This window comes from Serinus canaria, chromosome 2 (genome assembly GCF_022539315.1).
Source record: "Serinus canaria isolate serCan28SL12 chromosome 2, serCan2020, whole genome shotgun sequence".
Taxonomy (NCBI): Eukaryota; Metazoa; Chordata; class Aves; order Passeriformes; family Fringillidae; genus Serinus; species Serinus canaria.
The window spans coordinates 92,276,581-92,418,761 of NC_066315.1; the positions used below are offsets into that span (position 1 = coordinate 92,276,581).

Genomic DNA, 142,181 nt, shown 5'->3' on the forward strand with positions numbered 1-142,181 from the left:
TGCTAAAAGAAAAATTAGTTCCATCAACACATGACAGTGAGAGAGCCTGGGGGTTTCCTCCTGTCACACTGTCCCTGGGGTGAAAGGGAGGAGTTGCTCTGCAGTCCAAGCAGGGTGAGCTGTTCCCCAGCTCTACCTCTGCCACCAGAAAACATTCCCATTCATATGCAAACCTTTTAACACCCCGGGCTGCCAGGGCTGCCGCTGCTGTGCATTTATGGCACTCAGAAACAGGGCAGGGTGCATTTCAAGCCTGTCCTGCCTCCTCTGCTCTCAAAATCAACTTCTCTCTCAGCTGTAAGGACACCCCACCTCAAAGCTCATCTCAAAGGCTGACTGTAAAAACAGGAGGCGTCATTTCTATGAATGAGATTGTTTTCGTAAGTGCAGATGCGGAAGCTGTTACCACCAAAATATTTAGGAAACTGGTGAAAGGAAACAGTCGAGCTGTTGCACAGGAACAGGTTCAAGCACTCGGCTCTGGCTGCGCCCTGAGCTGCATCCTTGCCACGATGCAGCACTCCCAAGAAGATGTTACTGCACTTGGAGAAGAAGATGATTCCTTTGGGGAAGGTAAAGTTATCTTTTATTAAACTAATCCTACTCCTACTCAGACGAGAGACCGGTTACTAGCCTGGGTGGTATTTCTTGTGTAAATCTGAAGTTGTCTGTGGGCTTCAAGGTCACAGGGTGACCAGACTCTTTTTCTCCTTAGAGAATGGTGAACAAAGGGACCACAGATACAACAAAAATACTTTCACACTGGTCCAGCAGCTTCAAGGAAGTTACTGCAGAAGAAAGCTGGGGGTACGCCCAGTGTATTTTCTACAGTGGCTGCGCTGTGCAAAGTAGCACATTGGGCATTCGACAGCACAGGTGCAGCTGTCGTTAAAGTAGTAGGGGCTCTGTACAGGGGCTAAGGGTGACTTGCTCCTTAAATTATCTGAGCAGAATTAGCGTCCTCCTCTCCAACTGACACAACATGAGATACAAAGCGGGTGTCATAATTTCTTATCCCTAAAGCTGCTTCTGCTGGTGCTTGATTCCTTGTTGCTTGCATTCTGTACCATCATTTACATGTGTGCTGAGTGCTATCAAGTCAAAATAACAGAAACACAGATAAGAGGGCCCAGAGGAGGAGGAAGAATCTGGCCCATGGTGTTCAATTTCTGCTGCTGTTCTCTGCTCCCCTTTGCACTTGAGCTGGGGAGAGAACTTGCTCATGCAAATCTTCTCCCGGGCCCCAGCCCTCCACAGTTTCTAAGGGAGTTGAAGGCACAAAGAGCTGCCTGGATCCACTCCAAAGACTGTGAACCTTTAAACTCACTTTCAGCACAGCTTCAGCAAGCCTCATTTAAACAAAGCTCAGCTGCGGTTGGTATGGAAAACTTAGCAGTGAATAGTGCCAAATCAAGTTATCTGAGCCCCAGTGAAAGGCATCAGCTCAGAAAAGAAAGCAGTCTCAATGATGTTCTCTGGGTACTCAAATACATTTCTCACGTCTCTATGCCCCCACTTCTCACCCTGTATCCCAGTCTGGGCTCAGAAGGGCAATGAATTTGCTGACAGGAGAGGTCAGTGCATTTGCATTGTGGAAGAAATCCTCAGTCGTCCAGGAAACACCTCATGCCAGTGGGCAAATCAGCTGGCACCAAAGTACCTCATTGCATTTGCTGCATCCTGCATTCAGCACAAGTGGATGCTGCTTCCCAGGATAATCATTCACGTGCTCTGACTTGATATGGACATTTGCAATCGCTCTGAAGAGCCAGTGGGTTTTTAAGCTTATTTGCTGTTTTTGAACCCTTTAGCTCATGTTCTTAACCAGAACTGTGGAAGGAAAGGAGAGAAATATGGGTAGGTCGTTGACATATATATTGTGTTATCTGAAGGGAATGATACACCACTTCAAAAATCTGTTCCAGCCTCTCAGCTAAGTTGTTTCTGGCAGGGCTGATCCAGAAACAGCTAGAGGAGGCTCTGCTTTTTCAAAGGCAGGAACATTTTAAAAACCTCTCCATGACCCTTCTTGGAGCAGGAGGTTGGAATAGATGATCTTCTGAGGATCCACCCCACCTAAGGTATCCTACGAGTCTATGAATTGGTGACATCCTCTTCAACTCACCTACACATAACTGGGAACAGTTGTATCCCAGCTGCTCTCTCAGACACAGGGATTGTTGGCTCCAAAACCTGCCAGCTGGAGAGCCCAAAAAACACAGGCACAGTGCTAGACTTCCCCTTCAGTCCCCTCTCCTTTCTCTTGAACGGGTTAGCAAGGAAACATTAACTTTTTGGCTGCTATTTCTGGAGCGCTGTTGACCCTGGACAACCCAGTGCACTCCCTGGGGCTGGGTGGGATCCGGCGGGGAGGAGCAGGGCCCCTTTCGGTCACAGGGCAGCCCCCGCCCCATTCATGCTGCAGCCTCAGGCGCCAGCCAAAATTTAGTCACAGCCAAAACTTGGTCGCAGATTTTCAGGCCAGTTGGAGGCACTTGTCAGGCACTGAACTCCCAGCTCAGTGCAAACCTCAGCTCTTAGGGCATGACCTTTTTTTATTATTTTCCACATCCACCTTGATTTGGAAAGTGATGATGGCAAATCTATGTCCACCTTTTTAACTCATCCCAAGGCTTAGCTACCATCACAGTTAAAGTCAGATTTTATTTCTTCTAGCACTGATCTGTCTACTTTTTTGGAGTTAGTTTCCTTCCTGTCCAGGAGAGCTAAGATCTCACTATTACTTTTGCATATAAAAATCTCATAAAAATATCTACAGCCAATATTCAGACCACTCTCATCTTTTGCCAAGCAGACTGTTATCAATGACTGTTTCCTTATAAACTTTTAATCTGTTAAGCATTTTCATGGTTTTTGAGACCAGTCCCTCAGAGAGATGTGGACACCATCATGGAGCCCAGTGCTCCAAAACTGTCAGACCAGGACAAATCCAGAAGTTACATGATATGTTTACTCATACTTCTTAAGTCTATGTATAATATATCAGGATCAGTTCAAGGACCTGCTGAAGTTCTTTCAGGTTGCAGCATCACATGAGGGTCTGCTCTTCTCAGATTTTTCTCTTTAATCCTCAATTCTTTCAGAGTCAAATTTCTCAGGACAAAGTCAATGTTATCCTGTCAGGATGGCTTATCTCCCTTGCTCCCAGCTATGCCCATACTAAAACCAGATGAATCACCTCACTTCCTCAAGTAGCCTGTTTTCCACTTCTCCAGACATTGTGCCATCTGTGCCATACTCAGTCAATCACTGTTTAAAGTTCCCTTTCAGATCACTGACATAAAAATAGTTCAGTCCCATGGGAGAGAACCAATCTTTGTATGTCCTCTTTAGAAACTGGCATCTTTGATGATTTCTCAGCTGGGTTGTGTAAAGATTTCATGCAGTACGAAGTTCTATTTCTTCCTAAAGTCTGAGTACACTATCAATAAAATTATTTTCTCTAAAATCCTAATGATTGCCACTGATTGTACTCCATCTCCTTTGATTTTGCTTATATGACTTCAACATCAGGTATTCCTTGATGAGGCCAAGACCACTGCAGGGCTATCACATCATTAGTAACACAACATTATTTACAGCTCCCTGGAATTCCTCTGGTGTTTCAAGTTTTCTGAAACATTAACAAGAAGTTCCTAGGATAACTCTTCTAAAAATTACAGTTTTAAATTGTTTTCTGGGAAAGATCAAGAGGGAAATATTTTCCCATTGATATAAACTGTCAGATGGTATTTTCCCACATGCTAACCAAAAATTTGTTTAAAAATTCTGTGTTTTCTTCAGCATAATCCATAATTCCACAATTTTCATTTACTTGTGCTTCAATAGGCGTTGCTTTTCCTTATTATATCTTGAAATTGGAAGTCACCAAGCTGGATGTAACAAAATGGGGTAGAACTATCCTCACAAAAATGCAACAGCTATTCAAAGCTTCGAAATGTTCAACCTCAAAGAAACTTTAGTTAGTTAGTTCTTTCCTTTGTTTTGTAATAACAGTGCCTTGCACTGACATGGTGCTCTCCTTCAGAGGTTTTGCAGAGATTTTGCAAGTGAATGTGCTTACGTTCAGTGAAGAACTCCCTCTCCTCTGCAACACGGTCAGTGTTGAACAGGGCACAGCTGTAGTGTGGAAAAGTTTAAAAAATACATTCTTTTAGCCTTTTGAAAGCACAGGGAGTGATAGGTTTAATTTCTTTTAAGCCCTACTCACTATGTTAACTCAAAGCAAGTGTCTTCAGTTATTTTTACAATTTTGTTAGGTCAAATACCCACTTTGGGCAAAATGCTGTTTAATTTTTAGTGACTCTAAGTGCCTGGGAATCTGAAGTTATATTTCATTAAAAAGAAATCCCTTCCAATAGCACTAGCCTTTCCCTCATCACTGCAGCCTTTAGTGATGGTGTAGATTTTCCCTGACTGTCTAAGATGAGGAGCCAAGCCCAGAGAGTGAGGGGGATTTCAGCACAAGTCAGCTTTCTTGGCAGACCCTGGTTTCCCTGGGAGGGGAGCTGAGGGCTCACACAGAGGTGTGATGCCACTGCACCAGCACAGCCTCTGATGGGGACCAGAAGCTCGGCACAGCAGGTGCTCCTGGATCAAGCAGACATATCCATAAGCAGAATTTGCAAGCAGTCAGCAAACATGGCCAGAATCATAGGATATGCTGAGTTGGAAGGGATACATCAGGATCATTGAGTCCAGCTCCTGGGTCTGTACAGGATACCTCCAAGAGTCATACCTTGAATATGACTCAAGTGCCCAAGAGTATTGTTAAAATGCTTCTTGAACCCTGTCAGGCTGGTGCTGTGACCACTTCCCTGGGGAGCCTGTTCCAGTGCCCAACCACCCTCTGGGTGAAGAACCTTTTCTTGATATCCTGCCTAAACCTCTCCTGACTCAACTTCATGCAGTTTCCTTGGGTCCTGTCACTTGTCACCACAGAGAAGAGATCAGTGCCTGGCCCTCCTCTTCCCCTCACAAGGAAGTTCTAACTGCAATGAGGTCTCCCTTCAGCCTCCTTTTCTCCAGGCTGAACAGACCAAGTGACCTCAGCTGCTCCTCACATGGCTTCCTCTCAAGGCCCTTCACCATCTTCATAGTCCTCCTTTGGACACTCTCTAATAGTTTAATATTTTATATTGTGGCACCCAAAACTGCCCCCAGCACTCGAGGTGAGGCTGCCCCAGTGCAGAGCAGAGCAGGACAATCCCCTCCCTTGCCCGGCTGGCAATGCTGGGCCTGATGGCCCCAGGACACACCTGGCCCTCCTGGCTGCCAGGGCACTGCTCAGATTCAGCTTGCCATCAACCAGGTCCCTTTCCACAGTGCTTCTCTCCAGCCTCATTCTCTAGTCTATACACACAACCAGGGCTGCCCCATCCAAGGTCCAGAATCCAGCACTTGCCCTTGTTGAACTTCTTACAGTTGGTGATTGCCCAGTCCTCTAATTTGTCAAGGTCTCTTTGCAGGGTCTGTCTGCCTTTGAGGGAGTCAACAATTAATTGACTCCCTCCTTCTCTCAATTTAGTATTTAGTTGGTAAACTTGCTTGTTATTCCTTCAAGAATTAGATCCAAATATTTTGTTAGCACTGACCACCCTATCCAAGCTGAGAATACACAGGAAAAGTAGAAATTAAGCTGTGATTTATTGCAGATCTTTTCATGCAGCTGCTTTACACTGACCTCTCCTCACACCTCCACTTCCCACTTCCTGTACATGCCCTCTGGTTATACATGGGGTAACCATAACCTCCCTCTCAGGTCAAAGCCCACACAAAATCCCATCAGTGTTTCCAAATAATGGGGTAGGGGAAACCAACGCTGTCTTTTTCATTACATTCATTAAGGGTGTGCTCCAGTTCAGTAGACCAGAGCCCTATTTTAGATGGTGCACTGCACAGAGTCCCAGGGCCCTTTCCTTGCCCAGGACTGACATGCCTCTTTTGGCATACAGATACATTCCAGCACTGCTGCCCATCAAGGCTCCTGTGAGAACAGAACTGCATCAAATGTTTAAGGTGTGCTTCAAAAATGCACCAGATGCCTTTGCATCCTTGTAAAGCCTGCCTGTCTTTTATAAGAGAGAAAATAGCTTTAATTCTGGTGTTTGGGACCAGCTCTGAGTCTTAGCTGAAACGAAAAGTAGCTGCTGTACATGGTTATGTGCACTGCCTGCACATAGTGAGGTTAGAGATGTTAGAGAAAACTGAGGATAAAGCTTTGGATGTTAACTTATAATTGAGACTCTTTATTCAGCAACAATTCAGGTTAAGCAACTTTTCTCTTTCCCTGAAGCAATAATACACACTGTGCTTTTCTTGGACACAAAACTGCAGTGGCTTGTCAAATGTCACATGGGACCTTCCATGTCACAGCTTGTCTGTGTGACCCATGGGACCAGGTTTCTTTTCATGCTGTATCTAGCCCTGCTTTGGTGAGACCCCTCAGCTATGACCCCTCCCCGCAGAGTACATTGAAGTGGTAACTTTAGGAGAATTATGTTTTCTAATGATACTTGTGTGTTCATATCAGTATGGTAATCCAGCAGATGCCTGCCTCAGAGATATGCAGAGATACTTTTTTTTCCTAACTTTTCACCCCAAAGGGTTTAGCATGGCTACTTTTTATCCAACGTACCATTTCCCAATACTTCAGGAGGCTGTTGTAAGGATGAGTAGCCTTGCAATGTATCAGGTATAGGAGCTTCTCCTTCCTGACTGCTGGGAGACTGCAGATCAGTGTCCTGAAAACATTTACAGGTCCCACTAGCCTTACTTGTCCTTTTGACTTATCTCACATTCCTGGAGAAAGTGTGTGCTGTACTCCCTTCAGCCCAGAGGATGAGAAGTCCCATCACCAAGGCAACAGTGTCTGCTTCATCCAGATAGATGGATTGTAGTGAGATATTTGGCCTATAAACTCAGATTGAAGCACCTTTTTGCAAGAGGATGATCAGACCTATTTAACACACAGGACAGGGATGGCAAGGAAAAAAGGGTGCTGTCTTATGGAGCATTTTTGTTATTCCTGTTTACACTAAATGCTCCACTCACCTGCTTCTCGCAGCTGCTCCATTCTGGTTGTGGTCCATGGGTGGACTCGAAGTTATGCAGACAGGGGAGAGAGCTTTTTGTGGTCAGAGGAGTCAGTGTGAGACGCCCATCCCCACCCCAGGCGCCCCCACGCTGACCCACCCGCAGTGCTCTGGAACTTCCAGCTGTCATGGGCAGCTGGAGGATTATTTTTAACAGGGTATTGCACTCCATATATGAAGCAGAAAAGTTTGAGCAAATAAGGCCCAAATAAAAAAAAAAATTAGAAAAAAAAAAATTGAAATGAGAGACCCTTTCTCCTTTGTTCTCTCCCTATTTTTTTTTAATTAAAACCTTTGATCTTTTTGGTGCTTCCTTCTCCATTTCTGGAAGGCAGCTTTTTTGGTTCATATCTGTTGATGATATTTCTAGATCACTAATAATAACAATAGTGAGGGGAAAATCCAGGTCAAATAAACAAGTGGCATTTAACCAGCCCTCAGAGAAAAGAGGAAGGTATGTACAAGCCAGAGAGAAACCACTGATCAGGTGTGCTTGGGGCACCTTCTAAGCTTGCAAAACAAGTGTCACACCAAAGGCTTCAGCAAAGCTGCCTTTCTTTTCACACATTTTCCCCCCTCCTGGTTTTACATAGCATCTTTACAAAGTTCCAAGAAACACGAGCTTTTTGTCGCTCAGTCCCATCATTAAATTCACAAAATAAATGTGTCTTGGCCAACATGAGTGGGTGGCGTAAACAACTTCACCCCTTTAATAATTCGAGGCACAGCTCAGCCGCCTGTGAAATGAGCTTCCGCCTGCCTGGATGCTGAACCAAAGCCTTGTGGTTGGTGCACCATGGGTGTGACAGGCACAAAACAACCAGGTCAGGAAGTGCAGAGTTAAAAGGCAAGGAGTGAAAACAGTCTGTGTGTATGGATGGGGGGGAGAGAGGGAGAGAGTAGTCAAGCACTTGACAATGTCACAGAGGCCCTAAAAAGTTGATGGTGGGAAAATTTCCCAATAGTAGGATTTCTCTTATATCTCAGCATTGCTTGTGGGGGTGAGGGGTGTTGTCAGGTCACACAGAATTTTAAGCAGTGTGTTGTTGATCTGGCATCCAGGAGCAGGGAAATGGTCTGAAGCAGAGGTTTATGCTCTGAAAGAGTCCCTGATATTCCTGTGTCTTTGGCATCTGGTAAACAAGTGAAGCAAAACTACTACAGAAATACTGAGCATTAAGGCTTCAACCTGGATAACTTATGGGGCTCGCATTGGCTTGCTCTAGTTTAATTGCAGGTAGTCTGGGAGTTGGAAAGCTCAGAGATGCAGAGCTTGGAAATGATACCTTGAGTTCTAATAGTTGATAAAAAGCTTGAAAGACAAGAAGTAAAGTAGAAAGATATGAAGCCATGGAGAGCAAGAAAATAAACTGGTATTTTGGGGAAAAGCCCACTATGACCAGCCCTTGCCTGAACAGAAAAACACAGTGGATAAACACATCTGGCTGCACCCAAATTGGGGCAGTTTGAATGACCTCTATTCCAGCCTTCTCTGAGATTTAGTGTTCTAGCTCCTCAAACTGGTTACCTTATGTTCCTCTTAGTCAATAGTGGGTGTGTTCAAGAAGGAGGGAGGGCAAGGGTGGAAACAAGAAGCCCCTCCAGGTGCCAGCCCAGGGCACGGAAATAGGGATCCTTCACTGCTGGAAGACCTGGGCTCTTTTGCTGACCATGGCAGTCCCCTGGTGCTAGCCTGGCAGCAGTGGGCACAAGTGTGGCTGGTGCCTGTCGGGGTCCACAGCCCAGCATTCCCACCCACAGGGCAACAGGAGGCAGATCCACTGCAGCAGTGGGGTAGGCTCATCTTTGTGACAGCAGGTTCAACGAGGAAGCCCTGCAGCAGCTGCTTACCATTAAAGCTCAATATTTACTTGAGCTTTGCCTCTAACGAGGATCCAGTAGCTAAGGTAATGCCCACATGGGCCTGGGTTAGATTTCCCCAGTGCACAGTGATGCTTTTAGTTATGCCCCACTAGGAAAACTGCCTGCACTTGCTGGTGCTCTGTTGCACTGTGGTGGGGGAGCTCAGCATCCAGGTTGCTCCTGCAGCTTCACTAACTGGAATTACTGCCCTGGAATTACTGCCCATGTCATGGCATTGTTTGAGCCTGCCTACATTTAACCACAACCCATTCCACAGAAAATTAAGGACACTCAAAATAGTCCAGCAAAATAAATGTTCGAGCCCAAAATCCCAGGTGAAATGACCACCCTGGGAAGCAAATCCCAAAACTGCCCCAAAAACTTAGAGCTCTCTGAGGTGACTATAGCAGTGCACACAAGGGTTTGCAAAAGCTCCCCTTTCATCACACCAGGCTGTTCCCCAAGCCAGCCCTGCCTTCCTGCCCTCCCTGTGCCCAGCTCTAGGGGAAGTGACCTGCAATGATGAGCTTTTGTGCAACTGATCCTCTCTTCATGCAGAGTGAAAAGCCCCCAACCCTCCTCACTCCCTGAGGAGTGCACCTATGGTTCAGGTATGGCAGCAGCTGAGTGGTATCCAGGAGGTTCCCTGGAGGGGTGTCACAGTCACCTGTGGCAGAAGAGAGAGGGACAGCCTCTCTGAGGGGCTTGGCAGGATGGCTAAAAGCTCTGTGAATATATTCAATATATGTCATTAACATAGTCATTAAATTTTCAAGGACTCCTGCAGGACCTCAGGGAGATGAGCTTATAAAATCTCACACATGAGCCCCACGGCTTTCTCAAATTTGTGATTAAGATGCCAGTGGCTAACAAGGCTGGCCAGCATTCAGGCTCCATGGCATAACTGGAGCTTTGTTCACATCCTTCTCATTTCATGGTAGCTCAGAGCAGTGGAAGAGCTCTGTTGTGAATGTGGATATTGTCTATAAGGCACCATGCTCTTTGGTTGTGACTGTGTTGAAGTGCAGTTTTTGCCACCTGAGAGCTCCTGTAAGTTTTGGAGTCCTGCTCACTGCCTTCTCTCTGAAGTAACAGATTTCCTTTTCCTGAGGGTCTTGGAGAAGAGAGATACTTTATAGATGTAGATAGATTTGAAACCAGATATCATCTTTGAGATCCTCCCCCAAACACATGCTAAGAGTGCCACATATCAATCCCAGCGCACACTTAACAAGAGAGGCTCTTTTATTTTTTTTTTTTTTTTTAGTTGAGAGGGGTGGGAATGTTGAAAAGCATCCATACAAAATATTCTTAAAGAAAAAGAAAGCCACAGGAGGAGCAGAGCAGTCCAGCACTGCTGAGCTCAGCTGTGAAGTTGGATGTCAGTAGTTTTTTTTTCTAATTTCCCCACTGAAACGCAGGCAGCTCGGGAGGTCCTGATGTGCTCTGCCTTTTCTGTCACTCTGGGGAGCTTCCTGCCCACTCTATTCCTGATGCCTGTTGTGAGCCAAGGAAGAGTTAGCTTAATCAGCAACACCAGCCTCTGAGTAGTGCCAAGTTGTTGTCATTAATCACTTCAAAAATCACTGCACTGAAAATAGTACACAGGGTCAGATGTTCAAAAACTGGCATGGTTTCACTGGTGTCATTTAACCTCAGCCACAAAGCCAGAACACACCCCTAAAGAAACACTTTTTATTTGCTTTATGTATTATTTATGAATTTTAAATCCACTCACACAAAGCTGTTCTTCACCTTTCCTAGAGGAAATAACTGCTATGAATGGTCAATCACCTCCAGGTGAAGGCAGGCTGGACCAGCAAGGAACATGTATCCCCCCCAGGAGATGCCTGGAGGGACTGGTCTGAGGGTTTGGTCAGAGCTTCTCTGTGCTACAGACCACCCTCTCTCCCTTGGAATCTCAGTCCAAATATTTGGCAGATGCACTTGGGGCTCATTGCATTACAGAGGCAGCATGTTCACTGCGCTCCCCCGAATGGCATTTTGTGTGTGCTGCACTTGTTTTGTATTTGCTATATTTAAGCCACAGAAATATGCGCTGGGGAGGAAAAGAGGGAAGTGGTGGTATCTTGGAGGGAGGGAAGAAATGAAAACAATTTCTCAAAGCTGCAGTCCTTTGTGCAGAATTTTGGCTCACAAGAAGGAAGGAGGAGCACCACAGTCTCTGCACCAAGGACCTCGACAGGTCACCCATACTGCAGTTTATCTGGGAATGATTACAAGGCAGCTCTGGTGTTACACTAACGTAACTATGGATGGAAATTGCTTGGAGCCTTTGCACCTGAGGACTCCTTCTGGGTTTCTGTTATGAAACTGCTCTGTTAGGGACATGCAGGAAGACCAGTGTGGAGCACTGCAGAATTCATACATGGAACTAGATTTTTAAATGTCTGGCATTATTTGCTCCTTTGCTTCTTGCTTCCACCCCAGCCTTTGCAGCCTTCTTCTACCTGACCATCATTTTCCCTAGACCATGCTCATCATCTCTGCAGCTCCTCCCCTTCTTGCCTGTGGGGGCTCACAGAGCAGCAGGAAGGCAGGGGTTGTCTCTATGCTGCTGAGGGCCATAGCAAGGCAGGCCAAAGTCCTGTGTGCTCCTGACTTGCTCTTTCAATCATGGATTTAGGATACCTTTGATGTTTGTTAACATGTCCCATATAATACAATCTTTCATGATCCTTGGTCCTTCCAGGCCAGTTGTCTGCTTCATGTCATGAGGTGGAAGAGAACCAGAGTGTGCTTGTGCATGTATAAAGAAAGGTTTTCTCCTCCTCTGTGCTTTAGAGCTTGCCCAAAATTTGTTTCTCAAATGCAGGTGAGGGTGCAAGGGGAGTGTGGAGGTGAACATGGGCTGGGGCCACATTTTAACTGTAGTCCTGATGTCAACTTCAAATTTCAGCAGCAGGTATTACTGCTGGATAACATGAGAAGAGATGGGCACAGTCCCTAAGAGAACCCCAAAGAGATTCAGAATCTCAGCCTGCTGTTATGATGGACGGTGAAGGTTGTGGCAGGGAGACTGGTCTGGGCATTTGAGAGCCAAGAAACAAGTTAGAGGCAAGAGATTACCCAATGATTCAAGAGGATCCCAGCAAATAAGCTAGGAACATATTGACTTTCTGACTACAAAGCTGAAACTGCTCCTGGAAATGGTCTAACAGGGTCTTCTTGATTTTAAGCATGTTGGTTGTACTGAGACAGGTAGCCCTGAGCAGGAATCTCACATGCTGCAGACCCATGGAAAGCAATAGTGTTCCACTGCCTGCATTCCTCTGGGCACGTTAGTTTCATGGCTGTCCAGCAGCAGGACTTCAAGCCAGCCCATTACCAGCAGCATGGATGACACTGTCCTGTGGTCATGCTCCCAAAAACAGGCTGATAGTGTTATACTTGTCTCTCCAAGTGTCCAATCCCTCCTATAGTAGCTTAGATCATCTCATAGTGTAGCTGACTTCCAGCTGTCCAGAGAAGCAAAAATTAGTTTATGGCAGTTTTTCAAATGCTTTAACTAGAAAACAAGGAATGATTTTCAAAAACAAAAGACAGGGAAAAAATAAGGATAGAGCTGCAGTACTAGACACGCCATCCACACACTTGGTGTGCACGTAAGAGCAGCTCAGCCAGCCCTGGTTGCTAAGCAGTGTGAAAAACTGGAATGTGCTGCTCCCTCTAACCCTGCATGAACATTGCCACACAAAACCTGCCCAGAAGAGGCATCAGTGCTGATTTTGAAACAGGTTCTGGTAAAGAAAATATTCAGTTGGTGAATCCTTCGTGCTGCTCCCCCAAGTTATATATGTGAGGATAGGTAGGATGTGTGCTTGTGCATACACCTCCCAAACATCAAATGCTGCCGGAGGCACAGGCCATTGTGGGAAGTGTTCTTGATCTGAAGGCAGCTATCTCAGACCACCACAAATGCAGCCAGGTGGGACAAAGAACAGATAAAAGAAGGATTACCTAGGGAAAGTGTTGTCTCTGTGGTACATCAAAAGCTAAACGTGACTCCCCTTTCTGTCCCTGGCCTTCTCCTTCTGTATCCAAGTGTGTCCTGACCTCCATGCCACAGGACACAACCACTGCATTATGCTTTGGTCATTCCCAAAGATCCAGCTGTACTGAGCGTCTGGCCAGAAGTCCAGATGGAATTTGTTCCTGAATCACTGCAGAAGGTCAGCACTAGTAGGTTTTCCCCACAAAGTGCCCCAGAGCAGCAAGTGGAAAGACTTGCAAAAGCACCATCATGAGAAATGAGGAACTTGAGGGTGGAGCAGCAACATAGTGATGGGAAGTAAAGGGGGGAAATGATTGCACAGTGGTTAGAGAAGAGAAAAACAAGTGGGTATCAAACTCTTCTGGAAAGAGAGCAAGAAGTGTTACAGGATGACAATGAATGTGCAACAAACTGGGCAGAGAAGCTTTAAGTACAGGAATGGAGTCAGTCCAAAGAGCAGCATGGGCAGGGTGCAGTAAGAGAATTGTGGCTACACTTTAATATGCATAGTTGGAAAGAGTAATGGCAAACTTGCATACAGTCAGAATGTTAAAGCTCACATCTTGCCCAGATTGCTCATAGCAGGGGTCAGGGTCTTGTCTTTTACCTCTCCCCTAAAAGCTTTCCCAAGTGATGGTTCCAGCACCTGCCATGTTCCCCACTCTCAAATATGATAATTTACCTATATTTTTGGACCAAGATCCCCAGGTAAGAGCAGTCGGGTTTGCACCCTTTGTTCCCACAAAAGACTTTCCTGGGTGTGATACCTGCTGGAGATGTCCTGTGGGATGTCCATCAGCAATATGAAGATGCCTTGTGCATCCATTCTGAGCATGGGAGTTACACAGAAACACAGCAAATACAAGTTACATCAGGAAAAACCAGGTATAAATTGTCTTCCTTAAAGGCTAGGGCAGGCCTGATCTACCTCAGACATCCAGAGCTCAAAGCTGTGGTCTGCCCAACCATCCCCCCACATCCTTTGGCCCCTTGCTGCTCTGAACATGCTAACAAGAGGCCTCCATGCAAATTGCTGTCTGCATGGCCTGCCGAGCATTGGCACCCACCACCAATCTTTGCTTTCAGGTGAATGAAGTCACCCAGGCCTAAGTCTTTGTATCTGCATAACAGACATACATCCCCACAGCAAGCAGGGAAATTTCAACAATATCCCACTTTTTCGGGAGGGTCCACACAGAGCCCTCCCACACAGTGTCTTATGGGGAAAGAGAGTTTCCCCTGGACCTCTGTCCAGACTACTGGGTTGTGCTCCCCCTTTCTGGATTTGTCTATTCTGCAATGGACCTGAAAGCCTCTGGCTCTCTTGATTCATGGGATTCAGTAGGCTGGAGTCTGTGTGGCAATAGGAAAAGTGAAGTCCTTTTCAATATATCCACCCCCCCAGAGGGATGTGTAAATGATGCATATCAGCCAGAAAATCCTGCTCAGCCCTTTCAAGAAGCTTTCCGAGTGCCTGGGAGGAGCAGAGCATTTAGGTATTCTCAGACTATAATCTCTTTTCTGATAATCCTGATTTACTCTTTGGCCTGGAAGCAAAGGCTAATAGAAAGCAAAGTGCTTCAGCAAAGCTCAGCAGGTAACTTAGTAGCTCTGGTTTAGTTGTCTCAAGTGTAATGTGGGGTTACCAGTGCTGAGAATTAATGTTTGTGAGGGTGCACTGGAACTGTCTCAGAGACAGAAGTAGACCATAATTGTCAATTACTGCTTTGAAAAGGTCACTGTTTTCTGAAGACAAAGCTAAAATCAGCTGTTGTCACTTAGAATTTCACTGGGGACACTCATGATGACCTATTTTTAACATAACAGAAGATTACGCTGCAATACCGTGAATAATTTATAGGCATAGTAGCATGATCACAGCCACAATACAATGGCAACTTCAGTTCCTGCCAGATGATGGAGGGAGACAGAGCTCTCTGGCAATTTCCACTGAATTAGCAAAACAAGACACACGTGGAATGACTGTCCCAGCCTTTCAAAAGCATGTGTGTCAGGATGAATACACGTCCAGAAGGACTAAGTGGGGCAAAGATTTTATCTAGAGCATCCATCAACCTACTCAGTCTCCCAGCTGTTTCAACAAGCACTGGGGGCAGAGAAGTGGGAGTGTGTGTAGGGCTTGGTGTGATGGGGAGGAGGAGAGTAGCCTTCTGCATTTGCTATGCTAAACTATATTGAGAAACCAAGAGAAACAGCTTATACATCCCTATCACATGTATTTGCATAGGATAGAGGATATTTCCTTGAAAGAGGAGGCTGCAATATGAATGAGGTAATTTGCATCTGCAACCTTAAGTTCAAAAAATCTTCAGCAAGATAAGATCAAAAAGGCCAGAGGGAATTGGTAACAATTGACCAGAACTGTAGGAGGCTCCAGGTTGAAGTAGGATGTTGCAATTAGTCTATGGCACTGAAAACCTTTAACAGATAACCAGGCTTCCACAGTGGGAGCTGCCACCCCCTAAAAGGTTGAAATGGACTCAAACACATATTAAGTGTGCATGATGAGACATTTATAGCTTTCAGCGTTGCCACAAATATTTCCTCTCCTCTTTCCCTGGCATTCCATAGCCCAAAGTGCACAGCTGCTTTTTCCAGAAAGCGATTCCTCCGCCTTTGCCTCAGAGTTCACATCCTGTGTGACACACATGAAGTGGGGGAACAGTTGATTCAGTCAGAGATGTAGAAAGGTCACCCTTAAAATTTTGCCTTGGAGCTACAGCAGTGACACTGTGTTGGCAACAGCCCCTACATCTTTTCTAGTGGAGAAATGGGTGCCTCTGGAAATACTACAGCCGTGGTTGCTGTAGAGCCCATCTGAACTCAGAAGCCTTGGAAACGGCCTCTAGGCCCCAGAGGTCCACACACCAGTGTAAAGAGCATGCTTCTCTGCTTTTACTAAATCTGGAGTAATTTTGTCTCATTTCTACTTTCTAAGGCTACAGGGTTTATTTTCAGGATACAATAGAAATAACTCATATTCATTGTTCCTGCTGAAAATTACTTAAGATGATAGGTCATCTGGAATTGGCAGCTTGGATTTTTTATTCAGGATCAGTTTGGGGGATTGTTTTACATGCACAATTCTCCTCAAAACCTAGCTCTGTGTTCTTTGTCATTTGCTTAACTTCTTCATACAATATCACCCTCTGTGTGACAGGTCAGTATACTCAATGAAAACTAAGTGGTGAGTCTACCTATCCTGACCCAAATGGGGAAAGATACAGGGATATGGGGAGGGTATCAGCATTGACTTCTCAAGCCTCCTTCCAAATTGTGTCTATTTGCCAATCCCATAGATTTGCCAGGGATTCCCTCTGCCCCTTGCTCCCTCTCCCCCCTCTCCCCCAAAAAAGAACCACTTGCAGTTGTTTAGGAGGCACAAGGGAGAGCTTGTTTGAAGGACCCTACAACATCTTTAAATGCTGGCAGAGGAACAGCAAATCATATAGGAAATACAACGTGTGTTTGGTACTTCTGTTCACTCATGAAAAGTCCATTATTGGAAAAAGTCACAGACGAGAAATGAATAAGTCCTAAGGGTAGCAACTAATAGATGCAAAATCTGTATCTCTCTGGAGAGATATATTGATAGTAAATTGGACTATACATTTTGGAAGGAACACTAAATTTGAAGAAAATACCTCACAGTCTCTGGGAAAATACAGCCAATTTTTTCTTGAGGTAACAGAAAAGATGCTTAAAGGAAGAAACGCGAGGTCCATTCATTGCAATGTTCTTTCATTTATATTCGCCTTTAACTGCTGTCTTCAGCCCGCCCAACATCCAAATTTAGAGCTTTCATACACACTCCTGACGGCAACGGAGGCTGCAGCAAGTGCTCCACCGGCCGCGGGGAAGGCAGGCGGCGGCAGCCCGTTCCCTGCCCCATTCCAGGCGGGAAGGGTCAGAAGGATTTTACAGATGTTCCGCCTTTGGGACAAACGGCCTCAGGGGCCAGACGCATCGAGCGAAAAAAAGGAAGAGCCGCACGGCCGCGTCTCCCAAAAAGGTACGGGGGCACCGGCAGCGCCGGCTCCGCCGCATCCCGCGGGGCCGAGCCCGGGGGGCTCAGAACCCCCGCACTGCCCGCGGGCTGGGGGCGGGCGGCGGCCGCGCAGCAGCACCGCCTCCGCCGCCTCCTCCGCCCCCGCCTCCCGCCGCGGCTTCGCAAGGAAAAGCCGGCGGCGACTTCACTCGTTGCCAGAGCCGTGGTGTGCGGCGACGGGAGTCGAGTTGTTCTCCCGTCTCTTAATCTTTTTTTTTTTAATTTTCATTTTAAAGCTTTTATTTTATCTTTTTTGTTTTTAGCAATTATTATTCGCTGTTTATTAGTTTTCCAGCTGCGGGCGCTGCCGCCCGGGATGGGGCACCGCGGTGCCCGAGGAGCGCTGGGCGGCGGCGGGCGAGCGGCGTCCCGGAGCGGGCTGTGAGCCGCGGCAACACCGCCGGCAGCAACAGGTACCCGGCCGGGCTCCCGGAGGGGTGCGGGGCCCGAGCCCGCGGGGAAAGGAAGGAAGGAAAGGGGCGCTGCCGAGCAGGGACGTGGCCGAGCGCAGTTCCAGGGCTGCGGGGCTGGAGAGCCGCGCTCGCAGGAGCGGGTCCCGACTCCGCTCATCTGCCGGCGGCGGCAAGGTTGTGAGAAGGGTAGAGGTGCTCTTTTGGGGCGTCCCGGGCATGGTTTTAGGTTGTGATTATGAAGAAAATCTTGAATGTTGGTGTTCAGTGAGGAACACGAAACTGGCTTAATATTTTCTCACAGAGCGTGGAAATGCTTATCCCTGTTTCCATAAAAAAGACTCGGCGTTTCCTTAGGTCTTGTCTTTCTATTTCAAGAGGGCTTTTATGGTATTACTGGTTAGAGGAGAGCTTAGACCCTCTTAAGTTCCCTTTACGGTCCTTTGGCTCGTTCCCAAGGACTGATGCAAACCCACTACACACTGGCATTGCTCTTCAGTTTACCTTTGAATGCCCTGGTTACAAAAGGTCACCCTAATCCTGTGACTGGTCTTTCTATTGCTGTGTTAGCCGAGCATTTTGATGTCTCTCATTCAAAGTTTCAAAACGCTTTCTGGAAACTGTGTGCTTGTGGCCATGCTGCCTTTGCACCCTTTCATCCGTCTCTCTGGTAAGAGCTGAGTGTATTCCCAGTGTAATTTCAGCATTCATTAATCTGGCCATGCATTCAGCCACGCTCATTTTAATTACCGTGTTTGAGCTGCTGTCACACAGCTGGAGCCCGGGGCAGGGAACACGCTCCGAAACAGAAACATCATCTTCTCCAGTGGTTAATTAGGTTTCACAAGTATCCCTCTCCTGCATAAACAAAAGCAGGAGCATCCCCAAACAGAGAGCTTAAGGAAGGAGACGGGAGGAAGATATATTTCCTGGAACATTCCTGTGCTGGTTGCCCAGCTGTCTTGGAGATCTTCACACAGTGGGAAGAGACACAACGTGATGTGGTTTGTGTGGCCAGACTCAGAAAGGTATCCACTGGGATGGCTTCGGAGCCCTGCTTTATAACCATACTGGGCAAATGTGACAGATTGTTCCACGTTTAAATGAATGTGGGTGGGTATATATGTTGCACAGTGGGAGTCTAAAGGAAGCAAAGTTGCTTTTTTCCCCATAAATCCAGTGTTTTCTCAGCTAGTAATTGAAGATTAGGATAGTCACTTAAGATGGTGTCTGTGCTGCTTGCAAGTGCAGATAAGCACTTGTGCAAGGTGAACTTTGACAATCCCAGCATCCATAACCCGATGCTGGTTAAACTTTTGGCATCCAAGCAGCATTTCCTTGACAAAGTGTGGGCTTTGGGGGTTTTCTTTGTTTTGTTTTGTTTTTAAAAAGCAGCATGTTGAATTTCTTTCCAGGATCCTGCATAAGAAATGGAGCACTTAGCTTTGGCATGTTGCTCCTCCTCTCTAGAATGACGGTACAGTTTTACCTTAGAGGTTTTTCTGCTGCACAGTTAGAATTTCTTAAATGCTTGGGAATGTGTAAGTGGAAAAGTGTGGTGAAGGAGCATCTGTAAGTGAAAAAGGTGCTTTTCTTCCCTTGCGCTTTCAAGGCACATGACCATTTTATTCACCTGTATCACAGAACAAACACTTGGGCTAAGAGTGGTACAAAGCACGGCCTCAAAGCTCACAGTGGCATGCTTATGTGCCATGCAGGGTTACCTTTTGCTCTTTGATATTTTTAAACCCAAACAGACAGAAAGGTAACTTCCACACAAAGTGCACTGCTGGAAAAGGTCTGGGGAAGCCGCCTTGCTTTCCTGCTGGGGGAAGTGGGAGTGAGAGCTATAAGCAGCATTGGCTTTTTCCAAAAAAGGGATGGCTGGTTTGACACTTTTTTTTTCCTGATGCTATACATGTGGCAGTGACAAGCTGCTCCCAAACAACCCACTTAACTGGGGTAGTTTTCATCAGGCAAGCTAGGCTGGGAGCAGCTGGGCGATAGACAGCTTGTGTCTGTGGCCATTCAGCCTGCACAGAGCATCAGCTGAAAGCAGACTGGGAAGGAAGTGAGGGCAGCAATGCCTGAACACACGCTCCTGGCACGGGCTTGTTAGAGAGGACTGGGATGTGAATTAGTATCAGGGGCCTCTCACATCACTTTGAAGCTGTGTGGTTCCTGGATGACTCTATTAGCAAAATGGGAGGGGGGAAAAAGGTTATTTTCTCACTTAGTGGAGCTTGGAGATCATTGTTTTGTTCACTCCATTTACAGGGCCTGCTGATTTTCTGAAAGGGAGGTTGCTGTAGGAGTTTCTTACTAAGAGATTTTCAAAATTAATCAGGAAGAACACACACTGATTTTTTTCCTTCCACTAGTCTTGCAATGATTGTTGCATTGACTTCAAGATGTGCTTGCCCCTTTAGCAGGCAGAGAGAAAGAACTGGGCCCACTTGGAATTTGAAGTCAAATATGAAGTCTTTTCAGAGCAGAAGCAATTTTGCCCAGGGAGACTTTACAAACCATGGTGGCTGCATGTTAAACACATCACAGAGTCAATGAGAATTTAAGCTGCCAACATCTTTGTTTCCCATGCTGTCCTTCAGTTCAGTTACACCAGGGCAAAGGCAGAAGGGCAGTCTGTGAGCAGGGGAGCCAGGCGGCTGGATGAGGAATGGCAGGATGAGCTTTGCCAGCTCCCCATGAGAGAGCTGGAAGGAGGTCAGCAGCAAAAGCCAACCCTAGATGTAATAAACTGGCTCATATTATAGCTCTCTGCCTCATGTCAGGAATGGCTTAGCTAAGGCTGGGCAGTCAGCTCAGTTTGAGCTCCTTGACTGTCCTTCCCTACATGCCCCAAAACAAAGCAAAAACTGCATTTTCTTGTTCACAGCTCTTCTGCGGCTTTATTTCTTCTTCTCAGTGCAAATGCTGCTTGTGCCCTCACTTATCTGCACCCACGTAGGCTGTGTGGCTGGCCTGGGGCTGGTTTAATCCTGTCCAGTCCATTCCCATAAAGCTGGTGCTCTGGCACCTGAAATACCTCCAGGCAGGTATTTCAAGGGGAAAGGAAGCAGTGGGTACCAGGTAATCATCTCTGGGAGCTGTCATTATCCCCATCTGGCAGCCTAGGGACAGACAACCTTCAGCTCTAGTTTTACAGCAAGTGGGCACCAGTTTTATCTCAACCTTCATAGAATCACGGAATGGCTTAGGTTGGAAGGAACCTTCAAAGGCAATCTAGTCCAAGCTCCCTGCATTGAGCAGGGACATCTTCAACTAGATCAGATTCCTCAGAGACCTGTCCAACCTGACCTTAAATGTTTCCAGAGATGGGGCATTTACCACCTCTCTGGGCAATCTGTGCCACTGTTTCACCACCCTAATTGTAAAAACAAAAAATCTCATGTGCAGCTTAAATCTGCCCTCTTATAGTTTAAAACCATTACCCCTTCTCCTATCACTACAGGTCTGCATCCAGGGGATTTGAGCTTTGAAGTGTTTTTGCTGCTGGGTCTGGTGCTGTTTGGAATAAAGAAGATTCCACCTCCCCAGTCCCATCCAGGTTAATTAGGGAGCTGCAGCGAGGCTCCAGGAACCAATCCATGATCAAAAATGACAATCCCAGTACATGCCGTCCCACAGGATTTGGGAGGTGTGGAGAAGGGCAGGTTCGTGGTGTACTTGAATTGCTTTTTGGTAGCCACAAGTACAGACCTTGTCTAATTCTTTGCATACAGGCTCTGCACCCAGTAGCCTCCAGAAGTGAATCCTCTAAGCATGACACAAGAAGTAACTGTCCTTTTTTTCCTAAAGTTATCTTTTTCTTGTCTCTTTTTATGTTGCAAGGGTATCCTGTAATTTTTACTTCCTGACCAGCACAAAAGAAATGATGGATTAGCACAGAAGTATGCGAGCATCTTTCTTCTTTTCAATGGGAGGAACAAATTGAAGCTGACAGTTCCCTGGAACCAGTGCAGCACATGAAGTAGTCACAATAATACATTTTATCTTCCAGCTCTTTTAGAGCATCAGAAACTTTCTGGTCTCTGATGCCTCCAGTAAGCTGACCTTGGCTGGCAGAGCCAACCATCTCATTACTGCTGTCCCACTGCTCACAGCCTGCCCTCTGTCCTGGCCCTCAAACAGCCTGATTAGCTGCAGCAGCAGCTATTGCTTTCCAGGTTGTGCAGCCTGCTAGTAACCCTTCAGTAACACCAGAACTGTTTCAAATAATCCCTCTGTAATCAACCTTTTTTTTTTTTTTTTTTAAATCAAAAAACCTCATCTAGCTGCAATGCCCAGAGATTTGTTGTAGATGGCTTTGTCCTGAAAAGCCTTATCAACAGGAAAACTTCTAGTCATCCATTAACTCCAAAAAACAGTTGCAGCAGAGAAAATCTATCTAGTCATCACCAAGGTTCTGGTTTTAGCTTGTGCTTCTGCCTCTACAAAACACTAGTCTAGACCAACCTTATCTTTTACTATTTATACATTTGTAATTGAGCTGACCAAAAGAAGGAACTCCTTTTCAGTGAAATCTGTAGGAGACAGGCAAATAAGCATCTGTAAATAGTGGCAGGAGGTTCATATTTCAACAGACCATGCAAGGTTGAACACCAGAACTTCCCTTCCCTTTCCCCAAATTAACATCTTGCTGTCTGACCAGCCAAAACTGCTTGATTTGTGCCTCAGTGAGGTGTCATTCTTCATTGTCAGATTTGTCTTGCATCTGCTAGAAGTCTGAATCTTAGCAGAGGAATAAAATTTTTGCTTGTAGCAAATGCACCCCTTGAGGATGCCTTAGAAGCCTTGAGGATGAAGGTTTGTGCTTGGGTTGAGATGGTGACAGTGGTCTGTGATACTGCTGCAGGCAGGTAGGGCAGGCAGTGTCACTCTGTATTCAAAGTCTGATAGGCATTTTCTTGTTGTATAACATGAAGGAAAATGTTTTCTCCATAATTAAGCAGCTTAACATCCTCTGTTAGTATTTAATTTTAAAATGTTTGGGTTTAAAACTTTTTAACTGTGGTACAGAAGTAGTAATGTTACAGCTCTGTACCATAATATCCCTGGGAGTAGTCTTTAGCCAGTGACTCTCCTTGGGTATGGACACAGCTTTTTCTCTGGTCACCCCTGTAAGCATCGCTGGATCATGGCAGCAACCTGTGCACTTTCCCAACCACAGAGGCACGTCAGTGGGTGACAGTGCTGTTGCCAATGCTCAGTTAAGTGTGTAATGTGTTGCCCTGCATGACTGACTGCCCTTTCCTTGTCTCATTCAGTACATCCACTAAACAGTGTTCTGTTAGTTCAAAGAAGGACTTGGGTTTTCACAAAGAGATGCTGATGGCATGGGAAGAGTTGGCTGTGAGGTGCTCTTTGATTCACAAGGCTTTTTCTTGAATTCAGTGTGACCCTTGCAGGTCACATCTACTTAGATATACATAAAATCTTGTGTACAAGAAGAGACGTTTGCTAAAATAAACAGAATGTTTAGTTTATTGCATGTTCAGATTAATAAAGCCAGGAGCTGGAGTTGCTCACTGCAGTAAGTCATCTGCACTACACAAAGCCAAACCAAAGCTATAATAAAAATGCTAAGACTCAGCTGAGGCCAGAGAATGATCAGCTTAAAATTCTGCCTGCATAAACTAGGGTTTTGCTTTCTTTGAAATCAGAGGGAGATGTTGTCATCATCTCCCCAGATGACAGCTGGACCACAAAGACTTGTTCCATCATGCAGGTGCTGGACTGGAAGTGCTTTCAATACATTTGATTTCCATGCCCTACACTGAAAACAGAAGTTCTCTGAATGTTAGATGGCTTTTCATATGCAGTTAACCAGCAAAGGGTTGCTTTTTCCCCATTCTCGTCTCTCTCTACCCTTAAAAAGAAAACAATCTTCCTTTCTAGTAGAGAAAGTGGCAGCAGTGGATCCAGTGTAGCAACTCCTGTCTTAAACTGAACCCTGTACACAGGGTTCTTCCAGGCACTGTATTTCTTGTGGGCATGCCATGCTGCCACCAGCCGAGGAAGACGATTGCCTCCATTGGCAAAGGGGCAAAATAATTTTCCATCCTCATGAAAAGCCATGATATCCTCCTTTTTCCTATATCCTTAATCATGGTCTGTTAATATGAATAGGAAAATGCAGAAATCAACAGAGAAGGAAAGAAGAAAGGAAGGGCAGCAGAGGACAAGCTATGGGGTCATTCCTAAAAGCTTGTCATTAACCTGCAATGGCCCCAGTTGGTCTATCTTTTAAATGGCATACTGTGGAATAGCAGGGATGTGCCAAGATGCGCTGCCTTAATTTGTGTAATGAAAAGTTACACAAGATAATTACCTTGTAGTTCAGTGACAAAAGCCCTGTCAGATCTTTTTGGTTCAGGCTTGGTTTGTCTGTAATGTCTCTGTGTCTAGAAAACTCAAATGGTAACTAATCCTATAGCATAGCTGAAGGATATGGCATTTTAAACTCGGGATTTGGGTTTTTTTAATGTCCACTACAAATTAAATTTATCAATTAACCCTGACTAGATCTACTGCTGTAGATTTAAGGGTTTCATCAGGTTTGCATTGGCTTTGTCTGTGACAGCAAGCTCCAGGCTTTTGTGAATGTTTTTGGGCAGAAACAACAGCAGGCACAAACCAGCCTGTATCTATGGCATTAAGCTCCCCTGCCTTTCAAGGGAGGAAAGTACATCAGGACTGCTTTGGGAATGATCCTTGCTCCGTGCTTCCCAAAATATGCACAGTAGTTGTGTAAGAAAGCCCTATCTAGCCCAAACCAGAACTGTGCCAGTGACTGTTCAGTGTGACCTCCTTTGCCCTAAGGAGCAGAAAGCCATTGCAGAGTCAAGAGGGAACAGCTTTTCTGTGCTGAGAAACTCAGAGTTGTGGAATGGTTTGTGTTGGAAGGGACCTTTAAGGGCCATCCAATCCTGCCCGTATCATGAGCACCTTCCAGTAGACCAGGTTTGCTTAACGTAGAGTCCAAGTCAACCTCAAATGTTTCCAGGAATGAAGCATCTGCAGCTGCTCTGTTGTAGGTGTTCCAGTGTTTCAGCACCCTCATTGTAAATAATTTCTTCCTTGTATCTAGTCTAAACCTACCCTCTTTTAGTTACAAAATATTTCCCCTAGTCCTGTTACTGCAGGGCCTGCTGAGAAGTTTGACCCCATCTTTCTTATGAGCCCCCTTCAAGTACTGAAAGGCTACAATCCAGTCTCTCTGGAGCCTTCTTTGCCAGCTGAACAACCCCAACTCTCTCAGCCTGTCCTTTTAGGAGAGGTGCTCCATCCCTCTGATCATCTCTGTGGCCCTCCTCAGGACTCACTCCAGCGTGTCCATGTCTTTCCTGTGCTGAGGGCTCCAGACATGGATGCGATACTTGACATGGGGGACTCGCCAGAGCAGAGGGGCAGTGTTCCTCACCCTGCTGCCCACCTTGCTTTTGATGCAGCACAGAATATTGCTGGCTTTCTGGGCTCCAGTTGCACATTGTTGAGTCATCTTGATAAGTGTTGAAATGAAATGTGGTTTCAGAAAGTGGTGGCAAGGAGAGAAGGTCTGCCTAAAACTCTAGATGCTTTTTCAAGCGGTTCCTGTAAACACTTGTGTGTCTATAAAGCTGTTCTGCTCTTTTTGTGGATACCTGATATAACAGTGTGGGGCAGGGTTAGGATGACTGTGTCTTCTGGCAGTCTGCACATAGCAATCACCTTTTCTGTTTTGCTCAGCTGCCCTATCGCTCATCAGCCCTCTTTTTCCAGCACCATTGTCACAAACACAAGCTTTTCCCAAGAGGGACCCTAGCATAGACCCTTACCCATATATGCTCTTTCAAGTGATTCTTACAAATCCTTTAATGATCCTGACCAGAGAAAATGGCGGTGTTTTGGGAGAAGTTGAGGCTGTTTCATGGTATTAGATCCTGTGCCTTCAAGAGGTTTTTGAAGCTTAAAATACTGTAGCCAAGAGAATAATAAACTCTGCCACAACTTTAAATAAATTTCTTTAAGTCATGTATGTAAGAAGACTGAAGTTTTGAATTTGAAAATGAGCTGAAGCCAAGAGACAAGCGAGTCGCATCACAGCAGCCAGCCATTCTTGGTTGTGCATGCACAGTGTTCAGCTACTTGATGTACTGGAAGAGAGCTTCAGACAGATGCTACAGCCAAATGTAAATGAAGTAACACGGGACTTTTATGGCAATGCTCTTTAAGTGGCCACACTTGTAAGGTGTCAAAAAGATTAAATAAATCCGTTTCTGTGATGCTCATGTCTGGAGAAGAACATCCAACTTTAAAGATCTTCATCCTAGGACATGTAACAGTGTATCTTCAACAGTATTTTAGTGAGCAGTGTGCCATTACCACACTCCTGGAAATAGAATGATCATATAAACATCCACAGAGTTTTAAGTCACCCTAATCCCATGTATTTAAAGAGGAGCAGCAAAGCGTTTGTATCTCATTAGTGGCTGAAAGGATTTGACAACAATGAGGTTTTACTTTCCTTTCAGGGATGAAAATCCTGGCGTACTTGTTTAATTTAGCTCACTCATGCTTATATTAGAGCGTACCTGGAGTGGATACCAAGAACAGCCAGTTTGTCTGTCTTGGCTGAGGGAAAACAATCTCTAGAGCAGCCCACTGGTTACCCAAATCATCCTGCATGTGTTCACTTGATGCATTTACTTTCCTTCAGATGCTAAGAAATGGTATCCTCAGCTTGCTGTCCTTGCCTGTGCTGCTACCATCTGCATTAAATGAGGGTTGTAAAGCAGCAAAAATATTGGTACAAAGTAAATAAAGAAATCGGCATTCTCAAGGACAACTTTGCTAGCCATTGCTTTTTTTCTTCTGTCACAGAGAAGATTTTTTTATTCATTCCTTGCACAGTCTGAGAAAGTGAAGCCGCTCTGTGCTGCTTACACTTGACACGGAAATTTAGGTCACTGCTCAGATTCATCATGGATTTTGCCAAAGGACTCCCACTGGAGCTGCATCTATTGACATCAGGGCTGTCTTACTCCACTTGTGCTCCAATGTTACTCCTAGGCTTGTTACTCCAGATGTTCCTGTTAGTCGGTAAGGGTCAAGGGAGATCACCCGCAGCACTCACGGGTTCCTAGGCCTCCCCTAACACTAATGCTTGCCAGAATGGGCAATCAGTTGGTCACTTGTTGTGGTCTGAGCTAAGAAATTAAAATTCCACCCAACATCTGTGGTCAACCAGGCATATGCTAAAAGAGGTAAAGAGTAGCCAGGCTGCTGCTGGCTGGAGGAGTTCCCACAACCTGTTTTGCATCCTGCTAGTCTTACTACTGCTCACAAGATTGCTCCTCGTAGTTTATCTCCTGATGCAGGGATAGATAACAGAGCTGCCCAAAGTGCAGCTTTATGACTGTGCAGTGCTGCCAGAATAACAGTGTGGTTAATTGTGAGCTCAGGCCATTTGTCCTGAACTGCTTGTTAGGGGTTTTGTGCAAGGTGGATTTAAAGCATGAGAGGATTGTTCTCAGCTGGGTTTCAGAAGTGCTTTTTCTTAGATTATTTGCCAGTACTTGAATGGCAGTGGGACTTTGTTTTTAATTAAATCTTACATTGATATAAAGAATTATCAGTGATGAGTAGAATTGGAGCTGACTTCTAATCAAAGATAAGTCTGCATACTGGGGTGAGTGTGTGATAAATGAATGTCAAATGTAATTAGATGGTCAGATTTTGATCCCTCGGCCACACTCATAAGTACAAGACCAAATTTTGCTTATTTATGCTAATGCCAGCTGAATATGATTGTCCTATGTCTCTAATAAAGGGAGCAAGATTAGGGAGCGCTCTATGTGGGCTCCTGCGCATGCTCACCCCAGCCAACAGTGTGAAATAAATGTTGGAACAGAAAAAAAAAAAGGAGGTCAGCTGCCACGAACCCATCTGTTGTGTGCAGAGCCATTTAGGATCAAGTTTATTTTCCTTGGGTTTATTTACAGTGAAATAACTCATTTGCATTTCCCTCTCCTTGGGTTTTCAGCTATACCAAGGGGAAGGTGCAGTGTAGGTCTTTCTCTGAAGGGAGGTTAAGCAGAGGCTCCCTGGCAACAAAAACAGAGAAACGGGGGCATTGCACTGAGAGCTCTGGTGGAGTAGCTGCAAAAAGGGGAGGCAGAAGGCTAACTGTGATATGAGACAAAAAGTGCTGCTTTCACCTTAGCCACTGCCAATCCTTATTTCTGTTTTCTAGTGAGGTGATGAGAATTAGAGCCAAAGGCATGTTTTACAATAAAAATAAAATGAAATGCAAAGTTCTCCCATTTTCTTTGGTACCGAGACTGGTGTGAGAGATAACTTACTGAATATATGGAGCTATATTGCAGTGGGAGCATCAGCTATCAGGTTCTATGCACTTAACAGCTATGTCTACTTTACCATTTTGCTCTTGACCTGAACTGTTAGCTTTCTTCTTACTATTACTGTTGCTTTTTATGCAATAAAAAGGTTCATTTACGCCATTTAGTTTGGGTAGGAGGAGCAGAAGAACAACATGGGCTGTTCCAGATGGTAGACAATTTGTATTTCTGGTCAGGGTGTCTGGTGGTGAGCTAGCAAATACTGTAGCCTTTGACTTGAAAATGCCCTTACATGTAACATTTAAAATGTTCTTACAGAAATGAGACCGTAAAGTACAAGTCATGCTATTAATCTTTTTCCTAAGGCTTGATCCTCTTTCAAACAAAAGCTGAAATTTGGTATTGAAATACCGTATTTTCATTTCTTAAAAACGGGTAATGGCACCTTGTGCTCACTTGCGGGGATTTCTGCATGAAAAAGTAAAGATCCCAGCTGTGGGCTTGAGAGCTATAAAAGATGCATCAGTTGCATAAACATTTCTTTGTGCATTGTAAGAACAGAATCCACCTGAACTGAAGATACTGAAATGCAGCTAATAAAAGAATCATTGTGGGTGTCTCTGATGGACCTAAAGTCATCAGTGAGAAGTGTGCTCAAGCCTTCAGAGAGATCCTGCTGGATAGTCAGTGCTGAGGATGTCCATGGTGAGGGAAGAGACCACCTCAGGGAGAGCAGGATAAGCTGCAGTGGGCTCCGCTAAGATTCTTGTTGCTGCAAGAGGTGATGCAGAAGTTTCCCTTCCTGTGCTGTGTCTGCCAATGGCTTTGATGCCCACTCAAGCATGTCCCATGTGCTCCCACAAGTCTTGTTTGAAGGAGGGGGCTCCATCTCAGCTGCAGCTCCTTCTCTGTGCAGCACTGCTCTTCAGCTGTGTGGGGATGCCCACGTGGCTTGTTCTCTACACTAAAATTATCGTGTGGAGCTCACGGGTGTGCTGGCCTCTCACCGGCTGATGTAGGCTTGGGAAGTGTGCTTGTCGACGCAGCCATATGCTACTATTTAGGAATATCTCTAAGCCTTGGACTTGGGTGGAACAAATGCACATGATTTTGTTCTGGCAACCAAGAATAGTTCTTCAGACAGAGCTCACATATCTGTACAGTTTCAGCAAATGCTGCCCTGATAACTGGGAGCATAAAATGTGCCATGAAGATTGTAATTTGTGTCATCAAGTGACCAACAGAAGACACCTTTCTACAGGTGCTTCTAGGGGACCCCCACCCCACAGAAATCTTCTTGACACATACAGAAATTATGAACCTGCTCACTCATGCTTAAGAGTTTTTGCCCTGAAAGTGTAAAAACTTGTGCAAGAATTAAATTTCTTGTGAAAGTTTTTATCATGCTCCTGAGCACTCTTATCCACATAACACTGTCAAATTTTTATATTAAAAAACCCAAAAGGATGTGTACTTTTTCATCCAAGATGCATGCCTCTGTATCTTCTGGGAGCCTAGAGAGCATGGAAATAAAAAATTCCAGGTGGTTATTTGAGCAACTGTCCATGCCAGCCTTGTATTGCCAGAGTGATTCAGCTACATCAGAAGGAAGAAGTTGGAAAAGAAATATTAAAAATTACTAGAGTTAGGACACAAAAGCAAGCAGCATGAATTGAAGGTGCACTGAATGAGCTTGGCACTGAACTAAGTGTGTGTAAGTTTAGAATTTTATTTTGCTCTTTGGGTTTATGAGTGCAAAGCAGAAAGAACTGGCTGTTTTGGAGGACACCATGACTACTAGGGCATAACAGTTCCTTCCCTTATTGTGGTTGTCTTTTGGAGAGATGCATGGTCCTACATGTCATCTCATTGCATTTAAAAGTTTTTTTCCTTTGTAGGTCAGCCAGCCCAATAAGCAGAATATAGAGCTTGGCATAGATGAGAGAGGAAAATGTTCTTTTCTTTCATTAGTCACAGAGATATCGGCTCATTTGTCAGGCATACTCCAGGTTTGCAGGTAAGAAATGTTCCTAGCACACCAAACAGAATAGGTTGACTTTTGTAGCCATCCACTCACATCCCCCCAGCTCACCTTAACCTATCACTTGATTTTTTTAAAAAGCAGCCTGCAGACCATCATAGATCAACATATAAACCATCTCACTGCAGGGATTACCTCTCCTTTGATGCAGAACGGACCTTGAACCATGTGTCACACAAGCAAATAGTATGGGAAGAAAGGATGATCAAGGATACTTTCAGTCACTCAGTCCTATCCCACATTCCCATTTAATCAGCAATTATACATAATCCCAAAGTGTCCTTGAAGCTGTCCAGCTGCTGACAGCTCTCTTACACCTTACAGCAATTCTAGACCTGGAGCCATAACTGTAGCTGCTACACAAAGAGCAGGAGGAATCAAGGGCACCATCACTACTGTATTGCAGCTTTACATGGTTGTTAGCATATGTCTAGCAAAACCAACTTCCCCTTGTCATGTGGTGAGCAAAAAATACCATCTCCAAACTGGTCATGGAGAAGAAGCAAAGAAAAAAATGGCTGTGCAAAAGTTAGACTAGATTTAGCAAATATGGTTCAGCCTGAATTTCCTCTCTTAGCTTGAATCAAACACTGTTCATCAAATATTTTGGCACTGTGGGAGGTAGAGGTCTATGCTGAGGGTGATGAAGAGAGGGCAGCCCTGTAAAAGTGATTGTCTCTTCCCCACTCATTAGCTCAGGCTCAGCTGTTTCCCCATTTCCAGACTGAAAGAAGAGCTGAGAGAGGGGACTTTTATTTCCCTGGGGACAGAGACATCATCAATTATCTGCCATTCTGTGCTGCAAGCTGTCAGTGAATAGGGCAGAGGAGTACTGATAGGATTTCACCTTATCCCTTGACTCACTGATGGGCTCATCATTCAACTGCTGTGCACTTAGCATGGGCAGTACTAATTATATTAATTATACTTCTACACAGGGCATGCTTATATTAGCAGTAAGGAGACTGCTGTCTTTTTAAAATGAAACATCCCTGGTTCATTAACTATATAGATTTAAAAGTGTAAGTGTAGTCATTATATCTGCTGCTGAAATGGATCTCTCAAATCACAGAAGCATTTAATACCATTTTAGATGTGCAACTTGCATTATATTGAGAGCAATATTTATACTGCACATAGACTACAGTCACATTATATCACACAACTGCTAAATGTAGACTGAGAAAATTGATCACTCCCTTGGCATAGCACCAGAATGCCCTTAGCGGTGTTCAGCTGTGGGGATACCCGTCAGGTCAGTAAGAGATCTGGGTGAGTCCTCGTGAGTCCTTTCAGCCTTGCTGAAATTATACTAGCAACTGCACCCATGCACATTATCAGGATACAGCTGTATTATTTAATTCAGAGGTAGGTTTATGTAGTTGATAGCAGAGAGACCTGTGAATGGTTTAAGAGGCAGGAAAAGAAACGCCTCTCAGCAGAGGGTGTCACAACAACATGACAGATACTCATCACTCATAGTGTATTTGCAAGATGGGTATCATTAATAATCCATCAATGCAGTGTCCATATGCAGCCATTGTCTCTGTGAATCTGGGCCAAGGGGCTGATGCAGAGTCTGCAATTTTCTGGGGTTGGTTGGAAGTGTCTGAGATGTCATATTATGAATATTAGATTAAATCTTAAGAACAGATGGTGTTGGTACAATAGAGTCAGCCTTTAACCTGACCAATGGAAAATAACTGAAGAGAACTGGGAGATTTCACCGGTTCTTACTGCTACCTGCTTTTATCTCAGTTTTCTTCTGTACAGAAATTAAACATACATTATTCACCAAGATTATATATAATATATAGGGAGAGGCCACAAGCCTATCTGGGCTCTGAGTTCTGACCATTTATGCAAGAGCAGCTCCAGGCAGGTCTTCAATTTGCATTTCAATTGCACTTCTTGCACATTTTTTCTGGTATCTTGGGGAAAGTCTTAGCTACTAAAGCCTTTCAAAGTCATCTGAGTGCTTGAGCAAAATAAAGAAAATAAATAAGTACATTCCTTTTCCAAGATTATTTATTTTTTAAGTTTGCCCAAAGGAAAAGAAAATCAAAACAGTTCCAGTGTTTCTGCACAGATTTGGACACTAAGATTCTGTTCAGAATGCAAGCCATTAGTGTTCTGATCATATTAATAGAGAAGAGACATCATGCAGAAGATGCTAGCATTTTCACAACAATTTTGAATCTAAAGCCCTTTTCAAAGCCAGTGTGGTTGTGATTAGCACCCAACTTCAAGTTTTGTTTTCTCTCTCCTATCTTTTGAGGAATGGTTGTTGTTCATGCTGCTAAATCTCCTCTGTCAGTGTTGTTTAGCTCCTTCTAGGTCTCCAGATGTTGTCAGGGTGTGTGTGTTAATCATCCTGTCAAGCCGTGCAAGTACTGAACACTTGCAAGGGATTTTCTTTCTGCTCCTTGGCACTCTGGACCAGATTTTTAATGCAGATCCTTGCATGGGAGCATGCAGATTGCAGCCTAATTGTCTAAAGGTTATTTGCAAACCCAAAGGGAACTTGCTGTGCAGACCCCAGAGTACTGTGGTCGGGTGGTTTCCACTCTGTCTCGCAGGAGGTGGCTCTCTGGAGTTTGAACTGTTAGGCATAAGCTGGCACAGGGAAACTCTGTACCATCTATAGGGATGTGAGGTTTGACCCTGGAAGATGAAAAATGTCTTCTGGCAAGTGCTGTGCCAGGTATCAGCAAGCCTGAGCAAAGCTCAGCCCTGCAAAGGTGTACAGAGAGCCTTATGCATGTAGGGGTGAGTACAGAGCCAAATTTGGGCTCTCATTGACCAAAGACTCAAGTACCTCCAGCTGTGGCTGGAGCATGTTTATCCCTGTGTGAGTTAGCTAAAGTGCATCCTCACTGTGGTATCATCTGAGTTTGTGAGGAGCAGCAGCTCCAGAGCCTCTCTGCTCCTCCATGCTCTCCCCTTTCCATGGGTTTCTACCCAACACAGGTGCTCGTGGTCCTGGTCTGCCTGAAAGCAGTTTCTGTGTCCCAGGGGTTTATCCTTGCTGTGGTTGAACTCCTGAGCCCTGAGCTGAGTGGGCATCTGGGCTAGGCAGGGACATGAATGGTGAAGAAGCATTGCCTGCTGACCACAGGGGAGGAGAAAACCATCTTTGCACCCCATGTGGTATCTCTGAGGCTGTTCAGCCAGGGGGACAGCCCTCACTTCCAAAACAGGAAGATGTACTCTGGTTGGGTTGTGCAATAGAGAAAATGTCTCATTAGCACTAGTGCTAGCAATGCTGGGACTGGAAGAAGTGTTTCTGGCAGAGTTCTTACAGAAATATTCTTGACAAAGGTGCTCCTTGGGCAATACAGTCTCCTCCAAAGAGAAACAGTAGTTTGCCATGGCACCTACTGCCACCCCAAAGAGTATTTGCCCAGTTTAACACTCCAAATTAAATATAACTGAGCAGTGCACAATGTTTTCCCACGTATTTGCTGTCTGCAGTGAATGTTTGCCATGCAAGCACCACGTAGCTCTGGTGCTTATCATTAATAAATATGTTCAGTTGTGAAGTCTCACAGTGTAGATCTCTGGCTTTCACAAATGGCTGTTCTATTGGGCACTTGCAGTCATTCCTGACCTGTGGGGATGGGAAGGCAGTTTAGACTTGCTGATCACCCCCTCAGCCCTGTAGGTCAGAGTTTCACAGAACATCAGCTCCACTGCCTGCAGGCAGCTCCAGCCCCTTCCATACCACCCTGCTTCATTATCAAGCTCATCCCTAAGCCCAGCTACCGGAGTGAAATGAACTGGGGCCATGGGCTAGGCTGGATCCAGCTTTTAAAACAGCTGGAAAAGAACTGCTAAAATCCCTCTTTTTCATTTACTGTCAGGTTATTTTTAAGCTGGCCTAGTTTCTCAGTCTGTTTCACAGCACAGTGGTGTCATCAGCTGAACTGACATCCCGGGATGGATGGAGGCAGTGAGAGGATGGGTCCTGCAGGATGGGTGACCCGTGTCTCGCAGCACCCACTGACCAGGTCCCTCTTCTCCAGCATCCTCGTTTTCTTCCTGCTCTCTGCCCTGCTGCCTGGCCTGTTTTGGCCATGGTTCTCCTCACAGATTGGTGGGGCCACTCCTCTTGCTAGAGTAGAACAAAACCAAGCCAGCAGAAAAATCAATTTATTGTCTGCCGAGGGCAGAGACAAGAAAAACAGTGGATTAAGGAGAAAAGGAAGATAAAGGGGTCCCCCTTTTCCCTTGTGGCAGCAGATAGAGCTGCTGTGAACCATAGCACTTCTCTGCTATTTATTTGTGGATGGATTGAAATCATCCTGGTTTAGTGCAGATGCCAAGCTGGGCATTGGAAATGAGCACACAGAGGGCAAGGGCTTCCTCCCTGCTGAGCCCCCCCCAGACACATGAAATGCAGAGCATACAGTGCCTGGAGCTTGTTTACTCCTCTCTCTTCACAGTGGAGGGCATCCCTCTCATCACGGCATGTCATGGCTGCACACACATCCACCGTGTCTTCCTTCTCAGCAGCCCCTGGGCTGAGCAGCCATGGGAGCAAGGATCAAAGGGGAGCTGCAGGGCATTCATGATGTATCAATCCTTTTAAAAATTATTACTGTGTATAATGACACTTTGCAGTGACAGTGAGCGCCTCCTAAGAGCTCTGCACACTCCCATAATAATTCCCAGGACAGATAGGGATGCTGGCGCTGGGGGTGAAGCATGCCAGGCCTGGCAGAAATTGGGAATGGCATTGGGATTGTCACATTGAAATATCTGGTTTCTAGTCCCACGTTTGGACCCTCTTTGTGTCTCTGGTACATTTTCAGTAGACCCTGGGCTGGAAGTCAGAAGTTAAAATAGGATTCTTTTGGTCTTCAGTGGAGATGATTTGGAAATGCAAACAGATTTGTGCCCTGGCTTGCAGCCCTTTGTGGGGTTCAGGTACCCCTTAATGTCACGGATGGACACCAGGCTGTCTGGCCTCACTGCCTGCCGTTTACTGTAACTCCATCCTCACTGACATGCTTTCTGTTGTTTTTCAGGAATATCTCCAAGGCTCCCTGACATCATGTCAATAGGATCACATTCATTCTCCCCAGGAGGTCCTAATGGGATTATTAGAAGTCAGTCCTTTGCTGGCTTCAGTGGGCTCCAGGAAAGACGATCCAGGCAAGTGCCCTTGTTCTCTTAAGGGGAAATTCAAAATCAGGCTGTAAGGGAGTTCTGGGCTTTAGGGGATGAAGGGGGAAAGAAGGTGAGAGAGGACTTCTTTCTCTCTGACTCTCTGCCAAATAAAATGTCCTAGGCTAAAATGCCTCTATATATTTTTTGTACAACTAAGGTGTTACCCTCTGCCTCTTTGCCTCTTCCCCATTAATGCAGGGCTTCCTCACATGCCTCAGAGCTGTGAGAGAATTTCAGAGAACAGTTTTGAGCTTTTCAACATGTGAAATGTGCAGGAGCACTGCACATGATACACTTGCCATCACCTCCTGTTTAAGACCACTGCTGCCTAAAAGACAGTTTTTTCATTGCTGTGCCACTAGGAATCCAAAACAAAGCTGTTTCCCTGAGCTTGGCTGTGGAGCCTTTCCATGCACTGTCCCTTAGCTACACAGGACTTGGGGCTTTTAGTGAGGCATGCCCAAGCCATGCAGTTCTGGATGCTCCCAGAGGCTACTTTACAATTGATTTTAACTTGTGTAGTCTCCCCGTGCCAGACCGCCAGTTAGCAATTGAGGAGTAATAGCAGGCAAAGGGGCTCCCATGTCAGCCCAAGTCAATGATGGTTGTTAGATGCTGACCTACCCACCAGCATAGTCCCCAGAGAGACACCTGTATGCAGCACAACTTTGTCATACACTCCAGTATAAGACGAGTGGTGTGATGCTGTTCTCCAGAAACTCTCTTAATCAAATACCAATCTTCCTTAGGACCTGCAGGCCCTAAGGACACCTGAGATTATCTGGGCTCCCCTTTCTTTTGAGCACCTGGGTGTAGCTCAGCTCTCTCATGGACTCTAATGTGAGTTAGGACAGGCATAATGTAAGACAGAGAAATGTCTCATGAGCCTCAGACTCGGCCTTGTGTTTCCAGACAAGCACTTATGTCTTGGGAAGCACATATCCCAGGCTGCTCAGATTCTTAACCTGTAAAGAAATGCAGACCTTTAACTAGCAGGCACAGAAGCAGATTCATTTTTTGCTAGCAGAGATAATATCAGAAGATTTCTTCAATCTACACTCCTTTGAGATTTCTATGATTTATAGGGATTTCTTCTTCTTTGATGTTCATTTTGCAGGTGCAACTCCTTTATTGAAAATTCCTCAGCGCTCAAGAAGCCCCAAGCAAAGGTGAAGAAAATGCATAATTTGGGCCATAAGAACAGCACCACGCCCAAAGAACCCCAGCCTAAAAGGATGGAAGAGGTCTACCGAGCCCTGAAAAGTGGCCTGGAGTAAGAGTTTTTATCCTGCTTGTTGACTGAAGCTTTCTGTGACATTTTAGAGCCTAGAGAAACAAAAACAGGGATCCTTCCTCATAAGAGATGAACATACACCTCTTGAAGTCTGGATTGTGACATTTGGTATCTAAAATACTTGTATGGGAAACAGGAATACGTGAGGCAGAATGCCATTTCCATTCTCATTTTGAGAAAAGCTCCCAAAGTCTGGAATTTCAACACCAGATTTTTTTTCCCTCTGAGTTTCCTAGAGTCCTATCAAAGGCTTGTATTGCCTTTCAGATAACATCCCAGATGATAACAGGGCTTTAATCAGCCAGATAAAGGCATAGCGACTGGAAGGCACCAGCCCATAAACTAAGCAGCAGATTAGCTTACTTGAAACTGGTTGTTCCGTGTAAAGAGAACACCGAGCTCTTACACAGTTAAATAAGTGGGCTCCTACTTATTCCCAAAAAGGCAGCAGGGAGCTGCTTTTAGGACAGATCAACATAAATGAGTTTTTTGTCTGTAAACACATCCAGTGAGGAAAGCCATTTGCCAGGCAGATTTTCTTTTAGGATGGTCATCAGCCAGCTTGGTATGTGCTGCAGAGCTCATGCATCGTTCTCTGGTTTGTGTTTGCAGTGAGTATCTGGAAGTTCACCAGACAGAGCTGGATAAGCTGACTACTCAGTTAAAAGACATGAAAAGAAACTCACGCCTGGTACGTGCCATGCTTTTTCATCGTGTGGCCTTCATGAGCTGCTGGAGCAGCCAAGGGATGGGTGTGGGATACAGGGAATTTGCACTGATGCTCTTCTTCCCTTCTAGCCATTGTCTTGTTTGTGATTTCTGTTGAGTGTCAAACACTACTTTCTCATGGTGCTGTTGTGTTGCAAAATTAATCAGTTTTGTGTTCTCTGTTGCAGGGAGTCCTGTACGATTTAGATAAGGTATGCTACTCCCTTCAACACTCATTTTGCAAGGAAGCATTAATATCCATACAGTGTACATGGAAACCTTTCTTGGAGGGATCTGCTGGCCATGCCAACAATTGCATTTTCAAAGGAAGAAGTCCCACTCCCCTCCTCTTCCCAGGGGCTCTGGTATTGCCCACTAATGTAGCATCAAACACAGTGTGCTCACTGATCTGGTGTCAAACATACCCCACCAACTCTTTTTCTGAGGTCTGCCAGGTCAGACTGGCTCTGGGATGGGCACAGACAGAGAGACAGACCCCTGCCAGGCAAGGAAGAAAGGAAGCAGAGGAGGGACTTCCTTTTTGTGTCAGCTGACAGCCATTAAATGAATTCCCTTGTGCAAATTCTCTTAGCCAGCTCCAGTCAGATGGGGCTGATAGCAGTGCACCAGGGGGCTGGGGGGGATCCAGGTCAAGCCCCAGTTCATTCCTGCTCCTGCGAGTTCTGAAGAAAGAAAAATTGAAAATACATTTTCCCTGCAGGAAAATTTGGGTGAAAAAAGTCAGACTTTTTCAGTAAATGTTTTTGAAAGATTTCTTTCAGTCAAAATGCCAAGCTTGAGTTTATTCTCAAAACCAGCTTGCTAAGGAAGACAATGGATCTTGAAATGCAAAACCTGATCAATATTAAAATGAGATTTCAAAGTACTGAAAACATTATTTTTTAATCTAAAAAAACTCTGCTTTCTTTGGGTTTTTTTGTGGTTTTTTAATAATGAGGAAAAAACCTAGAGAAATCCCATCAAATAAAAACTCTTATTTAAAAATACACATTAGGTAAAGGAGTGAAGGAGCTCCATTGTCAGCAGCAGCTTAACAGTAATAGGGTGGGACAACTGATTCTGGATTCATGGTCATGGAAATCCTGTGTGTTTTAAGGAGGAGTATCTTGGATCCATGGGGACTAGCAAAGCCAGTATGGCAGTGGTTTACTGATTTATTTAAAGGTTCCTCACCTCTGCCTTTTCCTTTCTTTCAGCAAATCAAAGCAGTTGAGAGATACATGAGAAGGCTGGAGTTCCACATTAGCAAGGTAATGAGCTCTCTCCTATCATCTTTCTTCTGCATCTGTTCCTATATTATTGAGGAAACAAACCCTTGGCCTCCTGCTACCCCTTTGTTCTGGGGAGGCCGCTCCCAGATTGGCTGTTTTTTCCATGATAGGCTGGTGGTCAGAGCCAAAGAAAGAGTTTCCACATCGACCCCAAGGTTCAGCCATGCCCCAAGACACTCCCACATACTTTTAGGTACAGAGAGAACATTGGGTTGGAGACCTGCTGGGGGAAATCTATCTCACAGCATGCTTATTGTCAGACTTTAGGTAGAAGGAGGGTTGCATCTGAAAGCAACTTAATTCAGCAGTTATCTCTAGCACACACAGGAGCTAATTTGAATTTATTCCTGGATTTTACTGCTAATACTTTTGCTGCGTGCTTTGGGGCTCACATCCACTTGAATGCATCGGTGAGAATATCAGTGGAGCTCCTTGTGATTTGCACTATACGTTTTAGAGCTGAATGGAATCCATGGCGTGCATTCTCTTACTTATAAACATATCTTCTAGTGATTAGTTGCTTTTTTGAGTCTGACAAAGGAAGGAATTATTTTTGACAGATGAAATGTCTTTTGAGAGTCATTTAAAAAGCGTTGGTGCAGCTTCCAGTCCTCTAATTATGACAACCTATCCAAACCTTTTAATTTCAGTCCTCTCTTACTCTTGGAGCTGAAAATAAAAATATAAATCATGAGGCGATAGACTGAGATTTTGTTCCCCAAGCCACCTACTCCCTTGCTGGCAACATGAATGGCAAAAATTAGTACTTGAAGAACATTTCCATTCAAATCCTTCCTACTTCAGCCTGCTCAGAGCTAATGGTTTCTGGGTTTATAATAAGAGTGAAAAGAACCAAACGCGAGAGGTAACGCTGGTCAGTGTTACTCAGGCTTGCCAGCTACATGAGTTCACTCTCTGTAACCCATGGCAACAGAGACAAAAGGAACAAAGTGTGTGGCATTAAAGCCCACAGGCTTGGGCAGGTGGAGAAACATCTTTGTTTCTAATGACAGAAAAGGTTTTTTCAACAGTATTTAATCAGAGATACAGAGATGTCCTCTGTCTTTTACCTGCCACTGCTCTGTAAGGGAGGCAAAGCAAGGAAAATGGGGTGCACCACAGCAGATCCCACATACTTGGGGAGCAGATGAGCATGTCCTAGCCACTCTCACATGGGCAGGAGCAGGATATCAATCCCAGACCAAGGCTCCACTCCAATGTGAGAAGTAAATACCAAGTGACAACTATTTATAGTAGCTGTCTTTAGCTTGCTGTCTTGCAAGAGAAACAGGAGTGAGTATGAGTGCAAAAAGCTTTCTTTGTAACTTCAAAATGGTAGCATGCTACCTGTGTCTTCATTAACTTATGCTGAACTCTTTCACTTTGCAAAGCATTCCCTGTTTTTGGTAGGGTGCCCTCAGGTCACAGGCTTCAGCCGCTGGTTATCCAAGGTAGCCTTGTAAAAATTGACCCGAGGCTTTGAAGCCATCAGGAAGACAAGTCCCATTCCAAACAAATTAGCAACACCACTTTTTGTTAGAGGTTAAGCAGGCTTGGAAAATGGGATTTGAAACATGCCTGGATTGTCACATCAGGCTCATCTCTGATGCAGCACAGGCAGTCACAGAATGATTAAGCCAAGGTGTTGGATGCTTTCATAGAGAGAAATTACGCCATGAAAATCCATTGCTGAGCAGGAGCACTGTGGGACACAGTAACCTCTTGATTTCACAGACAACAGTTGAAAGGATTATTTTAGTAAAACCCAAATATCATCCTGTTTTAATAGGGATGTTAGAAACAGAAAGAAGAGACAGCTTCTTCCATTCCTGTTCTTCTCCTCACCCTGATAGTCAGGTTAAAAAACCCAGATCTTCTGTATCTGGCAGATTTAGTTGATAAAAATATAAACCACTATATATAGCTGGTGTATATATGTACATATATTACTCAGTTGGAGTAAATGTTTGTGTTTAGTACAGGGATTAGAGTGAAAAGGGAAACCAAAGCACGAGGTGTGTAAATCCATTGCTCCTCTGAAGCTAGATCCAGGTGAGACTTCAAGTTGTGTGTGACTATGCTTTGCAAATCTTCAGAGCACTTATAATATGTTGAGTCCCTAAGTTATGTCAAAGGAGCATAAGAAAATGACTAGATGTAAGTGTATGGGGGCAGGTTGAAGTTCAAAATACTTTTTAAATTTGACATCAGCTGTTTGCAAGCCCTTTACTTGTGCTGATTCCTAGTATGACTCCCAGTTTCTGGCGGATGGATGGCAAGAGTTCAAAATATCACTCCCAGCTTCCAATATTAGTCAAATATTCCAACAGACTTGATCCATGGCTAATATTAGGGAACCAAAGCCACTGCTGACCCTGCTAAATGTGCCATTTACCACTTCCAGTTGCATTTGGCAGTGTGGGCATTGCAGTTGCCTTTTAAAGAGCTTGTCCACGGCGAGATGTTTGAGAAGCTGGCTGCATTCCTGCCTCACTGGTAGGATGGGAAGAACACAAGTAACAATGCTTAGAGGCATGCAGGGCAAGCAGGTGAATTGCTGGCATCTACTGTTGCTCTATTGAGATCTTTACAGTAGAAGTTACTTTCATCTTGTGTTTCTTTTCCACAGACTGTAACACCATCACAGCTTCATTTCCTCAGCCCCTCCATTGGATATAATGGTCTGGCAGAGTTTTCTTATAATGCAAATTACTTCCTTGCATTGGCTTTATTTTGCTGGGGTTTCTGGGGCTTTTTCAGTACACTCTTCTTGTTCCCACTAGGTGGATGAGCTTTATGAAGCCTATTGCATCCAAAGACGTCTCTGTGATGGTGCCAGCAAAATGAAGCAAGCTTTTGCAATGTCTCCTGCCAGCAAAGCAGCTCGAGAGAGTTTGACTGAAATCAACAGGAGCTACAAGGAGTACACAGAGGTACATCCTCATCAGTTCATTGTTTTCACTCTCACACTGTTTGAAAGCCATGGGGACTTTGCCATTAATTTCAAGGAGAGTTTCATCCAGATAGAAGAAATAAAAGAAAACTCAGCAAAGAAGAAATAGCATTTGGTTTTATTCAGGTGAATACCTGATGACTGACATAGACAGGTTACATGGGCCCAAAGAGTTCCTTGAAATAACAATATAGACTCTATGAGAACAGGGTTATACCTTGGAACTGTAGCACAAAAGCAAAGGCATAAATATGCCCCAAACCTACTTAAACTCCAACTACCTCCTACTCATCTGGAGATGTAGGGATGGCAGCTTGACTGGAAATGATGTGCCTACAGACATATGCTGCAGCCTGTGTGTTGTACTTGCTGTGATCAGAATCTATTTTATTAATCAGACAGGAGATGATGAACAAGTCTAATAGTGTTGCAGACTTCCCAGCACATAAGCTGTGACAACCTTCCAAAACCTGAAGGAAGAACTGGAGAGGGTCTAATATCCAGTCTTTCACAGCCTTCTTTCTTAATGTAGTCCATGTTCCTTGAGAGATTGAAACATGCTGGGAGCCACTTTGACATAGAGCTGCTGCTGTTGGCACGAGGCCTGGCTGGAGAGGACCAGAACAGTGAACAGGTTATGCTCCAAAGGCCAAAGCTTCACTTTTGCCATCATGAGGATTAGCATGCAGCAGCAGAGAAGCACAGGGCTGAAGTGTCAAAAAAAGCAGGCATAGCTGCCATTTTTTTAGGGCTACCCCTAGGTAAACAAGAAGGATGGCTCTGAGATTGATTTTATTACAAAATATCTTGAATCTATCCTTGTAAACAGACCTTAAAAAAAATCCCAAAGAAGTTTTTTCTGCCCTCACTGTTCTCTTTTCCAACACAGAACATGTGTACCATAGAAGCAGAGCTGGAAAACCTATTGGGGGAGTTTTGCATCAAGATGAAAGGTAAGTGCCTTTTCACCTTTCCCTTCTTTCTCAGAAACAGTAGCAGTTGCTGCATACATTGGTGAGGGAATTTAGATGTGTTGTGTGACATGCATTTATGACAGGTGGGGTTTCTCACCCATTGCTGAGCCTTCAAACCCCCTATTCACACCCCTGCCCACTGGAAAGGATTACAGAAACAGGAACACCAATGCTTACAGACTTTCTGAGGTTCTGCTTTTTGTTTTCTAGACTAATTACCTCCCACAAAGACTCCTCCCAAAAGCCAAAGCAATTCAGTTTCTAAGATTGCTGTCAGTTTTGCCTCTATTTTCAGTAACTCTTTGAGAAGGTGACTGGGAAATTATCTGAATTTCCATGAAGCTGAACTTGAAATTTAAAATATCTTCTTAATTTGACGTCAACTATTTCTAACTCCTTTACTTTTGCTAATTTTGACCAATACGATATTTGACCGAATATAAAAAAAGCAAAAAGCTGGGGATAGTTTTCCTAGATAACTTTCACCTTTCCATTTTATTCCTTGTCTTTATGACAGGGGAGTTTATGGGCTTGAATACAATAGAATCAGTTTTACTTGAAGCTTCAATGGATCATCAGGTCTTGCTAATGCTGTTATCCCTTTAAGACTGAATGTCTTAAAGAAGAGATTGGGAGGGGATATCTTTTTTGGATCTTCAGTCACTGCCATGAGAATAGTTCTATAAACCAAAGTCAGCATCTAAATATTCATGAATTCTTAATTCTTCACTTGATATCTTACCATTTAAAACATCCACTGAATTGCTGGTGGAGTTTTGAGAGCTCACAAATCTCAGACAAGGTTTTGATTCTGCCTGCCCTGTCAATGTTGTTTCCTATTATTGCATTGCATAAGATTAAGATTAATCTTAGATTCAATTAAAATAGCTACTCTGCTCTCATTATAGAAAACAATTGCAGCAGATGTTGGAGTTCTCCTAGCTCCATCCCTCAGGTTTTAGATGAACACACAGAGACAGATATTTCTCTACAAGAACCCACAGCAGAACCACAGCATGGACGCATTGAATGAAGCAATGTCACAGAGTGTATAAAGGGATTTTCCAGCTCCCTTGGAGCATTTCTTTACTTGCTGTAAATGCAGTGCACAGTTCCTGGCAGTGGAACATGTTGCAGAAGGTGTCACAGTGTCACAAATGTCTTGTCTGAAGAGGTCTGGCCCCTTTTCTTTTGGATGCCAAATCCTCTGGCAAAATTCAAGGGCTCTGGAGAAGGCAGGTACTGCACTCATGTGCAGGAGCAGAGCACAGAGCACAAGCAGCAGCTGCTTCTGAACAGAGTTTGCATCACGTAAAGAAGCCCAAATTAGAAAACAGCAAAGAGAAATGCCATACTAAGTATTCTCTAATTAGGGCATCTGAGATTTCTATCTAGATCGTTTTCCCTAGGAATAAGAATCCTATAGGACAGTATAGCCATCGCTATTGCTAAGGCTTGCAGCAGCTCTGGCAAAAAAGCCTGCAGATCACACAGCAAGTTTTCCCCTTAAGTTATACTGCAGCATATCCAGCTAACTTTAGGATCTAATTTAAAATCAAAGCATTCCTATCCCCAAAGCTTATCTGTTCCTAGCCATTCCAGTGAAAGTTATTTTTATTTTGTGCCCTCTGTCACTTACACTGAAAGCAAGCCAACCTACACAATGCTGTCAGGAAGCAGAGGAGCTGCAGAGAGCTTTTATGACTGATATTTATAGAAAAATAAAAGCCTAATCATTTTTCAGAATCAAGATAATAAATGTGCCAGCAGGCTTAGCTAACTGGTCAGGATTAATCAGTTGTTGAAATTTACCAGGGAAACCCAGTGTGAAAATTCCTGTGTGGAATCTGCGTGTCCTGTTGTGAGTTACAGGAAAGTGCCCTTATAGCTGTTTGAAGAGCCAGGACAGCAGGAGGTAATGTTTCACTCAAGGGAGAACAATTTGCTGGCCTGACACACCGGTGGCTCTGCGACATGGAGCCCATCACCAGCAGCCAGGAGTCCAGGAGTCCAGCATCCTGTACATCAGCAGAGCTACACATGCTTCATTAGCTCCAGGTGGCCCTGCCTCCTTACCACAGCCCCGTGATGATCCTGTCCCCTGTTATTTCCTATGAAAGTACTTATTACCTATTGTCAAGCGAGCATTTAGCCTCCTCTTCATCATGCTGAAAAGACTTCACCAGCCTGGTTGGGCCAGGCACAGCTCACAGACTTCAACATCCATGTGGAGTTTTAAGCTAGAGTTCCCTCACTCACTCTCCCCATACACTGGGCAAAAAAAAAGACCTTATATTTTCCTCATATACTTTTGGTGATGTGTCCCAGGAGAGATCAAATTCACTTATAAAAGCATGCCTGGGGAGACAGAAGCAGTGGTAGAGTGCTAGTAATCTTAAATTATTTATTAACAGTAAATAAATTAGAAAGGAATTGGTAATATGAGCTCTGTGCAAGAGCCTCTCTGTCCTGCTGAACACTAGGATGAGCAAAGAAAATTATTTTCTGGTCAAAGAAATGGAAGAGGCAGATAAGCAGATCAGGGAGACAGCCCATGACTGCATGCAGGGATTGAGTTTCTCCTACAGTACAGCTAGCAGTACTAATTCATCCCTGCAAATACAGCCAGCACTACTAGGGCTCTTCATACTTGCCTTGATTTTAACACACCCCAGTGTGTTCTGTTGGGGCATCCCTTTCTCTGCCATGGGCTTTGCATGTGGCTTCAAGACAGCTTCTTTGGGCACTGCAACACTAGAGGCTTGGATTTAGGCTCACACAGGCAAAGCTGGGTAAGTTTTTATTCCAAAACAAGTGCAATGGCTACATACTGAGAGGAATCTGTGAGAAAGGAGAAGCTCCCTCTGTGGGAAAAACAACCAGTTGAATCCTGTGGAAAAGCAGGTCAGCAGGCCAGGAGAGGGGTGGTAATTCTCCTTGGATTTCTGTGTAGAGCCTCAGGAAACTTTCATTTCATATGCACTGTGCTGATATAAAAATAGCATTGTTATGTCCTACCTTAAAAAACCCCAAAACCAAACATAGATCGCAAGTGCTTTGCTGTGCTACTTCTCCCACTCTGGGGAAAAATGGGATTAATCTGGTATTACAGATGTCAGTCATATTTTGTGATGCACTTACTATTGAACAACACTCAACTATTATGGGAATGATAATGTTATGGAAGCACCAAGCAGAAGGAGCCCCTGTTGCTTGCTGTGTCTCTCTGAAGATGTGCTAAAAAGGGATCTGTGTTGAAGTGTGGAGCTTGGTAAGACAGCTTTGAGCAGCACTACAGGGGGATCAGCAGCTCGCCTACACCTCGCCGTGGGAAGGGCTCTCAGCTGAGGATCTGAAGCCAGGTGATGTCAGGAAGGTGTTTCTCCTTTTTCTATAGTTACTGTAGAAAAGGAAACTTTAGGCTCTAATAGGGAAAAAAGCTGGAAGGTATAAATCTTTCCTGTGCAAGAAACCACAGCCCAATGAATTTTACACAAAGAAGAAAATAGAATATTAGGACGGTGGGTTGTCTTGGTTCAATGGGTGCACAGGCAGCAGTAAGCGGGGGGGATATAAACAGCAGCTGGGGGAGTTGCAAGAGAGTGCTGGTGTCTTCTGTCCAAGTGTGGCTCTGGGCACCCCACTGCACCCCACTTCTGGGCTCAGCCATGCTTGGCAGCCCAGGCCCTCCCACAGCCCCTCTGTGTCTTTCCTTCTCAGGTCTGGCTGGCTTCGCTCGGCTCTGCCCAGGAGATCAATACGAGGTATGTCTGTATCAGTTTGTTTATTAAATAGCAGAAGAATCAAAAGGAAAGGCATACCTCTGCTGCTTTTCACATCATGATGAATAAAACCTTTTCAAAACTAATAGCACCTCAATGAACAGCTATTAGTTTTCCCATATATGCTCTGAAAAACCTTGTGTTCTCTGTATGTCTGCTTTTGTCAGGGCATCTGTCAGAAGACCTGGATTTTACATTCAGAGAACTGGGTGATAGCTGTTAGAAGAACTTTGAACTATTTTTTTCCCCACTTTTAAAAATCTTTTTTTTTTTGACAAAAGTTTCTAATTCCCCTGGAAAAAAGCATATGTCCCATCCCATGCATGTAGGGCAAATGGAACTCATCCTTACAAGCATCCTTTACTGAATGCATAGGCTCTACTTCATCATAGAACTAAGTGGCAGAAAGACACCGAACAACCATTTCTCAAGACCCCGATGTTGCCTGCTGTGAGGCTGCATCAGGATCTCTGGTCATTGCAGTGTTTCAGTAGAGATCATCAGGAGTGTGTTAATTAGAGATGGATTAAAATAAAAGCCTCCAGCTCTACCAGAACAGAACTAACCTTGCAAGAAATTTGCAGTGGATTGATAGTGGATCCCTCCAACCAGTACTTCCTAGCTGCCTTGATCATAGGTTTGTTTGTTCCACTCTCATTCCCTGTGACAAATGACTCCTGCTTCCTCTGTGGGGTCAGTTAGTTGGTGCAGGTGTCTCCCAGCTGGCCCAAAGTGGTCTTCCTGCTCTTGATGATTCAAATTGGGTTACTGCACTATGGATGTCATTCATTTCCGTCATCAGACAGCCAAAACCTCACAGCTGGCGAGGTCTCTGATAGGGAATGGCCAAAAGTTCACCTGCCTGGAAAGGCAGACAATCCAACAAATTGTAGATGTTAGGATAGACCACTGGTGCTTTCATCCTGCCTTCTTAAATCTCCTTTGCCCTGCCACTTTCCCTGTAAATGGAATTTAATGCCTTGCAGCATTTGTTATGAATCATCAAGTTACAGGAAGTTAAAAACTTGGGTGAGGGGTCCAAAAGGAGCAATTAGGAGAGCTGAGAGATCCTCCAGTAGATTTTTCCTTCTGACTCGATGGGAAGTGAAAGGGCAGCACCTATGCCACCTAACTCTTCCAGCCTTTCTCAGACTCTTTCCCCAGTTCTGTTTCTGATATTTGTGCATCATGAGAACAGATTTCTCAAGAAAATGAGAGGATTTTTCTTTTTCAGATTTTCATGCGTTATGGTCGCCAGCGCTGGAAACTGAAAGGCAAGATAGAAGTGAATGGCAAGCAAAGCTGGGATGGAGAAGAGATGGTTTTCCTCCCTCTCATTGTTGGACTGATCTCCATTAAGGTATGCATGCTGATCCCTTTGCCTGCAAGCAAGGCAGGAGTCAAGAACCTGCCTTTTCATGCACCATCAGCAAAAAACACAGAAGCAGATCATTAAACTCTGTAGAAACGAGCCATAGTATTAGTATTAGTATTAGTATTAGTATTAGTATTTGTATTTCTGACACGCCTACTAAAGTGCTGTAGTATTGTCCAGTTTAGATACTACAAGACTAATCCATTTGTGAGAGCAGTGGGAGAGATTTTTTTTCCCAAACTGGAGTCTTTCCATCACTGTTCCATATCTTCATTGCCATCAGTGTCCCAACACAGTTTTCTCCAGGCTGGAAGTCAGTATGCTTTCTTTTCCATAAGCTTCCAACCTAGAGATACCCATTCTCTCACCCTGTCTAGAAATTGATGTCCCTGGTTAGGAAGCTTAAGCAGAAGAATGTCTTGAAAGTTTTAGGGGAAATGGCCCTCTTAGACACTGCAAAGAGTTTATGAAAAAAAAATGCAGGTGATTACAAAACCCACAACCAAAATAATCCCAGATGCGTGAGACAGTAGGTTTTCAATGAAAGGCAAGTTGTGACACATGGTGAGTCACTCTCCTCAATCTAACACACAGGTTTAAGGTGGAAAGTTAGGAGAGAACCCCTTTTTATAGTACACAAGAATCCCAGTATTATTAAGGTTAATGTTTATATTCTCTTCCCTTTTTGGACTCTGTCCAAACACTTTCATATAAAAGGCTCAAGAACTGACTTTCAAGCAAACAGCCAAGGGCTGGTTTGTGTAGGAGCTGCATATAGAACTGTCACTTTGAATTCCCATGCAAATATATCTCTAAATATGAATAGTGCTCTACTCCTACTGTAACAACATACACAGAGGTGGTTCCTCAACAGTAGATCTGTAGAAGTCCTCACCAAAAGCCATCCTTGGTGGAAACAATTACATGGCTTCAGAGTTACAAGAGAGAGATACCTGGAAGAGAGCTCCCTTGGGAATTACTAATTAGACAAGTTACATCAGGAGATTCCCAGTCAGGAATTTGTCAGCTGCTGAGACACGCTATGGCCTCCCTGTTCTCACTCTTCCCTTGGGCTCTGGTTATCATTAGTGCAAAAGATCAAATACCAGACTAGACAGCCCCTTGGTCTGAGCCAGTATGGTTGTCCTATTCTGATTCCTATAAAAAACATTAAGGAAACATGGAATTGTGATCATATGCAACTATGCATTTCCTGAAAAAAAAAAACAAAACCACCACCAAACCCAGATTTTTTCTTTAAGTAATGCAACAGACAATCATATTTTAGAAGCTTTTTGGCAAGGGGGCTAGGCCAGACAATCAAAACTATTATCTTGGGATTAAGGATTGCAGTGCCCTTTGTGGTCCTAAATATCCTGTTCTCTCGTCTCTTACAGGTCACAGAAGTTAAAGGGCTTGCTACTCATATCCTTGTGGGAAGTGTAACCTGTGAGACAAAAGACCTGTTTGCAGCTCGGCCTCAGGTGGTTGCAGTAGACATTAATGACCTTGGCACAGTAAAGCTGAACCTTGAGATCACCTGGTAGTAAGTAGAACTTGTTGGTCAGTTGGTCAGTCAATCAATCAATCAATCAATCAATCAATCAGCCGTAAAACTTCAACCAAAGAAAAATGGTTCATCCATGCGGATTGTTCTGTCCATATTTCTCCCTGCCAAAGAAGATTGTGAAGGAACTGTGGCCCAAGTTTGGTATATGAAAAATAGTTCATGGTCAGCCACAGTTTGCCTGCTTTTCCTGTGGTAAAGAGGGTTGTGCCTAGTTTCAGCTGTTAAATTAGGTTTGGTAAGAACTGACATTACAAGGTATGGGAACTGCTTAGTGATGATAGATCTCAGAATTACCTAAAGCTTACTTCAAAGCTTAAAAATGGGATATAACTGAGTGCTCATATATATATATATTATATATATATATATATATATATATTTATATTTATATATATATATATTTAGTATTTTTTAAAAATCATTTTACAGAGTTACATTAGCATAGCAAAGTTCAGGAGCTGGCCCATCTTGAAAAGCTGGCTTTTAAGGGCTTCATACACTACAAGAGTGATGGGAAATCTCTTGGTGTTTTCTGTTTTCTGACATTGGTCAGCATAGGTGAGCTGGTAGCCTTAGGATACAAACGCAATTCTCAGTGCATTTTGATGAAACAAGTAAATGTCATTTCTGAAGAAGCATTGATGCATTTAACTTTTTACAATCATGTGTTCTATTTCTTGTAATGCAATAAACATGAAGGCAGTAATAACAGCTCCTGGTTTCCTTTACAATGCAACAGCTCTATTAATAGTTGAACACCTTTCTCATTAGTATGTGTGACACTTGGCAACTCAAATGCAAGAATACTTTTCATGTGAGAAGAATAACATCAGACTACACTGCATAAATGATTCTGAGGGAGCACTTTTATCAGAACCGAAAACCACACTTCTGAGACTGCTGTCTAATTAACAACATTTTCTTTAAACACTTCAGTTTAAAAACTTGCTACCTCTGGGTTTTGATGTGCTAATAAACCACCCTTTCAAAAATGCTTTCTATGGACCTGAAAGTCCCTCTTGCTCAGCGTAACAACCTTTTATTTTCTCCCCTCTTACTTGTGTATCTGTAGCCCCTTTGATGTTGAAGACTTGACCCCATCCACAGGAAATGTGAGTAAGGCATCTGCTCTCCAGAGGAGAATGTCCATGTACAGCCAAGGCACTCCTGAAACACCAACCTTCAAGGACCACTCATTCTTTGTAAGCTCTGTTTGGCTTCGTGTTTATGTAATGAGAAACCTTTGAGCAGTTCAAGCACTGCAAACATTTCACTGCTTTACATGTCTAAGCTTTTTTTGCCCTGGTTCCAGCAGGTTACCCTTACAAATACTTATAAAGCAAGTGCATTCCTAGCTGCTAATCCTAAAAGAAGGTGACTAGGATCCTGGCATCTTTGAAACTATGTGGCCAATTAATGCATACCTATCCTTCCTGCCTGACTGCTGTGATGCTTGAATAATCTTTAAAAAATGTTTTTTCATTTTGCAGCAGTAGTTAAGCAACTATTATAGCACAAGTATTTTTAAGTATCCTGTGATAAAATTTGCCCCTGTACTGAAGATATTCACAGGGTGTTCCTACATTTTGCATGAATCGAATTCTGAATGCTTAATCAGGCCATCTGTACAGAGATTAACTTTGCAAGTGCTGCATCCCATGCCTGTAATTTAGTACACTGCTGCAAAGCATTCATTTAACGTGCCCTTCCTCACACCCTCTTTGCTTTAACTGTTGAAGAAATGGCTGCATCCCCTGCACGACAGGCCAAAGTTGACAATCTTAGATGCTCTTCAAGACACTTTCTTTGACAAGCTTCGTCGCAGTCGCTCTTTTAGTGACCTGCCATCGCTCAGGCTAAGCCCAAAAGCAGGGCTAGAGCTATATGTGAGTCCTGGTTTTTGTTTGGTGAAGGATTTTTTCAGTTCCTGTGTGGCATTTCCATTCCCACGCATGCTTCATGTGTCGCTCTCTGTTGCAACTCGCTCATTTTGCTGACTGATTGGAGGGCAGGACATAACTGTGAGCCCACGCGGCTTGTATTAAATCAAAATTCCTCTTGGTTTCCACAGGGATAATGATCAGAAGTCAACTATCTGTGGGCAGAGAGCAGGGCAGGAGTACAAGCCAACACTGTTCTTAAAAATCACCTGCTACACTGATTGACACTCTACATTTGCTTTGGCTATGATTATGTTTAGGGAAAAAAAGCTGCTAATAATACTAGAAAAAAAATTCAAGTTTTGGACGCTTAAACCTTAAGCTTAACAACATGTGGATGCCTACAGTTCTTTCCAGCAAATTGTCAGCAAAATAGTAGTTGCCTTCCATCTGTGCCATGCATTTCCATGAGCTGGCCAGATAACAAAGCAAGGTTTGTAGGTTAGATAGGCAGGTTGTGACTTCTATAGTGATTTTTCCCCTTATGTCAGTCAGAGATAAACATATATATATCTGCCCTGATAAGTCTGGAGTCTGCATAGGCTGGTTTTGCTTCTTTAATGATCAGTGTCCTGCTCAATACACCACCAATTTTGCTGACTCATTTCAGCAGAAACTCATGTTGGAGAGGACTCCTGTATGACTCTTGTTCAACAGTTGTTACAGACATCCATGCCACGTGCAGGACATTGGATAAAAAGAAATAGCACAGTACTGTCACCACTTAACCACCATGACGCTAGAGAAACTTCTGGAGCAAACTGTGTTACATTTTACTTTAGAAGTCAGAAAATAAGTAGAACAGAAATCTGTAATGAGTAGGAAAATGCAGACCAGGTGGCTTGTGTACAATCGCATTAAAAATGGTACAGGAACTAGAGCAGTGCACTGGAAATGCTGTTTGAGAGAATATAGTAGGGTGGGCAGAATTCATGACTCTCTGGAGATCATTTCCTAGAGCTCTGTATTTAGTAGAGGCATGGCTGAGCCCAGGTTTTCCAGAAGTTTTCATGCTGAAATTGAGGAGCTGTGCCAGATGAAAGTGGAAGTTTGATTTGAAATATTTTTTCCATCTCTCAAGTCTTGAATGCTTCTTTAATCTTTTTCCTTGCCTTTTTTTTTCCTGGGCACATTATTTTTTTCCTCTTTCCAATGCTGCATTGAAAAACACTTTCTCCCTGTTATCTTTGCAGTCGAATCTTCCCGATGATGTCTTTGAAAATGGGACAGCGGCCACTGAGAAGCGGCCTCTCTCCTTCACTTTTGGTGACCTGCCTTACGAAGATGCCGTGCCCCCTGCCAACTCAGCAGAGTCCTCATGTGCTCATGTCAGCTCCAGCCCTGACATCACTGCGACCCCCACCCAGCACCGAGCCCTGGAGTCCTCCCAGAGCTCAAGCCTAGACTGTAGCAGCAGCGACTCCCGCAGAGACTCTGTTGCTGAGCCAAAGGACCTGCTGTCCCACGGAGAGGGAGCGGTGGCTGAGAGCAAGAACGCCCCCAGGGCAGCTCCTGAAGTTTGCCAAAAGATCTCTGATGCTGGGAGCGATTGTGTCTTTGTAGAAACGAGTGTCCCAGTGTCTCTCCTGCAGGACACGGATGAAGGCTCAGAACTCAAGCCTGTGGAGCTGGATACCTATGAGGGCAACATCACGAAGCAGCTGGTCAAAAGGCTTACATCAGCAGAGACACCCCTGACCCCAGAGAGGCCACCTTGGGAGGGATCCATTAGTGGGGAATCAGAAGGATATAAGTCTTATCTCGATGGAAGCATTGAGGAAGCCTTGCAAGGGCTTCTCTTAGCTCTTGAGCCACATAAAGAGCAGTATAAAGAGTTTCAGGACCTGGATCAAGAAGTGATGCATCTAGATGACATCCTAAAAGTGAGTACATTTTCAGAAAATGCTACCCTAAAGAAAATCTGAGCAGGTGGAATGTCCTTGCCTGCCTCGCAAACATCAAAGTAGGCTTTCTGGAGAATAGTAGACTTCCCTGGTAGCAGTAGATTTGCTCCTGATTGGAGCATCCTTTCACAATATTGCATTTTTAAACTTTTGTCAGCAATGTGCTTATCATAGCCTTGTGTCCTCCAGCAACAGATCTTTTATCAAAACCTGGGGGAAAGAGAAAAAGGTGCTATGACAGAAGGGTAATTAAATTATACCCTTCTGAATGCTTTGTGAACCATTGTGAATCACCTCTTGTGAACCCATTGCTTGTGCCATACTGGGGATCAAATATAGCCAAACTTCTGCCTTTGAAATCTATGAGTCACATCCTCAGTGGGTGTACTTTAGCATACTGCCCCTGAAACTCCTTGGAGCTGTGCAAAACTACACCAGCTGAGGATCAGGCCTTGTAGCCATAGAAGCTGAATTTTCTAAATTGCCAAGGGGGATTTAGAAGCACAAGTGTCACTGAAGGTTGCTGTCCCCATGTCACCTAGGCATGGCCTTTTCCTTTTTCCCTCATCCATTTTCATAATGAAAGACGTCCTGTCATCACATCAAGATGCAGAGAATAATGTTAAAAATCAGAATAAAAGGGGTTTGCATGTGTGTTGTTAATACGTTTACTGAGGGTTACTGTTACTCATATCTCCTCCAGAAATAACAACTCATGACAAGTTACTCTGCAAACGGTATTGTATGGGAAATAATCATTTCAAATGCTTCATATTCATATGCAAGTTGGTCTGCTAGTCATTTAAGCCTCATCATTCAAAAACATGGCTGAGATGGAAGCAGGGAATCATTTATTCTTCTGCATTATCTTTTTACAAAGAAACTTTGTTAACATCCTTATTTTCATTGCACGATACTTTCCCAAATTAAGCATTTTTTTGACAACCCGCAGCCCCCGTTCCTTGCATTATTTATTCCTAGAGAGGTTCGAGCAGGCAAAGGTAGCATTACTATTATTTTCTAACTTGGTACAAGAGGTCAACTATCCAAAGGGCAGAGAGACAATGGAGACTGTTTATTTAGGCTGCTTTTATCAGAAGTTACAAACAGACAGACATGGGATGGGGACAGAAAGCATGGATGTGTGCAGACAGGATTCCTGCACACTCGAGATGGACGCCTCTTCAGATCTGTTGAAGTCTGTGTGTCACCTATTCATCAGCTCACAGACTGGCACTCAGCATTACCAGCAGCCATGCAGAAAAGGGCTCCTCATGCAGAAGGGTTGAGCTGGAATCCAGCTGTGGCTGAAGAAACCTCTCCTGGCCATATTAGATGAGCAGAAAAATGGCCCACATGTAGCTGTTTCCGTTTGCTTGAAGAAGCTGCACTACCAAGCCCTGAAGGAAATGGAAGCTGAAACCATTGGTGCTGCACAAGAAGCAGGATACAGCTTGCGTTGGGAAGTGTGTTTGATCAGCTATTGACTGTACAGTCAGTTTAAGGACTGAAACATCCTAAGTGCAAATGTATGACCATTAGTATTGTGTGCAATTGAATTACAAATGGAACTCCAGCTCTCTTCACCTCTAGAGCAGCTGGTGCTGGATCTGAACTCCTCAGAGGCCAATGCATTTTTCTGTGAGCTGAGACAAAGTCATGGCTCTTGCCTGGGACTGGAGGATGTGGCCTGTGTAATGGCTCCAGTGGCTCATGACTGTTTCTGATCAAATAATCACATGGTGTGAAAGATGTTGAAGTCATTGCAGTGGAGGTGATCCCTCAAGTTACATCTGATTCTTCAAGATAACCCTGGAAGCAATTCTGTGGGCACATGTGGATGAATTGCCACATGGGACCAGGGTATTTCAGACTTCCTACAGCAACAGCAAGGTTCCTTTGCCTTTCTTCCCTGCAGTGAGGTGGGGATGGTTTCCCCCTCTCTCTAGCACTGTTAATTTCTGAGTTACAATACTGCCTTTCTCTGTCACCTAGGAATCTGATACCTTATTGGTTTTTCCTTGATAATCCATTTGGCTTCAAAGGCCACAAAACTCCTTTCATTCCATCAATAAATGTGCGGCTATGGGATGAAATTCATTCCTGGCTAAGGTCTGTTAGAGTTACGTCTGGAATAAATCAGGTAGTGCCATTGGATATGTATAAATTGGCTTCTGTAGCTAAAACAGCAATTAAGGAATGTGCCTTCCCCTTTCAACTTCCATTGCATTAATTCCCGTCATTCCTGTTGGAAAATGCCGAGAGCTGCAAAACTTGGATTCAAGAAGTACTTCTCATTTCTATAAAATGCATTGAATTTTGCCTTTGAGGGTTTTCCTTTAGGGAAGAGAGTGGGTAGCATGAGGAGGGGAGGAGGAATGAAAGGCTTTCTCCAGTTCTCAGGCTTTGATTGTATATGCTATGAATATGAAGGCTTGAAATGAAACACCCAATAAAATGAAGTTTTAAAAATAAAATGAAGAATTTGCAGTTTTAAACTTTATCTTTTTTTTTTTCTTATCTTTCTTGTAGTAGCTAATATCTGGGGTTTTCATTGGTTCGTTCTGCCTTTGCAGTGCAAGCCAGCAGTAAGCCGAAGCAGGTCCTCCAGTTTAAGTCTAACAGTTGAAAGTGCTTTAGAAAGCTTTGATTTCCTGAACACCTCTGACTTTGATGATGAGGATGGTGGTGGTGTGGAGGTTTGTAATGGTGGAGGAGGTGCAGACTCAGTATTTTCAGATACTGAGATTGAGAAGAATAGGTAAGTTTGTAGTACCTGCCAGCTGTGCTTACGCCACACTGACACCCTGGCTCTTTGTCACTAACAGGGGATCCTGGTGCACAATTTATTCAAGGAAGACTGACTAATCCTCGATGAATTTTAGGGTCAGAGCGCTCCCCATGGCTGCTGCATACAAAATCTTTAGTTTCCAGGACCATTTTTTTCCTCTGTTCAAATATATGCAATCTGTCCTCCAAAGGAGAAGGGTAATTTAAATTAGGCTGACATCAATACTGGCAGAGCCTCTTCCTTGACATAGGTTTGGACCTGGCTTTCCTTGGATGTAATTACTAATTCCTCTGTGGTTTTTCCCCCCTCCCTTTGTCTTTTCTCTCTAGCCGAATGAGTCTTTGCAGTGGATTAAGCTTGTCAGTAACAATAACACAGGGCCAGATTTAAGCAGCATGATGTAGGTTGCCTTTGGAATGGAAGAGTGATGACTGGTACTCTGTTCATGGCCCTGCGTGTTACCTGCCCTTCTTTCATCACTTTTGGTCTTTCTGAGAAAAAAAAAAAGCAAAAAAAAAGAGAAAACAAAAAAGCTGTGGTGTTGTGCCGTGGCCTGCCATTGTTGTGTGACTTTAAAATGCTGTGCTTCAGTCATTAGATCTCAAAAGCATGTTTGCCTCCTTTGAGCTGACACGATGCCCAGCAGGCACGTAAGCGGCACTAGAGCTGGAAAAAAAAGAAAGGAACACTGTTCCCTCCCTGCCTGTGCTCTCCAGCCAGGGAGCTATACTACTCACAGCTTGCTTAAAGCAATTTGAGTGCAATGAGCAACGACCGTGCACTTCCCATCATCTCATGTCCTCATTCCAGAATAAGACTTGGTGGGGAAAAAAATTGGGGAAATTGTGTTGCTTGCTAAACTGGCACTCTGACCTCAGTCCGGTCTGTGCTGATTTAGGGATCTAGCTTCAACCAGTTAAAATAGAAATTAAAAATTCTTTTTTTCCCCTCTGGCTCATCCCCAGACAGTGCAGATTCCCACTTCCATTTTTAGATGTGTAAGTGTGTGACTCAGTGTAAAGATTGCAAGTGTTGAAACTTCTGAACTTGCAGCCAAACACACTTGCCATCTGGGGACTGACCTCAGGCTTTGCATTTAAACACGGGGAGGATCATTTGTGCAGCAAGACAACATTGGAAATAATGATTTAAAACACAGTAAGATTAGCTCTACACTCTTGCAGAAACAATTGGCAAAGTAAGCTGTACACATTGTGTCTAAAACTGCATATGAAAACATCATGTCTTACTTCAGCAGTGGTTTTCCTTTCCTTCTGCAATGAACCTTAAATTTGACAGCAGGAGGACTCTGCAAGCACAGAGCTGTTCTTAGCATCTCAGTGCTTGGGAAGGTGCAAATTGTCATGGGTCATGGTTCTTGATCCAGAGTGGCTGGGCAGGTGATTCGTCTCAGATGGGAGAAAGCTGTCACCAACAAGGGATATTAACCACTACAAACCTTGCTGTTGAGAACATCACATCACTCAGGGCAAGCCAGTCAGGGGACAGGCCTGTCCCTTAGATGGGCATGTCCCTCCTGTACCCAGGCAGGACAGCCCTGCTCCTTTGTGATGTGATGTGCCCATCACCAGGTTTCTGTGCGCTTTCAGCTCTTCTGCCGTGCTCTTTGCTCATCACCTTGTGTGTGAGTGGGGTGTGGGTGTGGGTGTGGGTGTGTGTCTGCTGTGGCAGCTGCCAGCCCTGCACTGACCTCCTCCTCCCTGCCTCCTCCCCAGTTACAGGACAGAGCACCCGGAAGCCAGAGGCCACCTGAGCGAAGCTCTCACCGAGGACACGGGCGTGGGCACCAGCGTGGCTGGCAGCCCTCTGCCCCTGACCACAGGCAACGACAGCCTGGATATAACCATAGTTAAGCACTTGCAGTATTGCACCCAGCTCATTCAGGTACCAGCCCTGCCTCATTTGGGCATTTATTTTAAAATCATTCCTGCCTGCAGCATGGGTACAAGCAGGCTGGCAATGTCAGTGCTGCTCCTGGGAGGCAGTGGGAGCTCAGGACTGGGACAGACACCATGCTGGGGTAGGATGGTGACACCCTGACCCCAGCCAGAGGTGCCTCCATTGTTTCCATCCTGGCCCATTTCGGAGCAGACCTGACATGTGAGCTATATAGCTTGGCATGAGCTGCCCAGGAGGGCTGAGGGGCAGGGCAGTGGGGAACAGGGGCATCAAACTCCAGCTGGCTTTGCTGGCAGGTCCTCAGTGGAGTCGGTGCCCAGTTAAAGCAGCCTGTGTCTTCAGAGGTAAAACAGGAGCCCTGTCTCCACTGTTTAACTGAACCCCAGATGAGCCTGCAGCATTCAAGAGCAGAGATAAATTATTGCACGTGAGGCAGAGAGATTCTGTCTGCAACAGGCATGGAGAAGGCAGCATGAGACAGCCCCCTTGGGACATCAAAATTGTCAGTTCATACTCACAACTAGAGGGGTTTTTCTGTAGTTTTTTTTTTTTTTTTTCAGAGCCCATGCATGGCAAATGCAAATTTAAACATCCAGTAAGTGAGGTCATCAGGGTTTTCCTGACAAATCAAAACATGCTGCAACTTCCTCTTCACAATTATTTTACTCTTCCATCTTAGTTATAATTAGCTTTATTTGCCCATAGGCTCATTGAAGCAATAGAGCACGAGCCTGATTCCAGCACCCTGAGTGCTGTGCTGGAAACTCTGCTGACTCACACTATGAGAAAAAGAGAGGGTTTTTGGTTCCAATACAAAAGTATACAGTAAATAGGCAGCTGAGCAAGGTGAACTTGAACCACATCCACACACAAAGCAGATTTGATATGAACATTATTTACATAGACTGCTGAAGAGATGCAGATATCAGCAGCAGGGAGTATTAGCAAGGATTAATTAATTAATAGAATTAATAAAGGCACCTAAGTAATTGATCAAAACTGAAATGGAGTGGAGAAAGAGCAGCTTGTGGTCTTCCTCTGTGCAGGGTTGTCCTGAAAGTCTATGGCCCATGCTGTGTGAAAGTCAGACTAATATTCTTGCCTGGCTTAAAGTCTCGTGGTGATGGGTTTCTTTAGCTTTGGGGAGTGTGTAAATCAGAAATTACTTAGGCAAATGGCTACTTGGATATTCAGATGTTTGGATGTGGATGTAGATATTGAAGGTACAAGCAATGATGCATATCAACCAGGACCAAAAACTATCCCAACAACAAAATTTTTTTAAGTTAAGGAGATCCTGTGGTTTGAGGCAATGAATTTGTCTTTGCACTTCAGGTGTTGTGGAGGTTTTTTGTTTTTTCTGAAGCTGGGTTCCTTTTTGGTTCAATGACTCCTTTTTTTCTCTTCCTATTTCTCTTCACCAGCAAATTGTGTTCTCCAGTAAAACACCATTTGTGACAAGAGACCTCCTGGATAAGCTGTCCAGGCAGATCCTTGTGGTGGAGAATATTGCAGAGATCAGCACTGAGAACTTGGGAAACATCAGCTCTCTTACTGATGGTAAGAAATAACTTAAGGGCTTTCCTGCTGACAAGGATTTGCCTGGGCATGTGTGTCTGCTGAAATAATCACTGTGCAGAGCTCACCAGCAGTGCAGGAGAGGCCACTGTGGTAAGGGCTGGCTTGGGGTCACCAGCAGGCAAGGCAGGTGTCACCTGCATTTGTCCTCAGTGCTGAAATGTGCAAGTGAGAAGAGAAAGGACTTCTTATCCAGCCTGATGTGCAGAAGATGGTCAGGTGTCACTGGTGTTATGGAGTGAAGATACTTCCACCTCTGAAGATCCAAATTCTTCTTTCATCTTTCCTTCCAGAGGAAAGGCAAGATTTGCATTACAATATCAAAGGCATAATACAGCTTCTTGAACATTTTCATTTTTATTTGTCTCTATGGAGAACTTCTTAGTTACTTTTCTTTTTGCATCTATTTTAATACTTGGAAGAGTTTGACAAACTCATAGTTACCCTCATGTGCACTCTGGCAGGATAGGTAAATACTACAAGGTGTATTTACTATATCAGAAAATTGAGGCAAAAATTGAGTGACTTACTTGAAGCCATAGTGTAGTGCTTGGACAGGGACCAAACTTGTGCAGACCATTTGTGGTGTTCCCCATGTATTTTGTGCTAGTTAAGAGGAAGAGACATCAATGCTGAGAACTGGATCAGGAGCAAATTTTCTCACATTACCATGGGAAACAGAAAAAACATGTTACAAACCTGGGGTGAGCACATGGTCATGCTCTGTGAAGGTAATGATCAGGGAGACCCAGCAAACAGTAACTGTGTATCAGTGGGATTGGGTGAGATGTCCTCCATTCTTGCCTTCTTTTCTCAAAGCTGATGCTTCCAGCGTGGCTTTGTTTCATTATTCATTTTGTCTTCTCCAGCAATTCCAGAGTTCCACAAGAAGCTGTCGCTGCTGGCTTTCTGGATGAAGTGTACTGGCCCTGCAGGAGTGTATCACACCTCTGCAGACAAGATGATGAAGCAGTTGGATATTAATTTTGCCACCACTGTGAATGAGGAGTGTCCGGGACTTGCAGAAACAGGTACAAACTGCTGCAAAAAAATGTGTCAGCCATCAAAATGTACAATATACTGAGCTTTGTTTTCCAGCCCCTCAGAGATCTGTTTGGCCACAGTTCCAAGATCTCATTTGAAAACTAATGCTACAACTCTTGTAACAGTTTTGGCCCCAAATAATGAAACAAACAAACAAACAAACAAACAAACAAAAAAAGGTGAGGTTAACAGAAAAGAAAATACTGTTTTAAGATTTATGAGCTAACCAGAAACAAAATCTATTCCCAAATACAGATTTGTAAGTGATTCAGTGAATCAGGAATCCTTGCCCTCAATTTTGTGTACCTGTAGAATTCCTACACCCCATTACAGTGGACTAGGATGAAATTAATCCACATTCAAATGAGTTTGTCTGAGCACAGGTTCTTATCTTGTGGAGGATGTACCACACCTCAGACTCCAGTTATACTGACTGGCTCTCCCTTGGACAGAATGGGGTTGGAGGCTGATTTGCCCAGGTGTGGCCACCTGCACTGTGGATGCCTACATAGGGCAGTGTTCTCCTTCCTGCTCCATGCTACAGCTCTCACAGGCAGTGCCTCAGACAAGGTTTCTGCATGCCACACTAGTGCAGGAACATGAAAAACAGGAAAGCCAAGTCCTGCCTCAGTGGCTCTGTGGGGATGTAGCAGGCAGTGCATGTGGAGAGGGGTTTGCAATGCAGAATATTGTTCAGGTAGAAAGGATGCCCTGTCGATTGCACAGGAAGCTGCACTAGCCATCTGTAAACTGGCAGAGGTTCATCCTTACCAAGATATTCTCTGGCAATGAGACCCAGATAGGGAAAAGGCCTGTCCAGCTTCTAACCTAACCACCTGAGCTTAGAAACATTGGGAAGTATCTGGCCTTGCAGATGGGGTTATTTCTTTCCGGTTTTGAAGTGGACTGCATAGTTTTGCCAGCAGCTTTTGCTCTCCCTAACCTGTGCCTTTGTCCATGGCTGTCCATGGCAGTTTTCAGGATCCTGGTCTCTCAGATCCTGGACCGGACGGAGCCTGTCCTCTACTCCAGCATGTCCTCCGAGACCATTACCGTCTTTCAGTATTACAGCTACTTTGCCAGCCACAGTGTCAATGACCTTGGAAGCTATTTGCTGCAGCTTGCAAAAGAAGGTAGGGTACATAAATTCTGCTGGCTGGTTAGAGAGTACCTCCCTGTCCTTCTGAGCACAACGCAAGGGAGTCCAGCCCTGAGGCTGGCTTTACAAAAGGAGGAGAGAAAAGAGACAAAGAAGTGTCCTGCCTATTAAGTGAATGCACCTGAACTGTTGTGCATGTCAAGGGAAAGGAGCTGATGCAGATAGACTCTCAGTCATTCCTATTTCCATATTCAAATGGGGAAAAAACTGTTTTGAAAGCACTGTTTTTCAGGGAATGGCTGATGGTGGTGGGCTGAGCCCAAGGTCTGGGAAGTTTTCTGTGCCCACAGCTTGGATGATGTCTTGGTCTTTCACCACCTGTTATGGAGACACCTTCTGAAGTGCTGAGCAATTCTCAGGAACCAAGGGATCACAGCACCTCAGAGTTTTGCAGGCTCTGCCACCAAGAGCTAAAGAGAGAAGCAGATGCCACACTAAGTATGCTGAACTGCAGTCCCTGGCAAGCCAAGTTTTCTTCTCTATTTGAGAGGGAGTTTGAGGAACCTTGCCTAGTTTTCCTTTTTATTTGGGCATATGAAGGAGCTTTTGCTCAAAAGCCTGGAAGCAAAATGGCATTTCAACTCAACTCTGAAACATATTAGCCCTAGCTCTTGTTGGCAGACATCAGTCTATCCAGGAAAAGCTCTCACAGAGATGCTCTGAAAGTCAATACACTGGCAAGGATATTTGGTTTCAATTGTTAGAGCGAGAATTAACATCTTCCAGCAGAAAGCAAAGATTTGACAGCTCTGGGTAGGCCTAAGTGCTGCACTTGGGCCCATCTACTAATCTCCTCACTTGGAGAAGGTCTGAGAAACTGCCCCAGCTTAAATTCCCCATGCAGACACACTGCCATGCTGCAGTTGCTCAGATGGGAATATTTTTGTATCCTCAGTGTGTGTAGTATAAACCAAGGATTGCTAGTGAGAAAAGAATAAATCCAAAGTACTGAGAGGATGAAGTAACACAGACCTTTTTCTTGCACTTCTAGCGTCTGTGGTTCAGGTGCTACAGTCAGTGAAAGACGGAAAACTGCAGCACAACGTGTCCAAAATAAACTCCAATAACCTTCCACCACAGCAGGAAGTTTTAAGAGCTTTGGCTTTACTTCTCAATGAAAATAAAAATGAAGTCAGTGAGACTGTGGCATCACTTCTGACAGCAACTGCAGAAAACAGGCATTTCAGGGAGAAGGTAAGTGGCAGAAAATCACCTGTCACCTGAGATCCCTGTGTCATGACTTTTTCTACCTGTATGTCTCAAATATCTGTGCATATGAAATAACTGATCCAAGCTTGATTTAAAGGGATCCAGAGGGATATTCTGTCTGATTTTTCTGCACATGTGCAGGTCTGTTTCTGTTTTTATGCCAGTCTGCTTGTACCTGTCATTACGCTAAACAGGTACCAACCAAAACTGCAAATACTTACTGAGTGCTGTGCTCTCCAGCTGTCTTCCACACTTCAGCATTTCTGCTGCCCTGTCTCAGACTTGGCTTCAGTCCAAGGCTTCAAGCTAGCAGTCCCCAGCACCACCAACATGCAAAGATGTAGGTCTCAGATTTTTTTTTTCTTCCAAAGGAGTCTGCCATCTGTGGGACTTCCCAGCATTTCCAGAGGGGATGGACTGCCACCATGTCCAGAGGGGATGGGCAAACACAGCTCAGCTGTGAGAACTAAGATTTCAGTCTATCTCTGATACCAAATGCAACAAGCAGGGCCAGGTTAAACACAGAAATTAACTAGAGGGGAGAAGGAGGAGTAAGAAGAAAATGGGGACTGACTCCTACCCTTTCATGGCAGACCTTTCCCCGCTATCCATCTTGCTCTCTGAAAAGAGCAAAAGAAAAGGCAGCTGGAAGAGGAAGAGTGGCAGAAGGAAGGCAAAGGGAAGAGAAAAAGTCTTTGCTTCTCTTGTCTATCAATCCAGTCCCCTCTTTGCTTGCCCTCCCACTTCATCTTCCATTTTTGCAGCCTCTTGGTGTTTCATACCATCCTTATCCATCCCCAGCTTCCTGGAGGCAGCATCTCAGGGCAAATATAACCTTCTCCTGTAACAGGCATGTGTAGCTGATACCTGGTTCGCTGCCTGCAGGAAGGATTACAGAGGGTATTCTGTGAGGGTATTATGCAGCCTTATGCTGCAGATGAATTCCCTGTACAGCTGAGTGCTGCTGAGATTTGCTGCTCAGTAGTAGCTACTAATTCCTAGGGTCAAGCAGTAAACTGGTCTAATAATTATTTTAAGTCTCCCTAGGTACCAACTAGTTCATTATTATCCCTGCATTAAAGAAACCATCACAAGGGCCACCTCTTGAGATATTAGACTCCGAGGCCCATTCAAAGCTCTTTGGTGATGTGCCTTCAAAGGTGCCAAATTGTACATCTCACTTTAACATGAACTTCTCCTCACCAAAAGCTGCCCTGAGACTGCTGGTCTGTGACTGGTGGTCTGGCCTGGATCTGCTGTAGGGAATTATCCCACCTGTGCCATCCCACATCCTCATTGTCAGAGGCAGGCTGCAATTGCTGTCCCTTTAACAGTAGCAATACCTCCATGCTCCACCCTTCTCTATGGAGACACAGACAGGCATTTTCATTGCTATTCTTCTTAATCTCTTTTCAGGCCTTGATTTATTACTGTGAAGCACTAACCCAACCCAACCTCCAGCTGCAGAAAGCAGCTTGCTTGGCTCTAAGATACCTCAAGGTAAGAGACAAGGAATACACTGTGGTGCTTGGCTTTGCTTTTGAAAGGACATTTGATAGGTACAAACAACAAAACAGAAATTACAATAACAGCAGCAGTAGTGTTTTTGTTTTGTTGCTGTGCTCCATCCTTTTTCAGATAAAGGGAATGGTTTAGAACCTTCTAAACCACAAACACCTGGGTTCTGTGACCTTGGCAAAGTTTTATCTTTTGCATATCATCTTTTCTTCCCTCTCATATTGACTTCAGGAGACTCGGTTCCACATCACAGAGAAAAAAAAATGTTAATCCATAAATTACTGACTGAGAAGGATAAAAAAAATGCTTTCCCAGGATAAAATGAGCTCTAATGCATGTGGGCTGCAGTAGCAGAAAAGAAATATCACAGCTTGTTTTGTGACAAATAACTGGTCATAACATCTGGGCACTACAACTTCAGCTAGCATTTGCACTCCAGCCTATGACAGGATGGGAAAATGCACTTTTGTTTTGGTTGTATAGAGCCATGGGAGACAGCAGCCACCCAAGCCTGGCTGGTATGGGACACTGGGGCCAGATGTGTTCCATAAGACAGATGCACTTTGGACTGACTATTTCTCTCTCTAATCTGCCCCCTGGAAGGCAGCTCTAAACTGTAACTTCATCCCAGTCACAACTGATGCTATCCAGCACACAATCCAGTATTGTTTAAATATGATAAAACCTTTCCCTTAAATGAGAAGCTAGCAGGCATCCCTTAGAGGCAATGGTGAGGAACATTTCATCTCTGCTGCCTGGGGGTGCAGTGGGATTTTTGATTGCTCAGGAAAACTCAGACTAGGAACCAGTGGTGGGAACTGGAGCTAGGCAAGTTTAACTTGAGCAATGTGGCTTCAATGAGTCTTGAATAGTGAGAATGGCTGGAGAAAAAAGCTACTGAAGCAAAGTATCATCATTTGGACTCTTCAAAGAAAAAGCTGAAGCTGGAAGCTCTTATTTCAGAGATGGAAATGCTATGATGGATAGGTGGCTGTGGATGGGGTAACCCAGGGACAGTTTAATCCACAGTTGGTTGTAGATTAAACAAAGGGCCCACTGAAACTCTGAGGGGTTTTTCAGGTGGCAGCAAGCTCTCTGCCTGTGCCCCGTCACTCATTTGAGCATTTGAGCTGCAGTCACCAGTGCAGCTTTACCACAAATCACACATAAGTGGCCACACTGAAGGCAAGGTGGTGAGATGTAATGGCTGTGGCAGCAAAGCCCTCATTCAGAGCATGCAGACCAGACCTTGTGCCCCTTGGATTGACAGGGCTCATACAAATACTGACTCTGTGGCTCAGTGCCTCTCCAAGATGTCACACTGGGGCAGTACCTGCCCTTCCTTTCACTCATCTTGTAGTATTAAATAGCCAGGCAGAGACACTATGACAGCTGCTCTCCCCAAAGACCTGACATTTTTGTATCACAGAACAGGATTATTCCTTGCTTTCTTCCCAAAAATAGCAGAGGCAAGGCAGAAGTCTGCAAGTATTGGTGAGCACAGGCTTGACATGCTTTATAGGAAACCTATTTGCTAGTTCCCTCCTGTTCATTTCCCTGCTGTACCCTTACCTTGGCATTTTATGGCCTTGGTCCACAGCCCATCACCTATCCTACAGTCAGAAGTGGCAGACATAGCTGGTCTGTCAGATTTATGTATGTAGTGCATAGGGTAGGAAAATTTGGAAGGGTCCACACCAGCAGCAGAAAATACACCTCCTCCAAATGCTTCCCCTCAGGAAAGCCCCATTGCTCCCGTCTCCATCCAAAGACCTTTACCTTGAGTGGGAAGGGCAGTGCAGAGGATGGTTACTATTTACATACAAGGTTGTGGAAAAAAACCCAGATGTCCTGTGTGGTGCTAATGCAGTTCTCTTTGCACTTCCCAGGCTACTGAGAGCATTAAAATGCTGGTCACGCTCTGCCAGTCTGACAATGAAGAGATCAGAAAAGTGGCATCCGAAACCCTGCTCTCCCTCGGTGAGTTGCCTGGTTTAGAGCAGTATTTAATTTTATTTTTTAACAGAGCAGCATGTAAGACACCTGAGCTATGTAAATGTGACACTGTAAATTTTAAACAAAACTTTGCAGAGTGACTTAAACAAGTCAGAAAATACAGATTCTTAAAAATCATTCATTTTGAAAATGAGCTAAAAGAGACATTGAATTGTGTGAGTCTGGAGGGGGAAGTAGTAAAAGGAAGGATAGCAAAGGAGAAGCTGAGAAACACAAAGAGTTGATAATAATTCTGCACAGTTCCTGGGCACCAGTACTTCAGTGGCACAGAAAAATTGTGTTTTTCTGGCCTTTCAGCTAGGCATGAATTTCTACTCCATGGGGGAGGTGTCCTTGTGTTATTTGAATTATGCAAACCCTTCAAATATGCTCTCTTTCATTCACCACTTCAGCAGGAATTCAGTCTGCTTTTGGACATGTTATTGCTCAAATTATAAAACAACTAGCCCAGGGACACTTGAAAACTCTGATTGTTCTGCTATTCTTCTGGACAACACACAGAGACCATTTTTGGTTCCTAATTGCCAGCTCAACACATTAGGCTCAATGCTGGCTTAGTGGAAGTGCATATAGATGGCAGTAGCTAAGGAGAAAGGGGTTGAAAGACACAGTAATATTTAGCAAACATTTTGCTTCCTCATTTTCAGCAGTATAGAAGTAACATTGTGGATAGACTCACTTCTTCAAAGTGCCAGGAAGTGGGAGGTGGATAAACTTTATATTTTCCAAGGTTGACGTGGATAAACATTTACCTCAAGTACATCACAGCAGCAGCTGAGACCTTGACAAGCACAATAGGTCATTCAGTGTGACGAGTGTACAGATACTGTCACCTCATCATACAAGCCACATCTGCTTCTGTTTGGCTTTAGATAACCGAACAAGTTACATGGGAAATTAAAAAAAAAAAAAAATTGAACATTCAGAGCATGTTTAACTTTTCCAAATAACTTCTGAAATTGCTTCTAACAAGATAAAGTTTAAGAAGGGGTAGAAGTTTCTGGCCAATCAGTACCTTCTAACAGTAAATCCAGTATTTTAAATGTTCCAGGGCAATGACATAATGCATTATTATGCTTTATCATTTTGCATTCAGGTGAAGATGGGAGACTGGCATATGAACAGCTGGACAAATTTCCCCGGGAATTTGTTAAAGTAGGAAGCCGCCGTGGAACTGAAGCTGCCACAGCTTTTTAGATGGAAAAGAACCTGCCAATATTTAACAGGCATTTAAAGCAGGATGGAGCTGCACTTCAGTGTGAGAAACAAAAGGAAGACTTTAAAGAATTCTATGAGAATGTTCCAAAATGTAGCAATTTACAGACTTCTTCAAGAAAAGTAAAATCTAAAATCCAGCTTAAGGATTCCTGTTGGCTCCTCATTGCAGCTCATGATAGAACAGTTGGATGCTGAAGAACAATACTTTGACTGATTTTAAACAAATAATGTAATTCAGTTATTCAGCCTCAACAGACTTCTGTGAGGTTTTAGAATTTGGCATCTCCATATATTTTCCTATATTTACTTCCTTGAAGTTGTTGTGAAAGCTTGAGACATGTGATACCGTATCTATCAAGGACAATCAGGAGGCCACCTGAGCAGGCATGCAGTTTTCCCTTGAATCCCAAATGAAGTGTCTGCTGCCAAGCAGTGTCCCCAGCAACACTCCAGTGGCAGGAAACACTGCTCAGCTTTCTCAGTTGAGTCTTGGTAATGAAATACAAGGAAAGTTCTACAAGTTTTGCCTTGAGAAACAGCACGATGTAAACCCTGGGAGGTGTCACTTTGGTGACTCATTCTAAATGCCTCCACTGGTCTTTTATTCCCTTCTCTTACCCTCCAGCAGCAAACCATCATTAATCCAGCGATTTCTGAGGGGAGATCAAACAATCATGTAGGTTTCTGGAAACTAAATGAAAAGGTAAAGTGCATTTATTTATTCTGAGAAGAAGGCGTGAATAGCGCTAATTACACAAGTCCCCAAAACCATTTTGTCCTGCAAGTTGCAGGCTGGATTGGATTTCATATTCTAATTAGAGGAGCGTAGTTTCTATAGAGTGATTTCAATATAAAGAACAGAACAAACTCAAGTGGACCTCGGAGGCAGTAATAAACAGAGGGGGAAGTGAATGCACCTCCCCTCCCTGCACTGCAAGGTTGAAAGACAGCGAGTACTTCAAACTGTTGATTACAAGCCTTAAGTTAACAGAGGAGGTGAATAGAATTTAACAGAAGAGTGTTCCTGTACTGTGTTCATTATGCATGAAATGCTATTTAGATGTCAATTGAAGTATCCAAATTTGCATAGACGACATAGAAAATATTGCAAACAGTTCACATCAAGAGGAAACCTTGTGAGCCAAACACTTTGGCAGGCAGGGGTCATTTGTTTTGTTTTTTTTACTGTGAATGTTACAAGAATGTACATACCTGTATATTTATAAATATATATATTCTTCCTTTAATTAAAGAAGTACATTTTGTACAGTGCAAAATGCTTACTTGTTTACTGAGGGATATAAACTCTTTTTGCAGAAGGTGAAATAGCCATGTTATGGTTTTTATACTACACCTGCCCCATCAGTTGAATTCTTTCAAGGTGTCCTTTTGTATCTTCTACTTTTTTTTTTTAATTTTTTTCTTTTAGTTTTGTGGCATTTGTACTCACCATATTTCCTATCACATTTAAGTTATAATAAAGATTATTTTTAATTACCAAGCACATCAGTCCATATGTATAGTCACCCTTTCCATCAGCAGCCTCTTCACTATTAGGCTCATAGTTCGGAGCAAGCCAGTTTTGTGTATCATTCAAGATACTTACCAAGAAAGGCTCCACAGGGACTATCAGAAAATGTGCTGGAGAGGCTCTAGGATTGTTACCAAACTTGCACTGATTACTCCTCCCTCCTAGGAAGACAGACTCTTCTCAGACAGAAGACATTCCTTCCATGCATTTTCCCTTCTCAAACATTCAGGCTTACAGCACACACCTTGGGGAACATAGAACTGCCTATGGAGCAGGGAGCCAAAGCCACGGAGAACAGGGAGCAGCTCACATACAGAGGTACTGCTTCAAATGGAGGGTGTATCACATCTCATCTCATTGTAGTTTAAAGCCACCCTTGGAGAAGTTTATTAAGCCTAAAGCTGATCCGCTACACCATTACAACCAGGATTCATGACAGCTGTGACAAAGGGAACAGATCTTAAAGCTTCCAAAACCTGAAGGCGCAGAAAAAGGACCAAACCATTTATTTGTCTCCAAGCTTGTACACAGAGCTGACAACACTGCCTTTTCCTGGCACATTAACACACTCCTTGGTGGAGTAGGAAAAACCAGATGCACAGAGGTGAGCATCACAAGGCTTGTGCTTACCAATAGTAAAGAAGGAAGCAGCAGGCAGTAATTACAAGAGCTCTCAGGCTGCAGCAGGCTTACTTGGACAAATTCAAAGGTCGGGGCCACCCCAGGAAAATGTGTTAGGAAAAAGTTCCCATACCAAAGTAGCTCAGCAGCAGTGCAAGGTGCTGAGAGAAGGTGGAAGAGATGGGCAGCTCCCTAGAAATGCATTGGGAAAGGGGTTTATCTGGTGGTAAAGGTATCCTTACCTTAGGCTATGCTGGTTTTTACTATCCCTGCCATGCTGTCACTGTCTCAGCATGTGGCCCCATAAATAGAAACCTGTAGCACCCCTATACTACTGTAGCTACAGCAGCAGCATGTTAGGCTGCCCACTTTCACACTGCTACTGGCGAGGCTTTTGTAGCCATCAGATTTTCAAAAAGCTATGCTCTATAGCTTCACCCTGTCCTGCAGTCTGTGATATGTACTCTATACTTGATAAATAATGCTTTCATAAATGTGGACTTCAAAATTAGGAGTGAACAACCACCAGACACTGTATCTTAAGTATGGCTCCCTGCTTTGCAGAGAGATTGTCCTGAGGAGAGGATCCACAGCACCCAGCTTCAAATGGCAGCAGTGTTGCCGAGGGTAGGATAGATGTGTCCTCACAACTGGTCACATTTCATTACAGGCATCTGCCAGCCGTTCAACAAACAGCAGCAAATTACAGTTCCTCATAGCACCATTCTCAGTTGCTAAACTGTTTTGTGTTATTACAAGAATGGAAAGATAAATGAATAACACAAACATTTTCTGCTGAAAAAAAACACTGATGACAATGCAACTCAGTCTTAAAAACATAGGAGTGCTGGAAAATCACAGCCTTGGCAAAGTTTGCACACCTTATTAAATTCTTAAATCCAGTTCTGAAAACAACCTGAGATGGCCCTTGAGGGAAAGTAAATGAATATGCATCACATGTTCTTAACAAAAAATAACCTATGAGTAACTTCTCTACTTATGCAGAGGCCACACCATAAGCTACAGCACAGGACAATGCTGCCGGCCCTCACGTAAGCAATCCCATGCCAAAAACCAAGTGAGTTTCAGCTGCCCAAACTAATGGCTATTATGGTCTAATTAATTTCTCCACACACTGTCTTAAGTACAATGGGTGCTTAGCAAAAATAACAATTTTTAGTGTAAATCATTTATGAGTTCTTCCTCACACAAGGAGGAAGAACATGCCCCATTGTTTGCTTGTCCCTGCATAGCTGCTCATTCTTGAAAGATCTGACATCTGCAAATGACCCACCTCCCCACACTTTGCTCTTGCATAGCTGAAATTCAGCCCTGTTGAGACATACACATTTTAAAGGAGAAGTGCTAGGACACTGTAGATACATCCCACTTCCACACAGCCTGAGCCTGCCTCAGTGAAAGAAAAGACTGTGTCTGCACCCTCTGCAGTGAAAAGGAGTGTTGACTCCTTTTGCTGGTAGCACAAATGTATTTGACTTCTTGGAAAGAATCACATGCTGTCGGTTAGGTTCCAGAACTGACACTTTTATTGTACTGGACAGAATGTTCTCTCTAACTCAGCTGGATAGAAAGGCTGTCTTAGTGATGCTGATTTTCAGCTGCTACACAGCTGTGTTACAGTGATAAATGAGTTTCCCTATATACTTAAAATGTCAGATACTTTTAAGAGAACTAATCACAAACAAATCTCTGTACAATTTCTACACCTTTGACAAGCTGTGAGCACATAAATACCAAGTTCCCAGACTTAATATGTAGCACAGTGCTACTACATGCATGTTCAAAAAAAAAAAAGCACTCAAGAATTTTCAGAAGGACAAACTAAGTCAATCCTTTTAGAGTTCTTTAAACAGCAGTTTTTGCAGCATCCTAAAACTGCTGAGAACATTTCCATATATTAATGTCTGATACAATAGGTATAGTCAGTATTTGGTCAAGGTTCAATGCATCTGTGACAAAGCAGGTGTACATGTTATTACTGTGGCAGTTCAGCTCTCACACCTAACCTTCTCAGGCATCACAGGCTTTTTTCAGTTTATACAGCAAACTATCCACTCTGCTAATAAATTGCATTTAATATACCCATAGCAGTTTTGGTTGAAAACATCAGTATGTATTACTAAGTGGCACATGCCTTCTTGACATAAAAATTTACTCTATTACAGGTGGGCCAAATGCTGCAATACATCCATCAGCCTACTTGCAGAACTTCCATGATTTATTTGTACACAGTCTATTTCAACAGAAGGGTCCAGCATATCAACAGACTGTCATATCTTATTTAAAGAAAATCAATCCAGAAAAAGCATAAGATATAAGCCTAACATGCATTCTTCTTAATCAGCCTGAAGGTAAGAAACACAGATACTGCGAACAAATTCTGCATTTGTCTCTTTCTGACAGTTCTGTTCCAACAACAGCACCTGTACTACAGCAGCTCACGCAGCAGGAAGTGAAATAGTGAAAAAGTTGCACTTGCTGTCTCATTTTGGTCTGCTAGTCATGCCACAGTCCTTTCTTCCCTTCTACAGCCTCTGCAAATACAATATGCTTGATGTTTAAAAATAAAGTCACCGCTAAAAGAATAAGAGTTGACAATCACTTATAAATTGACCAACAAAAATCAATCATATCAAAATGAAAATGCTTCCTTATTTACTAATGATGAACTACATTGTTAAGAAAGTTGCTTAGAATGTGAGATAGGAGAGGTCTAAGTCACTTGACAAGCATTATCCACTTCAACAGAAAACCAAGGTTATGCTACAAAGCATTTGCCCAGCATCCAGTTTTGTTTCTTCAAGACAGCATCAGTGCATGATAAAGGACATACCTTTCTCACCTTTTCATCTTGTGATGGAAAGGAATACGTCTAAGCACCCCCTGAAGCATACACTGGAAGATATAATCTTGTGCTTACGAAGTTCACAAGAAATCGTGATGACTCCGTTCTCTAGTTAGCATGCTTGAGGTAAAATGGCAGCCAGGAGTATTACCTCCTACGGTGGTTTCTGACATTTCCTGGATGTCTCAACTGAAATCACTTGTAAAACATCTGTTAACTGATCAACAGCCACAGGAAGTAAAACAGAAGGAATATAAAGGCGCCAATCTGATAGCTCCACAGTCATTCACACATACCCTGAAGAAACCATCTTTGGCAAGGCCAGAGATCCAGAAACCAGGATGCTTCTATTCACTTCTGCCTCCTGAAAGACACTCAGCTCCTCCCAAGATATGGCAACAGCCCCCATTGTTAAAGCCTTGTTACAGAACAACTGCCCCGAGTTCACTCAGTACTAGAAAATCTGTATTCAACTTTCCTGCTCCATCGGAGCCCATGCAGATACCAGATAAGGTGCTCAAGGTTTTAAAGACCCTTTCTATTCCTGTAAACCTTTCAGAACCTGAAGTACCTTGGTAAAAGGGGGTCTCATCTCTTGGTAAATACCAGAGCAGTACCTTGAAAACACCGAGTTTCCTTTCAGAACAGCTCTCAAGTATAGGCCGCTTTGTCTCCACCTAGTTTTCAGCACAGCTGCTACTGGGACCAAGAAAACACCACCTTCTCTTCATAAGCCAATTAAAGTATTACTAAAATAAATGGTCTAATATTTCCTACTTAAGCTCTCATTACACAGATTGCAAAATGCTTCCTTAGAAGACAGAGGAAATGAATTTTAAAAACTCTGAAAATCATAACTGACCTTTAGATTTTGACTCTTATCCAATAAACCTTTCTGAAACCTCACCAACAACACACGAGTTCTTGCTTTTTCCCCTCCCTCTATCCACAAAAAAAAAGCAATTTTTAATCCAGAATTCCAAAAATATAAGAAGAACTAAAAATTGCCCAAGCATTCCCCCCAAAAACTTGAAAGCTTCCATCTACAGGAGTCATAATTGATTTAAACTAAGGATTAACTATTCCCCTGTCAATTAAGATGCTATTTTGGTAATCAAAGATTTATTTATCAATTCTCATGCATCATGTCAGACCAACTGATAAAGATATTTACACAACAGTTGAAATACACAGTATTTGCATTTCCTACAAGCAACTACATGCAGCCTGTAGTAAATTTTCCATGCAGTATTCAGATACTCCTCCCACTGCTACATAATTCCAGTTAAAAATACCAACATCTGTAATGTTCCCACAAGAGTTTCTGTACCAGAGGTTCAGTATATGCTTTCAAGAGGAAGCCTGCAATTAAAAGCCACATACATAAGCCTATTTAAAGGTTGTCATTCCAGTTGCAAATGGCTTGCTTCCTTTGAAGGAAGATCTGATCTATTCTCCCTTAAACCAGACAATACTTGTGATGGCTCTTCTTCAGAAGGACAGTCTGCCTCATCTCCACAGATGTGCTCTTCATTTTCCTGTCTGGATTCCTCTAGAGCCAGACTCTCCAGTGTCTCAAGATTGTCAGGTGCTTGCCCAGTCAGCCTCTACAAAGAAACAGAAGACAGCAAATTTAATATTTTTCTACTCTAATAACTATGAAATAATGAAAGAAGACTCTGCATATGGAATTAAGCAACCTAATTACCGTCATTTGGAGGTTGTTGATATAATCAAAACATTCCTCAGTTACAAAAACCTTGAGATACAAGTCCAACTCAAATTATTACCTCTTAACTTGAAAACCACATTTGCTTGTTCAGTTTTTCTTAGGTTCTTCAGTAGGGCAGGTTTTATCTCAGGCAACCTAAAACATGGGAAACTGGCTCCCAAATTAAGTATTTACTATAGTACCTTACCGTACAATTAATTTACTCCATTTTGAGTTAGATGAAGCTACATTAAGTCAAGATAAACTTTAAGACCCAGCAGTCTCTAGCACTTGATCAACCTAGAAGTTCCTCACCTAACCTGAGGTAAGGAAGATAAACAGGACTGTAAAGAGGCTGGTTTTGAAGCTTCTGGTTGTTTGATGGATCCCTTAAGGCTCATTTAAGGCTCATAAGGGAGCAGCTTACAACTAATAAGTGATCATAACTTTTGAGAAATTGAAGAGAAGTTTCCAACAACTAGTTCAAGTCCTCAAGTAATGCAATTTCTGCCAGTGGTTTTACCACTAACACCAAAAAAATTCAAGCATAACAAAACAGTCTTTCAAGGCTGATGTAAGTAACTGCACTAACTGAAAAGTAACTAACTTGATGAAATAAAATTATTGAATAAACAAGTTACTTGCAATCATATTGCATTTTGTTTCCACCTCTCAGTCTAGTCATCACAGACTCAAAGTATTTGCCAGGCACCCAGCTTCATATCCCAGCTTAATGAGAGCTTAATTCCTGCAAAAACAACCTGAAAGCCACAACATCAAGGTTCCACACCTATCTAAGTATTTATCACAGCTTCAGAGGCTCTTAGAAACAATCCTGTCCTGCTGAAGGAGCCATGGAATTAGTGACAACTACTCACCCCAAGGAACTCTCAGAGGGAGCTGTTAGGAAATTTGAGTTTATGAGCCCTAGAGACTGTGTACAGCCCTTTTTGGGCAGTGAAACTGGCACTGTGCCTTAACAAGAAAACCTTGACCTTAAAGAGAACGGTGCTCCCTCTCACTGCTCTACTTTGTGACTCTGTTTCAAGTTTAGTTTCTCAAAGGACACAGCCAGTACCAACCTATTAAGCACATGAATTTAAGTCATCCCAAAAAAGTGGAAAAATCAACTCTTCCTTCCCTTATCACAATCTCCAACATGCAAATCCTAATTCTGTTAAGAGAGTAGGTTGAATTCGTCCTTCTGAAAACATCCATCTTAGTACTCTCATTACTCCTATAGGTTCTAAGATGGGAAAAAGTCATCCCCCAGAAGGAGCTTTTTGACTCTACAATTAGAGCTATCCTGCCGGAATAGGTCAGAGAGCAATTTAAAATAAAGAGTCCTGTGAGCACATATAACAGAAGTCATGATTCATTATAAATACTTTGGCTGGTTTCTCACTGTTTTGTTCCACAACATTAAATGAAAGTTACTTTGAGTACCTCAATCACACTGGTCATATAATGCACATGCTCAGCAAGGGACATGAGCTCTTCATTTTCTTCTTTTAGGCGGGCAATTTCACCATCCTTCTGCTCGATTTCCTTGTGCAACTGAGTTCAAATAACAAAATGTTAGAAGAGGAAGACAATAGCCAGGTGACCTTAGCAGTTAGGCATCTTTCAGTAGCTACCTTTTCATTTTCTTGAAGCACTTCATACAGAGCCTTCCTCCTTTCTTCTGCCACTTCTTTCCAATACTGAGATGAAGGATCTCCTGAATTTAAGAGGCTACATTAAGTCTGTGGTAAGACTGACTTCTTAAAAGCACCTTAAGATTTCTAACTTGTATACAAGTATTCTTTGAGCTGTGATACTAAGAACTCACTCTGTAGAGTGTTTTCAAAGATTAGTTGTAGAACTACAACTAGTGACAAGCTTACAAGAAACATCCTACACTGCATTAATGGCAGTACAAGGCCTTCAGGAAGCTGCCTCAAGCATGGCAGAAGGCTCTGCAAGATGGCCACATTTGCAAATGCTGCTCTGAATGTACACTTTGTGGAGGACAGAAGTGTTACTTCCAAGTCACTGTCCACACTGGTCAAAATGGTACTGAGAAACTGCACAAACAACACACTGCGGCAAAACAGGCTTTCGTTTCAACTTAATTATTAGTCACTGGAAAACTTATAGCCCAGCCAAAATAACAAACTACTACTACTTAACACTGCTGCTCACAATGCTTCTCAGCTTCTGGTTATCACAAATTCCTTCTTAAATACTAGACATTTATACTTTATTTAATATAGAGGGTAAGTATCATTAACTACTGCTAGACATCACAAAAAACCCACAAAGCCGTTATCTAAATGACAAAGGAAACGTGTTTCAAGTAGCACTCCAACAGCAGCATAGCATTTGAAGTGCATGAAAACATTTCAGGAATTACCACATACCTTTCACCATGAGATCTTCAGCTTGAATGACATCATTCTCATTCTCCTGCTCCTTGTCCACAGACACCTCAGCTTTAGAAGCCTTTGAGGCAAATTTGTTATTCCAGAGCTTCCTTCTGACTGAAGATTTCTTCTGCATAAAACATGGGCAGGTTTAAGTTAAGAGAAACATCTCAGCCTACACAAAAATACAAACTTCTAAGCCTACACACTCATGCAAGTAAGTCTCTAAGTCCTGCTTTCTTCACATTATAGTTCTAGTTTAGAAATCTTCCTTAATACCCAAAAAGAAATTGCTAGGCTTTAATATTGTTTATTACTAGAACAATAGTAAGCTTGTGTCACTCATTAGCACATTGTATTTTTTTCAATTATATTAGTTTTCAGTTAGCAGCTCAAAAGCTTTTCACTATGACTAGAAATAATTCTATATTTACAAATTATCTTTTAGTTTATACCTCACTACGCCTGCCAACCAGGTTGCCGGCTGCTGAAGGCTGGATCATTTTAAGAGTTGGTCTTCGGGCAGCACTGCTTGTGCTATCTGTGAGGTACTTCTGAAAAGACAAAAATGGGTCAGACGGCAGCCACTCTTCTTCACATCAACTGAAAATTAGGAATCCATCATACTTCCAGTAAGGTAACACAATTCATCTTTTCAAGACAAAGAAATGACACTGTAGCCTATATTAAAGATTTGTAAGGAAGGAGATCTAATTATTTCTACCAGAGATAGATCTTAATCACGTGAAGCTATGATCAATCCCTGCCTCTTAGCAACATTTGCCTTTCATAAAAGAACTTCAGCAGAAATACTCTGATTAGATTTCAAGGCCAATGACTTTAGCTAGACCTCTCAAACTCGAGTTTTAGAGCAGCAGTCTCAGACCCTTGGGGACAGGGACAAAAATGATTGCAGTTGCAAGGTTAGGTGGCCAAGGCACATCGGGCAGTAGCTGTTTTCATAACCTGTGAACACAGCATCAAACAGTGCTCATTTAAATAGATGTGTTACTTTGATTATCCATTAAAATGGATCAAAAGTTTCCTTGCTTCGATCCAGAGAGGCTATTGTTTTGTCTAACCAGTATGTTTATCACCCTTGCTATCATGCATAAATGCTCTTTCCTGCATCAAAGCTTTCTGACTGGGTTGGTTACACTGCCACCATGGGATAGCAAACAATGGCAGACAACCAAGCAAGAACAGCCAGGATACAATGCCACACCAGCGTGAGAAAGTCACCGATTCACACCGTACTTCATAGGACAAGAGCTCACATTTCCCACGGTAGTTTCTGCCACCAATTATCCTACTGTTCCATTAAAGGACAAACATTAACTGGTGTGGGAACAAGAATCACACCGTGTGTCAGACACTGCTTGCTGTTACTTAGGATTAGAGTTAAGTATACTCTGCCAAGAGATTATTGGCCAAAACTCAAGTTAACCCACTGAAAGTGCAAAAAGCCATACCGAGCAATTCATACCCTACAGACACTTTGCGACAAGAGTGCCATAAATCAGACCTATCAATTAGCAATTTTCATTAAAACCTGAAGCTTCCATTCCAGTCACTATGCCTCATCATACAAGAGCCACTAGCCTCTATTTTATACACTTCTGTACCATTCTGATTAGGGCCTACATTAAAAGATTTACCAAGAAAAGTTACTAAGGTTTGCTCCTAATCACTTAGCTCTTAAAAACCTTCATTGTTTAAGCATTTCCACCAATTCCAAGGCAACTATTATTCACAAAGGTGACTTGGAAAGTGAACTGCCTGCTTGAATACTTCAGTTAAAACACATCCAACACAAGACAGACAGAACTCCTTCAGAAGTTCCCACCCATAAAGAACAGCCTACAAAACCTACCCTACACCCCCTAAGCATAAGCCAGACAGATTCAGTAAGCAAAGGCACATAGTCAGGACAAACAAACCAAACCAACCCTAAAAAATTAAACGAAGAGACAGTAAGCTCAGTGTCAAAGTAAAAAGGACTTGCTGAGCAATAGGAAAAAAAGCAGTCATAAGCACATAGACCCAAGCAGGACAGCATGTTCCCAAGCCACAATGCCTGCCAGGAGGTTACTCAAGCCAAATGGACATAAGCCAGGTGGAAGCACATTGCAACAGATCCCTTTATATTCCTTCAGTGGACAGAGAAGCTTGTGTCACACAGAGCGGTACTAGCTTCAAGGCTTTAAAGCCTATACCTGCAAAGATCCTGAGGACTTTTCTATGGTCAGTTTCTGTTTCATTTTGGAGTTCATGAGATCAACTGCAATAGAAAAACACTAAAATTAATACAGCATCCCTCTATTCCTGAAGTTCGGGAAACACTAGTTAGAGAACATTACCATTTCGGATTATCGGCCTTCATGGCTGCCTTAAGCAGTCAGCCACGCACGGCGTGGTCAGTGGGCCCCTCCAGAGCCCCTCCCGAGGTTGCACCCAAGACACGAGCGGCGGGAAGGTAGCGCCCCGCGCCACCACAGCGCGGAGCGGCCTTCCCGCAGGGCCGGCGGGGCTGTCCCAGGCGCACACCCGGAATGGCTGAGAGGAGAACGGGGCACTCACCCACAGCATCCCCGGCCCTGATCCCGCCAGGCGAGCCCGCAGGGCTGGCGGAAGGTGTCCCAGGTGCACACCCAGAATGGCTGTAAGGAACGGGGCACTCACCCACACCACCTCAGCGGCGCGGCCCGGCTCCCGCCAGGAACTAGCAGGGCCCCTCCCTCCCCGCGCGCCGCCGCGGCCAATGGGGAATAGAGACGCATGAGCCCGCCAACACCTAAACTCGGCCACGGAACATTGCGGCCCCAACCAGCCGCCAGTGGCGGCGGCTCAACCAAGACGGAGAGCAGCCCCCGTCTCGTCCTTCCCGCCCCTCTCCCGGGCCCAAGGCCCCGCTCACCGGCAGCCGCTCCCGCACAGACCCCAAAGCACGCGCCCGCACACCCAGCCACCTTCTCGCGCCCGACGCGCGGCTATAAGGAGCGCGCGGGTGGTCACGTGACGCGGGGGCCCTCTCCGAGCCAATCGCGGGCCGCGCTCCCCCCGCCCCGCGCGCCGAGGCCGGTGGTGAGGGGGCGCGCGCTGCTCCGCGCTGTCGTGCGGGCTTTGGTTGCCTCTGGATTTTGGTTTTTTTTGGTTTTATTTATAAAGGAGTTGTGCCAGAGCAGATTTAATTACGGCTCCGCTTATTCTCATCACTCCTGTCTAAACACGGTACAACATGCAAAACCGGGGAAGAAAATTAGCAGTGTTAAGCCGCAATAACTGCTACACAACGCTAATTTTGTGCATCATATAGACTACAGCTCTTATTAATTATGCCTCAAGCGTGCTGTTAAATTTGTTAGAAGCCACTTGACAATTATATTCTCGCAAATATTTGCACATTTATCTTTTATTTGTACTAATAGTATCTTCTGCTGATTTGTGAATAAACAGGTTGTCGAGTTAAGGACACATTCCTTACAATCAAGGTCTCACAGAACAGCTATCAACATTTTTCCCAGGCAATATGATGGAGCTATTAGAAATTAGGATAATTACAGAGAGAAGCATTTATTTAGCCTGCCATTCTGTCGGTCTCCTGTTTGGAAATAAATTCTATGGCACTTATGAGAATGTTGAGTAGAATGTCACAGTCTGATGAAAGCAAGAAAGGCAGAACATAAAAAAAAGATGCATTAGGAAATCTTTAAACAAGGATAAGGAAATAAAACTAATCTCTCTTGTTCAGTGTCTCATTGACCCATTTAAATTTTCATTGTCCACAATATCCTTTGGCAAGTACCTCTAGAGCTCAAATAATCTTTGGTCTGAAGAACACCTTTTTTTTTTTTTTTTTCTTTGAACCTGATTCCAATATTGTCGCTTGATGTCCCCAGTCCTTGTAAGAGACAACAAACAACCTGCCTGCCCTCATCTAGGCCACTGTTACACAGACTGCTCTCCAGTTCTCTCTCCCAGGCCTACTTAGCTGTCCCTGACATGAAAGCTGTTCCATCTTCCTGCTCTTCTGTGAACTGTATGGCATTTGATTTGCCACTGCTGAACACTGGACTGGCATTTCCGTGGAAAAATCTGCCATAACTCTGAGATCTTATTCTTGAGTGATAGTCAGTTCAAAGTTTGTCATTCACTGTGTGAAATTAAGATACATTTTCTTATGCATATTCTTTGATGTTTTATCTGCATTGAATTTCATAGCTGTATCTGCCCATCACTCAATTCCTTAATGTCCTTCTGTAGTTTTTCAGTCAGGTCCCTTCTTGTTATTTGAATAACACAGTATCATAAGCAAGTTGTCACCTCAGTAAACTTTATCTTCCATACAGCAAATCAAAAAGACACATGCAGAAATGTAATCTAAATTAATACTGTTCTGTTAGAGTACTAAAAAAAAAAGTTCATGCTCTTAGGTTAGTTTAATTCTTGTTGAATTTGAAATTTCCACGTTTCAAAACACCAGCAGGTATATGTAACTGGTTATATATGCACACCAGCACTGAATGTTCTTTCAGAAAAATCTCGACACAAGTAGTGCCTATATGAGCACAACATAAAACATTCCTATTTTTACATTTTATATTTTCTTATAAAAAATTTTAAAATCCAATAAAAACTACACTAAACATTTAAATTAGATGCATGCATCAATTTCTATCATAAATCATACTTAAGAGGCACTGTGTGCATTTTATGGCTGCAATATGTAAATTGTATGTCTTGTAAATACTATGTTTTCAAAGTAAACTTTCCCAGACGTTACCTTTTCAAATTTCAGGTTTAATTGATAAAAAAATTTCAGGTGGATTTACAGTTCAGAAGTGGAATAACTGCTTTTGGAGATGTTGGTAATTGGAAGGGTCCAAGGTAATGGGAGATGGTTCTGATGTGACAGTCTTGTTTGTTTTGCCTTTTAATTTGTTCCTTGCTGGAGGCATACAATCTGGAGGTTTATTACAAAGCTGCCACTCCTTCAATTTATCCAGCTGAAGAACGTGTCCTCTTACAAACCACCATGTCCCAGAGTTCAGTCACTTCAGTTCTAAAGGTTTGTAAAGAACCCCATCACCATCTCAGAAAGAACACTGAGAGTTTATTATTAGAAGCTTATTCATAGCCCTAATTGAGGGAAACCAGTATAATGATATAAAAACCTCACCGAAACAAACCTTAAAAAAAAAAATCCAGGTTATTTTACTGTAATAATTCCCCTTTTGTAGCCAAAGTTCCAAAGTTTTAATTTAAACAGGGATTAGGGCATTTCAGCTTGTTTGTTTCATACAAAATAAAACCCTTTGTCATGAATACTTATGACTATTTGCACTTCAAGTGAGCCTAAGCAAACACGCCGAGGTTTCCCATAGAACTCAGCCAATTTGTTAGATTATTCATGGCAGCAGAGAATGTGTACTTTTTAGAGCTTTTGTATTCAATTGCTGTTGATAAATGTTATCAGTTTTTACAGCAAATGACAACTTGGAGGACTTCATGTGCCTGAGAACGTGGGAATAGGTGGGTCTCCAGCAGCTTGGGAGTCCTGTATTGCTTACATGCCAGTGTGTGGAAACTTCCTGACCATTGCAGAGGGAGAGTCTGGACTTGGCTATCTGAATGAAGTGCTGGCAAGGATGAATTTGTACTGGACAGTCACACCGTGCCTTCTCTCAAGGCCCTTTCTGTACTCTGGAGATAATGACCCTGCTCTAGGGTGCTTAAGGACTCTTTATTTCTACCTGCCATATTAAGTACAGGCAAACCACACTGTGATTTTTAAAAATTTTGTGTACTGTGTTATTACACAAATATCATAAAAGATCTCCTGTTTGTTAGTGTTTACTGTAAGCACTGACTGTAAGTGTTTGGGATGCAGAGGAACACTCTGGGAGAGGGCCAGGAGAGTCCTGCAGTGCTGAGCCTCTGACCCACAGGAATGTCTCGCCGCAGCCCTGCAAAGGACCCTGGGAAGGAAGCCCCGAGGCCGCCTTTGGAATCCCTGACCCAGTTAAGACCTGTGGCTCTCAGGGTCCCTCGCTGATGTTCTCTTGGCCCTCCTGTCCAATGTTTATTTCTGGGATGAAAGAACTCCCCGCAGTCCGCCGGGTAACAGTAGGTGGCAGCGTGGCATCACGCTTCCCCTCCCTTTGCCTCTGGTTTTTCCGTCGTGCTTCGTGTGTTACCGACAAGAAATTCACGGTTTGTCTTCTTTTCCCTGGGTTAATCAGCATGGAAGGCTGTATGCTAATGAAACTCGCGGATTATGTAGACGGCACAATCCAGGTATAATTCATAAGGCCGACCGGGTTTCAGTGACGGCCACTGTTAATAATTAGATCTCTCCAGAGAGTACACAAATTTCATACACTAGAACAAAAGATTGTCCTGTGAACCGTGATCCTGTGCGCCTCAGAGGTGAAAAGTTGAAAGAAAAATCTGCATCTCACCTGGTTATTTTTTTCCCTAGTTGAGTACTGTGTGAGCCACTAAGACATCCTTTAAGACACTGTTAGGTCCTAACCCGCAGCTTCAAAAAAAAAAAAAAAAAAGTGTAAAAGTGCTTTAAGATTTAAAAATTGAACATCCTCTATAAAAGTTACAAATTAATAATATGCTAAAGCTGCTGTTGACTGCAAGTATTTAGAATATTATTTACAGACGGAACAAATAAAACATTTTTTTTTAATTTTACCCTTATTCTTGCAAGCATCTGCTGATTAAAGCACAAAACCTACATTATTTAAGACCAGTACCTCACATGCCCAAGAACTTATGTCCCATTTTATGACCACAGCCCCCTGAAACTAGAAGGGGGACATGAAGAAGTGCCAAATGAAGCTTAATATTGTAGCAACAGCTGTGCAGTGGTGTGCTGCTTTTGGCAGGGGTAGAGTTAATTTTCTTCTGTCCACTGCTGTCCATCACAAGAAGAAGGAGACAGTGATGGACAACCAAAGTCATTCTATGATTCTGTGATTCTGACTGGGTCCAGAACACAATATAAGGAATGTTGTACACTTTAAACAGTGACATTTCTTTGTCCAAGCATTCCTCTTATGCCTTAGAAACTGTTTTCTCTGAATGTAGAAATGAGTGAATCAGTATGTTCTGAAGTATATGAAATAGTTTTAATTACCACCTAATTTGTCTTGTTAAAATTTACAAAGAATACTAATTTATTTTTGTATTATGCATAAATATTTGGCACTGAATTAATCATAGTTCTGTTTTTGAAGCAAGTAGCTTCAGGGCTGATTCTTCTTCTAACATACAGTACAGTATGTGTGGAATGTACAAAAGAAAGATAACAGAATCCATCTAATCTCTTCCTAAATATGTCTATAACATACATAACAATTTTTGGCAATTTATTAAAAACTAATTATTAACATGAAATGATTAATTTTTAAGTAACTAATCATTAAGCTGGAAATCAAGAGCAGAGGCATTAGAGTACAATCTTGCTCACATGCTTATGAGTAAACATGTAATTTTGAAAACAGGAATTAGACTCTGAAATTACAGAAATTTTAGGAAAAAGAAACCTAAAACAACAAGGTGTATATATAAAGTTATCAATGTCTTTTAATTTACAGAAAAAGCACAAGTTATTATGCAAAGGAGTGCTTGGTTTCTCTGAAAATACTGAGGATATGATAACATGGTGACTAGAAAATACCAGGTTTTCAGAGAAGCATAGCCAGCAACTAGATATTTTAAACTTTCAAACTTTTCTCAACCAGATATTTTAAACTTTTGCTTCTCAAAATTCCATGACTCACTTTCTCTGCCAAGGAACATATTGTTGAGACAAGTAGAGTACATGAGTACCTTCACAGGGGCCATTTCCTATGCTGTCAGATTCTGTATTTCTGCAGGATGGCAGCCCTGATGCTGCAACCCCAGTCCTCAGAGGGGTCTGTGTGCACCTGACTCCTCCAAGGGTACAGGACTGCAGCTTTCTGGTGCTCTACACAGTCCTCCTCACTCTGGGAGAAAGCCTCAAGGACACCAGCTGATTTGTCTGTGTTGTGCTAACCAAGCAGAGGCTGACCCACTCTGCTGACTGTTTTACTCAGCCTGGATTTATTATGCACAAGAAACACTATTTTTGCTGTGTTAACGGGATATAAGCCTAAAAAAAGAGAACTTACTTACTGCATATAATGCCACAACCTACTTGTCAAGTTTGTTTGGTATAACATGCACTTTCCTTTCTTCTCGGTGATAAGCCTTACATTATTTTAAATTAGATTTGAAGAGAGGTAGTCTGTCATTGGATTGAGTGTTATAATTGCAAAATACACACCCAGCTTCCAGGGCCACAAGCTTCTTTTATAAATGATGCAACATTGCATAACCAGTATGAAGCATAACATTAATATGCAATTATGTAGTCAAGAGAATTATGGATCAATAGCATACAAGTCTTTATTTTGCTAAGTCTTAACTCTCCCTTCATTAAGAGATTTTATTTTTTGACATATGTTTTAACTAAGATGATGAGATTTTTCTACCCTATAAGCTTCTTCATGATGGAGAAACAGAAGAACAACTACATAAAAGTAGGACAAGACTGAACCAGCACTCATGAATTTAATAGTGCAAAATTTCTGCATGTAAATGTATAATAAACATACTTGGGCTGGTTAACTGACTCATTTGTGTAAATGTTGTCAGGGTACCTTTACTAGACAATGAGCAAAAGGGGAAAAAAATCTTCTCTGAGCTTGCTAAAGAAAGGAAGTCGTCTATATAAGGAGGAGCACCAGTCTTTACAGAAGGAACCTGGAGTGATTCCAGCTTCCCATCCCTTTCTGAAAGGATTTAAGCAGCCTGAGTTTGCAGAACACAGGTGGTGGCTGCTTATCACGTAATACTTTGTACTTGATCTCCCTTTTCCTTTACACATAGACACACACATCTATATACGTATATGTATATTTCATCTAAGTATACATATATTCCACTCCTTGTAGCTCTACTATAAAGTCCTCTAGAAGAAAAAGTGCTCTTACACCAGCACTACATTTGACAAATTTTTTGTGTGCATTCCTCAGCCTGGGGCTGGACAGCTGCCCGATCCCTTGTGACTGCATCCCTACACTCAGAAGGGCAGCTGGAGTCCCTGGGATGGAAGAAAACGCCTTCCTTTCCCCTCCGCAGGTGGGCAAGGCGCCAGTTCCCCCCGCGGGCCTTCTGTGCCGGGGCAATCCCCTCGTCAGGCGGTGCCGAGCTCTCGCTGTGCTGGCACAAAGAGGGTCACAGGCCAAGCGTGAGTCATGCCTTAAAATAGCAGCGGGCGCAAGGCTGCAGCACAAAATGTCGCACAGGGCAGCGTGGAAAACAAAACTGGACCAAACTGGCTGGAATAGCAGTTATCTAAACACAGCTCTCCTTAAGGACAGACTGATGTAGTTAAAAAAACTCTGTCAGTCTGAAATAGTGTGGAGCTAAGGTAATCCTCCTATTTATCTGCCTGGCTTTTTACCACCAAATAAAGGGTTATTTTCAATCGGCAATGCCCATTAGGACTGAACAGCAATCTCTAAGTAGGTAAAAATTATGTTTCTGCTCTGTTCTTGTTCAAACAACAGAGGAATGTTCTGGGCAATGCCGGTGTGAGGGAAGGCAAGAGGACTGTTGACATCGGAGGGTCCGGATAATACCCGGGGAAGATAACAAGGTCCAACAGCTCCTGCCTACAGACAGGCAGGAGAGACATGTCCGAGGGAAAGTATGTAGAGGAAAGGCATTCTAAAGGAAAATAACTAATTTGAGGGTCAGGAGAGAACAAGGGGGATCGGCAGGGACAAGTAAGAGACTGGGGAGCCAAACACTGAAATGTGGAATTACTGGAGAGTGCCATTGGCAGGCTTCATGGGCTTTGTAACACGATCAAGTGAGAAGAGACGGTGCCCGCACTTGTATTCTGCCTGTAATCTCTGTAATAACGCCGCTGTTCGTGGAGTCACGGGCGCCAGCTTCCAGGGAAAGGTGGGAGCGCGGCGTTCACGCAGCCCGGCAGCCCGGGCCCTGCTGTGGCACAAACCAGCCGCTCACCACCCCTCGGCTCCCTGCACGAACCCGCGCTGCCGGCGCCTCGGGAGCAGCCCCGGGCCGGGGCATGTCGGACAGCGGGGAGGTTCCCCTGGCACGCAGGGATGGGCCAGCAAACGACCGGGCCCGGTGCTGCGATAGCGATTCCTCCTACTCGCCCTGGGCCTTCCCACAGGGAGAAGGCTCCATAGCAGGCTGTCCTCGCGTCGTGTCCATTGCTTCCATGGCATTCCTCCTTCCTTCCAGAGAACGGGAAGGGAAGGAGGGCATTAGCCTGTCCTTGTAGAGCAGAAATAAAACCGCTTACTTCTCTCCAAGGATTAGGTTTGTGTCTCTGAACAGCAATTACTTACTTATCAAACTTAGCCAGCCTCCTCGGGAACTGTTGCGGCCGCCAGGAGGAACACGGACTGTCACTGGCTGCTGTGGCGAGATCAGCGCTGCAGACACACCCTTCGCCATGCCAGCTTTGAACACATGTTGGACTTTAACTGTTGTTTTATTTACAGTTTTACTTTGCATACGTGGGACAGGCTGAATACAAACGGCTACGGACCAAATTACACAAAATATGCCGCTACGAGACTTGTTTACCTATAACATCACCATGCTAAAGGCTGGAACAAGTTTAAGTATTCCTGCAAGGTGACGGAATTTGGGGATCAGGCGTTCGTCGGGTGGGATGGCGGGGAGCTGCCCCAGGGGGCTCCACCCCGGGCGGGCGGGGCATGGCTCTTCCCTCCCCTTTGCCTCACACCCTGCCCGTCGTCGTTCCCCCGCCCCCCCAAAGAACGGCGTTGAGCAGCCCCATCCGGGTCCCTGTCCCGCGGGCACCACGCGGGGCAAGCGGGCAGTTACACGAGGCGTGACCGCGGGGGGTAGAGGGGAAGAAAGTGTTGGGCAGTGAGCATTCCTGGCGCGGTTAGAGCTCGGAGACGCTCCAAGCCGCTGGTGTATTTTGCTTCCTGCCATTCCCGACAGGGCGTGTCGACGGTGGTTACCGAGGTTGAGCTCTACTGCCTCGATCACAACAGTGCCTCGCCCCCCCAGAGGCACGAGCGCTTGGTAGGCGCCGGCGGTGCGGTAGGGCGGTGCCTGTGTGACTCAGGCACTGCCATTTTGAGGGGCCTGTGGTGGCTGCGCAGCTGCACTTCGCGCTCGCTCCGTGCCGAGGCACAGGCACTCCCGCTCCCTCCTGCCCGCTCCTGCCGTCGCCCTCGAGGACGTTCTGGGACCGCCTGGGCGATAAGAGGCTCTCCTCAGTCTTTTCATCATTCTACCCGGCCGTCTCGGTCCTGTTCCGACGCCGCTCCGGGATCTCTCTATGCCCGCCGCTCTTCTCCGTAGGAGCCGCTAGCGCAGGGACAGCGTGCTCTTCCTCCTCCTCCTCCTTCCGCCGCCGTCGCCTCTTCCTTCTCCTTCTCTCTCCGCCACCATTTCCCCACTCCCCGGGCCCGGGGCGCTGAGCTAGACTATGGGGACCAGGTCGGGGCCGAGCAGCGGCAGAGCGGGCGGCCCGGTCACCGTGTCCCCTGCGGCAGGGATGGGGGGGCTCCGCGGCTTCGTGGCTTTATCTTGACATGGCTCCTCTCCGTGCTGCCAGCACCGCCGCCACCTCCTCCTCCACTGCTCCTCCTGCGCCCGCCGGCTGCGGGTAGCGAGCGGGCCACGGTCCCGGGCTCTCGTCGGAGCCTCTCAGTCTCTTGCTTAACTCGGGGGGAAGCTTTGGGAGGGGTTCCTTTTTTTTTTTGTTTTTGTTTTTCCTTTGGTTTTTTGTTCCTTTCTCTCCAGGGAGAGAAGGGGAGAAATACTTTTTTCCCCCCTCCTCTTCTTAACCTGGTCCGACGAATTTGTTTTAACCTAAAAACTTTTTAACCCCGACTGATCAAACCTGGGGAAGGGGAAAAATGTCTGGAGAGAGGAAGAAAATAACCTGATAACTGGGGATTTGTTTTTTTTTCGGGTGAGGGTGATTTAGAGGTTTAAAATTGCAACCTAGGTTGCAATTTGAAAAAAAAAAAAAGCAAACAAAAACCTCGCAAAGAAATCTGTCACCGAAAAGCAGGAGCGAAACGCACTCCATGTTTTCCGAGTCGTGGCCATGAAGTGAGAGGGGAGAGAGGCGGTGCTGCTGTGGGTGTCCCGCTGCCCCGGGCGCGGCCGCCCTGCGCGCAGAGGGAAGCCGAAGGGGAATCCAAGAGCGCCGGCCATGCACAGCCTCGGCTGACCGTGCTCGCAGCAGCAGAGAGAGAGGGAAGGATCCCCGGGGGATCAGCAGCCCAGGGAGTGTATGAGGTGTCGGGGGATGTAGGGCTCTCCCACTGGTAGGGAGCAAGCCCGGGTTTGGGGCACTGATTCAGCTTTAAGTCTCTCGGTGAGATAATACTGTCCTTTAGAATCCCTGCCCGCCCCTTGTCAATGGCCATCATGATCCCTCTCCTCTTCGGCAGCAGTAGCCTCAGGGTAGTGATGAGCAGGATGAAGTTAGAAATGACTCCGCTGTCTTTTCTCTTTGCTCCTCTGCAAACCAGCGCTGTGTTGTCTGTAGTTGATTTTGTTGTTGTTGGCGGCAGAGAAATGTCATACTTCCCGGGTTGTGCACTCCTTCTTTGCACCCTTTTCTCTGCTCTCCATCAAGTGTAATAATTCTAAAGAAAAAGACAGGCAACATAGCAATAGTGGAAGGCTGAGAATAATAATCAGTAGAGTCATGAATCTGGCTGGGGTAGAACGCAGTTTGTAATTTCAGCTTCGGGTTTTTTTTTTGTAAGCAGAGCAAAAGTACCCCCCCATGGATTGGGCTTGTGCCAGTTGCTTTTTATTGTACACATAAATTGTGATAAGATTTGTTTGGGGTTTGTTTTCTTTTTTTTTTCCCCTTCATTCTTTTCCACTTATTCCTGCAGTTAAACTGTTCAAATTTTTCTCTTCGAAATTCTTTGGGTTTTTTTCTTGATTTATTTTAAAACCTCTTATCCAGCCATGGCTGGACGATTACTTTCTTTGTTTCTTGACCCCTCCAATATGACATTCTCGTAAACTATTGCCTGAGGTGCGGTTCTGGGTTACATTAGCGTTTGATCTATTCAGTTGTATTAGCAGGAATCAAACGACTTGTTTCTGTTGTACTTAAGTCTTACGAAAAGGTGCCCATAGTTTAGCGACAGTTTCCAAAGGCTTTAGTACCACCTGTATTACAAAATGGGGGACCCAAACTCCCGGAAGAAACAAGCTCTGAACAGACTTCGTGCTCAGCTTAGAAAGAAAAAAGAATCTTTAGCTGACCAGTTTGACTTCAAGATGTACATTGCCTTTGTGTTCAAAGACAAGGTAACTTGGTTTTAAAGTGTGTCTGTGTGTTTGTTGCGTTTTAAGTGTTCTGTGCAAAGTCTTACTGCCTGATTGCCTCAAATGTTTTATCCTTAACAGAGTCCATTGAATTTTTTTTTTTTTTTACATTGCTAATTACTATGATACTTAGTTCACATTTGTCATTTTGGCTGTTTGTGTTTTGTAATTTTGTAAAGCAGAGGGTTCCAGTGCCTCTTTAAATGGCTACTTAGTAACTTCTGTATTGGTTAGATATTTTTCAAAGTTAACACTGTAAATCGTTGAGCCTAGTTGGGGTCTGTCCTGCCCACTTGCTGGCTGTGAGCAGTTGGGCTGTGAAGGCAGTCTGACTGGGGCGAATGCCGAGTGTGTTTATCTGGTGAAAGCAGAAGGGAACACCTGGCAGTTGAAGGGAGGAGTCGCAAGATGTGATGTGGAAATGGCCCAAGTGCGCAGGCACATGTGGAACTGCTGCTGTCATTTTGAAAGGGAGTGGGGAAGGCAAAGAGAAAATCTTCATTTGCTTGGCTGCCTCCTCTGCTACTGAATTCCACACATCTGGGTGGGGAGCTGGGTCTTTCTAAAGCCAGCTATAGACCCGCAATTGTGGAAGAGTTTTTATTCACAGAACGTTAAGCGAAGTAGGTACTTAGAGGAAGTGAATGTGCTGAACACATGATGAAGAAGTGAAGGTAGAAGCAAATGGCAGTAGAGTACATAATGCATGTAGATGAGCTCTGAAATTGTTTAATCTCCTCATATGTATAGATTTTGCATTTGATGTAATACTTAGGTGTTTTTAATGAAGACTTTTCCTTTAAAATTTCTAAGTTCAGTTTGCTCTTGTTTGTCAGTTCTAGTGCAAGCAAAGATGGATTTTATTGGGGTATAATTTCTGGGTGCTGTGTAATAGTAACATAAAAATGAATGTTTAAGCAATGGCAACAATTAGATTTTCTTAGATGACATGGCTGTAACTCTTTGAGTTGGACATTGGTACTTCTTTTTGGTTGCTTTGTAGAAGTTCATGGCGAATGCCTGTTTTAAATCCTGTTATATTTGCATACATGTCAGTGAACTGAAGATGTCCATCTCGTACCATTTTGCTTAAAGTAGGAGTTTAGCTCAAGTCAGCATGGTCAGGAAATAGTTGCCTGTTTCCTGCGTTCTGATGGGGGGAAGGGAAGTGGAGTATTATTTGGTGAGATACACTTTGTCTCTTAAGTAGGTCAAGACTTCTAGTGCACTGTTAGAAACAGACATAAACTTTAGTGATTTTACATTCTCAGAGTGTTTGGGCCTTGCTTGAGAGATGCTGAAATATTTGTAATGAGTATAAAAGTTATATAGCAAATGAAAATAGTTCTCCTTTGAGAAGATCATAGCTAACTTCAGATGGGATCTCAGTCACCTGCTGTCACCAAATGTGGCATTGAAAGATTTCACTTTTCATAAAAGACAAACTGTCAAAAATTGAAAAGGAGAAAAAAGGTGTTAACCTGATTTGCAGAGAGAAGCTTGCAGAAGTTCTTGGTCATCCCAGAGTTGTATACTCTACTTGAAGAAGGAGTAATTCTGTTAATTTTTATATAGAATCTTAGTGTTTTCAAGATTGATATGTAAATCTGCATTTTTGGAGACTACAAAAATCTGTGCAGCTTTTATAAAAGTTGTCAGTCTGATTCCGTTTAATTTATGAACTTTTTTGCATGTGAATTTTAGAGTGATTTGTGTCAAAGCCCTGGTCTGTGTGATGTGTACTTTATACAGAAAATCACAAATCCTGAAATAAGCTGTTACCTATAGTTTCCTAAAAAGGATTGTAATCTGTGCTTTTTTTAGAAGAAAAAGTCAGCGCTTTTTGAAGTGTCTGAAGTGATACCAGTCATGACCAATAACTATGAAGAAAATATCCTGAAAGGTGTGCGAGATTCCAGCTATTCTTTGGAAAGTTCCTTAGAGCTTCTGCAGAAGGATGTAGTACAGCTCCATGCACCCCGCTACCAGTCCATGCGCAGGGTAAGGCTCCTTTCTATGCTTGCCGAATTGTACTTTTCCAACACTTGTGCTTTTCCTTGTGAATCTTAAGGCTAATTCTGCCTTTTTGTTTTCTCATTTGCTGCATGAGGCCTCTGTGGGTCTGTGTTTGTTTATGTGGTCTAGTTTGAAGAGTAGCAATGGGGTAATAATAGTTCTGAAACTGTTTAAATACATAGTTCTTAAGTTTTACCTTTCATTTGTCTCATTCAGAGATGTGCCTTGGGAATTGTATCTTCTTGCCATCCTTGTCCTTTAGAAGGCATGTGTTAATAATTCTTGCAACAGCTCCTGCTGTACATCTAAATGATGTTGCTTTATGAATATTGGAAGACAGACAGTCTCTGCTAATGTTTTCTTAAAATTGTAGTTTATATTAAGTGGGTAATGCTACTAAAATTCAGTGGCTAGCAAGGAAGACTTCAGGTGTGGTAAAAATAATACAAATGGAAAATCAAACAAATGTTGTATAAGTATCACCTCTCAAGTATGTGCATGTATACATAAGTTGCTTATCTGTGTCTTTTGACCACTGGAGGGAATGTAAGTACAGAACTTTATTGCTCACAGGATGTGATCGGCTGTACCCAGGAGATGGACTTCATTCTATGGCCTCGTAATGATATTGAGAAGATAGTCTGTCTCCTGTTTTCTCGGTGGAAGGGATCTGATGAACCCTTTAGGCCTGTTCAGGTATTGGGTTTTGGGTTTTGACTTCAGTAACTAACGTGTTCCTGGAGAGAGTGTTCTCTTTAACCAATAAGTTGGTAAGGTATGCAGGTTCTGTGGATGTTAGAAAAATACACTGTCTGCTTTTCTTTATAAAGCAGTCAGTGTTCTGAATGCCAAATTCTGCCTCCTATCTTTATGCACTGTTGAATTAGCCCTTCCAAAGTTTCCAAAGGGCCTTTGCAAATGACACGTATGTATAAATGCATACAGTGTGTTTGTATTTGTGGGAGTGGATCAGATGTGCCTCTTAGTACAATTGAATCTTTGTCTAAATGTGATGGTATTGTTAAGGTTTTGTCAGTATTCCTAACTGCTGTATTTGATTAGATGGAACCTTTGCATTATAAACTGTTGCACAGGGATCTTCTGCCACAGGAAGATAAATTGGGTTTTTTATATGCTGCAGGTAGTGTTGTACCTTTGACTTGTTAATATGTCATTGCAATGGCTCAATCAGTGTTGGCAGAATGAAATTAGGGGATTCTCAAAATTGTGTCAAGACACTGCCATGGCCCTCAGTTTCTGCTTTTCAGAATAGATCAGAAAAGGAAAGAGCAAAAGTGGTTGTAAAGCCCCAGATTGAAGACAATAAATGGGTTACACGTGAGTTTTATCTTGAAAAATATTTTATTTCCCTCCCTCACACCATGTAGGCCAAGTTTGAATTTCATCATGGTGACTATGAAAAACAGTTTCTGCATGTTCTGAGCCGAAAGGACAAGACTGGAATTGTTGTCAACAACCCTAACCAGTCAGTGTTTCTCTTCATTGACAGACAGCACTTGCAGGTAAGCTTCTTTTGTCCTTGTTTTAACAGGTGTATTTTAATCGCAAAAAGCTTTTTCTTGTTGGAAACATCAGTGATTTTGCTGCAAGGTACTCAAGTAGAAAAACTAATCATGCAATCATGATTGCATTTTGGCAGTTTCAGGGGAAACTCGAGCTATAAATAGGACTCATGTGCAAAAACTAACTATAGGCCACATATGTGTTCACATAGAATTAATTTTCTTTTATTAAAAATTAAAGAAGTTCTGAAATAGGCCTTACAGTGTTTAAGAAAAAAATTAAAGCATTGGTTTGAGTGACAATACGGAAATAATTCAAGTGAAGAATGAACAAAATAGTGAAAACATTTTATGCATTAGAGATTGCAGACTAATTTTAAGCTCTGGCTGTTTATGTATATGAAATAGTGAACTTTAAATGTCTTTGGGAGCCTGCCTACTAGTCCTGAGTTAACTTCTAGGCTTAATACCTTTTCTTTGGGTTTTCTTTGCCTCTAGACTCCAAAAAACAAAGCTACAATCTTCAAGTTATGCAGCATCTGCCTGTACCTACCACAGGAGCAGCTCACTCACTGGACGGTTGGTACCATAGAGGATCACCTCCGTCCATACATGCCAGAGTAAGGTACTGGCCAGCAAAATGGGGAAGATCACAGAATGCAGCAGTGGATTTTCACTTTCCTCACCACTTCATTCTTTCAGAATTTAGAAGAAAATGGACTCATGTTCAGAACACTATACATTGTGAAACTTGATCATCCTGGATTTTTTTAATCATTTGTATCTCAGAACTTTGCAATTTTTTTTTTAGATGTTTTCTGCATGGACCTTGTGAAAGAGAGGATGCTCTGCACACTTTTGCACTGCATCAGCATCTTACTGAAATGTGAAATGAAGGGACTGTACATTGAAACAAATGTATCCGAAAGCACAAGGTGATCATTTGTGGTGGTGTTCCCATTTGTGCTGGTCATGCCCCCTAACATCTCTAATGTTAACCATCAGTATTTTGAGGGTGAGAAGTGAATGTAACGGGTATAAAAGCCTTATAGCTTTGCTGTTCATGATTGTATAGACGAGCACTATCATTCATTCTAATGAACGAAGAAGTGGCTATTACAATAGGAAGTAAGTGTGGGAAAGAAATCTTTCTTAAAAAAAAAAAAAGCATCTCATTTAATGTGTAGGCATTTTTTGCCTCTTTTATTTTGCTGGGCCATGTCTTAAGTTAATGGCACTTTTGTTTTGGATCTCTTTCCCCAAGTTGCTGTATAACTGTATGAAGGTATTCTTTTGAGTTGGATGCATTTATACAGATGAGGCAGACCTGGAGTCTGAAGTTGCTAAAGCAGCTCAAAAAAGATAAAATAATAGCTGCAGAAACAATGTTGGTAGAGGATTATTTTTTCTTGAGAGTTGAGACTTGTAATCTTGCAGGTGAACTGTGCAGGAAATACTGGTTTCTAAAACATTTCTTACAGAAAACCCATTGAGGTTGTTTTTTTTCTTTCTTTTGGAATAGACATTATAAACCAATGTAAAATAGTGTTTGGAGTGTCAAGAGTTGGTTCTGACAGAACATTTTAAGATTGTGCAATGATAAAAGAAAGACTACTGTATAGTTTTGATGACAAAGAAGGCTCTGCTTAAGGGTTGAGTACCTTACTGGAGTAAAACTACATAAGCCTACTCCCTTTGGATAAAACTAGTGCTTACCTGTTTAAAACTTGTATTTAGCTTTTGTTTGGAATTGGAAAAAATGGAAAATTAAATAAATTAGGTAAAAGATGGCTGGTTTTATTTATGGAAATCCTATTAATTGAGTCTTAGTAGCATCTTGCATCAGACTGTAAAATGTAAATGTACAGACTGTAAAATGTTAAGATTAGCAAAGATCAGTGGCAAAGGTGTTCTTGCAAATGTGGGCCATATATTTTGAAAAGTACTGGTCAGAAATAATGGCATTACAAGTATCCTAGTATACTGGTACATAAGTATTTTTACTTCCAAGTTTGTAAGTTCCTACAGGTTAATATGAAATACCCTACAAAAATGCCACCTAAAAGCTCCAACTTCACTTTCATAGTTGCCTTAAGTTACAAAGAAATACCTTGAAAGTGCTGCTCTTCAGAATGCTAAGGCTTTCTGAAATATTTAGTAACCACCATACCTGCTAATAATACTGAAAATTTCTCAGCTTTAAGTGTCTCCTCTTGAATGCTCTGTAAGACATAAAGCAGAATGTCCACATGAAGCTTGAGCTAAGTTTCATAGGGTCTGGAAGATTTAAGTTTCTGGATTTTAGAATTTGCTCAGTAAGTGCCATTCTTTGTTCTTAATTTGTCATTTTGGACATCATCTCACCACAGTGAGAATAGGGTCGTAGTTACCTTGGTTAGCAAACAAATGACAGTTCTTGCATTAGGTATTTTGGTTTTCTTCAGTCTGGTTTCTCTAAGAAAAAGCCTCAAGATGTTGGTCTGAGTGGCTGTGTACACTGCTTTCCAAGTGTCAGCAATCATATGGATTTTAACTTAAATTCTCTGTATTACAGAAAACAGCCGTTTCTGTTTAATTGTTTTTTTTGGTTCTGTACAGGGTGCATAAGACAGGCTGCTCATTTGTTCCTCATGACAAACCATACCATGGTTCCTTGGGAGAGCACAGGATTAGAGGAAACAAAAAATTGGAAAACTAATTTTGTCAAATGTGGTCTATACTACCCAGATAGCAAATCTTATGCTTTTGCTGTGCTATCAAAGTGAGTTGAGAACCATCTGCATTGTCTGAGTAGTGAGGAAAAAAGATAAGGGACCAACAGGTTTCAGAGCTGAGAATGTTGGGGGATATGTGAGTTTGTTCTTCTATCATTTGGCATCATTCAAGAGTTTCTCTCCACTTAAAGAGGACAGCTTTTGAGGGAAGAGATTCAACTATTGTTCTATTCTTTGTCAATGGAACTTGCAGTTCAATTTCAAAGTATTCTTCCATTAAGTTACTGTAGCAGAATGTCTTTCAGAAGTGAATGGAAATAGTTCATAACATCTAGCTTTTGGTTTCAGGCCCTCTTTATATAAGCTAAATGGCTTTTTTGGTAGTCTTTTTTCAAAAGGTAGGTTTTATCTCACAAAACTAATTTTCCAAAGCACTATTTGTGATGGTGTGCATCTCGTTTTTGGAGCTGTTTGTAAATACAAAAAGGCTCTCTTACAAGAATTTTAGTTCCTGCCTATTGTCAACTGCTTGTGTGGGTCCCTTGGACATACTAATACCAAGAATTGAAATACACTCAGTATTGCACCTCAGTATGGGAGTTTAACTGGGCTGTTGCTTAAGGATTTGTCACGAGACCCTGGTAAGTGCCAAGGGGGGAGGGATTAAATAAGTAGACAGAATGCCATTAAATGTTAAATGCATCTCAGTGAATTGTCTGGTGAAGGGAAGCTTGGCTCAGGTGCTTCCTGGGTGATGACAAGCTTCTTAAATGTTATAGTCTGTACATGACTATGAAGCTTCTTTTCACTTTCAAGCTTCTTCAGCTGTACAAGAATTACCAAAATACGGTAAAATGGAGAACCTGTACAGAACTGCTGTACAAGTACTGCCAAAATGCAACAGGCCTGTAGTTGGCAGCTGATGCCCTTTGTCATGTCTATCTCAAAATATAAATTGCCCCTAAAAAGCTAGATTATAGCTTTAGTGTTATTTTATAAACATGAAAAAATATGTTAGGTGTTCTATCAGTAGTAGAAACACTGGGGTTGGTTAGTGCTTCTCTTTAAAAAAGGTAAAAATTGTTTACTAATTTCTGAGCATTGAAAGTTTTAGATCAAAGGTACTGGTCTCTCATTGCAATTTCATTTTTTTCATTGCAAAATGTTAAGTCTGTTAGAAAAACAGCAGGTGGAGAGATGAAAATTGGAAATTGTCAATTTTTTAAAAGTCTAGGTCATTTTATTTTTCCAAAAGACCTATTTGACTGTACTTTTAAAATACAAACCTGAGGTTCAGCCTGCACTACAGTAAGTGGCTGTGACCTTGGGAATGACCACATCTTTTCCTTGACACATAAGGTGCAGTGGATTAGTTTTGAAATTACTTTAAAATATGACACAAATGCTATAAACGCTTGGTCCTTGCACATACTTGCAGCCTGTGAGCTCTGCAGGCATCCTTTCCTTCCCATCCCTGTTCCGCTGCCAGGAGAACCCTGCTTTTTCTTGCACTTGTGTGCTGAGTCATTTAGGTTATGTGCAGTTACTGAACACCAGCTTATGTTGAATCAGGATCTGGGGGGTTAAACAGTGAGAAGAATCACTGAAGGGTTTCATGCCTCTTAATAGTGAGATGGACTAATGGACTGTTGGAGGCTTCATTTCATATTGCATTAACGTTACTGCCACTGAGTGTGATAGTTGAAGTCAAGAATGAGTAGAGTGCATTTACGTTCACTAAGCAGATAGACATGCCATGTGAGTTTACCTAATTGCTATTTACTTTTATTAGCCTGGAAAATCATCTCAGATTTTTCATTTCGCATTTATTGCGGCAGTAAATTCTCAAGCTGTGTAAGCCTGCAGATTCTGGAACAGCTTTCTGGAGTGAAGCAATGAGACAAAACATTATTAAAACCCTTCAGGTCTGCAGCAGTAGGTGCTGCTTTCTGCTTTGTGCACCGCAGCTGGGAGGGAGCTCATGAGGCTCACTGGGTAGCGCAGATGCTGTAGAGGGAGGGTTGTGTCAGCTCTACAGGTTAACTGAAGCTAAGTGTAATTTTTCTTCTGCTTGGATGACTGAAATGCTTTTTAGGGCTGAAGATATCCATGGCCTACTTCTGCTTGGAAAGGATTTACATATGAAAAGGTCCCTTAATTTAAGCACAATTACTGTATGCTAGAGCACCCACTAAAAAATTGCTGTTCTGGACTCCGGAAATCTATGCAAGCAGCTACTGCTTTTAAGTAAAAGAAATCAAAGATGCAGAATTTTACTAGCGTTACAAGCCCCAGCTACTGTCTTAGTAAACAAAAATAGAGGTGGTTTTTTTTGGTTTTTTTTTTGGTTTTTTTTTCTGCTTAGTTCATTTATTTTTGGTGGTTTTCCTGAAGGATAGCAAATGTGTCTTGTTTGATGAAAGGTGGCAGGTAATTTATTCTCTTTTAAGTGAGAACTGTATAATTGTATATGCTGCTGTGTCCCACAACCATGGCAGCTTGGGATCCTGGGCTGGTGGTAGCAGTGGTTCAATGAATGCATTGCAGAATCATGAAGGTGGTAACTGTCATCATGTTGGCCCTGAACTCAAGTAGCACAATAGGCATATATTAAGTGGGGTTTTCTTCATTCCCGGGGACAGTGAGGTAAGGAGAGGTTTGGGGGGGTTCTGCCTAAATGTTTTTTTTTTGCAGATGGAAATTTTAAAATTGTGAATGATATAATGCAGTGGGAAATTCTTCCATATGCCCTGGTAGTGGCTCAGAGCCAGTCAATGAAGCTGAAGAGATTTGAACTGCTGTTCAGAACAGTTACTTAACAGACTAATTCACCTGACATCCCTGCCTTCCCTGCTTCATCTCTATTAGGTGGTCGTTTGTGAATTTGAGAATTGTAAGCCAGCAGCTCAGCCATGAGAATCCTGTGATGGGTAGCTTGACCTAAAAGGCCTAGAAGGAATTCTCATAGTTCAGCACTTGTTTCAGCAGTGACACCCTTCCTTATCTTCTCCCTAGTTTATCACTGACATCTTCTCAAGAGCTGGAATGCTTGATGACTAAACCCATTCTCACTGCATCTTAATCTGTGATTTGTATCTGCCCTGATCAGCATCTGGACCCGGGGTTTCAAATGCCAGTGGGAACAAGTCTGTCTGATTCCTTGTTTTCTCAAGGCATCTGTAAAGCACAGCTGTATATGGTGCAAGCCCGTGGGTGTCAGTCTGAATGCATTTGTGCAATAGCAGGGATGTGAAACCCGCATGAAACACTTGGCTGGACAGGGTACTGCATGAAGTGGGAAGCTGAAGTTTCTTTCACTGAGAGAGACAACTGTTCTTCAACATTTCATACCACTGAAATGTGGTATGAAATGGCCATTTACGTGGCCTCTGTAAGAACAGACATCTAGACATAAGTATAATTTGGGTCGTTTGGTATATTTAAAAGAAAAATCCAAAATACAACAAACTGCAATATGGGAGGGCTGGTCTCATTTTTAGCTGTTAAGAAGGAACTTGCAGTTGTCTGTCAGTTACTGGATATGAAATGTGGTATACTACTAAGACTCCCAAGATGAACTCATGAAATCATTATTTGCTTGCTTGTAAGGGAATTATGCCTAAATCTGCAGTGATGGAACCAGGTCAACTCCACAGGAGGTCTGTTAGTTCTAATGCCAGGTGGAGCCATGTACCACTTGTCCTTATTATGGTAATTTGTTTCCATTACTTTGAGATTCAGCTAAGGTAAGATACAGATTTTTCCACATGTAGGTTAGAGTGAAATCAGTAAAGAACACTTCCAAGTATTAAGTCTGATGCTTGACAGTTTACTCTCAAAGCTAGGCAAGCTCAATGGTGTCAATTCCTTCTAAGATAATCTCTGCGCCTGAGTTCAGTTGTGAAATAAATTATGACGTCAACATACTGCTGCTGGTGAGGGATACAAGGTTGTCTTTAAATAATCCATTTAATTAACTGCTTCTGAAATAACTGGCCTGCATATTAACGATGTCCCTTTTACTAATTAGGCAGTACTAAAATACTGTGTTGAATAGTCTATTGTAAAGGAGAAGAGAATTAACTTGTTATTTCAGGAAGGTTTATTTCTGTTTCCCTCTCAGCCTGAAACAGTCCTTGCCAGGCTTGAATGGGAACAGGAGGATACTGCTGTTTCCGTGTTGAGGTTTGCCACTCTCAATTGGCCTGGACGCTTTTCAGCTGTAATTACGGAGATGTGATGAATGCTAAGTGATAGAATGGGACCACTTAACTCTGATAGGTTCCTGAGGCAGCCAGTACTGATTGAGGAAGTCGTGTTAAATTGCAGTGGGACAGTTACACAAGGACAGTGGCCCCAGCACAAACAGCTGAGAGTGTTCTCAATATTTTGGCACATATTGAATTTGGCACCTCCTTCATTCTCACCCTCTGCCTTTTGTTTCAGGTAATAGTCAAAACCACTCTTGTGTTCCAGTAAGGGAATGGGTTTATAACAATTGGAGGGGAGTGGTTTTAACTATCTTCTTGGACTCTACTACATGAGTAACCCACATAAGAAACCTTTTTTCTCATTCTTAAGTTTACCAGTTATCTGGAGATACCAGAACGTGTTAATACGAAGAAACCAGACCAGCAATTGCCAAAGTCAGTAAGTACATCCAGTTGCTTTGATGGATCCTCTCTGCTCATCCAAGTAATTGCAGAGGAACTGGAAATGCTTAAGACTCCTAACAGTGCTCCAGGCTGAGGGAGCTGTGATGTGAGAACGTAGTACAGTGCAGCATCTAGCTCTGATGAGCAAAGATTTAAAACAAAGAAAGTTCCTGCTGTAGTAATCACCTCTGCAGAACTGTTTCAGCAAAGCATTGTGTTCCTTTAAATGGGATTCAGAGATCATTTCTGAGTATGAGTGAGTGCAAGTCCTGTGAGAAAATCAGTCATGAACATACTGCTAAAGAGAGGAAGCTACAATTAAAAGTTCAACTAGCCACAGGCATGTAAGCCCTGTAGCAACTGAGGCAGCCCCAGAGAAAAAGCTTTTCTGAAAGTGTATATAACATGAAAAACTGTTCTAACTTGCAGCTAAAATACATGCTGGTAGCTTGAGCCCACTGTAGATATTTTTTTAGAGAACATCCACTGAAGGGTTAGTCATCTGCTCATATTAGTTGTTTAGAAGTCTTTTGGAAAGATTAATGACATTAGTAAACTTGTACAAGTTTGTATTGAAAATCAGTCAGCATGAACAGGTCACCTAACTCATTGAAAATTACTTCTTTAGGTTTAGGAGTGCACAGAAGAAAACCCTAACTGCTCATCACAAAAATCAAATGACTGAAGACAATGACTCAACTTCCACAACAAAAAGGACTCACACATGCCCTTTACTAGCATAGATCAGCTTCTATCTAGAGGAGAAAAACATGCATATGTAGCATCGCTGTTCTTATTACAGCTTGATAATCTGGCCATGGATCATTTGTCAAGTTTGAAGAAAGCAGTTAAACCTGTCCACAGCACTGCAAGAGGAGACCAGGCTTCAGCTGTTGACCAGCACTTAACTCTACCACATTTAATCCAGGTCAGGTAATCTATAGCCTTAGCCTGAATGAAAGCTCACCAAAATTACTTTTTTACATCTGTAACATGCAGCTGATGGATTTTAAACAAATATAACCACAGCCTCGGCTGGGGAGAGCTGAAAAGCCTACATGATACAACTATTTTCATGTTCCAGGATAAGAGGGAGATGATGACATCTTGGATGAATTTGTGTACAAGGGTTCCACCACACCCTTTCTCAACTACTCCATGCTAATAAGCTTTTACTTAGTGCAAAGAGGCTACAAAACTATGAAACAATTGTTAAAAAGGTAGTTTCAGAAAGCTTTATTGAATACTTCTTAATTTATTACAGCATCAGTAAATTACATTGCATTAGCCTGCTTTACACTTTCAAACCAGTTCTGGATGATGTTACAGGAACTCTGTACTACCATCTCAGGGAAGAAGTAGAATTTGGAAGCACTTCTAGTGGTGTTTGAGTGTGACAGTGACAGGCCTGAAGACAGGGTTGCTTTGGCCACAGGTAGAGAAAGCAGATCTCTTAAAGTGCTGTCATGCTGGTTAACCATAAGGCTGGTCCAAAGGCTATCTTCTGCTATCTTGACCAAAAAAAAGCCAGATGCCTCCCTGTGCTGTCACACTCTGTTGTGCATCCCAAACCCAGGCTTGTAGCAATACTGGTGGTAATTAAGAAATCTGTTCGCTTATTATAGAAGTGAGACAAATTCACTTGATAGAGACTATCACAACTTTGTGCAGATGATATTGCATAAGTGAGAAAATAATTCTAAATGGGATTCTGAAGTTCAACATTCTTATTTAGAATACCTTTTCATATTAATTTCCTATGAACTTTGTATGTCTACCTTGTGCAATTAACTTTCCTGTAGCCTTATTTGTTAAATCCACAGTGGCAAATGCAAGAGTTTTTCCTTGCTTCAAAATCTGAGCTGTAATCAGTATCTCTTCTCCAATCTTAGCAGCAGATGTGTATCTTCAAGGAAGAAAAAAAGGAACAGGTAAGCAATTGTATAGAGGATAAATCCAAGAATATTCCTGCATTTATATTATCATGAAGGAATTAGTACAAGCAGGTAATAAAGCAACATCTCTGTCTGCCTGCCTACTTGCAAACCCCCACTTTATGGATTTGAGCTCCTCTAACTACTGGCAGTGGTGAGTGTAAGAGTTCTCTGAGAAAATGGAGGTAAGAAAAAGCCCCATTGGCTTGGTTCTGAGGAAAAGTCTGTTTTGGAACAGAAACAATGAGGTATCCAAGACTTCAGTTAAAAGTTCAGTTCCAAATCCTATTCCAACCACTGCTGGCTTCCTACAGCTTTTCTAAACTAGTCTGGCTGCTTCAGCTGCAAAATGTCAATGTCACAAAGGCTCCAGAAGGTCATTTCTGTATGGAACTGTAAGCATAGGTTAACTGTTCCCATACACTGGTTAGAGAAAAGTCATGGAAATCTGGGCACCCTCAAATGTTGTTTCTATTCATTAGAAAACTCTTTGTTTTAATTACATGAGCAGGAGGGTGTGCTTTTAAAACACACTCTTCAGGGAATAGGAAGAAATTTCTGCACAAAGAATTCCCCTGGAACAAATTAGGAGGAACATGATCCAACCACGATCTGAGGTAAGGGAACAATATTCAAATGTTAGAGCTGCAGAGGAAAATGAAGACTTGCTGGATGTTAATCTTGTTGAGATAAATTTCATCGAGTCCATTTTTATACACGACGCCATGTCACAAGAATGTCAGCCACGCCTAACGCTGATGTAGCACCAGCTCCATTGCTTGACAAGGGCAGCATTTCAGCCTTGTCTCATTTCCAGAAGCTACTGCTGATCCTCTTGTGGTTACCAAAAAAAATTTCCTCTGCTTCTCTCTGTTCTTTCCATTACTGAAATAGCTTCCTCATGACAACTTTTTAAAAAGCTCCTTCCCAAAAAGGAAAAAAGTTCTTGTAACAATATTTGATATCCAATCTCACTTTTTCAATGAATGCAGTAGCCCAAGTTAAAAAAGAAAGATATTAATATTGCTTCATGTAATATTGCCTAAAGGTAATTTTGTACCACCTCCAGACACAGCACTTTCTTCAGATTTCAGCCCTTATGTAATTGGGTGAATATAAGTGATGGTGTCAGTAATTCAGATGTTGGTCTCTTGTTATACTACTGCAGGAAAAAGCCCATAATGACAGGAGAATTTTAGGTTTTAATTTCCAGTAAGATCCTAGTCATTATAGTGGTAGCATGAAGCCTAAATCGATGCTTAGTCCCCCACTGGCCTAGTGGAGGTGCTGGGATAGAAAAGAGGGAACCTGGTAAAGATAGAGATCACTCCCCACACATTTTTAAAGCTTTTTTTTTTTTTTTTTTTTTTAAGGCAGTTTTGATGAGGGGTTACTTTTCTAACATTTTTAATGCTCTGTGTTAGTTATTCCAAGTAGGATTACTTTAGTTCCAATTAGTCATAATGTCTTCATTAAGAGTAATGAAGCAAAGCTCACAAGCTACAATAGCATGATCAAAGAAAGTTTCAGAACAATTGTTTTAAGACACCGTGCTTTGAATTTTCATTACAGGAAGAACAATTCTCAGTATAAAACTACCTTAAAATAACCTAGAGCCAAAGGATTCTTCTTCCACTGAGAAATTCTGATTCAATCTGTAATTCATCCTCTACACACACCTGAGGTCAACTCTTTCCTGCTTTAACATTTTTCTCTGGTTTATGGAATAATACTAAAAAAAGAGTTTATAGAAAGCTGCTTACCCTAGAGCCTGGGTTTTTAGGAGACATTAACATACCTGCACAAGCAAAAACTGAAACCAAACCAGTATCTTAGGAGTAAAATTAACCACATATCAACATCCCTTTACATTCTGTGAAGGAATGGGCACTGTCTCATAAATACATGTAACAAGTAAAAGCTTAAGAAGGTCCAACTCAAAATTTGAAACCAAACAGCAGTCTCTAAAAACACACACGCAACCCCCTTAATTCATCAAAACAGGACTTCTGCAACCAAAGAAAACACCCATTTTTAGTGAGTGCCACAGCACAGAAAAGATGTACAATGGAGTCAAGAGGGGAAGAAAAGTATGTTTTGGTACAACAGTGGATGATACCTACGTGATGTTCATGTCCACACTGACCCCAGGCGCTGCTCTTTCTGTGTACAGCAATGCTGCTGTTGACACCACATCCACAAGGGTGGCTGTCAAACCTCCGTGTAATGTGCCACCTCTGTTTGTATGCTCCTCCTCTACTTTCATTTCACAAACAACTTTTCCAGGAGTTGCAGATTGAAGTTTCACCTGTATAACCAAAAAAGGAATAAAAAGCTTTGTGACAGTAGTACCAACACCTAATATTGCCCTCAATCAAATTGAAAGTAAATTTTTTCTGACTCTGGACTCATGAGACAAATTAAAGTATGGAAAATAGAGTAATTCAACTGTCCCATTAGATATTTCCATAGATTTTGAGCAGAAGACTGGTGCCTTAGAAAAATCTATACTTCTAATGCAGACAAATATTTAAACTGACAGCTTAACAGAACTTCAATAGGTGCTACGCTGTCAGGAATTCCTTAGGAGGAAACTGTCTCCAGTTTTCCTTTTGCTTTAAGCCGTGAGTGAAAGACCAGATTAGAGGGAACACAATAAGTATCTGTGAAGTTGTGAAGGCATTTTTTAGCCCACAATATGGTAATGAGATCACCAATTCATTAATCATTATATAAGAGCAGCCTCAATAAAAATCAGTATTTTGAAAGGAGTGTTGGAAATACTAATCAGATTGGCCTCTCTGATTGGAAATTCATATTCATGAGTAGAAGTATCCAACACTGTATCCCAGTGTTACAGCATCATCATTTGTATATACAGTTTTATTCCAGACCACAGGTGGTAAATCCAGAATTACAGCTCACCTATAGTACCATGCTTCCCCCTATAACCAACAAAAGAACCTGGAATTTTTACACCAAGAAGTTACTGCAACTCAGTATTTGAAAATCTCTATTTAAATTTCTTCAGTCAGTAGCACTATATTCAAAATCTGAAAGCAGATGCAAAACTGGGGTAAGTTCCACATATATTTACATGCACAACTAAGTCTTTGAAGTATCTTTAGATTATCAAAAGTGAAAGGTGGACATAGTTATTGTATTTCTTCTTACTAATTTTCAGGGTTTTTACAAGGGCTTTTTTAAACTTGAATGTTTCCATTCTGTTACCAGCTTAAATATATAATTTATTTATAATTTATATACATAATACCAGTTTAAATATTTTTTGATCTTAAACGGTATTAAGGTTGAAATGTTTCCAGTTTCATTGTTCTTTATTTATAATGCATTGTAGGAGCTGAGTTTCACCCTTTCTGATAAACCACAGTTTATCCAAATTTTGCAGACAAATGACACTAACATCAATGATGATGTAGTACAGTCTTCTAATGGAAAAAACTGGTATTAAACAGGGAGGAAATTACTGAGGCAACGTCCTAATACAGAAATAGCACTGGTATCAATGAAAAGCCCAAGTGCTAAATCAGGCATGCTGCACTGCACTGGAGGCCTGAGCTTCTGACAGAATTTCTAAGGAGGACTTTACTGATGCTCAACACTGGGAGCAGATGGCTTCCACTCCCATCAGGGACTGGTGCTCCACCCCACCAGTGAGGTGAGGAATGCATCTGGTCCCATTTGTCATTGCTCTGATCTGGCACTACATGCCTGCTCTCCTTGACAAAAATAGTTCAGTACTTGAACGCTTCCAGGACCTACTCAGTTAGAGCTGCTGGTCTGTGCTTCTCCCAGCCCTGCTGTGCTTGTCCTCCCACGCATCTGCCTCGGAGAACAGCACACTGCTTCAGCTTCCAGGCTTTAAACACACAGTCATTAAAGCCTGGGTAGATACCACATTGGAGTCACACCAGAAACTGAGGCTTGAGGTGAAAGGTTGCAGACTAAAATGTGTCTTCTCCAGACTAAGAAAAACCTTGAGTCATTTACTTATGGTAAGAGACATTTAAGGTATCTCCCAGAAAAGCAGCAGTTACTTTTAATTCAAACTGTACTTTTATTGTTATTATCATCAGATTCTTAGCATACTAATTCTAGAAGGTTGCAGGAAAATTCTGAAAGTATTCCTCAGGAAGACTGGAAACCTGTCTCCCAAGGCTCACTTCCAGGCAGTTACCTTTACAAGCTGAAATGCTAATATTTGCTCACCACTTACCAGGATTTAAAAGGAGCGTAAAGTTATCACAATGAAGGGGTGACTAAGAACTAAATGGACTCTATAAATATATAAACTATCTTCTTAAAGCTTTATACATTTTTTAAAAACTTTATACTCACCAACGTCTTGGAAAAACACGACTGAAGAATTTCTGAACAGTTGATTTCTATTAAGTGTATCAGATCATGGAGCTGTCAACAAAAGCACTGCTTCCATTATAACATTTGCTCCTCTATAATGCAAAGCCATTTTTACATGGCTGATTTTCTTAACTATATTTACTCCATCACTCCATGTCACAGTTACACAACCAAATAAAAATTAGAGTGAAAATTTAATGAGAACACTGAAACTGCTTCTAGAACAAGAACTTTCCTACACAGCAGCTATGCTACTGCATACTACACAAGTTGCAGTGTAAATTAACAATAACTTCAACTTTTTTTTTAGCATAATGTAGTATGACACTGCAGGAATACCAGTCAATTACATTTCCTTGCACCAGAATGGGCAGTGAAGGTGTAGTGTAAGGCCTTGTGTCAAAATTCATAGAGCACTGGGGTGTGTGTTGTGCTTCCAGCCTGACTTCAGGCTCGGGAGATGTCATAACATTAGTCGCCTTTCTAATTTTAAACAGGGAAGAGTTTATTTTACAGTTTCACGGTCCCGGAAGTTAGTGGCTTCGCACACACTGCGAAGGAAAGAATGCCACCAGCTGAATGACTCCTGAAGGTTATTCAGTACAGCCGCCTTCAGAGAGCTGCTGGAAGGCAGCTGCAGTGTTAAACGAGAGTTACTGAATAACAAGTGAGTAATTATTCTTATTATAACAATTGTTTTCTACCCCGTGTTAGCAGCACGGCTACACGCCGGGGTGCGAGGCCTGGAATGCAAGGAAAAACACCGGCGATCCTGCCCCAGCGGGCTCCTGCCGTGCCCGCACCGCGCCAGGCTCGGCCCCGTGCAGCCCCCGCGGACTGACGCCCTGATCCCGGTCCAGCCGGTTACTCCGGGAGGGGACACAAGGCCGTAGAGACGAGCTGTCCCGGCGGTGCCGCGCTCCCGGAGCCCTGCCCTCCAAGTGCCCGTACCTTGCCGAGCACCCGGTCGAAGCCCTTCGACTCCACCATGTACTTCATAGCCTCCTTCAGGCTCTCCATCGTGACCCCCATGCCGCCGCCCCGCTGACCGCCGCCAGCCCGCGCCCCGGAACGGCAACCCCGGCGGGCGGTGCCTGTGCCCGCCTTCCGCCGCAGCCATGGAGGAGCGGGCCGAGGCGGCGCCCCGCCCGCCGCCGGCGGAGCACAAGCGGGAGCAGGAGCCTGAGGAGGCGCTGCACGTCGCCAAGCGGAGGAAGGTGCTGTGCTCCGAGTTCGCCGCCATCACCAGCAGCGACGAGGCCGTGGCGCGCCGCTTCTTGGCCGGCAGCGACTGGCACATGGAGGTACGGCCGGGGCCGGCGGGGCCGCGGGGCTGCCCGGCGGCGGCCCCTCGCTGCCAGCCGGCCCTGTGTTTCAGAGGGCGCTGAACGCCTACTTCGACCCGCCGCGGGACACGGAGGCAGCGGCGGGCGGGGCGGCCCCGGCCTGCGCGGACACCGGCACCTGGTAGGTGACAGGGACGGGGGACGCGGCGGGAGGAGGGGGTCGGAGAGCGGAGCCTCCCCGGGGAGACGCAGGTTTCCCTCCCCGAGGGGGAGGCAGGTTCCCCTCTCCGGGGGGAGGCGCTGGGACCCCCAGACCCGGGGAGAGCCGTCGCCGGGCCGAGGCGTAACTTGGGGAGCAGCGCTACCCTCCCGCCGGGCCTCGGCTGAGGTGTAGCGAGGCAGGTGGGTCCTGTTCCTTTTCTGCTCCCGTTCTCGTCCTTTCCCGACGTTTCTCTGTCACGGAGAGGAACTCAGGCTTTTGGGCTGCCTTTCTCCTCTGTGGATCCTCTGGACCGGTGGATTGTGAACCTTTTGGAGAAGGAATAGGCATATTTTCTTTTCATTGCCTTGTGTTGTGTAGTGATTCACATACAGATTTTACCATACACTCATTTGTATATGTGTAAATTATGCATATTTGTATTATAGTGGATGTATGCATATTTTTATTTTTATAAATAAAATATGCTTGTACATTAATACCTTGTTAAATGTACTTGTGGAAGTTACAAGTACATTTAAGGTGTGAGATTACATCTTAAGGTGTAAGATTTGTGTTTTATGTACACCATCTCATAGCACACCTGGAGGAGGTACTGAGTGTACTGATCTGCATGTGGAATTGAACTTTTCCAGATCCCTGCCTGCTGTGGTTTAACCCCAGATACCAGCTAAGTAGTAAGCACCCACTCACCCGGACACCCTGACTTACCATCACCATCTCAGTGGGGTGTGAAAGAGAATTGAAAAAAAAACCAAACCATGGGTTGAGGTAAAAAACAGTTTTACAGGAGAAATAAAATTAATGATAATAATATAAAATTAATTGTAATGAAATTTGAGATAACAAAAAGAGAGAGAGAAATGGAAGCCAAGAAGGATAAGTGATGCACAGTACAATTGCTCACCACCCACTGACTGATGCCCAGCCCATCTCTAAGCATCAGTTAGCTCCTCCTGGCCAAGTTCATTCACTGAACATGATGATCTATGGTATGGAATATCCCTTTTGCCAGATCAGGTCAGTTTGCCTGGTCTTGTTTCTTCCCAGTTTCTTATGCACCTGGCAGAGCATGGGAAGCTGAAAAGCCCTTGTCTTGAGATAGGCACTAGTTAGCAACAACAAAAACATCAGTGTTTGTCAACATTATTCTGACCAGGTTTGCTTGGCAGGGTTTTGGTAGTGAGGGGCTACAGGCATGGCTCCTGTGAGAAGCTGTCAGAAGCTTCCTCTGTGTCTGACAGAGCCAAAGTCAGCTGGCTTCAAGGCAGACCCGCTGTAGAACAATGGTGTGCCCATCAGCAATGGTGGTAGCGCCTCTGGGATAGTGTACTTAAGGTTTAAAAGTTGCTGCACCACAGCATCTGCAGCAGAAGAGAGAACTGAAAACAGCCCTGCAGGCACCGAGGGTCAGCGAAGAAGGAGGGGCAGGAGGTGCTCCAGGTGCAGGAACAGAGAGGCAGCTGTGCCCCTGCACACCCACTGGAGGACCACAGTGGAACAGGGATCCACCTGCAGCCCGGGGAGGACTCCCCACTGCAGCAGGTGGGTGCCTGAAGAAGGCTGATCCCATGGGAAGCCCACACTGGAGCAGGCTCCTGGCAGGACCTGTGGGCACATGGACAGAGGAGCCTGTGTTGGAACAGGTTTGCTGGCAGGACTTGTGACCCCTTGGAGAGTCCACTTGGAAGCAGCCTGTTCCTGAAGTACACAGGGAAAGAGTGGGATTGTGTGTATGTTTTAGTTACTGCACTTTTAAATGATGTCGAGATCCATACTTGCTTTAGAAGATAAGTGAGGCAGTCACAGATAGGTCAGTATTATGCATGTTAACAAACAAATACACTCTCTTTAGCATTGACCTCACTGCAGATGCAACTACAAGTAATGCTGGTGTCAACAGTGAAGACTCACAGCAAAAAGAAGACAACAGCAACTTCTCGCTGATCACGTGGAACATTGATGGGCTGGATCTGGGAAATGTGAAAGACCGAGCTAGAGGAATCTGTACATACCTGGCGTTGTAAGTATAGCCTCCTCTTTGTATTGTCAGGTGCCTGGATTCAACAAAAAAATAAAAAGGCTTCTTGATTTAAGAATTTACAAATCTTCATGTCCCAATTATCTTAATGTTAGATGCAACAGATCAATCACACTATAAATCCTAAATAGCTGAGAGTTGTTATACTGACTTTAAAAGCTGTGAACCTGTGCAGCATCCCAGAGGTTAAATGTTTTAGGATGGCTACTGTAAAAGTCTAATAATGAGCAATATTGTTCAAGTTGCAAACATACATCACTAACATAGTTCATAATAGCATCCTGTACGTGAGAATCTTCTGGAAAACATGTCCCAAAGCTACTTTGCAGCTGCTTAAGTTGGATTCCTCATGTTATGTAGTATATGAAACCTGCAAGGTTGTGGTCAAAGCAAGTCATTTTATTACCATGTTGGTTTCATGTTCATAATAACAATTGTTTTCTCCCTTTTAGTAATGGTGGTGTCTCTGTGCTGCTAAGTACAGTGCAGATAGCTTTTTCTTTTTTAAAGAGCAGATTCTTATAAAACCTGGGAAAATGAAGGCAAGGTGCATTTGGCCTCAGAGTGTTGCAGTACTACTTCTCAGTTACTAATTGAAATTTTTCTTGCCTTGCTGATTTCAGATACAGTCCGGATGTTGTGTTTTTACAGGAGGTCATCCCACCACATCTCCCTCTTCTCCAGATGAAAGCAGGCAATTACACTATTATTCCAGGTAAGAAAATACCCTCAGGTGCTAAAGACAAAAACCAGAAAACAAAGGTTGGGTTTATTCTGTTTCTCTTGCCAAAACCTCCAACCATTTTAAAGAATATAAAGAGTAAAGTGAAGAAGGAAGCACTCGATGTTCCTGTGTTTTGGTATCAGCATGTAGCTTGATGCAAATTATGCATGTGAAAAGCTTGCTTTTCTGGCGTTTTCCTTTGTATTTCTTTCTGCATTTTGAAAGATTGGTCGCAAGGGTAATCAAAAATTACCATAGATAAGTAATTTTTTTAGGTATTTGCATTTAAAAAATCTGGAAAATTCAGACCATTATTATGCAGCTTTTCAGTAATGACTTAAAAATCAACATACTCTGGCAGGTTATGGTAAAAAGGTCTCTTTCAGAGCCTTTACTGCTTTATGGCTGTTCTGCTGTGGCACAGCAGAAGATGTCCTCAAACATTTCTTTGCTTGGTCCTGTGTAGGTAACATAGATGGTTATTTCACTGCTGTAATGTTAAAGAAATCGAGAGTGAAGCTACTGAAACATGAAATAATACCTTTTCCAACAACTGCCATGAAGAGGAACCTTTTAATTGTGCATGTGAGTGAGTCAGGATGTACTAAGCAGCTGTACTTCTGCCTTCCAAACAGAAAATCCTAGGAAAGACTGAACTGGCTTTTTCTCTATGAGAGTCTCAAAGAGCATAAAAACTTCTCCAAGCATGCAAACCCAGTGGCATTTGGTACTGACAAACTTAAATCTTTTATGCAAGTTACTAACCATACTTTGCTTTCAAGTCTCATAACCTCTGAAAACAAAACTAAAAGCCTGTTATCCTTCTGTAAGCCCCTTTTCTTCAATGTAAAACTAATATTAACCAGAGCTCTGACGTACAGTCATTTCCTTTGTGATTAGATTTTGTCTTTGACCTTCTTATCGTGATGTGGATAGCAACACTGCCTCTTTGTTTCACACATAGGTGAGCATATCTGGTATTGAACTTTGCCTTATGACTTCTCATCTGGAGAGCACTAAAGATCACTCCAAGGAACGTATAAAGCAGCTGCAAATAGTGTTAAACGAAATGCAGAAGGAGTCTGAGTCCACCACTGTTATATTTGGAGGGGATACAAACCTCAGAGACAGCGAGGTAAATAGAAATAAGCAACTTTGTTATTTAGAGAAGGTGTTTTGACAAAACCTTCTCAGGCTTTTCTGTTGTCTTTATGAGAAATTACCTGCTTAGGCAGAACAGAGATAGTCAACACTTATTCTTAAGATGTGGAGCTGTGACTAAGTAGAAGTAAGCGTTGTTTTGGCTGAGGTGATATATATGGAGACCCCTTCCAAGTAACAAAATGCTTTAAGAACAATACTTGTATCTGAGCAGATGCAGGCAGATCTGATGGAAGTTTTGACTTCAAAAACATTTTCTTATTTTGAGAACATGGTCTTTACTTGTTCAACTCTCCAGTTCTCAGAATCAATGAAGAAAGAGGGTTCTCTGGAGAAATAGATCTTAATTCCTGGCAATCAAGACATTCAAAATTATAAGTAGTTTTTGGCTGCTGATACTAAAGGGAAATTTGTGTATTATTACTAGAAGGTCAGAGTTTCACCTTTCCCTATCGTGAAATTCTGTTGCACTGAACTGGGATGACATTGGTTTAGGAAACATGGTGTTGGCCCCTATACCTCATGTTTCAGAGCTGAACATTTATTTTGGAACATGTTTTGGATTTAGAAAGTGCTACAGGAAATGGTCGTGCTTTAGAGTATCTGGAAAAATATCATAGTTTAGAAACATCTCCAAGATCTTTGATTTTTAACAACTTATGTTTTGCAGAAAAAAATCCAATGCTGCGACAACTCAGTTCTATTTTTTGAAGGTAGAATTTGTGAATTCACTATCTTGTGGAATTTTTTCCCTCTTTCTACCTTCAGGTTGCTAAACTTGGTAATCTGCCTGACAACATTAAGGATGCCTGGGAGTTTTTGGGTAGACCTCAGCACTGCCGCTACACTTGGGACACGCAGTCCAACACCAACCTGAATGCAGCCTACAAGTGCAAGATGAGGTTTGACCGCATTTACTTTCGGCCTGCAGTGGAAGGGGGACATTTCATTCCACGAAGCATGGACTTAATTGGCTTGGAAAAGCTAGAATGTGGCAGATTTCCTAGTGATCATTGGGGCATTCTGTGTAACTTTGATGTTATATTATAAAAAGGAAAAAAAATACTTGCATCTTCAGTTTTTAGGTGATTTATTCTTGATTTTACAAAATTTTACCCTCTCAGTTTAAGGTAGGGCATATTTAAGTTTTCAGCCCTTATACATTCTTTGTTCTTGGCTTCTGCAGGGATGGTTTTGTTTCAAGCCAGGTTTCCCTTTTCCTATTGGATGCATCTTTTCTTGAATCATGTTTTATAATATTTATTTTTGAAAATATCTGCAAAACCAAGCAAATTCTAGTTTTGAAATGGCAGGAAAAACCTGTAAATACAATTCATAAACATACACAGTGATTTAAACGACACTTTTATTTTGGCATGTATTATGATCTCATAATAAAGGCTGCTTTTTTATATTATAAGACTACTTTTATTGTGCCTTCATTGTTTATTTTGTAACCATTCCCATCATCCTTTATGACTTTGTCTTTTGTAGGATGTTTTGTGTTAGCTTCTGAAGTTTGTGTTGAATGTACACACCCCTTCAGGCAAGAAAGTAAAGGAGCTGAGGAAGGAAAGACTAGCTTCTCACAAAATAAGGGTTTCTTAAGTAGAAACTGAACTATTGTTGAACAGATTTAAGAACAATAGGCCTTCTATTTGACAAAATGATATAGGCAGATGCATAGAAGTTGTTCACTTGGGATGGTGTACACCTTACTTGGTGTTTATTAGCCTGGATATGAAGTTCAGATTAAGATGTGTTGTGTTTCAGTGAGCTCTTATGAAGTGCTGGGCAAAGCCTCAACAGTTCAAGGCCTTGCTGACTTTGTAGAAGATCAGCCAGGCCTTCTTACTCTAAGAACTGTGTAATCTCATAAAAGCTGCTGTTTTATAGATGTGCAATGCTGATTTAAAAGGGAAAGCCTCCTAAATTTCTGATGTGAAGTTCAGTGCACAGGCATGGAGAAGAAGGACAGATTACCCATCAGTGGCGTGAAGTGAATGGAGTTTGACAGCCTAAATTCTTTTTGTTGTTGTTTGTCTTTGGTCTTGAGCCTGAAGCTTACAAACAACTTGTACTTTGCTGCACTACTGTGATGGCTTGGTTTCACCTGGTAGCCAGTCTGCCACCCAGCCACTCTCTCAGTCCCCTTTCCCAAAGAGGTGGGAGGAAGAAATCAGAATTAAAAAAAAAAAAAATGCTCATAGGTTGAGATAAAGACATTTCCCTATTATCCTCATGGACAAAACAGACTTGGTTTGGGGGACTTAATTTGTTTCCAAAACATTTATTTCCCATGCAAAGAAGGAAGTTCCAGGAATTCAACTGGAACATGAAGAACTTCTTTACTGTGCAGGTGGTTGAGCACTGGATCATGCTGCCCAGAGATGAGGTGGAGTTTTCCTCACTGGGGATATTCAAAACTCACTTCTTACTGATGTGCTCCAGTGACTGACTGTGCTTGAGCCAGGAGCTAAATCACTGCTGGTGTTCACTTCCAGCCTTACCCATTATCCCACTTTCCAACAGTAATTTACAGCCAGTAAAAGTGTTTGACCACTCTTTCAGTAAAGATATCCATCCTGATGTCCAGTCTAAACCTCTCCTGAATAAGTTAAACAGCTCTTCCTCTTCTCACAGGAACAGGGAGGCCTGAGGTAGGTGTGGTTTTCCTTTCATTCAGCGGGAGCCCCAGGTGACTTTACTAAACAAGCAAATAAGCCTCAGGATGTTAATTCATCTGCACAGAAATCAGCTGCAGAGATCTCCTCTTCTGCTTTCACTTCTTTAAACAGCAAATTCCTTTTATTAAAGGTGAAAGAGAACAGCCTGTTTTGGGAAGGATGTCCAATCCTTGATTGCTTTCAACATATCCCATTATTTTATAATAGCTGCAAAAACAAGGAGAAAGCACTGATACATTTTTAAACTCATGTTGAGCACATAATCTCTTCTTTCTATTCCAAAATAAACAGTCCTATAAGAAAGTGGAAAATAGGTACAACTGCCAGGATTTTCCAACTGCCAGGCTTTTCCTTCTGGGCTTAAAATGGGGCTGGCACAGATCACACATTATGACTTGCTCCATGACAATCTTGTTCCTTACTAAGCCTTTGAAGAAATGTCATGGGGTTTGTTGTCAGGGCTTACACCTCCTCCCCCTCCCTGGTAGTTCCAGCCAAAGCATTTGTGGGGAAGGTGAAGGCAGTCTGACATTTCTAACAATGTTTGAGAAGGGAAAAGTACAATAAACTCGTGTTTCATCATCAATAAACACCAGATTATGTGGCCTTCTGTATTATGGCTGCTTTTGGTTATGTGGCTGCACCTTCTGAACTATTTTGGAAGATGTGAAAGAGGCTGACTCCTGTTCTGAAATAGGTTTTTGAATCAGGCATTAAAAAAGCATTCAGAGTAGTGTGTGATGTATCTTGAAGCCTAAACTCCATATCCCTTTCTAGCATTGGCTGATTCCTCCTTTGATCAACAGTCTTTCTTAACTTTTGGAATAGATAGTGAGAGGGGGGACATAAGAGCAAGCAAAGACATAACATTTGTATGGGCCAATTCATTTCTATAATTAAAAACAGTAGGTGAGAGGAAGACTCAATTCAGTGCAATTAGTGGTTAGTCATTATTTTAAAATGAGGAAATTATGCATACATCCTTTGAAAGCATTCTTGAACTACAGAAGTGGTAATACTTTATAAGAAGACATAAACACTACATGTTTCACTGACTACTGGATGTGAAGCAATACATCTGTAATTAAATGTACTTTAAACCACTTAATAAGCATCTAAATTGCTGACAATCAAGAGCAGTCAGAGTGTTTAAATTAATTTGCCTCTTAATCAGTGATGTAAAAGGTAAAATATCTGCTGAATACAGCAACTTCAACTTAAAGGGGTAGAAACAGCAAAGTTAAACCAAACAAAACATTTCTTGGCTTGCAATTTGTAATTTGATTTGTTTTCTTGATTCAGTAGCATGATATTATAGCATCTATACAGCCCAAAGGATCTATACAAATGTGAATGTGAGAAAGTTAATAATCAACAGTAACCTGTACTTGTGGAAATCATGTACAATTGGAGGCATAATTTCATTAATTCTTTGATCCAGTTATCAAAAGAAGGAATTTCTTCTGAGAATCCAGCCAGTCTTAAACAGTCCTACATGAAAAGAGCTTTTACTTATTAAAGAGAAGTGATATACCTAGAGTTAAATAAGGAAATGTTAAACATATAGGGAGGTAAATAATAAAACAGATGGATTTAAAAAGAAAAAAAATAAGGGGGGGAATAGCAGGTAAATTTCCTCGGGTTGAGATTATAATAAATGTTCATTAATGAAGATGCATAGATTTTATCTTTTTATTTCTTGGAGACAAAGCTTGTTGTGTAATATCAGCTCAGAGGAAAGAGACTCCCAGTGGCTGAGAAGTCTTCAGTGTAACACTGACAGTTGAGAAAGTAGGAGGCTTAAACAGGAGCCACAGTGGGCTGAAACACTGCTTAATTACAACAATTGAAATGAAAGTTACTCTGTTTCTGCAGTGATAACTTAAATGAAAGGCAAAGAGGATCACACCATGCCATTATAACATTTTGCAGTACAGTATTTCCTGATACTGCAGAAATCATTTGTTGAGGCAGAAACTTGACCTCCTCCTGGAAGTAGATACTGCATGCAAGTACAGCTGGCAAGGCTGGACAAATATGTCCAAGAAAGGGAACTCACTTTCTTATGGCTTTCAAAAATTCTCCCAATTACTGAAAAACCAGAAAAAAAATTCTATCAGATGCCCTGGAAGTGAATGCAGTCATCCTTTTCACTGTTGGCAGATACTTCCTTGGACTGAAACAGGTCAAATTTTTTTCCATTTAGGATGGAAGGTGGGGCAAAAGGATCATTCTGCAAAAGCACAAAACTATCTCACCAAGGTTTGGTAACCAAACATGTTCCACACCTCCAAGCAGATGAACAAGGCCGATAAGAAGGGAGCGCAGGGTTCAGGGCGCCCATAGAGCTGCACCAGCCCCCTGCAATGGGAGAAACCTCCCAGTAATGCTGTGCCTCGAGTCAGGGCTTCCCTGCCACCAGCACCAAGTGGGTGGCACAGGGACCATTTGATGTTGATGGGATGGGTGCTTGCCAGGTCTCCCAACTACCCCTGGATGTCTGGCAGTGAGTTACCTGTCCTGGCTGATGGCAGTTTCACAGGGCTTTTGTCTGCCCAACTGAGTGCACCTACTGTGGAAAGAAGCTGGAGGTGAATAAACATTGGTCTGTGTTTTAAAGCTTCCATGATCTTCAGATAGCTTACATCACACTGAGCCTATTAGCTCACCAGTGTTAAACCTATTAGCTCATCAGTGTTATGAAAGGCAAGAATTGGCTCAGGAGGAAAATACCATCTTATCCTCTGCCCTCTGCAGTAATCTGCTTTCTCAGTCTGCTCCTCAGTTTGGTGGCATTTCTGGAGTTCACAGGCAGAGAATGGCCAACAGGAGCTGCTGCTGGGGTTCCCAGTTGGGAGCTGTTTGCTCTGATGCCTTTGTGTTTGCATGGGACTGGCTGCATCCTGTTTGTTCAATGGAGAAGGAAAGTCTGCTTGTGACAAAGCCAAGGGCACTGGACCAGCTACTGCTGTGCAGAGAAAACAAAGAGGGGCATTTGCTGCTTTCATCCTTTCCCCTACTTTCACTAAGATGGTGGGAGGTACCTCTGGGCAGGATGAGAAGAGGGCTTATCTCCCTCAGCCTGCACTGCACCAAGGAGCCCTTTGCATACTTGCACAGATGGTTCAAAAAGCTCTAGCTCTGAGTATCCAAGTGAGCATTTTTTCCTGCAGAAGAATCTGAAGCTATATCTGGTGATTTTCCAGTCAGTAAAATTAGGAACTCAGGAGCATGCAAAGCATTGGAGGGCAATCATCTTCCCCCACTGGCTCTGTAAACAAGCCCTGGGTGCTGACAGGAAGGCTGCAAGGCAAGAGAAAGGGGCTGCCTTGGTAAGGACAGATAGCCAGGCTTCCTCTCTCTACACACACTTCCTTTTCAAAACCGACCAGTCTCGGTCAACATCAAAAAATATACAACGTTCTCACTGATCTTTTTTTTTTGTGTTGTTATTAGAACAATTATTTCTACATCAAATAAGCAGAGTTCAGCCTCCCTAACTGTGGCCTAACCATGGAAATCGCAGAAACTGAGGAATAAAAATTGGCATAACAACAGACCATGAAAATTATTTTAAATGCAGTCAGACAATTCAGAGTTACAGTTCAGAGGTTCATATTCTATATTTACAGAGCTTGCAACAAGGGGGATTTGACTATCTTCAGGAAAAGTCATACAGCCTACTGTTAAAAAATATTGGTAAGGTGAGAATCAGAGGGGAAGTAAAAAGACAAGGCAAAACAGTTGTATACCGAAGAGATGATATTTCTCTTTGCCTTTTTAACTAGTAATGAGGATCACCCTCATATTGCCTTAAAGCTAAATTAGTCCAGCACTGCAGAGAAGTTTGTGGTAATCCTTTCATGATGACACCATCATGGATTATACCATGTCCTTGTTTTTGTCTATCATGTCAAAGCTTATCTGATGGTCCATGAGCCAGGAAAGAGCCAGGGAGAACATTTTTTACTGGAGCAAGTTTTCCATTTCATCTCAGCAGCTTTCACTTCTTCACTGGCTCCTAGTGGTAATACTAAGAAATAAATTCTGTGCCCCACATCTCCTCTTCATCGAACTCCTGCAGCTTCACTATAGAGTTTCCACAACTGGAGTATAAATGACCTTGTGTTTTTGCTTTTGCTTTTGAGGAAAATCCTATTTTAATGACATCTGGGGATGCCCATAAGCAGAGGGAAAGAGTCAGGTCCATGAAAACTTGGGAAGTAGGCTTTGGAGCAGAGTTGGAAAAATTCCCTTCTGCAAGGAACAGATAATAACTTACCACTGCAAGGCTGTCACATTTCTGGTGTTTAGAGAGTGAGGAAACCAGTATTTTAATATTCCCTTATTTTTCAGAACAGTAACTGGCAAAGCAACAAGGATCAGTCATGCATACACATGAAACACACAATGTCTTTTCCACGGACCACCTGCTCCCCTGGTTTGCAGTCTGGGGTAGAAAATTGAAACTTTCTCAGCTATTTAAAGTTCTCTCCTACATCTGTGTGGCTTTGCTGGGCACTGGACATGCTCCAGATTGTAGTATTATCTGCCATTGCAGAACATTCTGAGGAGAACAAGCTGTTGAGTGGAATGTAACATTTTTGATTAGATTGCTGGGGGGGGGGGGGCAGGGGAGTTTATCATGACTGGCTGGAAAAAATCCTCTCTGTGTTAGGCTTCTGCTAATAAGCTTTGCATGATTTCTGCTTGATGAGCATGAAGCAAGGAAAAAAGAGGGATTCTTTTTGTTGCAGTTATTTGCAGTCTAATATTTTAGGCCAAAAGATAGTCTGAATTGTCTTAATTATAAATATACAACAGAACCAAGGTGAAGCACAAGTCACAGAGGATCCAGTAACTGTTTTCAATGGATCAGCTTCTCACACAGTATCCTTCAGTTAAGGCTTTCAGATTACTTAACTGGGTTGAAAACAAAATGTTCTTTCACAATGTATTTTTGGTTTGAAAGGGGATTGGTAGCTTTCTTCTGTCTGCTTGAAGCCTGCTGAGCTGCATGTACTGTACTCTCTCAAAGCTTGGTTCTTTGCAACTCTCAGAATAAAATACTGCACTCGCTCCCATTGACTGACTGAAATAAAATAATCTATCATGCCTGAACAAGTCTAAATGAAATAATAATATCCTTATTAGTGAAAACCAGATTGTTGATACGATAATTGAGCAGATTTATTGTCATCTCCTTGGACTAGTCTGCTGAAACAGCCTGATATTTTATTTAATCTCATATCAGAGGAATTGCATGCTTGTAATCCATCATTAAACAACATTTAGAATGATTGATGAAAGTGTCAGCTTTCCCAACATAATCAATCCATATCTCATTAAAACATATTATTTATGTTTCTTATAATGGAACTGCAGGGGTTTCCCGAGGAAAGTCGAGACATCAGCTGTTGTTGAAAGATGAGATGAGATATACAGTAATTTATGAATTAATAAATGCATATAAAAATACTTTTCCACACTATCAATTGTCTTTTACCATTTTGCAAATAAATTGAGGGCCTTGGCTTTCCTCTTGCTGTGTATGGCAGCATTTTGTTATGTTTATTTTGGTAGTAAAAATTCAGTGAGAAAAACAGTAAAAAGCATGTAGGAAAGACCATTTTGCAAATTATTTCCAAGACATGGTGTGGAGAAAAGCCCTTGAATGCAAATTAGTAAGAAAGACTTTACTGTTCTGTTGCTGTTTGCTAAGGTCAGCTTTTGTCCCCATTAGTCCCCATGCAGACAAAGCAGTGCATTTCTGTAAGTACAACAGAGTTCCATTTTAAGGATACTTTCTAGTGTGTGCTGGCCCAAAGATGAATGAAACCTTGATTTATGAGGTTGTGGTGCTGCTGTAGTCGTGGTCACAATGGCAGCTGTTGCCTCACTTTAACTACATTTGAGGATCACTTTATACTTCAACTCCTAAACATCAATAAAGGAAAATGAGTAGTAAATGTCTGCCTTGTGTACAACAGACCAACATTTCAGATGAAAATGAAGACAAAATGTAGGTTTGATTTGCCTGTGGAATCACCATTTTCTGCATCACTGGCAGAAGGGAGTTGGCCACAGGAAACAGCTCCTATCTGTTCAGCAGCCCATGCAAAAGAAAAACTGTCATAGTGTGATCTTTGTTGGGTCATCTTCATTGCACCAGACCAGTGACAAATTACATGTTGGTCAGCTAGAGGTGCTTTGAATTCCTGATCCTATATGGGCTCTGGGCACAATGAACTTCCAAAATTTGTTTCTGAGTTTATTTTACCAAAGGCAATGCTGCCTGTGAAGGGAGAACAGTCTCTACAAGCTGTTAGCTTTCCAGATAACAGCCTATGTGTATGGCAAACCAGATGCAAGCCATAAAGATTTTATATTTTTCTCCACCTTAGACCTGCAGAGCAGAGATACTTTTCTTCTTTTCAATTTTCTTTGATTCATGTAACTTCACCTTAGTGTGTGTGAGGCGAGGATCTGTATACACAGGACAGCAATTTTGGCTTGGTTGGTGCATGGTTCTTGGAAGAAAAGGTTTTCAGAGCACAGCACAGACTTTAAAAATGTTACTACTTGTATATCCTAAAGAAGGGGAAAGAAACTCACTTCTTCATGCAATGATGACATAAACTACATTATCAAATCCCCTAGCCCAATCATAAAAACAATCATAATATTTGCACACTTACTCAGAAATCTAACAGAGAGCTACTACAAAACTGGTTATGCAGATTATATGTCTTCTGAAATTAAAATTATACTGTCTTCAGATTAAATAAAGTGACATTTTATGGCAGCTGGAGGAGGAACTGGAAGGCAGAAAAGATGCCCAAATCTCAGTAGTGATGTCCAGAGGAGAAACAGTGAATATATGATAAAAAAATGGTAGAAGGGAGAACACATGTTTGGTTTCTGTCAATCAACCAGAGAATGCACGTGTATGTCTGGTTTAGAGCCAATCTCTGTAGGGCACACATACATCACAAAATGTCTGAAAGTCACATTTGGGGAATTTTTCTTATTTGTTCTTCTCAGGCAAGGGAAAAGAGAATGCAAGAGAATTGTATTCTATATTATGTTCTCTCCCACCACAGTTTTCTAGGGAAAGAGTTTAATCCCTAAGGGACAGTTCATTCAGCTTTATGGTATCAATGAGACTGGTCCTGCTCTGGAGAACCTGTATGAGATGGCTGTAAAAATAGAAGATGAGTCCATCTTGCACAGCCAGCCCTTTTCAGTAAGGAAAAGGTTCTCTTTTATCAGATAGGAAGTGCATCAGCAACAGGAGACACACAGTCTACCTTTTCTAGTCTTCAGAATACTTTTCCACAAACACTGAGATTTTTGAAAAGACATGTTTATCTTTCCTCCAAGCTTAATTTTGACAATATTATAAAGACTTCTAAGTGACCTGAGGATTCAGTAAAGTTGTTCCTGTCTCTTTAGCAGCATTGTGCTTTGCCAGCAAATGAGTCACTTTCAATAAATATGCCATTCAACTTCAAAAAAACATGGACTAATGTTAGTCTGATCCTTTTAGTTGAATTTTGTTTATTTTTCTGAGCCCAAGAGAAATAAAAAAGCACCAGCAGTGTGTGGGTTTTGGAAAGAAAAATCTGGGCAGCACTGATAACATTGAGGCAATCAGTGAAGCCAGAATTCATTCTGTTGCAAAGAGAGGCAAGGTTTTCAATAAGTACAAATTGAAAGCATATGACAATCAAAAACCATGTAAGGAATGAAAAGGGTTGAGAATCCACAGGTATCAATGTCCCTTTTAATGTTAATATTTCACTTGTAGTGAATGAAAATGATCTGTTTATTCAACCTCAATGCATTCTTCAGAAAAGTTGGCACAGAGAAAGAGAAGATTTTGTGTTTATTGTTATTAAACTAGGTATAAGCTCCAATCAGGGCTACAGATAGGGGTGGGTTTTTGGTTGCTGGCGTTTTTTTGTTGCTTGTTTGTTTTGTTTTTTAATAGTCCTAAAGAGATTAAATGTCAGAACTTAAAACAGCTCACTGAGTAAAAGCAAGGAGGAGGTGGCACAGTGGATCCAAGGAGCAGGGAGATTGAAAGTCATTTGGGTGAGAGTTCTGCCAGATGCAATTAGATAATGTCTTATTCCTCTGTGGGATGTTGTTTTGTGATAAATACTTCAGGGTATTGCTATTTTTCATAATTTACTATATGGCTTATTTCTACTTTATCATTAGACTGTAGAAATACAGGCATGGCCTTCTTCTTTAATAGCAACAAGTGATGTTTTGATTAACTTTTGAAAGAGTGGATGGTAAAAGAAGGAAGAATTGGATGGTGAGCTTTGAGACTACTCAAGAGCTGCCCCAAACATGTTCAGGGCACAGCTATGATACAGGTGAGTATCATTCTAAGGCACAGTTAATGTGGTAAAAATCTTTCATAAATATTCCACAAGTGGTTGGAGAAATTAGGTGTCTTGCTCTAAATACTTGTGCTAAAGTATTTTGTGCAGTAAGAGAAAGAAACAAGACAGCACCAACTCTGACACTAATATTCATTACATGTATTGTGATTATGAGCCCACAATACCCCAGATCCAGTGATTTTTTTATAGTGAGTGTCTTTTCTGTAGTTGATTTTACAAGTAAGCATTAAGTAAAAATGTGTTATGTGCACGAGCCCATGATACTTCAGATACAATGTCTTTTTCATGGATGTCTTTTTTGTATATAACGAGTGTCTTTCGAATAATTGATTTTCACGAAAAACCATCTTAAGTAAAAATACTGGAATATAAATATTTACTACTCCATATTATCTCTATAAATCAGTTTCTGACTTATTTTGCTAGGAAGAAACCATCCCTTTTTGCACTTAGTGGGTATGCAGTCTGCAATACTGAATGAAAGCACCAGTATGCACTATTTTATGGTGGAAGCTCTCAATAATATGTACCTAATATATTGTATTGAATGAAAGAATACATAAATCAGTTATACAAGGGATTGTACAATGCTTTTAGTGAATTTCCAGAGAGTCATAAAACCTATAAATCAATATATTTTTCCTCAATTCAGTGTCAGTGGGTTTGATTAATTTAATTTGCCTGAATAAGATTAATGATGCATTTTAAATATTTGGATTTAAAACAAATATTCAGAATGACATCTTTTGTGTTTATAATGTTAAAAGATAGCTGTTAGTTAGTTAGTGGATACTGTGCATCCACAATGTGCCAAGGTAGTTTGATTCAAAGCTGAAGTCTCTGGAGTTGAATTGGGAGAGTGAGAGAAGATTAAAACCCCAGGGTGCACTGAAGAAGGATTTCCACAGAGTAGCTGGGTTGACTTTCCAGGTCATTTCCAGTGACAGTTTGAGGAATACAATTTTAAATTGTGATGGGTGACTTTGGCTGGATGCCGTGCACCCACCATACTGCTCTATCACTCCTGTTCTCAGCAGGACAAGGGATGGGGGGAGAAACTAAGAGGGAAGAAAACTTGTGGGGTAACATAAAGGCAACTTAATAAAGGTCATAAAGAACCAAAAGAAAACAAGAGATTCATTCTCTACTTCCCATCAGTAGGTCATGCCTACATCCTTCCCAGGGAGTAGGGCTTTAGCACTCAAAGTGATCTGAAAAACAAATGTTGTAATAACAAATGCCCCTCTCTTCTCCCCACACTCACCCTTTGTTTTATTTGCAAACCATACTAATATGGTATGGAATATCCTTTTGGTCAGTTTGGGCCAGCTGTCCTGGCTCTTCCCCAGCCCACCAGTGAGTGGGGAAAGTTGAGGGACAGTGCTGAGGCTGTGCCAGCCCTGCTCAGCAGGACCCAAAGCACAGGTGAGTTATCAACACCTTGCAGAGCAGAGCTTGGTGTGGGGAAATGAGCTCCAGCTCAGCCAGAGCCAGCACATTTACAAATCTGGTGCTCTTCAGCTCAGACCAGCCATTTGGAAATGGAAAGCAATTCTGTGGTGGGATCATTGGGAAAGAGCCTCTAGACATGCAGAGATGCTCTAATTTATGCTCCATCAAATGACACAACTCCCTGGCTGGAGTGTTTCAAGTGAAAGGATCCAGTAGCTTTGAACAAACTTCCAGCTGGGTACAGCTGTCAGTAATTATTAATCTCACTGCAGATATGAAACACCATGGAATCAGTAACCCATATTTCTGTCTCAGAGAGGTAGAAGTTGTTCTAACTCTAGAATGAATTGCTGTGGTCTTATCTTCCCCTGTACTGATTTGTTCTGTTCCTCTTGATAAGATACAACATGCAGTGCAAGAGGGCAGAACACAGTATCATTCCTGTGTGGAATAGTACTTTCAAATCCCATGTAAGTGCTTTAATACTATACTGTTCAGGTGAAAATTGCAAAATATCTTCAGTACTAGTTTGGCACAATTGCTAAGTTTAGCACTTGGTTTATGGTGTTGATGATAAAAAATTAAAGGCAGTTTAGTCTATGGATTTCAAGGAAGACAGTTCAAAAATATACGAGAATAACATGCTTTCTCTGAGCCTCACTGAAAAGAAAAGCTATTTTAGTACTTAAACCAGCTACCCATGAGTTCACAGAATATAAAAACATTTGACAGCAAACATGATATTTCTGCACAAATGTCTCTAAGCAAAACTTTAAACTGAAAACCAAGAAACTGCTTCTAATGCAAGGATAGTAGGATCTGCCTCTTGATTTTATGAAAACCATAAGGAAGTTGTGGGGCTGATACAGAGAAATCCTCGTTCTGATAGAGGCAGAGTTTTCCTAGCTCCAGACTCACAGTCAGTAAGCAGGTAGTTTTCCTTGCATGTGTGTTTTGCTAAGATGGAGGCATAATAGGAGTTATTAATTTGATTTGGCTTTATAAAATCTTTATGCTTTGATAGAACCTTTATGCTCATTACAGACAATCTGAAGAAAAGCCAGTTTGAGAGAAAAAGAAGAATTTTTACATCACTTACCAACATATTTATATTAGGCACAGTGTAAACATATAAACTGCAAGTATTCATTTTTTGTTGTACTGCCTACAAGAAAGCATCATTGAAACAGCACTGAATTTTTAAATGAGATGTTGTCTAGTCACTGCCATGTGTCGAAGGTCATCAGCATTGTCTGCTCCTTGGTACACCTTGGAGATATCACAAAAGCTTAAGACCTTAGAGATTTGAGGTGCTTTCACTTGAAACTCTATCCAGCTAATGACTGAGTACTGGTTATTTGAATAGTGAAAACAACCTACTTACAACTTAATAAATGTTTATGAGTAAAGATGATGCTTTAACAACGGTTAGTTTAACATTCAGCTAGTGGTTAACATATGCCACATGTGCTTCATTATCACAATTGCTAGGAAAGATACTTTCCATGAAATAAAAATATCAATTTTATCATATTAGTAATTCCATGCTGTATTCATGGTATCTCAGATATTTTCATTTGTTTGTATTATTTTGCGCTGAATAAAAAAATTCCATCTGTTCGTGTTGTGTTTCCTAGGAACTCATTCTCGACCATTTGTCAGCTGGTTGCTGTTTTCTTAGAGAATGATGCTTGTCATAAATCCAGTAAAAGTTAATGAGTTCTGGCTTCCTGGATCAGCTTGTAGGTCTCTGTGCTCTGTCTCTGCTTCAACACGGTGTGCTATGATGAGCATGCAGACCCTCCTGCCTCCAACACTCCTTAAGAAGCTTTTGCAGTAATGGTTTCTGGGAATCCATGGAGTCAGACATTGTAGGTTTAAAGAGGGAGCTGCACACACCTCTTGAGGGCTCTGTGTGAAACCTCTGTTGCTGGTACAGAGCTGAAGGACACAGCTTCTCCTCCTGAAAATATTCTGGATGTTAGCACCACAGTATGTACAAACCTGATAACACATAAGAGAAGCCTTGCTACTGGCATAGACCCAGAGGGAATTTAACCCAGGGTATCCTTCAAGTATCCAAGCATTTGTAGGAAGAGGATACTGGGAAAGAGTTGTGCTACTCTCTCTCGCAGTAATGTGAAATCAATCCTTTTGTTCTCAGCCGTAATCTTGAATGTAAGAAAGTCAAATGGGAACACTGTATATACCCTCAGTCCTCCAGAAACTCAGAGTAAGTCCTGCTTTTCTGCTCTGGCCTTTCAGAACCTGCTTGATAGTTACCAGATGCAAAGACACTGGTAGCACAGACTTGCTGAGTTGTATGGTATTTAGAAAAAAACTTGTAATTGTAGCAGTTTAAAAGCTTTGACTGTTACTATAAGCACCACTTCTGGATTAAATTTGGTACCACTTTTTCAAAAGAAATATTTTCAGCAGGCCCTGCAGTTAAGTGCATCATTATGATTAATTTATGCAGAATGAAGCAGTCTTTTAATTGGTAATGATTAGCGAACTTTCTAAATCTGTAAAACTTCAGTAGGCTTCAGCTTTCAACATATAGCACTGTCTATTTTTACACAACAGGCTTCCACTTAGCAGAACAGGAAACATCTCATCCTGAAACTGCTGATGCTGCAAGCTCCAAAAAAAAAAAAAAAAGGGTTTTAGTTCACCTACAGTGCAGCAGGAGTGCCAGCCCTTATGAGTTTTTATCTGACCAGAAAGCAAAACCTAAGAATTTTTATCACAGCATTATCTAGAAATAAACAAAAAACCTCTTGCTGCAATCTTGACCCAAACTTACTTTGAGATCAGTGATTAAACAGAGAAGAAATGTGAGGAGAAGAAGGTTTAGCTTTACCTTTTTGTTTTCTGCCAACTAATTATGACCACTGCCTGTTTTGTACTTAAATTTGATTAAGAGCTTCTTGTGTAAGATCCCCGTTAATTTGACCAGTTTCTCAGCCCATGTTTTGGAAATTTGGGAGGTAAATACATAATTATTTAATGCAAAATACCAATATGTGACACCACTATGGACTCAGCTGGAGCTCTTGTCTAGGCCAAGTGTAAATGCACTGTAATGCTCAGGGAAAACTGGTGTGACACCAGTGTAGAAGGCAGGAGAATTAGAGCTTTTTGGTAAAATGCTTTCATATTCTCACCACAGCCTTGTCTCCTCATACCTATTCTGCATCATCTCTTTTTCTGAGCACACCTGGGTCAGTTTGGAAGGAAAGCTGTCACCTGAAGTTGACCTGCATATTGAAAGTGTAAAATAACACCCTTCTAAAATGCTGTGAGACTTCAAAGCCGTGTTCCCCTGTGCTGTATTTTGTGAGCTGCAGCACCTTTTTGTGTTATCACAGGATCAGCTGAACTCAAAAACTGTTTTCTTATCAACTGCTCCAAACCAGTTGGTGCTGTTGCAGCTGCTTTACAGGTTTCTCATGGCAGCAGGGAAGCTGCATGGGGGGTTCAGTGCCACAGCCCCTTCACAAGGCAGCTGCCAAAGTGTCTCAAGTACCTGTTCCTGTCCTTAAAGAAGGTTATTCTTGGTTTAATACAACTTCACTTTCACACACAATGTTAACCTCATAATCATCTATAAATGTAGTTCACTGTGCCCAGTATATACATAATTTTCTTCTTTTAATCTGTGAGAAGGGAACAAACTTACATCCCATACAAAGCACCATCCAAGTCCATTTAGGAGAAGATACTGTGGGTTCTAATTCAGCTCTGTGTTGTTCCTAGACCTTGTAATACAAGCAAACACAAAGTCAGAAAAATGAACACACATCTAAGTTACTTCTGTGCTTTTTCCCCTTTAGTGCCTAGGATAAGAAAAAACCATGAACCTGTAAGGTGCTTCATGAGCTGATTGCTTACATCTAGAGCATAAATGTCTCCAGAACAGCTGCTTAGAAAACCATATTGCTGAATTGTGATTTCCCCATGACTTACTATAATTAGAAAGGGAAGCTACGAGGGGGAAAACAAGACTGTAGAAGTAACAAGTAATAAGGACAATGTTTCCATTTAACTTTGTTTAGTGCAAAAGATGCAAAATGACAACAACATTCAAACTCTATTTGTGCAGATGGCCCAATCAAGGATACTTTATCTGTCATAGGCTAACTCCTTTAGTCTGTTTTGGAAAGATGCTACATGGAAACATTTGTTTGTCTTTCTCTAACAATATTTTTTCTCACAAGGTCAGATTTACCATCAGGACACCTATATCCACAAAAGTGCACTAATGAGGCAAACATGGACTTGGTGTCATTGAGTTCCTCCCCTGGTGTTTCAAATGGCAATTTCATGTGGGTGAATACAATGTGAAGTGACAATTACATCCTGAATTGCTGCATTCTGAAGTGAAAATGAGGCAGACCTTATGCAGTCTCCCTGTGAAATGACTCCTGCTTGTGCAAGTGCAAAAGGAGCTATTTGATCAAAGTGGCCCTGCTGGGTAGGATACCTGCAAGTAAAAGGAGAGAAAACAGGATTGCATTTTTACCAATTATTAAGCATTAATAGAAAGTCTACTTGATTAGAAGTGTTAGGATTGTTTCATTAAAGATGATCATTACAGTTTATAGAGATTTTCAGTTCCTTTCTTCAGTGTGATTTCTCTGTGCTCCTGAGAGTTACCTTCTTCCCAGTCATTTCTCTTGTCCAACCTTGACCCACGGATAGTCTTTGGCATTTCATGATATTGTGGCTTGTGGGAGCAGAAACTGCAGAACAGGATCTTACCAGTGCCTCAAGCCAAGGTGTTAGCCCTTGGCTAATGTTTAGAATGGAATGCTGACAGCCATGGGTGAAAGAAACCTCAAATTTTGCATTTCTGTAAGTCTGAAATCTGAACCAAAAAAATGCACTGAAAAATCCACATCCTTGCCAAAATTTTTTGATTCTTCAAAGAATCAAATGCCTTTGCAAGATGGCAGTAAAATTTCATTCAAATATTCTTGTTCTCATATCACATCCATTTATGTCTCAGTTGTATAAATAAGGAAATCATGCTTTCTAGGGAAAAAAACCCACTACCTAATCAGAAGCTTAGCTTTTAGACAAGGCAGGGAGTTGACATTTGCCATAGATGCAATAATCCATTGAAGCAAATAGTCAGGCAAGGAAAAATTAAGGGCAAACTTTGACCTGTAAGTAAAACAGCTTTTTTTCTAGCAAGTCAATAAAGTGAAATATATAGTCAATGTCAAAGTACACCCTTCACTCTGCTTAACACATTGCATAATTTCTCAGGCTAGAAAAGGCACCAGACTCTGCTACACAGCATTTTGACCATGCAAACTTTAATTGTTGGTATAATGATGCAACTTGATACTTTCATTAAGCTTTTGGTGCCTGACTGCAGTAGCCTCACTTTCCACACTGAAGTTTATGGTCTGCTCCGCATTTTCCAGTCAAAAGATTCTCATTGCTTACATAGCTACAATACAGGTGATTCCAGTCTCAGGCCCTTGTCATTAGAATGAGATCCATCACTGTTTTAACACGCTGAAAATAATGATGACAAGACAGGTGTGGTAAAGCATGAGTCTGCTTGGAAGGAGTGGTGAGCACCATTTCCCATTCTCAGCCAGGGTGGTGGTGATCCTGCGTTTGGGCTTGAAGGCTCTGACCTACCCTGAAGCTCCTTTCTGGGCACAGGTCGCTTGTGAATACACAAAATTGCACTGGCAATCTGTTAGTGCTGCCCATGGTTGCAGATCCTTTCCAAGAGAAAATGTTTCCTAGCTGAGAACGACCAGAAATTTTGTGGGAGGAGGACATCTAGTGATCTGATACGTATTTACATGAGCTGTGTCCTTGCACAGCTGAGTCATCCGGCTAACCAGCTACAGGATTTCTTGAAGAATAGTGAAGAAGGGGCCAGGTATGCTTTGCTGTAAATCTTGGGCTTTTGCTGAGATGACACCCAAAACAACAGCAGCCTTTTAACAGCCTGATTTTCAAATCAAGGCTCTTGAAATGAAATGTTGCATAGAAGTAGTGATTCTTCTCTAGTAGAAGTAGTGGGTAGCTTCTCATCTACAGCCAGCCCATCTCCCAGCCTGTATTTTGCTGACATTAATGACTACTTACACATTTCTAGCAGAATGGCCATTAAGATCTTGATGTATTTACTCCTTAAGCTTCCCCTTGGACTATGCATCTGGTCAGCATAGCAGCATCTCTGAAATACACTGACAGCTCTTTTATAAAGATTTAATTAAAAATTATTCTGAAAGCATGGTTTATTACATCCCATAGTGATGAAAATCAGTTATTTAGCATTGTAACTACAATGGGAGAATATCTCTGTGGTTTATGCTATTAGTCCCTGACAGATTGGATTTTGTCTTCCAGATTTCAACTTTGAAAAACCCTGCTAATAACATGCAGCTTTTTTGTGCTGTTTTGGTAGCAAACAAGTAACTGCTGGGGTTTAATGTCTGTGTGTGTGTGTGTATATTGCAGGCAAACACCAACATGAGTGGTTCTCAAAGTCACAGGGAATATTCAGAAGGGGTAAGAAAATCTCTTCAAACCATGTTAAGAAATCACATCCCTGATTCAGGACTGAAACCCACCCATTCATATCAGAACAAAACCTAAACACAGAATCAATTATTTAAAGAATAGCTTATACTCTTAAATCTATTACAGTATGAAAATTCTAAATCTGCTCTGAATTTGAGGGGGATCAGTCCTGCCCTACATAGTCTTAGACTTGTTATGCTGTATGATGCTTGTAGGTGGCATTCTCCCAGCTTCCTAATACAAATATTCCTCTGAATAACTGATTTTTCTGGGAAGGGAACAGCAGATGATAGATGATAGCACTAATACCGGTGTGCAAGTCATATAACCATTCTATATAGAGAGACAATTACTTAATCTTTTTCTCATTTTAGCCAACATAGCCCATGGAAGTTGGCAGCAGCAAGAACTTTTTAAGGAACAATAATCCTGGGTGTCTTATCATAACTTTTTCTTAAACTCCTTTGGCTATTGAACAAGGAATTCAAATTTTCCTGTACATGGGCAATTTCTCTCAGGGTTAGGCAAGGTTTCCTTGTCATGTAGAACATTTTTATTCCAAAGTTTGATAAAGTCGGCATTGACCTTGCTGTGGTTATTATTCTGGTTTTTAATATTTTCAAAATGACTGATACTTTGTCTACCTAAATAAAGAAAAATCCTTCTCAGAAGAAAAATATATAAAAATATATTGCTTCCTTCTATTTCCTGATTCTGAAAATTACCAGGTGCCAAGCTCTGAACATAATAGAATTGAAGACCCATGAGGGTGACCTAAAGAATAACAATGGTGAAGAATTGTGATATAGTGGTTTAGCTAATTTTGTAGCAGCTGCTTGACACTTGAAAAAGGAGAAATGAGTTTTCTGTTGCTAAATATAATGAATTCCTTTTCTGTCCTGTCATAAATTGCCAAATTTCGTAGGTGAAAATAAAGATGAGGTGCTTGCAGATACAAAGGTTAATATGAAAATACATCTTTTAAATGGAGAAATGCTGCATATTGCCACAGGAGGATTTTCTTGCATCAGATATTGCATAATTCTTCTAAATAAGGTATTTTAAAATTAGCAGATTGATGTAACACAGCTTCCATATCTTCAGAGCAATTCTCTATTTGCAAAACTGACTGCATATTCAAGAGTGTAAATACAGCTGAGTGACTTCATTTCAGGGTAATTTTAAAGCCTCATTTACTTCTACTTTACTACAATCTGTAAGTTTGCAATAGAACAAGGCAGCCTCTTTTAGTTAGAATTAGATTTAAATACCTTTCTGACTCAGACCATGAAGTGCCTGATCATTTAGTAGTAACATGACTTACTCTTTCAGTTGTGTTTGCAGTTGCATTCAATTCAGTGTGGCTCAGCTTGATTTTGCAGGCAGCAATTGGTGTCATTTATTGGTTTATGCCATATATGAATAAATGTACCATCAATATGCAGTGGTCAGATTTCTCTTGATGATCACTCTAAAATGCTCATAATTACTACTCCATACACTTATGATAATATTAAAACTAGCAATTTGCCATCTGGGGCAAATTTCAATGTATCCCCAGCCTCTAGGCTAGGCTTTTACTAGTCAGACTGTTCTGGGTGTACAGTGGCAGTCACTAGAGTCCCCCAGGACCTAATATTCCCATATTCCATGGAGCTCTTTCAACCCAGCAGATGTCCCAAGGGACCTTATGAGTTCATGCTTCTCAGGTTTCTGTGGCTGAGATGACTTCCAAGGTATCAGAAAGTCTTTTATCCCAGCCCCGCAACTGAAGAAGTCGAGATTTGTCGACTTTGTTCTGCTTTTCACGGCTGTTGTTTTTTTCTTATCTGTTACATTCTTTCTCTGACCTGCTGAGATCTGTGTGGCAGGTCGGGTTGGGGCAAACTGACCTCCCTTGGGGTGGTGTTAGCTTTTCATGCTAAAAACTACGTGTACTTTATTTACAGTAATTTCCCAATACCCATCACCTATGTTAGGCAGTCTGTCTCTACCCTAAACCAATCCAAAAGTGCCACCATCCCAGCAGAAGTTGGAGAACAAGAGGAAGAAGAAGAAGGACAGGACAAGCCCAGATTCCTCCATGCCCAGAACCCCCACTCTAAAACCCCAAAATTCTACTTTTTCACCCTGTGACAAATTAACTCTTATTCTACTCAAACTCTTGTGGCTCGTAAATCTTCACACAAAGTTGGTAATTGTTTCCATGGGCTAAAATCAAAGGCACAGGTGTTTTTGACTCCGTGCCAAGGTCTCTGAGCCCCTTGCCAGGGTCTCGAGTCATCCAGGGCAGTCAGAGGAATGTCCTGGGTCCTGACACATGCCCAGGAAAAGTTTCCATGGGAGCCAAAAGCCTTTCTGGCACAAGACTCAAGTTGTATTTTCCAGCTCCTGTGATATCACTCTCGTGTTATCAGTCTTGGTGATAACAAATTATACTTAAACTTTCCAGAATGTGTAAGTAATAGTGATACATTTAGTAAAGGTAAGACTTCAACAGCTACAGAAATTATACGTAATTTTCTTAAATGCTCTTTGCAGGCAAGTGAAAGACAATAGATTTCTTCTCTACAAAGCTGGAAGGATGCTGGAGGTCATCAAGAAAGTCACACAAGTGAATGCAGTTGCACAGGTCAAGAAAGGGAGATGTCCCAGTAAATCCTGCTTGAGCCAGTCACCAATAACTTCGAAATGAACAGGGTACAAAAGGAGTACAGCCAGGATCTGCTAATAACAAAGGATGTGTTCTTGGGGTGAGAGGCCCCCTGGTACTCCCTGAGGAACACTGCTGAAGAAAGAGCAGCATGGCTTCAATGTCTTTGGAAGCCACAAAACTGAATTTAATTTGTTAAACCAATCTGGTAAACAATCTGTGCTCTAAACAAATCACATAAAATGTTTTCAAGAGGGCCTCTGCCATGGGCCTGGGAGCAGCCAGGGCAAGAACAGCAGCAAGAAGGCTCCTCCTGCTGCTGTTGTTTCTCCATGCTCCTTTGTGGATATGTACTGGAGCTTTTACCACCTTATCTAATAGGCTGTGCCTTTATATTTTGATCATTTTTAGAGTGGTTTATGAATATGTACTCTCATTAAAGTTTTTCCACCAGAAGCATCAAATTAGATGTTGTCAAGATTTCCTTCACTTAAAAAATATACTACATTGAAGTTAAATTAAGGCTTATTTTGAATTTGTCAAAATTTACAAAAGACTTCTTTAGATAATATTTAGTTAAAATGTTCCTCGTTTACTAAATAAAAACCTTGTATTGAAGCTTAACAGATATGTAAGTCTGAAAAAATGCCATTATATTCATTACCCACCCTACTCCACTTTTATTTGGTTTAGTTTTTGGAAGTTTTTTTTGTTTTTCAATTTGTTTTGGGGTTTGGTTTGGTTTAGTTTTGTTTTTAGGTTTGTTTTTGGTTTTAGGTTTGTTTTGTTTTTGTTTTTGTTTTTTTTTTAAGCAAGTAGACCAAGTGCAGGGGTTGTTTACAGAACACTGCCTTCAATATTTGTGGGTGAAGACCTTAAAATGTTCCCTGAGCATGACCCATCCTGGATGCACAGTAGTGACAATGAGGCTCTCTGTTGGGAAACACTCCTGGAAGAGCAGTCCAGGCTCCCTCACATGGATCATCCCTGTTGAGTAAAGCTGCTTTTGTAGGGCAGCAGACAACCAAAGGGTGGCATCCTGAGGATTTGCTACTTCTGGGCTACTGCTAGTTATTCAGTTAATTTTAATTAATTAGCTTAACAGTTCCAGTATTTTTTTCCAGTTGCACAAAAGAGAGTAAAAGGAAGACCACACACATCTCTCTACTTGTGCACTCAATGTGCATCTCAGCATTTTTTGGAACACAGGAGGCTTTCCAGGACCTGGCATATTTTTATGCACACATGTGCTGAGCACTGTACGCCTACAAAGAGCTCAAAGGTCATGTCTGCATGGTCTGATAGACTGCACAGCTTCCATTTGAAAGCAGAGGCACAGGGAGAAATAACTTTGCTTTGCAAAGGCAAGAGAAGCCTGAAGCAATAAATCCCCCACCTCTCTGCAAGTAGCATTGGTGCCAACATCGTAGTAGCTGTTCAAAACATTAATAGTGGAATGTAGAGAACAGTTTTGCACAAGATCCAAGGGTAACAAGTCAATAACTAATTTACACTGTCATGCTTATTTAAGCACTATTTTGTGTTTCCTAGGGACACAACATAACTTGGATAACACTTACTGACAGATGACAGATTGTCTCCATAGCTTTATGCAACCTATGCTCTGCAAAATACTGCTCACTACAAGTAAAATCAGTACTTATCATAAAAACTGATGAAAATATTTCTTTCCTCTTTTGCCAAGGTTCTCATGTTAAAACACTCCAACTCAACACAGTTAAAAATGGAGCAAGTCATATAAACTCAGTATTATAATTTTATACAAATTTATGCTCAATCAGGTGCCAAAAGATGGAACACAGATCTCATTTTCTTCTGAATTTTCATACCAAATAAATGTTACATTCTTCTCATCAAGAACAGTGCAACCCCAGAACATTTAAAAAAATGAGTTTCACATTAATAATAGCAATAAACTCACTCAGAATTTCCCGGTTGTATCTCATTTTGATTAGCATGATAAAATGAAGAAACCTATCATGATTTTTCACAAAATGGGATCTTAGTAACAGTTAAATGTTGCTCAGGTCTTGTCCAAGATTTTAATTTCAATTGTTATTCAAGAGTGGTGTATTTCACTTGCCATTTTTCATGAACTCACGTCCAGATTACCTGAAGACTCTGCAGTATCTTTCCTCCAGCGTCTCACCTGAGCCTGAAGGACTTTTCCATGGCACGAGCTTATTTCTGGTGAGCCAAGAATCTGGTACTCTTAGCTGTGCCAAGAGCATAAAATTTTCTTTTGTGAGTGGGAGGCAATGAGTGGGAAGAGGTAAAGCAGTTTCCTTCCTGAGCAGCCAGCCTTGGGAGGAACAAGATGGATGGCTGCTATTAACAGCCAAGATAAACCCAAGGCAGGGTGCCCAGGGATGCAGAACTCACACGGTGGTGCTTGGCAGCCCTGTCCCAAAGGCCACCTGAGATCTCCCATGTCTTGCTGAGCTCTGGGCAGACAGCTGCAGTTTTGCTCCTGCCACACATCCCCATTGGGCAGTGGTCTCCAACAGGTAATGTTTTGTGTTTGTTTGTTTGCGTTTTTCTGTGGAAAACCAGCCAGGAGTCAATCGTAATTCTGGGCTGGAAGACATCCAACACAAAATAAGATAGAGATTGGGAGAAACTGGTAAGAGAAATGAAAACATCCTAAAATCAGTTATGCCACAGGCAGAGGTTAGAGAGAAGTGCTGCATTCCTTTAAATCAAATGTGTGCATTCAAAAGTCTCCACCAGTATGTGGCTATTCAAGATTTTAAGGTTGAGTGGGAGCTGCTGTGTTTTGGAAAGGGAGCGTTACACCAGTCAGGGAGAATAAAGAGTCTTATTTGTTTATTTATTTACACTTTATTGTTTATTTATCATTAATTGTTTCTTTTCAGTGATCCTAAAGTCTAACCTGTCCCTGGGAAGGCTGATGCTGTGTGATGAATCCAGCTCTCCCAGTGTTTTGTGTCATTGCCAAAAGCAGAAAAAGCCTGAAATGTGCAAGAGGATTACCACAAAATGCATCACACAAACATAGATGTTCTGAATTATAGGTTAGTATGGAAAGCAACACTTCAGTAAGCCCTAACAGCAAACCATGTCAAGACTTATCAATGTGGTATAAATGAAAAAAAATTACACTATTCCACTGTGATCATTCTGTGAAACTTCTCCAAAGTAGAATAAAACAAATACTTATATCTCTCTTCCTCACAACTTAAATTAAAGGAATACAATATTGCTGTGCTTATAAAATGATATTGACCTGCTTTTTAGAAGTCAAATATGTAAAGTGGTGAAGAACTGGAATATGATATGTAAAAAAGGCAATAGGCAAATGAGTCATGCCCGAAGAATTTTTGTTTATTCTGTATCTCAAGCTCAAAACCTCATTGGTTAACAGAAGTATTTAGTTTAGTGTTCCCATGCCTTTGTTTCATGTTCCAGAAGATGGCAGCAGTCCCACAGTATCTTATGGATAAATAACAGCTGCTTTGTCTCCATACAGATTGGTTTTCTTCCAGCTGAGTTTTTCTATTTTTCTGCTTAGGAGTAAATATTCATTAGCATTACTTCAGTGCTAACATACAGTTTGTACCTGAATTTTCTTAGCACCCATTCATAATTTGCTTAAAAAAAAAACCAAAAAAAACCAACAACAACAAAAAAAAACTAAATAAAACTAAAATTTAAAAAAATGCATTTGTATTAAAATGCCTTATTTAAGGCAATGTAAAAAAAATGTAATACTATACATCTACTACTCCATTCTAGGGAGATATTAATGTCTGTTCTGTCTTGGGCTGGAGAGCAGAAAGGCATTATTAAGCTAATGATAGTTAAAACAGGTTTAATTTCAGCCCTGAGCAATCAGAAAACTTAAGCATTTGAGAAAATATTATCAGTGCCTGTTGATGCATAAACTGAGGTACAAAGAAAAGCTTTTTTATTTTCATATTTGTGTTGCTAACCCCCATTTAATATCAGAAATCTTGTATTTAGCATTCTCTTAGACTCCATAAAGTCAAATCACGACACAATAAAAGTGTTAGGTCCTCTTTTTGAAAAAAGTGTATTACCCTGTAGTGGCAGCTGAAACTGAAGGGATAAATCTTCACAATTGCTGATGGCGAGTGGTAACTGCAAAAGATGTTACCTGTAAATGTCTGTAGGAAGCAGCATCATGTTTTGGAGATCACTGGTAGGGCATGAGGCTTAGTGTGACTGCAAATGCCATCAGAAGGAGCACGAGAACATGGGATGGGTTGGGAACATGGGCGGGTTGTTTCCAACGACACTGCCTGCTGCATTTATGGTCTCTTGCTTACTGCAGAGGTTCCTGAGTTCCATGTGCATCACTTAGCTCGCAGTACTGCCTCTGGTGCATCAAAGCCAAAGTGAGAGCTGCCTCTGTGTGTTCCACTGAGACTATACCCTGTCTCTTTGTCTGCATTTTCTCAGCACTTTACACAAAAAAGACTTGAGTTTGATTGGAACATTTGGATTTTACTTGATTAAATGTAATATATTACTTTAATGCCATCTCCAGTATTCCTGAAGATCACTTCCTTCCTGAGCGTGTTTCAGAATCTGTAGTTTCTTTTTCTTTTAACTAGGAGCCAGCAATTCATTCCATTGTGATTAATATATTTTTGCCCTGCTTGCTATGGGAACTGCAGAATACATGGAAGTTATTTTGGGGACAATAGATGAATTGTAAAGCAGCAATTGTGAAATTACCATTGTGAAATCCAGCAAGTTTTTCTCCTTTCTTCTTGTTTCTCTTCCTCTTTCTCTGTTCTCTGAACTCAGCTGAGTTCGTGTCATGATGACCTGAGACTACTTCAAGGATGAGTAAAGAATTATCTAATCAATCAATAATCTCTCTTGACCTTGTTTCTGAAAGGAAAAGGAAAATGTGTTCAGAATAATTTAAAATCCTTCCCCTGTAACTTCAGCTGCCTAGAGCTGAATAAATCTTCATTATTTTTGGAAAAATGACTGAAAGCTCCAATTTCCCTCTCCAAATCCTCTTGAATGCCTATCACAGCACTGAACTGCAATAAGGAGGATACAAGGCAGTAGGGACTTGTGCAAAGTCATGAGGAGAAAGATGAGCCCAGTTTCAAAAGTCCAACAGCTTCAGGTCCCTACACTATTACCAAAAGATGAGGATTATCTGGTGAGAGAATACTTTACACCCTGTGCCAATGACAAGCCGTAATTTACGTCTTAACCACCATTTTTAAAGAAAGGACAAATTTAAGTGCTTCAGGGTCAGAAGCTGATGGTGACTGGTTTAAGTCGGGCTTGAAACCACCTCTGATGCAACGGAGTGTGGCCCTGTGGCGCTGGCAGGAGGAGCTGCTGCATGTGTAAGGTGGCAGTTTCAGAGACAGGCAAGGCTTTGTGTTCCATGACAAAGCTGCAACAGAAAAAAATGGGAACAACAAGACAGCAGCAAGGGAGCACAATTAAGCATTCACCCAGACATTTAGAGTGACCAATGAAGGCTCTACAGCAGCACAAGACCTTACAGATCCTCTAGTTCCAATGGCCCTGCCATGGGCAGGGGCACCTTTACGAGAGCGGGCTGCTCAGAGCCCCATTCCTGACGTGTTTGTTGCTGGTGCAGTGGGTCAAGAACTGCTGAAGTTTCCTCTGTTCCTTACAGCAGGAAAAGGACCCTATCCTTTTGTGAGGCTGCAGGGAGCTACAGAGGGGTTCTGGTCACAAGGAAGGTTATAGAGAAAATCTTCCTGGAAGTCATGTACAAGTACAAGAAGATTGGGAGCATCCTAATTTCCTTAAGTAAAGGCAAGTTTGATCTGACCTACCTGATGACCTGTGAGGCAGGGACAGGTTCTGGTGACTAGAGGACAAGAGTGGCTGTTTTCTCACCTCCACCCTATGAAGATTTTTTAGTTTCACACAATTACCTTACAAGCCACACACTAATATGAGCACAGCACAAGGATGAGGGGACAAAGAGGCACATCATGAAAGTGAGGTGCTTCTAGCAGCAGCAAGCTGGAGAGCACCCTGTGGCTGATACATAGAGTCCAAAAATACCACATCTCTTCCTGAGGAGTAATGCAATGGCACTGTCATAACTAAAACCAAATTGGGCTTGGTACAGGCTTGGAGAGAAATTACAGATATTTATGGTGTTTACTATAATTAATTGGGTTAGTTCACATGAATTCAAATACTTCAAGTGTGTCTACAAGAACCCAGAGCTGTGTTTGGTAAATGAGGCAGTTTGGTTGAATGGTGGCACTTGTAGAACCTTGGCTCATTCAACTAGGGGAGGACAGACGTAGGCTTTGTGAAACTCCCATGGCAAATGAATCTTACATGTGCATTGGTTCATCTTGGTTGCTGCTCCTCTTATACTTGTGTTCTCTTCCTGTGATACCTCCTAGGGCTTTTCTGAGATAAATGAATCCTACAATCCATACTGGGGATGAGGAACAGTAAATACTAATGTTATTTCCTTCCTAGCACTCTATTATTTCCCCTAAATGAGCTGGCATTGGTGATGAGTGACAAAACATAATCAGTGTAAAACACATTGATGAATATGTTACAAAGTTAGACAAACTCTTTCCCCTTTCATTTTTGGCAATCTGTAGTTAATTTAGAGGTGAAAAAGCCTAATATGAAACTCCATATTGTCCTCTGTTGTCTTGGATGCTTTCTTTAATCTTGTAGAGGGGCCTTAATGAAGCAGCACAACTAAGATAATGAAGTGATAATAGTTGCATTTACACTTCTTTTCCAATATATAAACACATGCAACTTTTTGAAATTTCATACTTACTGGGCTTAAACATTGTGGTATTTTGCTTTGTCATAAAAAGGAACAAGCCAAGGGAGTTCTTCTTTCTTCTTGTCATGCTGTCTGCATGTACATATTTATAGCAATAAACCAAAAAATTTTGTGGGAAGCCATGCCATGTAGCTGAAATTTTCTGCTCAACAGCAACAACTTCAGCATGGATGTTTTTACCAGAAGATTTTTATTAAATGAAATACACACAAGTGTGTCTGAAACATTTTGATGTATGTCTCTCAAAATTGCTTCAATTTTCCCTGTCTGAAAGACATCTTCCCAGTGCATGCTAAATTGTTGCAGATAAATATCTCTCTTTAGCCACTTAACTTTTATCTTTGCTTTTACTCTGCTCAAGAAAATAAAGTAGGGCTGATTCATAGAATTCTCCCGACATTCTCCCTACACAATTAAAGCAGCAAAGGAGATTTAGAGGTGAGGAAAAGGGGGGATTATCTGGGACTTCAGTCAAGGCAAGTTATCAAATATTAGCTTGGACAAGGGAAAAGGATAATTAAAACCTTAGGCAGCTGGTCCATTTGTGCCAGTTTAATGACACCTATGTCGTTCAATTTTCTTAGCATTGCATCTGTGGTTCAAAGAAAACACAGGATAGGACTGCATCCAGCACAACAAACCTTGCAATACTTTTTTTCCTTTGAAGTGACAACAAAGCCCACTGGTGTTATCAGAAAGCCATGAGGTTATATTATCAGTATGCTCAAAGCAAAAAGTAAAGTATTAATAGTCAACTAATACTTGGAATTTTCCAGTCTAGGAAACAAAATGTCCTCTAAAGAATACATCACAAATGAAGCCATGTGAGACTGCTTCAGGATGGTGCTGTTGTGAAGGGAAAGCAAACACATCAATGCACAGGACCTCAAACTTGGATTGCCACCTCCTTCTAATTCTGACCTGACTACATGTGTCTTCACAAATCATCTCACCTCCTTTCCTGACACTCTGCTCACATTGCCTACAGAGGCTGTAAATTTTCTTTTAAGTGAAGGAGCTTATTAGAAGGAAGATGTACATTTTCTGTAAATTCCTGTAGAAAGACAAGTCGCTGATGAAG

General features: G+C 42.4%; 5 protein-coding genes and 1 long non-coding RNA gene across 13 annotated transcripts; 3 read left to right on the forward strand and 3 right to left on the reverse strand.

Annotated features, from left to right (window-relative positions):
- The first annotated feature begins 234 nt into the window (after positions 1-234).
- Positions 235-68,158, forward strand: RIPOR2 (RHO family interacting cell polarization regulator 2). Of its 4 annotated transcripts, XM_050971384.1 has the most exons (23): positions 235-573; positions 34,905-35,031; positions 36,164-36,319; positions 36,953-37,031; positions 37,237-37,260; positions 38,266-38,319; positions 41,124-41,273; positions 42,183-42,246; positions 45,988-46,031; positions 47,284-47,409; positions 48,822-48,970; positions 50,067-50,196; positions 50,734-50,880; positions 52,128-52,817; positions 55,415-55,599; positions 57,366-57,534; positions 58,974-59,109; positions 59,997-60,158; positions 61,146-61,304; positions 62,322-62,524; positions 63,956-64,039; positions 65,947-66,037; positions 67,170-68,158. In XM_050971384.1, exons 1-23 carry the CDS (start codon positions 363-365, stop codon positions 67,268-67,270), a joined length of 3,441 nt encoding a protein of 1,146 aa, XP_050827341.1. In that variant the 5' UTR covers positions 235-362; the 3' UTR covers positions 67,271-68,158. The 4 variants fall into 4 exon arrangements, with proteins under 4 accessions (XP_050827341.1, XP_018763601.2, XP_018763602.2 ...); XM_018908056.3 differs by lacking the exon at positions 50,734-50,880 and having other exon boundaries at positions 238-573; XM_018908057.3 differs by lacking the exons at positions 235-573; positions 50,734-50,880 and adding an exon at positions 16,908-17,026.
- Positions 68,159-68,455: 297 nt separating this feature from the next.
- Positions 68,456-79,442, reverse strand: GMNN (geminin DNA replication inhibitor). Of its 4 annotated transcripts, none has more exons than XM_018908074.3 (7): positions 79,343-79,442; positions 78,642-78,706; positions 76,881-76,979; positions 76,423-76,555; positions 75,658-75,740; positions 75,467-75,577; positions 68,456-73,916 (listed from the first exon to the last, which is right to left on the reverse strand). In XM_018908074.3, exons 2-7 carry the CDS (start codon positions 78,696-78,698, stop codon positions 73,713-73,715), a joined length of 687 nt encoding a protein of 228 aa, XP_018763619.2. In that variant the 5' UTR covers positions 78,699-78,706; positions 79,343-79,442; the 3' UTR covers positions 68,456-73,712. The 4 variants fall into 4 exon arrangements, with proteins under 4 accessions (XP_018763619.2, XP_050827345.1, XP_018763608.2 ...); XM_050971388.1 differs by having other exon boundaries at positions 79,395-79,424; XM_018908063.3 differs by lacking the exon at positions 79,343-79,442 and adding an exon at positions 79,108-79,179.
- A 6,921-nt stretch (positions 79,443-86,363) lies between these two features.
- LOC127059295 (uncharacterized) lies at positions 86,364-87,458 on the reverse strand. Its single transcript, XR_007776962.1, has 2 exons — positions 86,853-87,458; positions 86,364-86,778 (listed from the first exon to the last, which is right to left on the reverse strand). It is a non-coding gene; the product is annotated as an uncharacterized LOC127059295 (long non-coding RNA).
- A 169-nt stretch (positions 87,459-87,627) lies between these two features.
- Positions 87,628-95,176, forward strand: C2H6orf62 (chromosome 2 C6orf62 homolog). The gene is made up of 5 exons (XM_009101508.4): positions 87,628-89,829; positions 91,672-91,848; positions 92,437-92,559; positions 93,252-93,386; positions 93,885-95,176. The coding sequence occupies exons 1-5, from the start codon at positions 89,701-89,703 to the stop codon at positions 94,008-94,010; spliced, it is 690 nt and encodes a 229-aa protein (XP_009099756.1). The 5' UTR covers positions 87,628-89,700; the 3' UTR covers positions 94,011-95,176.
- Positions 95,177-101,976: 6,800 nt separating this feature from the next.
- On the reverse strand, positions 101,977-108,159 carry ACOT13 (acyl-CoA thioesterase 13). Its single transcript, XM_009101528.3, has 3 exons — positions 108,021-108,159; positions 104,813-104,997; positions 101,977-102,661 (listed from the first exon to the last, which is right to left on the reverse strand). Exons 1-3 carry the CDS (start codon positions 108,099-108,101, stop codon positions 102,505-102,507), a joined length of 423 nt encoding a protein of 140 aa, XP_009099776.1. The 5' UTR covers positions 108,102-108,159; the 3' UTR covers positions 101,977-102,504.
- Positions 108,160-108,187: 28 nt separating this feature from the next.
- TDP2 (tyrosyl-DNA phosphodiesterase 2) lies at positions 108,188-113,926 on the forward strand. 2 transcript variants are annotated; one of them, XM_050971386.1, is made up of 8 exons: positions 108,188-108,373; positions 108,448-108,476; positions 109,820-109,853; positions 110,375-110,598; positions 111,240-111,331; positions 111,807-111,925; positions 112,305-112,475; positions 113,270-113,926. In XM_050971386.1, the coding sequence occupies exons 1-8, from the start codon at positions 108,188-108,190 to the stop codon at positions 113,549-113,551; spliced, it is 1,137 nt and encodes a 378-aa protein (XP_050827343.1). In that variant the 3' UTR covers positions 113,552-113,926. The 2 variants fall into 2 exon arrangements, with proteins under 2 accessions (XP_050827343.1, XP_009087803.1); XM_009089555.3 differs by lacking the exon at positions 109,820-109,853 and having other exon boundaries at positions 108,448-108,536; positions 110,431-110,598.
- Positions 113,927-142,181: the final 28,255 nt, after the last annotated feature.

Excerpts from the sequence above, each read along its gene's own strand:
- RIPOR2 (XM_050971384.1), top strand. The coding sequence starts at position 363 with ATGAATGAGATTGTTTTCGTAAGTGCAGATGCGGAAGCTGTTACCACC. Across the intron at positions 38,320-41,123 it reads TGGAGTTCCACATTAGCAAG|GTGGATGAGCTTTATGAAGC; the intron begins GTAATGAGCTCT and ends TGTTCCCACTAG. Across the intron at positions 61,305-62,321 it reads GCTGCAGCTTGCAAAAGAAG|CGTCTGTGGTTCAGGTGCTA; the intron begins GTAGGGTACATA and ends TTGCACTTCTAG.
- ACOT13 (XM_009101528.3), bottom strand. The coding sequence starts at position 108,101 with ATGGGGGTCACGATGGAGAGCCTGAAGGAGGCTATGAAGTACATGGTG. Across the intron at positions 104,998-108,020 it reads TCGACCGGGTGCTCGGCAAG|GTGAAACTTCAATCTGCAAC; the intron begins GTACGGGCACTT and ends TTGGTTATACAG. Across the intron at positions 102,662-104,812 it reads AGTGTGGACATGAACATCAC|ATACACATCTGCTGCTAAGA; the intron begins GTAGGTATCATC and ends TCTTCCTTGAAG.
- GMNN (XM_018908074.3), bottom strand. The coding sequence starts at position 78,698 with ATGAACTCCAAAATGAAACAGAAACTGACCATAGAAAAGTCCTCAGGA. Across the intron at positions 76,980-78,641 it reads AGTCCTCAGGATCTTTGCAG|AAGTACCTCACAGATAGCAC; the intron begins GTATAGGCTTTA and ends TTGTCTTTTCAG. Across the intron at positions 76,556-76,880 it reads TGGTTGGCAGGCGTAGTGAG|AAGAAATCTTCAGTCAGAAG; the intron begins GTATAAACTAAA and ends TGTTTTATGCAG.
- TDP2 (XM_050971386.1), top strand. The coding sequence starts at position 108,188 with ATGGAGGAGCGGGCCGAGGCGGCGCCCCGCCCGCCGCCGGCGGAGCAC. Across the intron at positions 108,374-108,447 it reads GCAGCGACTGGCACATGGAG|AGGGCGCTGAACGCCTACTT; the intron begins GTACGGCCGGGG and ends CCTGTGTTTCAG. Across the intron at positions 108,477-109,819 it reads AACGCCTACTTCGACCCGCC|AGCCAAAGTCAGCTGGCTTC; the intron begins GCGGGACACGGA and ends TGTGTCTGACAG.
- C2H6orf62 (XM_009101508.4), top strand. The coding sequence starts at position 89,701 with ATGGGGGACCCAAACTCCCGGAAGAAACAAGCTCTGAACAGACTTCGT. Across the intron at positions 91,849-92,436 it reads GCTACCAGTCCATGCGCAGG|GATGTGATCGGCTGTACCCA; the intron begins GTAAGGCTCCTT and ends TATTGCTCACAG. Across the intron at positions 93,387-93,884 it reads TTGACAGACAGCACTTGCAG|ACTCCAAAAAACAAAGCTAC; the intron begins GTAAGCTTCTTT and ends CTTTGCCTCTAG.